Genomic DNA, 119,400 nt, shown 5'->3' with positions numbered 1-119,400 from the left:
CTGTCCTCCTTGGAGAAATGGCAGAATCCAGTGAGTGTCTAAGATTTTATAACATGCATATAGAGAATTATGAATGGGATATAAATGGATTCTGACAACCAGTCAAAATTATTGAATTACTGTTTCTTGTAAGAATTTAAATGGTGAACTTTTTGCTCCTCCAGATAGTTCATATGCACTATTTTGGAAGTTGAAACTGATCAGATTAATGCTGTGGCAAATAAAGAGCTCATATTTTGTTTAGATTCATACATTAGGCTAAGCTCTGGTTTGCCTTAATCATAGTTTTTTGAACAATAACTACAGTTGTGGGATTATGCTACATCATGGCTACATACTACACTTTGTCATACAACTGGATTATAGAGAGTTGGGCCTGGTTGTCTAAATATGGCCTAGTACAGTGATGGCAAACCTTTTAGAGACCAAGTGCCCAAACCGCAACCCAAAACACATTTATCGCAAAGTGCCAGGGCCATAGTGATGCCCTCAGGGGGAGCAGGGAGGCACCTCTGAGTGCCGCCTTTGGCATGCAAAAATTGGCGGCGCAAAAATGGCTACTGAGTATCATGCAGACACTCACCCCGCCCCATTTGCAGCATGTGTGTGCTCACGGCCCCGTGCATGCATGCATGCATGTAAAATGCTTCCCCCTCTTTTCTTCCAGTCCACCAATCAACAATGATTGGTGACCTCTGCTCCAACACCTCTACTCAAGCTTGCTAGTCGGCCGCTTTGTCTCCTTTGTGGTGGGCGGGGCTCCTGCTCCAGGCGGCAGCGGTGGCCTAATGGGCCTGCTGCTGGCAGCAGTAGCGCACTTGCCAACAGAGAGGGCTCTGAGTGCCGCCTCTGGCACGCATGCCATAGGTTTGCCACCACTGGCCTAGCAAATCCACAAGCCCATGGAATTGGATGTATTTCATTGGAATAAACACAGCTTGGTTCTATATCAGACTAGAGCACAGTCAGGTTTCGAGTTTCCCTGTGAACTTGAAGCCCCTACAGATTGCTTGTATTCACTGCAGTGCTATTCTAGCTCTCATTATCTCCCTTTGTGTCTTTCTTACCTTCTTATCCATAGGCCTTTTACTATAAGGCAGACATGTCAAACACAAGGACTGGGGGCCAGATCCAGCCCGTGAAGTGGTTTCATGTGGCCCGCGAAGCCATCCTGGAAGCAGTGAGGGAACGGCCCCCGCTGCCTTGGCTCCGGCCCAGGCCGGCCAGGAGCCAATGTACAATTTTGTGGTGGTCATCTATGCTGAAATACATTCAGTCTTAGCTCCACAAGGCCATCTGGAAACAGTGAGGGACCGGCCCCTGCCGCATCGGCCCCGCCCCCTGGGTGCACGCTAGGGAGGTATCACCCTTTGTGAGAAATGACAAAATGCAACATCGCCTGGAAGTGACCAGCACATGGCCCTGCCTACTTCAGGCAGGCTAGGGGCTGGGCAGCGTTGTGCTTCTCTTCAGATTTGTGCCACCCGGCTCAGCCTCTCGGCGCTGTGAGGAAAAGGCCATGTGCTGGCCACTTCCAGGCGATGGTACATTTCTTCATTCCTCATGAAGGATGATACTTCCCCAGCTGCATTTCTTGCCTGTTTTTCTCCCTCCCTCATCTCAAATATTTTCCCATCACTCTGTTCGAAGGAAGGAAGGAAGGAAGGAAGGAAGGAAGGAAGGAAGGAAGGAAGGAAGGAAGGAAGGAAGAAGGAAGGAAGGAAGGAAGGAAGGAAGGAAGGAAGGAAGGAAGGAGAGGGAGGGTCTGAGGGAAGTCCTGCCTTAGTCCTTCCCTGCTGCCCTTTCACCATCCCCTTGCCCCCTCCTCCTGGCCTAACCTGGGTGATCTCCCATCCTATTGCTAAGGAAGCTTTGGATACAAAGCCAGGTCTCCTCACATGGAGAGGAAATGGGCCTCCTCTTGACGTTGCCCTCATACCCATCATGAGCAACCTGGCTAAGGAGAGCAAGCACAGCAGCTGGGCAGCCCCTTGGGGAAATGGGGGTGGGCTTAGTGCTGCGGGTGCTTGAGGGCTAGGCTGGGCATTTGACCTCCGCTTCACCGTCCAGCCTCCCCCCCCCACATGGCCTGAGAGGAACAGTGAGGCTCCTCCAGTGGACCATACCTTGGCACTTGTGCCAGTCCCATCTCCTTCTGCCAGAGACCCTCAGATTTGTCCCACTCCTGCCCAGGTCCCCAAACAAACAATGTAGAGCTGGCCATGCCCACCCAGTAGGTCACGCCCACCCTGGCCACACCCACCCGGCCCCTCAAGGGTAACCACAATGCTGATGTGGCCCTCAATGAAATTGAGTTTGACACCCCTGCTATAAGGTATTTCTGTTACCAGCTGTAGTTCCCACCCACTTGTGAAACATCAAATAAGCTCTCTGTTTATATAACCTTGCTCCTCCTTTCCATGCCTAACTAGAGTGGAAGAAAAATACACATCTGCCAAAGAGTTTTTTGCTGTTCAAACAACTTCATGCTGAGGAGATGAGGAATAGGAAACTGAAGAGGAGACTGCAAGGAGGCTGAAGCTAGTAGCTAGTTTCCCTCTTAAGAGCTAGAATAGCACACAAAAATGAAACATTTACTTCTTGCAGTAACTAAGAAACTACAAGTATTGCAGGCACCAGTTTTTAAAGATCGCTCCTCCTTTAGCATGCTGAAGAATGCCAGAATCCTTCCACACTATCATACATAGTTGTTGGGTATAACCAGAAGGAACTGGAAAACTGGAGTTTAGAAAAGGAGACTTTGCATATCTGAAAGTTTGAAATGATTTTTTTCATTTTTTATTTACTATTACATTTCTTTGCTGCCCACCTCACATAAACATGTTCACGTTCAATTTTGAAATACATAAAAATACTGAAATTGCAATCACCTGCTTTTTCTTGAAGTAAGTTCATTTACAAATAGTGTGATATGCATTTTAGCATACATAATAGGACTGCAGTAAACTTATAAAAAATAAAAACTATTAACAATGTCAGCACTGTTATATCCTGTTTTTCTAAAACCTACATTTATAATTCATCTATTTATTTGTTACCTCTAGATCAGGCATGTCAAAGTTGCAATGTCACGTGACTTCGCGCGACGTATCGTGACTTTTTCCCTATTGCCGGCAATGGGGTGGGCGCAGTTTCAGAGTGACGCATCTGGCCCACGGGCTGGCAGTTTGACATGCCTACTCTAGATGGATCTTTTGTAGAGCTCCAATTCAAAGTCCCTCAGAGAGCTCCGCAGGTCATCTTCAATCTGGGTCATAGAAATAGAATAACAGAGTTGGAAGTGACTTTGGAGATTTAGTCCAACTTCCTGCTCAAATAGGAGAGTATTCTGGACAAATGGTTGTCCAATCTTTTCTTAAAACCTTCAGTGATGGAGAACCCACAGGCTTCCACTGTTCTCATTGTCAGGAAATTTCTCCTTAATTCTAGATTGAATCTCTCTTTAATGATCTTCCATTTGTTACTTCTTGTTCTGCCCTCAGGTGCTTTGGAGAATAGGTGGACCCCTTCTTCTCTATGACAGTTCCTTAAGTACTGGAAGACTGCTATCACGTCACCTCTACTTCTCCTAGTTTCTAATCATAAAGCCACATTGACTCTCATCTAGACTATTTACAGGGAAAACTAGACATCTAGATTAAAGAGCATGAGCAAAATTGAGAGTAATTCTAATCCACATGCAATTCAATAAATCATCCAACTACCAAGGGGATGAGCATGGGGGAAGCATGATTTGCTGCATATACAAAGCGTAGATATTTGAATTTTTTGAAGTCTGTGGCAGGAACAGAGTTTAAAAAACAGAAAGTACTAAAAACAGGTAAAATACAAATATTTTTGTAAATGACAAAAATATACACTCATAAGATGCTCTGTGTAAGATGAACTTTTAACTTAGCCTTTTTTCTCTGCATAAAGAATTTCTCCTACTTCTAGCTTTAAAATTAAAATTGCAGCATTTTGTTAGGAGCAATTCATAATCTGGTATAATGATCATGTCTAAAACACCAAGTAATTTAATCCTTATATATGTACATTAGATCAGGGCTTTTCAATCGGTGGTATACGTACCACTGGTGGTACTTTAGCACCTGGCAGGTGGTATGCAACTCGCTAGCCAAATGTAGCAGGGGAGGGAATGAGCTAAAGTGGTGCTGCACAGGCCTGGAAGAAACCAGCTGGAGCTGTAGGGCTCAGCAGAAGCCCCAGGATCTGCACGTGTGGCTCCACGGAGCTTCCAGCGTATCTGGAAGAGAAAAAGAGGAGGAAGAGGGTGGACAGAGGAGAAGCTATAAAAGGAGCCGGTTTTGGCGGGAGAGGGAGAGAAAAAAAAAACATGGAGAAAGAGAGACAAGGCTTTTGTTAGCAAAGCAGTGAGGAGAGTGTGTGTAATGTATTGGGCTTAGTCTTAGTTAAGTATATCATGTGGGGTTAATTGCTGGAAGGTTGCTTAAGCAGGGAAGGTGGCTAACGGCTCCCAGTTCCTCAGACAACCTGTCTCCAGCGCCGCCATTGGCTGCTTCTAGGGCGGCAATAGGTTGCTTTAAACCTATTGGCCACCGCCTAGAGGCCAGGGTATAAATTGCTGCATTCGCAGCCCTGTTTCTCAGTTCAGTTCCTGCACCCAAATTAAGAATGATTCTTGCTGAACTCGCCTCGTTTCGACAATCAAGCAACAAACCCAGTATCTAACACTGGCAACGAGGATGGGATCCTGCTCCTCCAACTGAGCTGAAGAGTCACTAGGGGAGAGGCTGAACACGCCTAGCGGGAAAAGCAATTTCCTCCCCCACGCTAGCACAGCCACGCTAGCGACCACGTGCCCAGAGGACCAGTCCCTGGGCAATGGAAGAGCAGGACAAGAAGACAATGAGCTCCAGCTGCGAAAACCAGCCGAAATGGCAAAGGTCGGAAAGCTGGAAGAATTTGATATAGTTCATCCGGAAAGATGGTCTTCGTATCTATCCAGGGTCGAGAACTATCTTTGCACAAATCAAGTTGTCGAGGATAGCCTGAAAACCACTATGCTCCTTTGCGTGTGCAGCCCAGCCATGTTTGACATCACAGAGAACTTGTTCGCGCCAATGCCATTGGAGTCCGTTCACAGACTTGAAGAAACGGCTCGGAGACCACTTCCAGCCCAAGCTGTCAGTAATCGCTTGGTGTCATGCATTCGAACAAAGAGTTCAGCAACCAGGTGAAACAGCATCTGAATTCATCACGGCATTGAGGCAGGCCGCATGCCTGTGCCAGTTCTCTGATGTCAAGGAGAGGCTACGAGACCGGCTTGTCTGCAGTCTCTGGAATCAAGAGTTACAGCAAAAACTCTTCGTCAAAGAGACTCTGTTGTTCCCAGATGCGCTGAGGAGATCACGATGAACGAAGCCGCCGGCGGGGCCATACAAGCCATGCGGTCCACCAAAACAGCACAGCACGAGGAAGCCATCCACCATGACGCCGAACACGCGGAAGACCCAAAAGACAACACAGAAGTCGACAAGCTACAAAGACACAATGACCAACAGCGTCACAGCGACAAGCAACAAGGGGCAACTTACAAGGCAGATCCCTTCCTTAGGTGCCCAGGATGTTGCGGCCACCATCAACACATGGACTGTAGGTTCCGGACAGCCACATGTCGGGCCTGTGGAAAGACCGGCCACATCGTGTCCGCCAAAGGGACCGGCAATCGAATCACCAGTCGGACATTCCAATGAGGAGAGGTACTGGGGCCCCGGGACAGTATAGTGTAGGGTTTTCCTCCATTTGCAGAAGCATTTGCCGCACAGGAGGTTGCCGCCCTTTTAAGCCAAAGTTTAGACTGCAGGTGGAGCTGCAAGGGGTCCCCTGCAAGATGGAGCTGGACACGGGCTCAGCCGTATCCATTATTTTACTTGAGACATTTAATTTCGTCTGCAATTGCAGCAAGAGATGGGCCAAGCTGAGGCCATCTGACATTGTACTAACCGGCTTCCAGAATGCTAGAGTCTCAGTCAAGGGTGAGGCCACATTACCCGTTAAATTTAAGGGGTTTTCTGGGCACCTGGACATTGTCGTAGTGGGGGGTCAGTGAACGAGCCTGATTGGGCTCGACTGGTTTGATGCACTAGGCATCCAAATAACCGGGATCAACTGGACACAAGTCCCGAGTCTAGCGACAGTATGTGAGGAATTAGCAGATGTGTTTGACTCAGCTCTAGGGATGTACATGGGCCCGCCAATAACATTTAAAATAGATCCTACTGTAGTGCCAGTCAGGATTAAACCTCGTAGGGTGCCATTTGCTCTTAAACACAAAATAGACGCTGAGTTAGATAAACTTGTAGAACAGGGATTACTTCAGCCAGTAGGTGGGGGTGAATGGGAGACCCCAATCGTAACACCACTAAAAGCCAATGGGGAAGTCCGAATCTGTGCCGATTACAAACGCACAATTAATTGTGCACTCAAACAGCATGCATACCTGGTACCAGTAGTAAGCCACATCCTGGTGTCCTTGCAAGGCGGTACAATTTTTGCAAAATTAGATGTGGCTCAGGCCTACCAACAGCTTCCTGTGGACGAGGCCACAGCTGCAGCACAGACAATTGTAACCCACAGGGGGGTGTTTAGAGTAAAACACCTGCAATTCGGTGTCAGCGTAGCCCCTGGCATTTTTCAAGGCATTATGGAGCGGATGCTCAAGGGCATTCCGGGGATTTGCCCCTATTTTGATGATGTGCTCATCGCCGGTGAGTCCACTGAGGTGCTAGCAAGGAGACTCAGAGCCGTCCTTCAAAGGCTGCATGATACAGGCCTCAAGCTTAAAAAGAATAAGTGTAGTATTAGAGTCCCTTCAACTGAGTTCTTGGGTTTCCGTATAGATGCTGATGGTATCCACCCTGCTGAGTCTAAAGTAAAAGCCATTCAGATGGCACCCAGCCCCAAAACGAAAGGAGAGCTTCAGGCATTCCTAGGCCTCCTAAATTTTTACCATGCGTTCCTTCCTAACAAGGCTGCAGTGGCAGAGCCGTTACACCAGCTCTTGGACAAAAATACTGCGTGGAAGTGGACTAGTGTTCATGAAAGAAGTTTTCAGGAAATGAAGGCTCTACTATCTGTCAGTTCCATGATCACTCACTTTAAGGAATCGATGCTGGTATGCCTTGCATGTGATGCATCCCCATATGGGGTGGGGGCTGTCCTAAGTCACTTGGGGAGCGATGGGACTCAAGTTCCGATCGCCTTTTATTCCAGGACACTGTCCTCCACAGAGCGTAATTACGCACAAATTGATAAGGAGGCATTGGCCATAGTAGCTGGAGTAAAAAAATTCCATGACTACTTATATGGCAGGGACTTCATGGTCTTCACAGACCATAAACTGCTACTGGGGTTATTCACTACAGATAGAAAGACACCCCTCATCTTATCCCCTAGAATGTTGAAATGGTCCATTTTTTTATCACCTTACAGCTTTAAGCTAATTCACAAACCTGGCAAGGACATGGGCCATGCAGATGGCCTGAGCAGGCTTCCACTGCCTCAAAACGAGCCATATCCGGCCCCAGCAGCCCACATTTTGTCCTTTCAGGACCCACTGGAGTTTCCCTTCCACATGGGGGACATAGCCGCAGAAACAGCGGCAGACAAAACTCTAAGCAGAGTGCTATCTTGGGTCCACATGGGGTGGCTAGAAAAAAGCCCTGGCCCAGAGTTCCAGAGCTACTTCACTAGGAGACACGAGCTCTCAGCTCATAAGGATTGTATTGGGCGAACAGGCTCATTGTTCCCACCTCATTAAGGGACAGGGTATTGCAATCGCTTCATGAAGGTCATCCAGGTTTTGTTCTCATGAAAGCTTTGGCATGAAGCTATTTATGGTGGCCGGGATTAGATAAAGCCATTGAAGCTCAGGTACATGGGTGTTACACATGTCAGCAGTTGAGGCCTGAAATACTGCACGCTCCCATCCACAGGTGGGAGGAGACACCCCCCTGGTCGAGGATTCATGTAGACTTCGCTGGGTCCTTTCAGGGACAGCTCTTTCTTATAGTGGTCGACAGCTGCTCTAAATGGCTGGACGTTATACCAATCACAAATATGACTACTGCTAGGACCATCCAGGTGCTTAGGAAACTCTTTGCAATGCACGAGCTACCGGACGTCGTAGTGTCTGATAATGGGGCCCAATTTACTGGGGCAGAATTTCAGGCTTTCCTGAGGGCAAACCTCATTAGGCATGCGACATCGGCTCTATTTCATCCATCCAGTAATGGTCAAGCCAAATGAATGGTGAGCACCATGAATGAATCATTGAAGCGTATAGTGACCAGAGACTGGCACCACAGACTGGCTGACTTTTTGCTCTGCCAACATTCCACGCCATGCATGGCAATGGGTAAAAGCCCGGCAGAGCTGCGCTGGGGGAGGTGACTAATCATGAAGCTGGACAGGTTGCACCCAGATTGGGTGGCAGCAGAGGCCTCTCGCCCAAGGCCCCTGAGGGGGTTGCAAGTGGGTGACAGGGTGTGGGCCCAGAACTATGGGCATGGGAACTTGTGGGTGCCAGGCAAAATCACCAAAACATCGGGGCCCCTCTCATACGAAGTGGGCCTAGAGGGTGGGCGAGTCGTTCGTTGCCACATAGATCAGCTTAGAAAGCGTTTTCCAGAACAGCCACAAAGCGAGGATTTCATCCCAGGTCCCATCCACGAACCGCAAACCAGCAGCCAGGCTGAACAATTCACATGCTCTGACGACCCTAGCAGTCAGAGCAATGGGGAGGTGGTCATAGAAGGGCAAAGCCTGGGAGTGCAATATGGGTCCCCTGATGGAGAAAGTCAACCCAAACATACAGCCGCTGTGCTAACTCTGTGGAATGATTGGACTCTGGGGTGGGCCGATCTGAAATGTCCAGCCACATAATTCCAAATCAGCCAGACTCGCTTGAACTTATGGACCCTGGTCTACCCACCCAGCGGGCAAACTGTTAGGCCAGGGAGTGCCTGGTTCTCCCAGGCATTCCACGAGGGTTCGCAAGCCTCCTGCATATTTACAAGATTTTGTTCCAAAATTACTGAGCTATAATGTTGCATGTGTCATTGATTGCTGCTAGCTAGGAGAGCTTCTGTATTAGCAAGTATGGGAAAATGTGTACGCTTGCATACTACTTTTGTATCTCTGTAAAACTTGTAATTGCTGTAATCATTCCTTTGTTGTTATAATGTGTGTGATGTCAAGTTTCCGACGTATGGGCTTTTCAAGTGACTCTGAGGCATTGTTTACCTTAAAAGTCCTTTATTAGCCTAATACACCGGCAAATGCTTGCTCGAAGGAAGCTGGAAGCTGAAATCTCCACTCCTTGCACAATATATTAAAACACAATTCTCCACCTTTCTAATTTTGTCATTAATCATATTCTCCAATTACTTTAAAGAATCAGTTTCCTTTCCATTAGAAAACCCACCAAGGCCTTATCTTCTTAGTTAGAGATGGCCTTGAAAGGTGCAATCCTAATCATCCCCCCTCCTAACCTTAAACTAAAGCAATACACAAGTTTAACATATGAAATAGCTACTTCTTCATCTCTTGTCAAGCAATAACATTCGATGTTAGTAGCGTTGACATGTACTTTCTAGGGGGGAGGGGTGTAATGTATTGGGCTTAGTCTTACTTAAGTATATCACGTGGGGTTAATTGCTGGAAGGTTGCTTAAGCAGGGAAGCTGGCTAATGGCTCCCAGCTCCTCAGACAACCTGTCTCCAGCGCCGCCATTGGCTGTTTCTAGGGTGGCAATAGGAACCTAGGCCAGGGTATAAATTGCTGCATTCGCAGCCCTGTTTCTCAGTTCAGTTCCTGCACCCAAATAAAGAATGATTCTTGCTGAACTCACTCACCTTATTTTGTCAATCAAGCAATGAACCCAGTATCTAACAGAGTGAGTGAGGGGCTTTTGCAAGCAAAGTGTGAGTGAGAGAGCAGGGGGCTTTTACAATTGAAGGGAGAGAGAAAAAGGGAAAAGTGAGGGTGAGAAGGGAAAAAGAAAAGAACAGGCATTGACTTCTGACTTCCTCTGTTGCAGTAGAAGGAAGCATTAACACTGAACCTCAACTTTTTACTTTTCCATAGTATAAACTAGCCATTTCTATAACAACAAATGAATCTAACCAGTAAAGCTCAAAATCCTCCCCTTTTTTTAGTTATGAGATTTTTGACACCTTGCTAAGCACTGGTGTTACTTGAATACTGTCATGTCCTAAAAGTGGTATAATCTGTGAAAAGGTTGAAAAGCCCTGCATTAGATTACACCTCATGCATTTGAACTTTGTACTTTTAAATGTGTGGTTTTCTTTCCAAAATTAGAATTTTTGTGTGAAAATGTTTCAGATTATAAAGACTAAATGTCATTCCAGTTTATATTTACATGATTTTATATTTTTCTTATTTCTTAGTGTAAGTTCCCAGTCCCTTACTTGAACTTGAGATACCATATCAATCTAACCAGATAACCCAAGTGTCAATACACGTCCTTCGATGAAAGCAAGCACGAGTCTCCAACAGGAACGTGTGACAAACAAAAAAGGCTTTATTCAGCTCCAAAGCACAAAAAGCAAAAGCAAAGTCAGCGTTGGGAGTTAATTGCTCCCAACGCTTACATAGCCGGTCAGAGACAGGACCCCACCCCCAAACCACAAACTAGCATCCGCCCACAATCCATTATAATCCCTCCTTCCCACTACAGCCCCGTTTGCTGCTCTCTTCTATTCACCATTCCCCCTGCACGTTCATCAGCCTTTTTTCCCTCAGGTCCAACAGTCCACCAACAACTAGGTGAGTAGTCCATGCAACCCCCACCCTTACTTCCAGGTGTCAGGCCCACCGCATCCAGCTCCACGAGGCAACTCAGCAGCACCCACTGACACTCCCTGAATCAGCTGGCCAGCGGCAGAACCAGCAGGGAACTCCAGCTGCTCCTCAGCCTCCGCTGACATTCCCAGGACCTGCTGGCCAGTGGCAGAACTGGTAGGGAACTCCGGCTGCTCCGCGGATGTTCCCTGGACCAGCTGGCCTGTGGTAGCTCTAACACAGAGGCCTGGCTGCGCAGTGGCGCCCTCCAGGGATTCCGGAAGCAGCTGACAGGCGGTGGAAGTAACAAGACGCCCAGGGCAACCGGAGGCATCAGTGGGACACAGTGAAGGCCCCAAACTCGGCTGACAGTCATTGAGGCCTGTGGGGAGCTCGGCAGGAGTGGCGGTTCCCAGTAGGGAAATGGCAGTGCGGTCAGCTGTCCGGCAGTACCCTCTGATGCATCCAGGATCTAGGGGAAAGAAGCTGACATGAGGCTCCGCCTCCCCCCCTGAATGTCAGGCCCACGGGGCTCGACACCAAGCGGAGACTTCTTGATCAAGCAGCACTTTATTTGATCAAATTAAGCAGCTGGGTGGCCAACAATCCAGAACTCTGGCAGAGTTACATCCAGAAGTACCACAGCTTAGGAAATTGGTAGCATTGCTTTATAAACTTTGTTAGCCAATGAAAATCAGACAACAGAGTCATTACATCATAAGAAAGACATCAATCATTCCCTCTTTCAGTATATCCCATTCATGTACATGTTTCCCACATTGCATGAAATTTCTCTGGTGGAAGAGCTGATTAGAAAAAAGCAAGAAAGCAATAGTTAGACTAATTAATAATTTCCCTTTGTTCCAGAACCCTTCATTCCCCCCTTTAATTTTTGTAACAGAAAATAAAATATTTAGGGATTAACATTACGGCTAGATGCACTTCACTCAAAAAGGATAATTATGATAGTGTAGTGAATCAAATAAAAGGTGACCTGGAAAGATGGGGAAACCTAAAACTCTCATTATTGGGAAGAATCGCTGTCATTAAGATGAATATTCTGCCTAAAATCCTGTTTCTGTTTCAGAATATCCCAATTCAACTCGACTCTAAATTTTTTCGAAATTTGGATAAATTATCACTAAATTTTATTTGGCAGGGGAAAAAACCAAGAATTAAATTGAAATATTTACAAGACACGAAGGAAAATGGGGGTTTTGGATTGCCAGACTGGGAATTATATTACCACGCCGCGGCCCTGAGCTGGATTAGAGAATGGGTAATCTTGAGAAATAGAAGACTATTAACTTTAGAGGGTCACGATTTGCAATATGGCTGGCATGCTTTCCTATGGATGGAGAAACAAGGTCTTTTCTCGCATTTTCAAAGACACCGGATCAGGCAAGCGCTACTCAATACTTGGAAAAAAATTAGATCTCACAATTACACCAAAATACCGGTCTGGCTATCCACCCTTGAAGCGATAGTTTACCCAAATCTGTTTGATTTGGGTAACATAATCTCATACAAGGATATTCTGAATGAGGAGGGGGAATTGAAACTTAGGAATGAACTAGAATTACAAGGTATAAAACTCGATTGGTGGGCCTACTTACAAATCCAATCGAGATTTAGGAAGGATAAAAATGAATGGGGGATATATACCTCTGAAACAGCATTGGACAAAATATTATTGGGACCGGACTCTAAACAAATAAGGAATTTTTATAAATTACTTTTGGGATATAAGCTGTTTGAAGAGCAAGTGAAAGACCCCATGTTGATCTGGGCTAACAATTTAGGACATAACATCGACCTAGATACTTGGCAAACAATTTGGGATAGGAATAAAAGGATAACACTGGCCTCATCGTATAAAGAAAATTTATTTAAAATGTTTTACCGATGGCATCTTCCCCCAGCCCGCTTAGCAAAAATGTACACAACAGCATCTCCCAAATGTTGGAAGTGTTCTGAAGAGATAGGCACATACTTCCACACGTGGTGGTCTTGCAGTAAAACACAAAAATTTTGGAGAATGATTTGGATTTGGCTGAAAGAAATATTGAAACAAGATCTGGAGTTTAGTCCAGAACTTTTCTTGTTGGGAATCACGAAAGAGAAATATCCTAAAGATGTGCTATACTTAACGATCCATATTATCACAGCAGCTAGAATATCATTTGCGCAAAAATGGAAAAAGAATGAGATCCCAGGACAAAAAGAGGTTATTAGGAAAATTTGGGATTGCGCTGAAATGGACAAATTAACTTTGGAATTAAAGAATAAAGATCAATCAGACTATTATAGAATTTGGAACAAATTGTATCTTTGGATGGATAAAAAGAAAGGTCTCTATTAGGTTTTACAGACTAGCTCACTGTTTTAAATATTGTGGTATTTCACCGATTTGTAATCTAAGTGTATTTAAGTGTATTTTTGATGTACATATATACATGTATTATATATATTTAAACATTGTAGACAAAAAGGTTTGTCAGCTCGCTGGTACTGTGTCCAATGTTTTTAAATAATAAATTTAATAAAAAATTAAAAAAAAAAATTGTAACAGAATGCTTTCTGTTACTTGGTGACCAATGATGTATATTCCTTTGTTATTGCGGTGATAATCAGGACCTTGGTGGGTTTATGAGGTTTATCACTACTTACAGAGAATGCTATGACATTCATCCCTGAGATGGTAGAATTAACTGTTCTTTGGATAACAGGAATCAAAGATGGCAAAACCAAAAGACCTCTAAATGCTAACATAACCAGAAAATTTTCCCTTCACCAATCACCAAAGATCTCTCAAACCAGCTTGCCTCCATGGAAGCTGTCCAGGTATCAGAATCCATTTATATTTCATTTCTAACTATCTCCTCTGAGCTAAATCCAAATCTCACCTTCCCCTGGATTCTGCCATTCCCAAGCGGGAGAAGGAACAGGCATGGGGCTTTATGGCTTTCACTTCCTCCCTTAAATGTAACCTTTGTTTATTCCGCCTGCCTGCTATCCATCACAATATAACCAATTGCTTTCTTACTAGGCATTCCCTGTCAACCTATGGGCAACTAGGAAAGTGGGTGGAAAAGGGAGAAATGCAACCCTCCAGGATCTGGCTTGTTTCTCCGAATGAAGTGTAAGGAAGGTGGAAATGATCCTGCTGCAAACGGACTGTTATCTCTCCTTTCCCATGATGGGCTTACCACCTGGAGCTTGGCTGATCCAGAACTGACCGAATGAACTGTGGGGTAGGGTTTGCTTGGGGGGGACTTTAAAAATATTGATCTGTGAGGGAATTCCTCAGATCCTGTCTATTATGCCTGCTATCTCCTATTTCTTAGTAAAAGTTCCTGCTTGGAAAATCTTGTCTCCAAGAGTCCTACTTTCTTAAGATGTGGGCTGAGGTCAGTTCTGACATTAGGTTTCCAAAGAAGCTGGGTGTATTTCCTCCACAAACACAGGCAGCAACATATAAAAAGGAAAACCATACCCCCCTTTAATTTTGTAGTGTTATTTTAACCAATTATTTTTTTATCTTTCTGTACATGTACTTTTTGCCTCGGGCTAATGGAAGTTCCTGCGCAAGCATAGTATAGAGAAGCAAAACAGCATTATGTTATTCTAAATGCCCTTAATTTGTAATTATTTCTAATACAGCTTGCAGTCTAACAATTCTATTAAGCATATAAACAAGAGTCCTATTACTTATACATTCCATTTTCTTGCCAGATAGTAGGTGTACCTGGGGCAGTTCAGTTGAGGGTGGCATCTATTAGATTGGTCCATAAGGTAGACAGTTGGGTAATGTTTGCCATTGGATTTTGGGGTTAGGCTGAATTGGTGGTGATCCACCAAAAAGATACTGAGATGCTCACCTACAAGAGATGTTCACACCTAAGTCTCCCCAAGGTTTTTACCAGAACCTTTTCTTTTTAAAACAGAGGCTTCGCATTATAGAAGTGGTCAGAGTCCACACGTTGGGTCTATTGGTGGCTTTTCCAGTGAGATTTTGACTAGTCAGGGCAGTAAAATTTATTTCATGTGCTTCCCAAAGCCATTGTTCACCCATGTTAGTACCCACACACATATAACAGTTAGTCACATTAAGGGATAAAGCAATTCTTTTGGGCCAGATCAATAAAAAGATTTTTGGATGCTGAGAGAATTTCAATTGTGGTTTCCAGTTCATCGTAAAAAGAATAAAAAACTCGAAAATGTTTTTGGGATGGTGGTATAATAGTGTCAAATGAGCCCATAATTGTGCCTGGTTTAATCAATAGCTGGTCCAAATGATGCTGAGAAGTCTGCTAGTCTGGTTATCTCAAAGCACACCGGGTTGCAGGAATTAGTGTTGCACTGAGAAGTGCTGACTCCTTTAATCATATTGAATTTTCCTTTGATTGTGCCAGGTTGGGTAGGATGTAGTTTGCGTTAAATGAGTGACCCTGTCTCTATACTTAGTCCATTTAGCTTGATTATAGTCAATAGGTTTAACATGCATCAAAGGAGACTGTGGCACTATCCATAAGTCTCGTGTTATTCTTCTCAAGAGGTATAGTCTGTGCGTCCTTCCATATGTCCAGATTTGAAGTTGTTGGTAGGGCTTTACTGTATTGGCAGAAGCATAACAAGTGACCCTATCTCCTATTTTGCAAGTTGAATACGTAGTCTTGTTATAAACACAACTCCCTTTTGTTCCTTTAAGCATTGGACCCATGGTCTGAAGAAAGATGTGAGAGAAACAGCAGGAAACAAAAATGTAGCAATATACAGTCTAGAATATTACGAACCCAAGTTCCGGGGTAGTCCAGTCCATTGAAGCTTTTCTCCTAGTTAGATGGAAACAGTTCAACAGGCAAGGTAGGTCAAAATTTCAGTTTCAGTGCGTCCAGCTGCAGAGCTTGTCACTGGAGAGGGAATGATGGGACTTTCCATGCTCATGCTTTCATTCCTTAACTCCAACTGCAGTTGAGGTCAAGAAAGCTTGGCATGGTTGGGACCACTCAGGACTGGTATTTATAAGTGGCAGTTCTTTCACCTGAACCCACTCTCCAGGAACAATGGTCAGAGACAGGTGGTAGGGCAGCCAGGGCCTGTACTGGAATAGAAGACAAAACCTGTGCCAGATTATGGAAATACCGAGTAACATTCTTCTCTTCTTCATTGACATTCTTGAACACCTTTGTGCAACTCCCATCCATCATTTCAAACAGGACAAGGCAAATTTTCCAGAGTTGAGGCCTGTAAATGGCCTCACCACTAGATGTCACAACCTGTCCAGCCATTGTGTACCATCCACAACATCAGCCAGAAACAAAACACATAACTCCTCCCCCTCTTCAACATCCATTTCCTTCGTGTACCTGCCTTCAGCTTCCCATGTGTGTTCTCTTCTATCAACTTTACCTGAGTAACTTTTTCCCTTTTACTATTAATCTTTCTTTCCAACTTCCAAAACTATCTGTTGTGTACTGGGTTCTTTGCTTGAGAAAAGAGATGAGGCAAGTGAGTTCAGTCAGAAACATTCTTTTATTGCTTGCAGGAACCGAACTGGGGAACAGCACTGCAAATGTAGCTATTTATACCCTGGCCTCTAGGTAGTGGCCAATAGGTTTAAAGCAACCTATTGCTGCCCTAGAAACAGCCAATGGCAGCGCTGGAGATGGGTTGTCTGAGGAGCTGGGAGCCATTAGCCAGCTCCCTGCTTAAGCAACATTCCAGCAATCAAACCAACGTGATACACTTAGTAAAACAAAGCCCCATACATTACACCCCTCCCCCCTAGAATGTACACACATTATAGCAACAAAAGAAATAAGTACAGCAATTACAGAGTTTACAAGAATACAAAATAGTAGTATGCATGAGTATAACATTGTTCCACATCTCGCCAATACAGAGGCTTTCCTGACAAGCAGCAATTCAGTGACAAGCAGAACATTACAGCACAATTATTTTAGGACAAAATCCTGTAAGTACGGAGGAGGTTTACGAACCCTTGTAGATCGCCTGGGGAATCTTGGCAGTTCCCGGTCTACCAGCTTGCCCACCAGCTGAGTCCAAGAGAGTCTGGCTGACTCGAATTTCTCTGGCAGGCCATTCCAGGTTGGCCCACCCCAGAGTCCACTGTTTGCGCAGAGTTAGCACAGCGGCTGTATTCTTTGGGTTGACTTTCTCCATCAGGGGACTCATATTGCACTCCCGGGCTTTGCCCTTCTATGACCACCTCCCCGTTGCTCTGACTGCTAGGGTCCTCAAAGCATGTGAATTGTTCAGCCTGGCTGCCGGTTTGAGGTCCGTGGATTGGACCTGGAACGAAGTCCTCGCATTGTGGCCGTTCTGGAAACCGCTTCCTCAGCTGATCAATATGGCAGTGAACGACTTGTCCACCATCTAGGGCCACTTAGTATGAGAGAGGGCCCAATATTTTAGTTATTTTGCCTGGCACCCACAAGTTCCCATGCCCATAGTTCCGGGCCCACACCCTGTCACCCACTTGCAACCCCCTCGGGGGTCTTGGGCGAGGGGCCTCTGCTGCCACCCAATCTGGGTGCAACCTGTCCAGTTTCATGATTAGTTGCCTTCCCCAGCGCAGCTCTGCTGGGCTTTTGCCAGTTGCCGTACATGGCGTGGTATTCTGGCAGAGCAAAAAATCGACCAGTCTGTTGTGCCAATTCCCAGTCACTATGCACTTCAGTGATTCCTTTGTAGTGCGCACCATTCGTTCGGCTTGCCCATTGCTAGATGGATGAAATGGAGCCGATGTTGCATGCCTAATGAGGTTAGCCTCAAGAAGGCCTGAAATTCTGCCGCTGTGAACTGGTTCCCGTTATCAGACACTACGACGTCCGGCAGCCCATGCATTGCAAAGAGTTTCCTAAGCACCTGGATGGTCCTAGCAGTAGTCATATTCACAACTGGAATAACTTCCATCCATTTAGAGTGGCTGTCGACCACTATAAAAAATAGCTGTCCCTGAAACAGCCCAGCAAAGTCGATATGAATTCTTGACCAGGGAGTGCGTGTCTCCTCCCATCTATGGACGGGAGCATGTGGCATTTCAGGCCTAGACTGCTGACATGTGTAACACCCGTGTACTTGAGCTTCAATGGCTTTATCTAATCCTGGCCACCATAAATAGCTTTATGTAAATGCTTTCATCCGAACAATACCCGGATGACCTTCATGAAGTGATTGCAATACCCTGTCCCTTAATGAAGTGGGGACAATGACCTTACTCCCCCATAGAACACAACCCTTGTGAGCTGAGAGCTCATGTCTACGTGTGAAGTAGCTCTGGAACTGAGGTCCAGGACTGTTTTCCAGCCACCTCGTGTGAACCCAGGATAGCACTCTACTTAGAGTCTTTTCTGCAGCAGTTTTTGCAGCTACATCCCCAGCGTGGAGGGGAAACTCCAGCAAGTCCTGAATAAACAAAATGCGGGCTGCGGGGGCCGGATCTGGCTCGATTTGAGGCCATGGAAGCCTGCTCAGGCCATCTGCATGGCCCATAACTTTGCCAGGTTTGTGAATTAGCTTGAAACTATAGGCCGATAAAAAGATGGACCATCTTAACAACCTAGGGGATAAGATATGGGGTGTCTGTCTGTCTGTAGTGAATAACCCCAATAGGGGTTTATTGTCTTTGAAGACCGTGAAGTCCCTGCCATACAAGTAGTTGTGGAATTTTTTTACCCCCAGCTACAATGGCCAGTGCCTCTTTATCAATTTGTGCGTAATTACGCTCTGTGGAGGACAGTGTCCTGGAATAGAAAGCAATTGGGACTTGAGTCCCATTACTCTCCAAGTGGCTTAAAACAGCTCCCACCCCATGTGGGTATGTGTCACATGCAAGGCACACTGGCATCGACTCTTTAAAGTGGGTGATCGTAGAACTGGTGGACAGTAGGGCCTTCAATGCCTTAAAGCTGCTTTCATGTGCCTTGGTCCATTTCCAAGCAGTATTTTTATCCAAGAGCTGGTGTAACGGCTTTGCCACTGCAGCCTTGTTAGGAAGGAACGCATGGTAAAAATTTAGGAGGCCTAGGAATGCCTGAAGCTCTCCCTTTGTTTTGGGGCTGGGTGCCATCTGAATGGCTTTCAATTTCGACTCAGCAGGGTGGATGCCATCAGCATTGATACGGAAACCCAAGAACTCAGTTGAAGGGATTGCTATGCTACACTTGTTTTTCTTAAGTTTAAGACCCGCTTCATGAAGCCATTGAAGGACAGATCTGAGCCTCCTTGCAAGCACCTCAGTGGACTCACCAGTGATGAGCACATTGTTGGAATAGGGGCAGACCCCCAGAATCCCCTTGAGCGTGCACTCCATAATACCTTGAAAAATGCCAGGAGCTACTCTAACCCTGAATTGCAGGCATTTTACTTTAAAAGCCCCTCTGTGGGTTACAATAGTCTGTGCCATGGCTGTGGCCTCGTCCACAGGAAGCTGTTGGTAGGCTTGAGCCAAATCTAACTTTGTGAAAACTGTACCCCCTTGCAGTGATGCCAGGTTGTGGCTCACTACTGGCACCAGGTATGCATGCTGTTTGAGTGCACAATTAATTGTGCACATGTAATCAGCACAAATTCTGACCTGTCCATTGGCTTTTAGTGGCGTGACGATAGGGGTTTCCCATTCACTCCCATCTATGGGCTGTAGTACCCCCTGTTCTACGAGCTTATCTAATTCAGTGTCTATCTTGTGTTTAAGAGCAAATGGCACTCTACGAGGTTTAATCCTGACAAGCACTACAGTAGGATCTAGTTTAAATGTTATTGGCGGGCCCATGTAAGTCCCTAGAGCTGAGTCAAACACATCTGTAACTCCTTGCATACTGTCGCTAGACTCGTGACTTGCGTCCAGTTGATACCGGTTACCTGGATGCCTAATGCATCAAACCAAACAAGTCTGATCAGGCTCGTTTGCTGACCCCCTACTACGACAACGTCCAGGTGCCCAGAAAACCCCTTAATTTTGAAGGCCAGTGTGGCCTCTCCCTTGACTGTGACTCTGGTATTCTGGAAGTCGGTCAGTATAATGGGGCGGCAAGCTCCCGTGCGGCAAACACTTCTATGGCTGGAGCAAAACCCTATGCTAAACTGCCCCGGGGCCCTGTTACCTCGGCTGATCGGAATGTCCAACTGGCAATTCGATTGCCGGTCCCTCTGGCAACCCCTGCAGATGGATGCGCTGTGGCCAGTCTTTCCACAGGCCCGGCATGTGGCTGTTCAGAACCTACAGTCCAAGCGTTGGTGGCAGCCACCACACCCTGGGCACCTAAGGAAGGGATGTACCTTGTAGGTCGTCCCTTGTTGCTTGTCGCTGTGTCGTTGTTGGTCGTCGTGCCTTTGGAGCTTGTCAACTTCTGTGTTGTTGTCGGAGTCTTCAGCATGTTAGGCGTCCTCATGGTGGATGGCCTCCTCGTGCTGTGCTGTTTTGGCAGGCTGCATGGCTCGTACAGCCCCGCCGGTGGCTTCGTTTGCCATGATCTCCTTCAGCGTGTCTGGAAATGACAGAGTCTCTTTGGCGAAGAGCTTTTGTTACAACTCTCAATTCTGGAGACCGCAGATGAGTCAGTCCCAGAGCCTCTCCTCTACGTTGGAGAACTGGCACAGGCATGCAGCCTGCCTCAACACCATGATAAATTTGGACGCTGTTTCACCCAGTTGTTGAACCCTCTGTTCAAACACATGGCACCAAGCAATTACTGACAGCTTAGGCTGGAAGTGGTCGCCGAGCTGTTTCTTCAAGTCCGTGAACGTTACAGACTCCAATGGCATTGGCACGAACAAGTTCTCTGCGATGTCGAATGTGGCTGGGCCGCAAACACATCGGAGCATAGTGGCCTTCAGGCCGTCCTTGGCGACTTGATTGGCACGGAGGTAGTTCTTGACCCTAGATAGATATGAAGACCATCTTTCTGGGTGAGCTATGTCAAATTCTCCAGCTTTCTGACCTTTGCCATTTCGGTTGGTCTTCATGGCTGGGGCTCGTTGTCTTCTTGTCCTGTTCCTCCGTGTGCCCAGGGACTGATCCTCTGGGTGTGTGGTCGCTAGCATGGCTGTGCTAGACTGACCGTAGGACGGGGAATTGCTTTCCCACCAGGCGTGTTCTGGCCTCTCCCCTAGTGACTCTCAGCTCTGTTGGAGAAGCAGGATCCCACCTTCATCGACAGTGTTGTGTACTAGGTTCTTTGCTTGAATGAAGAGACGAGGCAAGTGAGTTCAGTCAGAAACATTCTTTTATTGCTTGCAGGAACTGAACTGGGGAACAGGGCTGCGAATGCAGCTATTTATACCCTGGCTTCTAGTGGTGGCCAATAGGTTTAAAGCAACCTATTGCCACCCTAGAAACAGCCAAGGGCAGCACTGGAGACGAGTTGTCTGAGGAGCTGGGAGATGTTAGCTCCCTGCTTAAGCAACCTTCCAGCAATCAAACCCACATGATACACTTAGTAAAACAAACCCCAATACATTACATTATCCATGTCTCTTTTCCTTAGTCTGGCTCAGAACCCAGAACTACAGGGAGGGAAAGCCCCCTCCCCAGCCTCCACTAACATTCTCTTCTCCACATCCAACATCCACCACATCTCTTTTTTTTGTAATGTTTTATTAATTTTCTAGTTTTACATTCAAGTATTTAAAAAGCAACATGGCGGCTGGGTTAATCAATAATTCAATAACATACAAAAATCATTAGTACAAATCTTAAACTGCCACATCAAATATTTCATCTCTTTTCCCCTTAATATTTACTGTTTCATGTTTAAACTAATACAATTCTTATTATATCAATTAAATAAAAATAACATTGTTACATTTATCAATAAATTTTTAGCTTATACATATCCTAGTACTTTAACATTCAGTCTTTATAGACAATCAATGTTCTGTAATTAGTTTTTCCCAATTTTTAGTTTCCCGTCAATATTTAAATTTATCATTTGATATTTATAATTTCCAAGTTTTAGGTAACCAAAGTTTCCTTTATCACAATTCATAACAAAATCTAATGTTCAAGATGCGCATCTTATCTATTTGAGTATATTCTATTTTTAACCATCTTGCATAGTTAATAATACAGTATAACATTCTTATTTTCAACTAATTTCCAAATGTCTTAAATTTAATGACCAAAATTTCCCTTATTTCAACATCATATATTTCCTCTTTTTCTCTTAATGTCTGCTGTCTCATATTTAAGCTAATACAGATCTTATTATATCAACTAAGTAAAAAAATGTTTATTACATTTATCAATAGATTTTTAGCTTATACATATCTTAATTACTTTTACATTTAATCTTTATAGACAATTGATATCCTGTTTATTTGTTTTCCCCAAATTTTTAATTTCCCATCAATATTCAAATTTAACTTTTAATATTTATACTTCCTGGTTTTAAATGAACAAAGTTTTCTTTATCTCAATTCATAACAAAATCTAGTATTCAAAATACACAACTTGTCTGTTTGAGTATATTCTATTTTAATTAGTAATATAAAATCCTCGGTAATAAATCAAAACCCCAATTTTCTTCAGCCTTATTCTAGCTTTCTTCCTTTGCCTTCCGTGTCCGTGCTTTTAAGTCATCAAATAAATCCCCCTCTGTTATTATATATATTATTTGAGATAAAGGAGACCATCCAATCGGCATTTTTTGGAAGGACTAGCAAATTGTCTCTCTATTATTCCAGATCCCCATAACTGTCCTGAAGTATTTCTCTTCACTTTGGTCTGTTCTTATTCTTGCTCCTCAAGTTTCCTCTGGTTTATATAGAAAGTCTTTTCCATTTTCAGTGTTGTCAGTCCATTTTCTGTGTTTTCCATTAAATGTGTTTGTTGGTCAGTTGAATCCTCTATCATAGTGTTTAATTGTTCCACTTCTTCTGTTATATTCTGTGTAGTTGATTCTTTAAATGTAGTCAAAGTTTGGTTTCGTATATCTAGGCTAACATCTTGTTCTTTTCTGTAGCATCTGATTTCATCACAAGCTGAAAAAATGGTTTCATGTATTGCTTTCAACATAGAGAGAATCTTTTCCTGATCTTCATCCATATTCTCTTAGTACTGTGTTAAATTGAAAGCTTTAAAATCAGAGAATGAAAATAATTTTATCACTGAGTATAGAACACAGCTGGGCTTCTCACAGCTGATATTTGTCAAGTTTGTCAAAAAGTCTTATCTGTATTCTGGGCTTCAAGCCAAGTCTCTTTTAGAAATAACAGGTTGTGATATCAGATTTAGCCACCAATGCCATTTAAGGTTTTTAAGTCCAAAATTTTTGTAATCCTTTTTCCAATTTTATTTCTTTTTTTGTAGATAAAAACCCAAGTCTTCAATCCTCCATAGAGTGATTTGGTCGGTAGGCAAACTGAAGCAGGTCAAATGCTGGCGGGAGGCTAGATACAATAAAGTCCTTTATCAGCTTCTCAAAGCATTTCATAATCTTTTGGTCCAAATATTAGAAACATATAAATCCAGTTAGATTAAAGTTATTCTTTCAGTATTTTCACTCTCCTGGATAGTCAGTCGCCACTGTTCTTAGAGGGTAGGATAGAAGTTCCCTTCCCTCTCTCCTCACAGGGAGGAAGATATTTTGGGCAGGTTATACAGATAAAGAAGGTACTTAGGATTAAAGAGAGGTTCAGATCTCACCCAGTCTCATCCACACTGCTTTAGAAGTGCCTGGTGGTAAGTTTGACTTTGGCTGTCTGCAGCCTAGTGACGAGCCATATTTCTATGGCTGGTCTTTCGTCTGCTGGTTTGGAGGGCTGCCCCGGATCGAATGGAAGGGCTATAGTCCTCCTGCGATCAAATGGGTCCCCTCCTTGCTTATCGCCCCTACAGGGCAACTTTCGACCCTTTCCAGAGTCCCCCAGTGGTGCAAAACTGAATGCAGAAAACGGAGCTCACTTTCCAGCGGCCACGGCAGCCGTGATGTGTCCCACCACATCTCTTTTTTATCAACTTTGCTATAACCGTCTAGCCATAAACAATCAGGCTGAACCTTTATCTGCAATTCTACCCGGAATCAACATTCATAAAGAGATTTTAAAAAACCTTATTTTTCAGTGCAGCTTCACAAAAGGAAAAAAAACTTAATGAGGTATTCTGAGTTAATGTACTGAATATATATATTCGCTCCGGAGCAGACCTCTAACAGGAAATTCTCCATCTCATTCTTTCATGTATGCAAACAGCACTACCCACCTCCCCCTAATTCCAGAATGTTTGTTTCTACTTACCAAGTTTCTCCTGTGTTCTCATCTCCTCCTACCTTCACTGGGATGAGAGAAAAGTCTCCTTAAACATTCAGGGTTCAGACAAACTCAGTTTTGCTGGGCTGGCCAATTTAAAAGTCACCAGATACAAAGGGTCTGGGAGTGCTCTTGACCTTATCTTTTGCCCACATCAGTTTTTCTGGATGTCATGCCTGAAGGTTGTGACTTACAACGGAACTCATTCACAGGGAGTTTTAATGAAAAACAACCTTGGAAAAAAAACTTTGAAGTCCCTGTTCGGTGTGCCAGAAATGTAAGGTCCCAGTCCCTTGAGATACCATATAAATCTAATGAAATAACCCAAGCAGAGACTTCTTGATCAAGCAGCACTTTATTTGATCAAATTAAGCAGCTGGGTGGCCCACAATCCAGAACTCTGGCAGAGTTATGTCCAGAAGTGCCACGCATTAGAAAATTGGTAGCATTGCTTTATAAACTTTGTTAGCCAATGAAAATCAGACAACAGAGCCATTACATCGTAAGAAGGACATCAATCATTCTTGTACAATCCCTTATTCCCTTCTTCAGTATATCCCATCCATGTACATGTTTCCCAAGCTTGTATGAAATTTCTCTGGTGCAAAAGCTGATTATAAAAAGCAAGAAAGCAACAGTTAGACCAGTGATGGCGAACCTTTTAGAGACTGAGTGCCCAAACTGCAACCCAAAACGCACTTATGTATCCTTGGGTGCCAGGTGGGTGTGGCCCATTGGCTGTAGTGATAATGGCAGACTGGGTGGGACTAAAAAGTTCAATCAATAAATTCCAACTTTGCAAGATCTTTTTTTTTCCTGCGAGAAGTTGAAATTGATTGATTGATTGAACTTTTTTTTTTGCACATGGCAGCCAAGGCCTAAAGCGAAAAGGTTTTATAAAACCCAGTTGAAGGCCTAGGACTGGGGCTCTGTGTGCCACCTGTGTCATGTGTGCCACAGGTTCGCCACCACGGAGTTAAACTAAACAATTTCCCCTTGTTCCAGAACCCTTCATTAGAAAGAAATGTTTCCCATGTGGAAATATTTGAAGTGATCTTATGTAAAAAATAATGGACTCTACTCAAATTTAACTGGGATTAAGTTATACAGAAAATGACTGAGACTTACTTTGATGTGGACATGTAATTGATTGCATCACTAAAGAGTTGTTCCTCACTTTCAAATTAAAATGCTGTCTTCTAATAATTGAGATAGTAGGAAACTATACCAGTATAAAATGTGCTGTCCCTATTGACAATACTTATCCTGTTACAGGCAAGATGCTGTTCTTATTTATAATATACTAAGTGCCTTAAGGAGAAGGTCTAGTGAATTTTCCTAGCTTTGTTTCCTTCTTTTTCCCACAAGCATCCCCAACTGACAGGGCAACATCTACCAATCACTGTCCTTAGCATGGAATGGGATAGGGGCTGTTGAAACTTTTAAGGCAGAGGACTAGATTGGCAAAGTCAGCATAATTCAAACTCCTCAGCATTTTCCCTCCTTTGAATGTTGGTTTAAATTATTTCAGTGTAGTGGCTAAAATAGCCCTCAGTATTCCATAATGCATTACATTTCATCCCCACATTTGTTTCTCTGATAACTGCATTGAGAATCCTGAAGGAATCCAAAGTTTTGGATGAGGCTCTGCATGATAAAGCAATTTAAAGTTCTATCAAATGCCTTTTTATGCACATTATATAAAATTTTCTTTTTCAGAAAAAAGACAAATATAGATTGCATTTTTCAACACACTGAGTAAAGCCACTGCTGTTTTAAAATAAAATAAATATTATTTAAAAATAAAAGTGGTTTTATTCAATCTGTGAAAAAATGCAACCTGAGTAAGATCCAGTTAATTAATAATATCCAATGGAATATCTTATTCCATTTCTGGAAAAGGTTATGAAGATGATGAACTTGCAACTCCAAAGGCATCAAAATTAGATTGAATATCTGAACCCATCTCAGTCAGGTTTTTGGCTGGGATATGGTACCAAAACTGTTTTGGCTCTTAGTAGTATATCAGTCAAGATATAACTGCCTAGTGAGATTGGGCCTTTGTAGCAGTGATTTGCAGTAGTTCTAGTCTTTCTTATTGGGCTAGGCCAGGGGACTTTCGTGTTTGACATTTTGGGACCTATGCTGCCCCTTGTCCTCCACATTGTTCAACAGCTACATGAAATTGCTTAGGCAAATTATCCAGAGAGTTGGAATGGGATGCCATCGATTTGCTGATGCCAATGAACACTCTACTCTATCGCATTTACCATCCAAGTTAATCCAGTAATAGGCTAGACAAGATGTAACTGCTGTTAGTAATAGAAAATTAGATTTGGGGGCTGAAATTCAATCTGTTTGGTTCAATCATGGTTCAATTTTTCTAGGAAAAGAAAAAAATGAATGAGCAACTTTTAATCTGGATTCACAGGAATTAATATGTGAAGGAATGCTTTTCCACAATTATGCCTGGTATTCCTGTTATGATTCCTTCATCCGGTTAGATTTGGATTTGGTAACAATTGATACATGCTTTTACATTATACTTTGCATGAAGCTACTGTATTCATAAAAAGGGTCCGGAAGTTACAAAGTGATGCAAAATATACTAAGTAGATTACTGCTAAGTAATGGAATTGTATTATGCCTTTATACCATCAACCATGGTGTCCTTTTGGGCTGGCTGCAAGGGCTGGAACTGGGCAGCATAGTTCTCACTAGTTCAGCTCCTTTCTCTGTGGCAGGTCCCAACACGTATTGATAGGGAGTGAGAGGTCCAGCCCTCGGCCACTTTTCTGTGGTGTACCACAAGGCTCAGTCCTTTCTCCACTGAGTGAAATCATTTGTCAACACAAGTTGAGGTATATATTGTATGCTGATGACACCCAACTCTATATTTCCACTTTTGGTGACCCAAGTGATCCTGTGGCCACCCTTTTATGGTGCCTGGAGGCTGTGGGGGGCTGTTTGGAGGACAACAGGCTTCGACTGAAGGGCTCTGGGATCTGGGACTTTGTCATCTTTGACTTTGGATGGGGTGGCACTGCCCAGAAAAACCTGGTCTGCAACTTAGGGATTCTCCTGGACTCACGACTCCTGTTCGAGGAAGAGGTGGCAGTCATGGCTAGGAGAGCCTTTGCACAACTTTTTGTTATGTGCCAGTTGCGGCCTTTCCTGGACCAATCACTAGTCATCTCATGAGTGGACTACTGTAATATGCTTTACATGGGTCTATCCTTGAAGAGCATTCAGAAGTATAGCTGGTGCTTGGGGCTCCCAAGAATGTCCCCTGTGACATCACTGGTCTGTGAGCTGCACTGGTTAACACTCTGCTTCCTGGTGTAATTCAAGGTGCTGGTGATCACCTTTGAAGCCCTTCATGGCATGGGTCCAGGTTACTTGAGGGACCCTCTCACCCCACTGGGATTGGCCTGTACCACTCATGCCAGCAGAGGAGGCGTGCTGTGGGTCCCGTCAGCCCGATCATTCCAGCTGGTGGGGTCCAGGAGGAGGGCCTTCTCTGCTGTTGCTCCTGCCCTTTGGAACATCTCCCCCCCACCCCCAATGTGAGGTTGGCCTCAACCTTCCTATCTTTTTGTAAGGGCCTGAAGACATGGCTGTGCCAGTCAGCTTGGGGTTCCAATGGGGGATCAGTGCAATGAAGATGGTTAATAACAGATCCTACCTCCCCCCTCCACCCCCATGTGTCTTTGGTTTTAATGTTTGTTTTTAATTTTTTGTTTTAGCTTATATGTAACTGTAAGCTGCCCAGAGTTACCCTATGGTAAGATGGGTGGCCAATACATTTTATAAATAAACAAACAAATAGAAACCACCTCTGCTGATTGCCAATTGTTCATCAGGCACAATTTAGTGCTTCAAGTGACTAGTCTTTCCCATTTCCAATCTTTCTGACTACTTAAATTAGCAAGAAACCCCTTTCGAAGATGAGCTGCCTATCAGGAGCTCATGTACTGGCATGCAGAAAAGGATCTCGTGTTGTTCTCAGGCTAGGCAATGAGTTCCCTTCTGGGTTCTGTTTGGCCTGTATTGTCAGAAAAACCTGCTGGTCGTGTTATCAGGTTTTAATTGTTACTTGATCTTAGTAGCACCATTAGTGCACATTTTAGTTTATATGCGAAACTTTTTTATTCTGATTTGTAAAGCTTTTGAGTAGCTGCCTTGAGAACTTATCAGTAGGGAAAGATGAGTATAATTTGTCTTATGTCAAAGGCAGGCAAGTCTTTGCAGCACTGGAGAGAAAGACTGAAAAACCGTAGGCCCATTCCAGACATGTATATCTTACTCACATCATTCACCATTTACATTTTCCTTCACACAGCCTCTAAAAGGAAGCAGGGTAATTGCACATCACTGGTTTTTTCCTACTATTGTCACTAGTAGGAACCAGTTATCTTCTTTCTTCCAGCCAGCTGAGAAACTGGCAGTCCATTTCCTGTTCGTTAGAATATTATTCTGATCCATAGGTCAGTGAGAATAGGCAAGGCTCCTTGTCACTCTACGTGTATGGGCTGCAGGTTGACCTATTCACAATGGCTCTAGGTTTTAAAATATTAAAAACCAAACTGTGGCAGCTATGTTTGATGTTTAGAGGTCTATTCAATTAAATCTTTTCTACTACCCTATCCTATTTATTTAACAGCATTATTTGAAATAACTTTGATCATTATTTACTTTGGATTTGGACCTGGGTATTATAATTGGACCTGGTGGAATTATTGAGTCTGTTATCTATACTTCTATAACTGTCTGGTTTGGTGCAGCAATTAAAAAGAACAGATTCAGACTCTGCAGTTACAACTGCAGAAAAATCAATTGCAACCAGCCTGCCCTCCATAGAAGGCCTGTATATTGTGCAGGTCAGAAGGAGGGCTGAAAAAATATCTATAGACCCCTCACATAAACCATTTCAACTCCTCCCCTTGGGATACCACTATAGGGCATTACATGCCAAACAACTAGAGATAGTTTTTTCCCTCATGCTCTCACTCTGCTGAACACCTAATCCTCACAATATTGTCTTATGTCTAAGTATATTTATCCATGTTGTATGGCTGTATTATTATTATTACCCTTCTCATCCTTTCTACTACTCCCTCTTTTTGGTATCATTATTATGATTATTATTACCTTGCTGCTTTGCATGTACACCAAGAGCTTCTGTACCAGAGACAAATTCCTTGTGTGTCTTGGCCAAATAAAGTTTTCTAACAGGGTGGAAGAAAGATGCCCGAGGAAGTATAGCAGGGAAAATGAAAGAATTCACATCATCTCATGCATGAATTTGGAAAGTTAAAATGAACCTCTACCCTCTGCTTTTTATATGAAAGGGATCAACAATTGTGTCTGCAAACCTAATTTGAATGTTTTTATGAAACAGAGCAGGAGGAAGCTGCACAGAGTTAAACATCAAGAATATGTTCTAAAAAAATCAAAATATTTTCTTCCCATTTTCATGGGACAATATTCCTAATTACATACATTTATTGAGCTTGGTTACAGAGCCATCTTTGGTCTTTGGGGCTGTTGTGATTCAGGGTCAGCCTGTGGGTTCGGCAGTTGGGTCGGATGACTCAGAGGAGGAGGAGGAGGGGGGTGTTGAAGAGCTTGATGAGAGTCCTCAGCCAGGCCCCTCTCATCTGGTCACAATGCAGACCCAGCTGTGTGAGCCTGACAGTGTGGATGAAGATGACCCACAGCTGGCCCTGTTCAAGGACGCCCGACACAGGAGGCAGTCAATCAGGAGTAAACAGAGGAATGCAATGGGGCTCCTCGGAAGGAGGCAGAGAGAAGCCACGCCCTGAACTGTATTTAAGGGGGAATGCGTGGGAGGGCTGGTTTGCTGAAGGCAACCGCTTGAAAAGCTCCTGTTTCTTGGTTTGTGTCTTGTTCTATTTGTTTTTGTAGCAATAAATTTGGCAGGCGTAATTCCAGCCTCTTGCCTTCTTGTAAAAGGGGTTGTCCCTGCCTTTTCTGCAGGGCCGGTAGCAGGCTGGTACAGAACAGGGGCACTGAAAACAGTTCTGAATGCAATCTCTTTTAATTGATGAGCCTTGGTGGAGCAGTGGGCTAATGCCTCCTTAAGTAACACCAGCTGCCTGCAATTAGTGCAGGTTCGAGTCCCACTCAGCCTTCCATCCTTCCGAGGTAGGTAAAATGAGGACCCAGATTGTTGGGGGCAATTAAGCTGACTTTGTAATAATGCCGCTTGGGCTGTGTGTGAAAGCCCTAATAAGCAGGCATATACATATACATGAAGGCTACTGCTAAGCTTGTAAGCCGCCCTGAGTCTTCGGAGAAGGGCGGGATATAAATGGGATTAAAATAAAAAAAAAATAATTTGGCAGAGGCAGACAACATATGGGCAATTTCAGCCTGAACAGGGTTTATTGCATCATACACAACAAACAAAGAGTGATCTAATCTACAGAGAAAGTCACAGAGCAAGTGACACCCGCCCTTGTGATACAATGTTGGGGGGTGGCAATATCAGTCAAGTTTAGGCTCAGCAGATTTTACAAATTCCGAGAAATAATCTGGATTATTTGTATGGGGAACTAGATAAATTTTCCTTCCCTCCTTCAGAAGCCTCAAGGTCACATCTCCATAGATGAACCCACACTCCTCATACAGCTGAGAAATAAAAGGCAGGGAAACAGGAGCTAGACACTGGCTTCAGCTCACTGAGTTCACATATGCTCTGTACAGGGAGAAGGAACAAATCCACAAATGGGTCATTTTTTTCCTGAGTTCTGCAGAACTGATGGTCATAAAATGTGGGACTGGCCTATGCAGGATATCAGTAACTAGGAAGCACTTTTAATAGCCAAGGAGGTTGAAGCACAGGAGGATCTAAGGAAGATAGGGCTACACAGAATGCAATCACAGCTTCCCATCCTTCTTTCTGTAGCGAGTGCGACGTTTGGTCTTGGCCTCAATGATCTGCTGAGATTGACGCTTCAGGGCTGCCCTTGTCACCACATCAGCATCATCCTCCCCACTGTCCTCTTCATCTGCAAATAAATAAAAATAGACCAAAAATATCACAGTGCCACAAGCCAAGGAAGATTATCCACCATGACAGGAGAATAAGGTCCATGAGTGGTAAAATCTGTCATAAAACGAAGGCCTGAGTCAGAAAACCACAACTCTGTAGCTGTCTTACAACTAAAGGAGATAATGTGTCTGTGAAGCCAAGGCCATGAGTTCGGGGCAACTAGAAGACTTTGTACTTACACAGGAGTCATAAAAGTAAATTAATAAAGACCACAACCAACTGGTGCAAGACTATGATAAATTTGAACTATCAATTTTCAGATTAAAAATAAAGAAACTAAAATTTGCATGCTGTCTACCTTATATAATATGCTCATCATATGCTGTTTTGTGAAATTTTATGTTTTTTTCACATTACGGAAAAAGTCAAAAAGAAATGTTAAGATACTATTCCCATCACTGAAAATTACACCATCCAAATAATGTTAGGGCAGTTAACAATTATATTAAATGTATAAAAAAAAAGAAATGACATTTTAGATCACTTCTCTTTTTTGTTTGCAAGCCTATCTTAACAGCCATAAAGGCAAGCAATTTATACTTTAAAAAAGTATAAACTATTCAGTAGTTCCACAATCATGGCATAACCTAAGATGAAAAACAATCCAGAGTCATAAGAAAAAAATAACTTTAACTGCTGGATAAAACTTGATTCTGTCCTCCCACCACCTGTTGAACCCCTGGATACAGAGCCATGGAAAAGGCAACATATAGTTTTTGTTCTGTGGCCACATTGACCTCCTAACCTCTGCCTTGCTTACTTACCATAATACATATCCTGCTTCTGCGCAATGGGAAGTTTCACTCTGGTATTGAAGGCAGGTAATCTCCTCTCAAGTTTAGAATGAAACTGCAACAACACAACTGCACTTTAGATTGTAGACATGGGGGATGGCAACAACAGTTGGTGCACTGAGAAAGAGGCTAGCAAACCTGATAGCTCAGCAATTCTGATCTACATTTTTCTCACCAAATTAATAGGGCTAATTCAGATGCATTAAAGCTTATGAAACTGTATAGCATATCCTATTCAAACAAGTGAAGATAGGAAAGAAGGAGCTACTGGGTAAGGTATTGAGTTTTGAGCTAAAAAGCAACATCAAAATTCTTTATAAAGCCACGTACTTCCTAGGATGACTACTTTCATTTGGTATTAGCTTACAACTAGCCTATCACAAAAATATCTATTGGCTAATCACAAAATATGCTTAACTAGGTCAGTGAAAGATCTAGAAGCTGTATTTGCCTAACATGCTAAACCTAATTACTTCTAATCTTACTTTGATTTTGTGGTTTTATTGTTTTATGCAAACCTAGCCCATTTGATTAATTTATGGTTCAATATATCCTGAAAACTCAGAAAACGGGTTAAAACAGTACACATGTTAAATGTGTTATATAAACACGGCCTGTTTTTTAAAAAATGGAATTTGTATGAAAAACTCAAAATCTCACTTGACTGGGCCAGAGATTTAATAAAAAATGTCCTTCAAAACTGGAAAGCTTTCTTGTTGGTACAGAAATTTCAATCTAAACTTGAGCAGGCCAAGAGTAGTCCCAGGACCTGTTTCAATCTATATGTCAACGCTGTAACATTGGATGTTCCTGCTCTGAAAACTGATGGAAATTGCAGCCTTTTTTTCTTTGCTTTTAACATGCTTTTTTCTCTGTTTAGAGATTAGGTGTTGAAGGGGGGATGGGGTGAATGCTTGAGCTCAGCTAGCCATAATAACATTGCAGCTCCTGGGAACTCAAGGACACAAACTGATAACGTTTTGAGGGCTGAGGAGCTGGGCTGAAGAGCTGGGGAGACACCCTATGCTCGGGCTAATTGGAGAATGTGATTTATGACTGCTTCATGGGGGTGGAACTTGCAACTTGTTACTTTGTACCTGGGAGAAGGGAATCTAGTTTTGGGTTCAACTATGTAGTGCTGATACTTTTCCCGAATAAAATGTTCTTTAAGGAAGAATTCTTGCCTTGAAATTCTTTAATGGGTTTCATCTATCGGAACCATGTCATTAACCCAAAACTCCTTTCTACCTTGACCACCTTGGGGGTCCTGAGCTCCGGTCACCTTCCCTAAATTGAGGGGTAGGCTGACAAAGACATGGGGAAGATCTCAGCATGGAAAAGGAAGAAGCACCTGTAACTAGCACCCCAGCCGAGGCTGCTGCCTCAGTGGAGGGAGCGCAAGCCATCGCACCAGCAGAGAAAGAAAGCTTGGAAGCCTTGCAGATGGGGGCAAGATGCAGGAGCTGATCTGGACCCCGGAGTGGACCTTGCCCACCGGAGACTCCAAGCTTCTCGAGGCAACCCTGCCAAAGATGAGCTCTTCGAAATGCCTGAAGCCGACTTGCTGGCAGGAACCTCTTGAGAATCACACTCCCCAGACTGTCGGGGAGCCAAGAGATTGGCAGCCATTGAGGACTCTGGAGAATGGAAGTACCTGTCTGCAGTCCGCAGCCAATCGGTGGAGAAGTTAGTAGAGAGATTCGAGGGACTAGAGGTGAGAAGTGGAGAACAACTCTCCCACTCCTTGCCTGCAAGTGAACACGATGACTGGTGGGGCAGATGCCTAAGAGAAGCCCAGCCCCACTGGGTAGCTTCCCCGCATTCAAAGCCACCAGCACTAACCTCCAGCCTGGTAAGGAAGGAGAGTCTTGGCTGCCACTCGGGACATGGCAGTCCAGGTCATCGCCACCCCTTTAGAACTCCAGAGCGCTGTTCGTGACACCAGAGCCCCAGTCACCAGAGAAGCACTGGTCGGCGTCGATCATCATGATCTCCCAACAGGCACCGCTGCCGTAATAGTGCCAGATGGCGGAACTACAATGACAGTCCCGACCGACACCCTCACTACCAAAGCCTGAGCCACCACCAGTATAGTCGAAGCCCGGATTGTCACAGGTGTCGTGGGAGCCCTGACCGTCATTACTATCGGTCACACAGCCCTGAGCATCACCGTCAGTGCCGCCCGAGCCCAAGGCCTGCGCAGGGAGAAGACCCAAATGTGGACATTCAATGAGATTTAATTCAACAACTGCATGATCTGTTGGAAAGACAGCAATAGGTTGGGGCACTGCAGCCGCTGGGGGGCCTACAGCAATTGGGGATGCTGCAACCACCACCGGGAGGTCAACAACCATTAGGAGCACAGCAGCCATGGGGGGGGCAGCAGCCCATGAACGCACAGCAGCCGATGAGGGGCCTGCAGCAATTGTGGATGTTGCTGCCACTGCCGGAAGGTCAAAAACCATTGAGAATGCAGCAGCAATGGGGGTGGGAGCAGCCCCTGAATGCACAACAGCCGCTGGTGGAGCCTGCAGCAATTGGGAATGCCGCAGCCACCATTGGGAGGTCAACAGCCATTGGGAGTGCAGCAGCTGCTGCAGGAAGGCCAACAACCATTAGGAGTGCAGCAGCAATGGGGGGACAGCACCCCATGATTGCACCACCCCTTAAAGCAACTTTTAATGGCAATCCAGAGAAGCTGATTTTCTTCCTTAACCAAGTACGCTCCCACATGAATCACATTGTCAATTTTTACCCAGATCCAGCTGCTATGGTCGACGTTGTCATGGCTAATCTGGAAGGGGAAGCATCTGAGTGGCTAAACAATCTGTACAATGAGCAAGCGCCTGAACTGAAAAATCTCCATTTCTTTCTCCTTTGATTGAGGGCCAGGTTCAAGGATCAATCCGTAGCCCTCAAAGCAGAGAAACAAATTCACAAAATAAAGCAAGACGGTAGATGAGATTTTTGCGAGATAGCAGGTTGGATTGAAAGATGGCCTGAGCAATCCCTAGTGCATCACTTCAAGGAGGGGCTAGATGATCACTTTTCCCAGGCCTGCATCTACCAGGCTGTCCCTGATCAATTGCAAGAGTGGTATCAGGTGGCAGTGAGATTGGATGTCGAGCTTGCTTCTTACAAAAAACCATCCCTTCCAGAAGTCGGGCTGAAACCAGAGCAGACCAGGTGGCCACGGAAACCCCTAAGCCACCTGCCTGTCCACTAATCAAATGCTTCAGGTGTGGAAAACAGGGGCACCGAGTGGTGAATTGTCCGATCCTGTACCCCCAACAGGGAGGTAGATTGGGGCGACCGGTGAGGAAGAAACCAGCCCAACAGCCGGCAAAAGAAAAATCAAGCTCGATCACATAAGAACCCATTACCCAGGTCACGTCGCCCACATAGGAGAGTGCTGACCCCAAGCCGGACCTACCACGTTCTGCCCTCCTATGACAGCGCCAATGAAGGGGAGAATGATCCAATGGTGACTCAACCTGTTCCACCTTTTTCTCTCACTGCTAAGCTTGTAGTCCCTAAGACAGGGGTACAAATGGATCTGAAAGTGCTAGTGGACTCAGGATGTTCCCAGTGCATTATCAGTTTGCCAATTGCCCTCATGATGGGTATACGAGCAAGATTGCTCTCCAGGCCCATGAGGTTCGAACAGGCAGATGACTCCTTAATGGGAGGGACTTTAGTCACCCATCCGACAGAACTTATACGTTTAGAAATAGGTGAACATTGGGAGTTCATCCATTTCGTGGTGGCCCTGAAGATGACTGTGATTTTAGGTCTAGCCTGGTTAGACAAGTGGAAACCTTTTATCTGGTGGGAAAAGGGGATGAAAACTGTGAGACTGCCCATAGGGCCCAAACCCCCTCTTGAGTCTGCTGACATTACTGGAGGGCCAAAGCCATTTACCGAATCAGCAAAGATAGTTGCCACTCCCCAGCCGGGCAAACAACTCATTCCCAGTGAGTACTGGGATTTAGCAGAGGTGTTTAGTGAGAAAGAGTGCGACATCCTGCCACCCCATTGGCCAAATGACTGCGCCATTGAACTTTTAGCGGGGGCTAAACTCCCAAGGCTGACAATGTACGCTATGACCCCCCTCAAAATGGATGAACTACAGCAATATGTGAACAAAAACCTAGGGAGAGGCTTCATTGAGCTGGCTAAATCCCAGGTGGGGGCTCCAGTGTTATTTAAAGATAAAAAAGACAGGTCACTTCATCTCTGCATGGATTATAAGGGGTTAAATGCTGTGAGCATAGGAAACAAGTACCACCTCCCCCTCCTGAAGGACCTACTAACCCATCTAGCAAAGGGGTGCGTCTTCAATAAATTAGATCTAAGAGAAGCATACTACCATATACGAATAAGAAAAGATGAATGGAAGACCACTTTTAACTGTCCTATGGGCAGCTACCAGTTTAAAGTTATGCCATTTGGACTACAGGGGGCTCTAGCTGTCTTTATGCAGCTGATCAAACAAGTGCTACAGTTGCAAGAAAAAGTATGTGAACCCTTTGGGATTACGTGGAGTTTTGCATGAATTGGCCATAAAATGCGCTCTAAATGTCATGTAAGTCACAACAATAGAAAAACACAGTCTGCTTAAAATAATACTACACAAACATTAGCTGTTGTCATGTTTTAATTGAACATAAGATGGAAACATTCACAGTGCAGGGTGGAAAAAGTATGTGAACCTTTGGACTTAATAACTGGTTGATCCTTCTTTGGCAGCAATAACCTCAACCAAACGTTTCCTGTAGTTGCAGTTCAGACCTGCACAACGATCTGGAGTAATGTTGGACCACTCCTCTTCACAAAACTGTTTCAGTGTAGCAATATTCTTGGGATGTCTGGTGTGAATCGCTCTCTTAAGGTCATGCCACAGCATTTCAATCGGGTTGAGGTCAGGACTCTGACTGGGCCACTCCAGAAGGCGTATTCTGTTCTGTTGAAGCCATTGTTTTGTTGAATTACTTGTATGCTTTGGGTCATTGTCCAGTTGCATCACCCATCCTCTGCAGAGCTTCAGTTGGCGGACAGATGGTTGTACGTTTTCCTGCAAAATGTCCTGATAAACTCTGGAATTAATTTTCCCATCAATTACAACAATCTGTTCAGGCCCTGAGACAGCAGAGCAGCCCCAAACCATGATGCTCCCTCCGCCATGGTTTACAGTGGGGATGAGGTTTTGATATTGGTGTGCTGTGCCTTTTTTTCTCCACACATAGTGTTGTGTGTTTTTCCCAAACAACTCAATTTTGGTTTCATCTGTCCACAGTATATTTTGCCAGTAGTGCTGTGGAAGATCCAGGCGCTCTTTTGCAAACTTCAAACGTGCTGTAATATTTTTTTTGGACAGCAATGGCTTCCTCCGTGGTGTCCTCCCATGTACTCCATTCTTGTTTAATGTTTTCCTTATTGTAGATGTGTCAACAAAAATGTTAGAATGTGCCAGAGATTTCTGTAGGTCTTTAGCTGACACTCTAGGATTCTTCTTTACCTCATTAAGCATTATGCACTGTGTTCTTGCAGTCATTTTTACAGGACGACCACGCCTAGGGAGAGTAGCAACAGTGCTAAACTTTCTCCATTTGTAGACAGTCTGTCTTACCGTGGACACATGAACATCAAGGCTTTTGGAGATACTTTTGTAACCCTTTCCAGCTTCATGCAAGTCAACAATTCTTGATCGTAGGTCTTCTGAGAGCTCTTTTCTGTGAGGCATGGTTCACATCAGACAGTGCTTCTTGAGACCAGTAAACCCAAAACAGGTGTGTGTTTTTAAAGGGCAGGACAGCTGTCAGCAACACATCCAATATCATCACACTGATTGGAGTCAAGGTTGGCTCACTCCTGGCTCCAATTAGCTCTTGGAGAAGTCATTAGGCTAGGGGTTCACATACTTTTTCCACCCTGCACTGTGAATGTTTACATGTTATGTTCAATTAAAACATGACAACAGCTAATGTTTGTGTAGTATTATTTTAAGCAGACTGTGTTTTTCTATTGTTGTGACTTACATGACGTTTAGAGCACATTTTATGGCCAATTCATGCAAAACTCCACATAATCCCAAAGGGTTCACATACTTTTTCTTGCAACTGTACATGATCATTTGTACAAGGGGTTTTGGTGTATCTTGATGACATCCTGATATACAGCAAGAATATGGCTGACAATGTGAAACTAGTGCAAGAGGTGTTAAAGAAACTATTGAATGCCAAACTATATGTTAAATTGTCGATGTGTGAACTCTATCAGACCTGACTGGATTATTTAGGCTACAGAATTTCCAGTGAGGGTATTGAAATGGATCCTGGAATAGTGAAAGCCATAATTGAATGGCAACCCCCAAAGACTCACCATTTCAAAGTATGGATTGATTACAAAAACTTAAGAGGCACTGAAAACTCCTCTCAAGCTTTCCCCGAAGCAAGTACAGTGGACGCAGTATTTTAACCCGTTTAACTTCACCCTGAAGTACATACCGGGAGGGAGGAACTTTTTAGCTGGCGCTCTATCTAGATCGCCTCAATACAAGAGTCAGTGTGAAGAGATTAATGAATCAATCATACCTACACTGCATGTTGCATCTCAATTAACGTTGCCAAGAGCCCCATCTTTGAGAGTCCCAAATCCCGACGATCCTGGGATGAGAAAGCTAAAACAAGAACTCCTCAATGATCGATGGTTCAAGGACAATCAAGCCACTCTGATGTGTAGGGAAAAATTAGCCTACAAAGGGGGGAAGTTGTATTTGCCCGAAACCCTCTGCCTCAATGCTCTCCAGCACAGTCATGAAAGCAAGCTGGACACTTCGGCTATTTAAAAACACTGCATTTTGTTCGTCGGCAATTTTGGTGGCCAGGTTTGAAATGGGATGTAGAGAACTACATCAAAAGCTGTGCGGTGTGTGCCACCATGAAGAGGATTCCAGGAAAGCCCCCTGGACTATTACAACCGGTCGTGGACCCTTCCCAACCATGGCAAGAAATTGCTATGGATTTTACAGTTGAGTTACCTGAGAATAGAGGAAATACAGTGATTTGGACTGTGATTGATCTTTTTTCGAAGCAGGCTCATTTCAGTGCCTGCAAAGGACTCCTGTCGGTCCAGAAACTAGCTAAGATGTTTCTTAAGCACATTTACAGGCTGCATGGCAAGCCAAAGCAAATAATCTCTGACAGGGGAGTGCAATTTACGGCCAAATTCTGGAGGGGTTTTCTCAAACTAAATTCACTCATCGTAGGAGCTGTTGTCGGTTTCTCACCCGTCTAGGAATGGGGTGGCTGAAAAAGCGAACTCAATGGTGAAGCAGTACTTCAGATGCTATGTGGATTATCAGCAAATGAACTGGACTAACCTCCTCCCTTTCGCAGAGGTAGCTTATAATAACACTGTTCACAGAAGGACTGGGTTTACGTCTTTTAAGATTGCCACAGGAAAAGAATTCAACCCAATAGCTGAGTATCCTCAGGGACCCTGTTTCCCAAACTCTTGACCAGTGGGTGAAGGGGTGGGGAGAGGTTTGGGACAAAACAAAACTTGCTCTGAAAAAGGCTTCCGAGACATACAAAAAACAAGCAGACAAAGAGGGCTCCCCAAAGGTCGTTCCAGGTTGGGGAAAAGGTTTACTTATCCACAAAATATTTACGACTCAAGTTGCCTAGTAAGAAATTGGGACCGAAATACCTCAGTTCCCTTCTCCATTGTAAGGATCATAAATCCAGTTACGGTGGAGTTAAAGCTTCCCAGACTTTTAGGGAAAGTCCATCCTGTGTTCCACTGTAGCCTATTGAAACCTTTTCGGGGTTGTACTCTACAAACTCCCCATAAGAAAGCACCTGGCCCGCTGGTGGTAGCCGGACAGACACATTATGAAGTGAAGCGTATTCTTGATTCTAGACTTTACAAGGGAAAGTTGCAGTATTTAGTATAGTGGAAAGGATACCCATTATCCGGGGCCACTTGGGTAAAATCTAGCGATGTAAAAACCGATAGGCTCATTCGTAAATTCTATGATAAACACCTGAATAAACCCTAACCCTAACCCTAACCTATGGTTTGGTTGAATTGCAGGATTTATCCTTTTTGTAAAGGGGGACTGGATGTCAATGCTGTAACATTGGATGTTCCTGCTCTGACAACTAATGGAAATTGCAGCCATATTTACTTTGCTTTTAACATGCTTTTTCTTCTGTTTAGAGATTAGGTGTTGAAGGGGGGATAGGGTAAATGCTTGAGCTCAGCTAGCTATAATAACAATGCAGTTCTGTGGGAACTCAAGGACACAAACCAATAACGTTTTGGCGGGCTGAGAAGCGCTCTGGGCTAATTGGAGAACATTATTTATGACTGCTTCGTAGGGGTGGAGCTTGAAACTTGTTACTTTGTATGTGGAGGAAGGGAATCTAGTTTTGGGTTCAACTATGTAGTGCCGATACTTTGTTTCCTGAATAAAATGTTCTTTAAGGAAGAATTCTTGCCTTGAAGTTCTTTAATGAGTTTCATCTATTGGAACCATGACACTATATTTATATGAATCATACACACAGCCAAAGAATGCCACTAAAAGTTCTACCAACTGTTGTAATGTCTACTATGATCACTGACCACCATGAACCTCTGTAGAAGCTTGGTGGAAAGGTTTTCTTTGGTCATTTTTCAACAAAAAAAATATTACAAAAGATACCATAAATCCAATAACCCCTCATTCAGAAGAAACTAAATTTTGGAGTGTTGCTTTTGGAATTTCACTGCTTGGTAAATTGGGGAACAGATAGCTATAAAGAATCTCCATAAACTGTGGAGTCCTTGGTGCTGTTGAAGGTTGGCTGTTTGCTCCAGATGTTTTGTTACTAGACTAGGCAACAAGTAGCAACAATGCTACTTTCTTTTTTCCATCCACTTCAGCAGCACTTTTCTTGCACATCTGCAAGAAAATAACTAATCTCAGAGAGCACCAAGGACTCTACAGTTCAATCCTGAGCTATATAAATTCTTTTCTATTAATCCTTATAAAACAATAATACATTTTTAAGAAAATATAATTCTATGTTGCTCTTTAGTCTGATCTGGACTCACCTCCACTTCTTCAATTCTCCTAAGAAGCTCTGCCTTGTCTCGACCCTTCAAGAATTCCACCAAATATAGCAATTTCTCTTCTGTTTGAGCCATGAGATCAAGAACATATTCACTTGCTTTCTCATCCAACTCCATGGAAGCAAAGTGGCTATCTTCCTAGGAAAAAGAAGCGCTGCTAACTGGCCTGGGTTCCAATATAGCACAAAATTCATAAATTTGCTAAAAAAACTAATCTGCTCAGGGTCATAAAGAAAACCACAACAAAACACCAAATGCATTGCTTTTTAGTTGTTATTGTTTCCAGTAAGGCAACAAACATTAGTGGTCTTTGTAGTGTTCATTATAAACACTAGCCTCTCCTATCTCCATCTCTTCCATTCCTCCTGTCTTCTGTGAAAGGACACAATCAGCCCTCCCTTTTGAAAACATGGGAAATAGCCATGATGTTAAATAATACAGTGAAAATGGGAAACCATGGTGTCAGCTGGGTATCAAACAGCTTAGAGGAGTTCTTCATTAAAAATTTGACAGACCCAACCATAGGCATAGGCTTGTAAGCCGCCCTGAGTCTTCGGAGAAGGGCGGGATATAAATGGAACTAAAATTTAAAAAAAATGGTGACTGCAAAAAGTAATCATTTAACACTCACCAGCTTGATGTGCTGAACTTTGGAAGACAAATGTTCAATGCCAGCCTTGGCATTCAACAGAACCCGGTTCACCTTGTCCAGTTCAGCCTGGGTTGCATCACGCCTCTTTTCTTCCTTTTGTAGGTGATCATGTAACTCCTTCATCAGGTTCTGAGCTCTGGAGCAAAACAGGAACAGTTCCTGGCTCCAGAAAGGAACCTATGAACTTCAGCTCCTAACTTTCACTGCTTAGTTTGCTACTTGCTATACATCCTTCATACTGGATAGCAGAAAACAAAGGTTACCATTCTGCAAGTTGGTGGCCAGTATGTGCTGCTGATTACACAGGTGCATATCTCACAGTCAAAGAAAAGCAAGTTGAAGTACTCACCCTACTTTCCGGGCCTCTCCCGAGTACTTAGTATGGTCTAATTCACGTAACAGCGCATCCTTTTCTTCTTTAAGCTGTTCCAAGGACACTTCATTCTCATTCTTCATTTCCTCCAGCTGTTTGAATGTTTCTTCTTGGGCCAGAAAGCAGGCAACAACATCCTATCACATGACCATAAAGTTGGCAAAGCATCATCAACCAATCCAACCTGGCTTCTTCCTACTCCACAGGCTAGTCTTTGCATGAAAATCAGAGACAATATTTATATAACTGTTAGGAAAGCCTGCAGATATTGTTAATCAAATCTAACACATTCACCATATTAAAAAAATAAGAAAACTCCAATAAAACTCCAAAACCAACCTAGCCCTTTGGATCTATATGGCTTTTATAACTTTAAACATCTTACTATTTAATGACCAAGTTGAAAGGGGAGCAATGTACAATATAGAACTATATGATGCGGAACTGAGAGGGACAGCTGAAAGGAAGGATAATGGGAGGAGTCTGGCAGTACCCAGAGCAAGTTCAACAAAGGGCATTATTTCAGTTTAATATCATTGCATTCTGATTTGAAGATTCTAGTGATCCAGGAATGAAAAGGAATCTAGGAGCAAGAAGAGGGTTTCTTAGCGTGACTGGTTTGGGTTTCTAGTGATTTTCCTTGATAGATCAAATCCATTTTTAAGATTGGCTCATAGAACAGTTTTGGGGAAAAACACAAAAGTTGAGACCTTTCAGTGTGTGATCTTGTTCAGAAGTCCAGTCTTACCATAAGTTACATATTCTGAGCACTGATGGAAAGAACCCCCAGATTTTATATTCATGGCTTTTTGTAACAATGGATTCTGCAGAGATGAATTCCTTAGAAACCTCAGCCTTCTGCTGGCTAAGCAGCATTATGCTTGGGGACATGATGCCAGAATGTGGGAGGAGATGATCATACTGTATTAGTTCTATTAGTACACTGAGTAGGTGGGTGACTATGAGAATGGGTAAGGACAAGTACCAGGCAGAAGTAAACCTCCAATGCTGCAAAGCCAATGCAATAGGAAAGATTAACTCCTTCTCTAGAATAATGGGGGGAAAACAATTTCCTTGAAATACAAAGTTTTATTTATGTCATTTGGACAAGAGTTCTAATTTCTGAAGAGTTTTTCCTCCTTTAATTTTAATTGTTATTAATCATGCCATATCGATTCAACAATATTTTTTTTGAGAAACCACTGAGCATTCTCGTTAAAACATTGGCCCTCTTGATTTCAATTTCAGTTTCTGTATTACCAGTCCCCTAGGTTTTGAACAGTCACTTTGTTCAACATAAATTAAACTTGATGTCATTGTAGACACTGTTCCACAGCACTCACATTTTGTGCAGATGTGGATGATATTTAGGATTAAAGCCAGGGGCATTTCTCCTCCATCAAATTTCCATCTGTTCTAGGATTCTAAAAGGCTTATCAGTCTTTTATCCAGTTATATGAGAACTGATTTAAATCACCAATTACGAGAAAAATTCTCCTTTGGATCTCCCTCCAATTTCATTTTCTAATATATGAGTACCTTGAGAATTCTGGTCAGAGGTATGGCCAAAATGATATTGTTATCTACAGCAATTCCATGGAAAATCTTCCTTTCTGGGGTTTCTTGTTTGTCTGATATGCTCTTTGTGATCTACAGATCAGTACTCTCTGAGTGTGCTCTTCCCTTTTCTTCTTATAGGATTGCTAGAAAGATGACCACACCCTTCCACCACGTATGTTTGGCCATTCTATCCACCTCTTCATGAAAATCAAATATTCCAAATTCTCCATACCTGCACAATGGTGAGAACTGAATGGGAAACCAAAAACCCGGACTTTAGGAAGGAATTACAAAATATTTGCAGCACACAATACATAAAGCTCTTACATTAGCCTCAGTGACCCCAGTGGCTGCTCGGACTTTGTCAAAGTTTTCAGATGCGGTGAGAACAGCCTGTTTGGTTTTCAAGATGTTTGATTTCTTAAACTGAGGTTCTCTAAGCAGATCTTCAGTTCCAAATGGGATACGATCCTTCTGGGAGTGCTGGAACACATAAAATACACATGGAACATGAAAACAGTAGGTCTGCAAATAACAGTTGCATAACTTTTTTTATTCCACGTTTACATATACATACCAAAGCATAGAATTTGATAGTGGAAACCAAATTCATAATAAACACCTCAGTTTTCAAGACTATTTACAAGACTATTTCTGGTCTTCTAGCATGGCCTGAAATCTGTCAAGCAAACTTATATTTTTCCAGATGGATGGTTTCTAGATGTCCATGCAAAAGACAATATTCTACTATTTCAAATGGAAGGCACTGTTACTTGGAATAAGCTACATACAATTCTGTGAAAAAGATGGATTTTCCCCAAAGTGTTGGGGATTAGATGTTCACACATTAGAAATGACTGGTGTCAGATTTTTGTTGTTTTAGTGTTTTAATATTTTAACAGACTGAGTTTTATAGTTTTAAAATGATTTTATATGTCTTTTAAATTTTGATTGGTAGCCACTCAGGGCTGGTTGTAAAAGAGGCTGCTATATAAATGTTCTAAATAAATAATAAGTTGGATTGACTATGGCTTGGTTCACATTATATTGTAAAATATAATATACGGTAGGTTGCTTGGTTTAACATGCTATGTAAATCTAGCCACTGTGATCTGAAAACTATAGTTTATGACAGGATGATATGGGAACTTGGTATTTATAACATATTTAATGAACAAGGGTTAAAACAAGCCATAGTTTAAGACAAATCATGAATCCAATGTGTATATTAGGAAAAGGACAAGAGTTTCCAAAATCAGAGGATGGCTTCAGTGCCTCATATATACATTTTTTCTTAGCTCCAGAAATGGATAAAATTAAGTAGATATGTATAAAATATACTTTGTATGCAATTAGTATGGGTTATATAACATAGCCAATGGAAGTTGTTTAAGTCTTATTGAAACATCAGTGATTTTTACACTGGTGATGGAAACGTTAATCTGCTCCAATCAGTATGCTGCAACCCCAATAAAAGGGGAGGGGCATATTATCAGTTTTTAAAATCCAGTTTGAGTTTATTTAAATTTTCAATATTAGAGTCATGAAGCCTGATATATCTAATCGATTTACCCAGTAAAGCTCCTCACCCCCCCCCCCAAATTATGGGGGAATTTTGCATTTTGTACACATCTTGGAGTTTCTTGGATTTGAGATGGTCAGTACATAAATCTTATAAACATATAAATAAGCCTTTTATTTACTAAAAATAAAAGGTTACTGCTGCTGGAAATCAGTCAATGGGATCTGAAAACGGCTTTAGATACAACTGCCAAAAGCTTGGATGTATTTAAAAATCAGCTAGGCCATCTTGATTTAGGAAGGATAGGAGCCCCATTTCCATCTGTCCTGTTTGCCATCGTTCACTCCCTAGAGACTAAAATGGACAATGTGAAATTTGAGCAGGCCACGAACAAGGAGTATATATCGGAGGTGGTGACCCTTTGAGAGCTGTATGCAACAAAATTTCATTTTGATGTATGCCGATTGGTGTACATTCCAAGTGACAATAAAGTTATCATCATCATATCTGCTGTTGGTCTGATGACTCCAACAAGAAAGCTTTTTTCTCTTTTCTACACTTTCAGGACTCATAACCCTTACCTCATCCCTATGCTATGTTTTCTCTGTTTCTCTGTCTTTTGTGCTGCTACTATTGGAAACAAAACTAAAATGTAGATGCGAACATTTGTCTTTTTCTCATGTGAAAGTGGTTTGTCTGTGAGGAGAATCGTTATATATAAAGAGAAAGGATTAATTTTAGCACAATGGTTTATTTTATGGGTGATTAATTTTAATATGTGGTTTTTATTCAATTAACATTTTTGGTTGGGCCTTTCTTTTAAATGTTACTTCTATCAAGTTTGTATTTTCTTGAGCATATAAACTGTACATACTGTATATAACTGGCTGACAAACCATACTAGCTGGCTGACAAACCATACTCAACAAGTAGTCCTCAATGGTACTACATCCACATGGAGAGAGGTAAGCAGTGGGGTATGTCTTAGGCCCAGTACTCTTCAATATCTTCATTAATGAGTTAGATGAGGGAATAGAAGGGGAACTCATCAAATTTGCAGATGACACTAAACTGACAGGAATAGCCAACACCCCAGAAGACAAGCTCAGGATCCAAAAAGATCTTGACAAACTTGAACAATGAGTCCTATCCAACAAAATGAACTTTAGTGTGGAGAAAAGCAAAGTTTTACAGTTTGGCAGGAAAAATCAAAGGTTTAAGAACAGATTAGGCAAGACCTGGCTCAAAAACAGTAACTGTGAGAGGGATCTAGGAGTCCTAGTGGATGATCACTTGAATATGAGCCAGCAGTGTGCAACAGCAGCCAAAAAAGCTAATACAAGTACTGGGTTGCATAAACAGAGGAATAGAATCGAGATCACGCAAAATATTAGTACCACTTGATAAAACCCTAGTAAGACCACACTTGGAACACTGCAAGCAATTTTGGTTACCTTACTACAAAAAAGATGTTGAGACTTTGGAAAAAATTCAGAGAAGAGCAACTAAGATAATCAAAGGCCTGGAGACTAAAAGATATGAAGAACAGCTGCAGGACTTGGGTTTGGCTAGTCTAAAGAAAAGAAGAAACAGGGGTGACATGATAGCAGTATTCCAGTATTTGAGGGGCTGCCACAAAGAAGAGGGCGTCAAACTATTCTCCAAAGCACCAGAAGGCAGGACAAGAAACAATGGTTGGAAACTGATCAAAGAAAGAAGCAACCTGGAATTAAGGAGAAACTTCCTAATGGTGAGGACAATTAACTAATGGAACAGCTTGCCTTCAGAAATCATGGGGGCTCCATCACTGGAGGTTTTAAATAAGAGACTAGAGAGTCACTTGTCTGAAATGATATAGGTTCTCCTACTTGAGCAGAGGGCTGGACTAGAAGACCTCTATGGTCCCTTCCAGCTCTATTCCATTCTAAAGGAACTGTGTCACTTAGCTACATATTTATTGATGAGTGAGATATTTTTTCAGATTAATTTCAATGGGAATTGGCAATTCTAGATTGAAAGATAAATCTAGGCATTGCATAGGACTTTTTTCTGCATTTATTTATTTTTTCTGTTTTATTTTGGGAAAAAGACATCTTAACTTCAATGTCATTTTCCTTTTTTGGGAAATATGGTTCACTTCATGGATAGCAAAAGATGCTACACTACCCGTCTTTCTGCACGTTCATTCTGTGCTCTCTTTTCTTCTGTCATTTTCTTTATGTCTTTCAGTTTCTTATCCCGAATCTTTCTTTCTCGATAGATGGTTTCTTCTTGAGTCAAAAGCTGCTCCTGCATTGTAAGGGGAAACAAACATGACATACTGCCCTGATCTGCACAGTTCTGCTATTCTTAAGGTTGTTTGAAATGGTCCATTAAATACACTGATATGATGATAGCACTGGTTTATCCAGAGTTAAGAATCCTTTTAAAAAGTTTTGGGAATTAATGGCTATTAGTCTCGATGGCAGTATGACTGCCTCTGAAGTTCATCTGCTGGGTTTCCTTGAGCAATTTGTTTGGCCACTGTAAAAACAAATTGCTGGGCTACAATGGTCAGAGACACTCCAGCAAGACACAGCTTAAGTTCTTATTAATCTTTCCCTAACCTGTATAGATCGCCTCATGGAAATCCACCCCATTTCCTCTACATACCTTTAATGAAAACCTCCAAATATATTCCAGGAATTTGTCAAACAGAGCTTATTATTGGGCACATTGTTACGAATAGGGAACATATCAGTTGTTATTTTCTGTTCGCTTTTAGCAAGTTTTTCCTAATATGATTCTTCTAAGATGCCTCCAGAACAAATCATATTTAAAAGCTTGAAACAATCAAGAAAAAATGGAAATGATGTGTGTATAAAAACGTAATTAATTCTGCAAAATTATGATTCCAGGTAAATAATTAGATGGATTTCCTTATCCCGATACATCCCCTGACATTCACCTGCACACTCCTGGATTTCTAAATGCCATGCCATTTCTCTCATACACCTTTGGCAAAGTGGCTCCATTTCTTGCAGCTATGATCTTTCCTTACAACTCTTAATTCCCATTAAAAATTGACCAGTCTGAATATACCAGAAACCAATAGCATCTTATCTGAGTTAGATCCTAAGGTATGGTTGTGATGCTGAACAGAGCAGTTACATATTCTCTTCCATTACTGATAGCTCATCTTTTATTTAATACTATGCTGATCCCATTCTCCTACCCTAGCAACATTGCGAGCATGTTGTGCATCAGTGTTAACGCTTTCCAGTTCTTGGAGCTCATGGCGCAGACGTAAGATTTCCGCTTCCAGGGCATCCAGCTTGTTCTGAAAATGCAAGCTTTCCTCCTGGAAAGGGGATGAAAAGTTCAGAATGAATTATAGAATAATCAACTTTAATGTTCCACATTTTCCACCATGGGCCATAAAGTTACTGGTGTTGCAAATATGACAAAATTATTGAGGTCATACTATTCCTAAATCCACAATCCAGATATTAGTAGGAGTTCAGAGATTAGGCACCTTCTCCCCAGGAAACCCAGGAGCAAAACTGTTACGATGCTTTTGATTACTGCAAATTGAATAGCACTACACATATCTTTTTTCTTTCAAGGCTAAAACATATCTTCTTTCTTTCAAGGCACTAGGGAATGGCTAGAGTTGTGTACCCTGTTTTGAAATAATCTATTTTGATAAATGCATCATACCTGCATATGTGCTTTTAGTTTCTTATACATGTTGGTGATGCGTACAGCCTCCTCAGTCTTGAATCGGGCCTTTTCCAAGCGATTCTCCAGTGTTCGCAGAGTCTGGATGCAAAAAGCAGCAAACTAAGATAGCAGCTAAGCCAAGGATATTGAAAAGCCTCTAAAACTCCATCCAATTCAATTTGGTCCCTGTTGCAAGCTACTATACAGTTGCTGAATTGCTTTACAGTAGCTCAATGCCCAAGAGTCCAATTTTTCCTTCTCAGTGTTTTTCACATTGTGGAATGTAACAATTTAAAAATAACACTTCACATCTGGAGTCACTCAAACTCCATATAGCCACAGTACTAATAGGGCAAGCCCTTTGGTCTGGCCCAGGGGTCTTCAAACTTGGCCCTTTTATGACTTGTGGACTTCAATTCCCAGAATTCCTCAGCCAGTGTTGCTTTCTTGTTAGATTGCATTGTTCTGTTCTTCAAATAGTGTGAACTGTAATCTGGTAAAAGTCCAGAACTTCTTATTGGACACTTATGATCTGGTTACTCTTTTCCCCCTTTTCCAATGTATATAAATTCAAGGTATTGTATGAGGTCATACGTAAAATACTCTTAGGCATTTTATTTATTTTGAGCATCCCAGAAGAAGAATGATTGATCTGTTTGTAGTCACAGTTCATTCTTTAGGGATGCTTTTGTTACCTAATGAACAATTTAATTATCTCAGTATTTCAGTCTGGTTACACGTTAAATAGCAACTGTATATGACTAAAGGCCACTCCCAAAAAGAGGCTTTATCAAATTTAAAAAGTAAAAAACATAGCATTATACAAATTGATCATAAATGGGAGACAGAAATATCTGGAACCAAGTCTATAAAAGCCCAATATAAACACCCGAAATGCTTTAAACTATTTATAACTTCCAGTGAAAGATATCTATTTCTGTAAGGTTATAATTTTGCTTTCCTTTCACATATATAAGCACACACATGGAGCTTCAGAAATGAACCATACTAAACAAATACCTGCCTGAACGTCTAGGGTAATACCTTGTATTCCAATTTAATCCTGTAACCTATGGCCTCCTATGTGAGTTTAATGCTAGAAAGTGAACTAGGGATCTTCTCTACTCAAACCAAGTATTGTATCCTTGAATTATAGGCCCTTTCCTGGAGTTCTTGTTCATTATAAGCTAATGAACTAGTGATTATAATGTGGCGCATGCACAAAGTTAATAGCATGAATCTGTGTAGCATTCTTCTTTATTTTCAGATGAGCAAATAATTCAAATCTAAGTAGCAGAACATTCAAAATGGTAGAACATCTCTATCAAAACTTTATGGAAAGACAAAGAAACCTGGTATAGAAATTAATAGTTAGGCTCCAAGAGACTAAATTTTTATCCATTGCTTGGAAATCTAATTGTGCTATTCCTTCCTCATCTCTCTCTGCTTTGACCAGCTTATCTATAATTAGGGTACATAAATCAAGTCTATTTTTAATACTTAGATGTAAATCTAATAGCTAAAATAAGGACAGACCTAAGGGAGCAAAAAGTAGACTTGTTTTTGCCTCCCTCTTATGATATATTTACATATTTTTACAATAATAGCCAACAACTACATATTAAAGCTTATAATTAGCAAATGCAAGCTTAATTTTCATTGTTAAACAGAGGAAGTGTTTAGGAAATTTATTTATCAAATGTATAGGGGTGTCCATATCATATAAAGTGTCTCTGGGAATTGTAATGTAGCGAGGGGAATACTCTTGCCACAATTCCAATCCAAATTAGCTTGCCCCTCCCATAACTAATAATTGTCCCATGAGGACACCTGCCACTTATAAAAAATGAGAGCTGATATCTGATAATGTTTGGAATGTCTGAATAGCAAAACAGCAAAATATAAGACATCTTTTAGTCATCATTGTATTCCATGAAGAGGAGTTGCAGGGTCTTCCGGTTTGCGCACGCGGCGCTTCCGGACGTGCAGGAACAGCCTGTTTCCTGCCGTCGATTTCTTTCTTTTTTGGAGGACCCTGAAAAGGGTCAAAAATCGCCCTGGGGGGCGATTACTGAGAGGAGGACTTTCCTGCGATCGTGGAAGGCTGACAGCCCTCTGCTGGAATCCGGAATCATCTCCTTTGACCTGAAGAAGAGACCGGCCATAAAGATGGCCGATCATTAAACCGCTCTCTGCCAAAAGCCAAAGCACTACCTAGCACTAAGAAGCAATCTGGAGAACCTGGGTGAGCTTTTACCTTTCTTATTCCCTAACTATCTTCCTGTGGGACTTTTCTGAAAATCTCTTTCCCCATTTTTTGAGAAAACGGCGAACATCTACTTTGGGAACAAATCTTAAAGCTTCAAAGCTACAAAAGAACTTTAATTAATTCAGCAAAGTAATTAAGTAATTTCGTCTCTATTTACAAAAAAACTATTTGTTGCTGGGAATCCACTACCCTATCTTTTCTCTAAGCTGTGAATTAAGGAAAAAATTTGGACTAATCCTACAAAAGTTCTATATTAATTTGGAAAAAGAAAATGCCTACATTGCATGTTATATGTTACTGATGACATCTTGTGGTGAAACCTGGTACAGCAAATAAATTTCCTTTTTTTGTTGTGAGAGCTGACTGAATAATACAGCTGACCTTGACACTAAGATAAGGGTGGGAACACCTGGCACTGAATACAACTCTTCAGGAGGTGGAAAATCGAAGAGGAGTTGCAGGAAGGGCAATGGTACATTCACCCGCCTCTGTTTTAAAGCTTGGACCTCATGTTACCTGGGTGGCTCTAGATATTGGCTTTGGTTAGATGAAGCCATTTTCAAACCTTCACGCACTGATTCATTTGGTCCCACTTTTTTAAGAAAACAAGGAAGGCAAGGGTCCTGGCTCTCAAGGCTTCCCATCCTACTGCAGCCACAACAACTTATTGTGTTTTGCACTTCTAAAAGGAAGAGGTTCCAAACAACCTTCAACACAATCATCTGAGGTTTTATGGCAATGCTTTATTTTAAATAAATCTGGAGGAAAGACTGTTCCTATCTGGATATTGGGAAGGGGCCCCAGCCCATGTGAGGAAAGCTCAGGGAAGGTATTGGCATTCTCCTTCCGAGAGATTCAGGCTTCTCTCACCTTGGCTGCCTCAATGTTCCCTTCTTCCATTTCTTGCATATCATTGATTTCTTGTGCCTTAGTACTGTACTGAGTCTGCAGCTCCTCCAGCCTGAGCTTCCTCATCTCCACTTGATGTTTCAAATTGTTTAACTGATTGATTTTCTCGCATAGTCGATGATTGATTATCTGAATAGCACCCTTTAAAGTAGTGAGGAAAGAAAAGGGTTGAAAGCAATGTGAACAATTGCACAGGCTGTTCATTTAATGAGGAGAGAAGGATTTGAAATATAGACAGATAATAATTTTTAATAGATCTGAAAAAACCTAAACTGAGGAATCTACTTTCCCAAGTTGCAGAAGCATTGCATGGTTTAATCACAATACAAACTTCACCCCTTGGTGCATGTATAAAAGGAACAGACATTACATTGCAATGCTTGTTTTTTCATCTGACTGTCCGCCTCTACTCCAACCTCCCTGTAGGTATTTAGGTAGTTTTATATTCATATATAATTTCATCTGAGCAAGCAGATACTGCAGAGCCTGAGAAATCTTTTTTTTAAATAAAGGCAGTTTTTCATTTCAATTACATTAGTTTTAATTTCCCTCATTTAACAAAATTAAAACACATAAAGAAAAAATATTTAGGAAAAGCAAAAGTAAGATAAACGCACACGCCACAAACAGCTAGATGAATTACTTATTCTCTAAAACTAATCTGTTTCTGATTAGGTTGTGATCAGTTTGAAGGTAGGGCTATTTTCTTTGGGGTAACCATAATTAAGTCACTGCAATATTCCTTGTTCAAATGAAGTATTTATTGGTAGCTAGTCTAAAACAGAGTAAAACTTTTAAACGTTTCTTTCTAGTCCTGCTAGAAGCAAAGGAAGCAAGCGAGCCTGAAGTGTGTAGGGTTTCATTTTATGCCAGTGGATTAACATATTTTGTTATACTTCAAAAGGGTTCAAAGGTGCCAGTGTTGGTATCTCCCAAGTGTACTAGGAAAAATACCAAATAGAATGCCATTTCTGAAATTATTTTTTACTCCTTAAAAATAAAGTTCTCTAAAGCAAGATATTTAGAGAAAAACTTTTAGCAATCAGCAAATTCATAATTTATAAAGTGGACTTTAAAATAGGCTGTTATTCAAGAAGACATTTTAAAATTAAAACTATCATATAACAATATGTAGAAACAAATTGAAAGCACAAATCTTTCAAAATTGATGGGGTATGATAATATCATTTAGCCTGGTTATTGTTTGTGGAATTTGAAGTTTTGGAGTTTATATGATCAAAAACAATACCAGGCTTATAGTTGTCTAATTCAAAACCATAATCTTTTATGGCATAGGCCTGGGATTTGCTCTTTTTTGTGAATAAACTAACCTTAGATTCCATCTAAGACTAGAATTCTATGTACATTTTGAAAAATAAGAACCCATGATATTCAGTAGAGCAGAGGTGGGGAACTATAGCCCCTTTATAACTTGTGGACTTCAACTCCCAGAATTCCTGATTCAGGAACTTGGGAGTTGAAGTCCAGAAGTCATAAAAGGACCATAGTTCCCCACCCCTGCAGTAGACGCATGTTAACTCAGACTTCTTTTCTTGTAATCCCAATCCCTTACATGCCAGTTTCTATCTAGCAATGAATTTCAGAAATCTTTGAATGATCAATTACCTCCCCAGTTTTATTTTTCACAGCTCCTTGTTCAGTTGGATGTTCTTGGAATGCAGCCTTAATGACTTTTTCTTCTCCCTGGGAAAAAACAACATCCCAAAACAATTATACTCCTTATGTGAAGGTAATCTAAATCTAAATTTCTGAAAAAATAAATACCATTATTGGCTGGATTTCAGTATTAATTTTTGTTGAATAAAAATTGGTAGTTTGATTCATACATAATCCTAAACTACAGTGTGTCCTTATATCACACAAGACCAAAAACAAATAAATCAGAGTATAGCTCTACATAACCCCTGAAGCCAGCTTATGAATAAATGGGGGATGAGAGAAAGACACAAGCAACAGACCCTTTCAGAGCTCTGCTGCCTTCCTTCCTTTTTTCCTAATTTAAAAAATACAGAAGATACAGAAAAGGCTTAAAATACATTTTTTTCTGAGAAATACTACACACTTATAATAAACCTTGCTAGAGCAGTATTAGGAAAGAACCATTTATGTTATTAAGTGACAAGCAAGCCCATCAGATACAATGGAAAGTGAACAGGTTACAACAATGTTGTAAGCTTAACTGATTTTGTTTTTCTTTATCACAGGATTTAGTATTTGAGATTATTTATATATATATAAATATTATATGATATTTCTAAAAATACAAGGAATAAAGGCAAATGGCAGTTCCTGTCACTTTTGGAATACAAATACAGAGATACACATAGATATACAGACACATATATATATATATACACACAAAGCAAAGAGCCACTACAATATTCCAAAAGTGACAGGAACAGCTATTTGCATTAACCTACCAGATCTGAGCAGAAAAATACAGACAAGCTTCAGATGCCAAGAAATAGTTTTGTGTTCCGATTCTCTTTTGCCATTTAGTGCTTGTCAGGATTTTTGCTACTCTGATCTGGCATCTGCACATTTATACTCAATGAAATCAGAAGTTACGATGCTTGACAAATGAACTCACCAGTGACATGCTTCAATCTGGCAAAACTAAAAAACAATTTGCTCTGAAGAGAGGAGGTAGTAAGCATAGCAGTCTGTTAGAAATCCCATTTGATGAGGACCAGATTGTTGGGGGCAATATGCTGATTCTGTAAACCGTTTAGAGAGGGCTGTAAAGCACTGTGAAGCAGTATATAAGTCTAAGTGCTATTGATATTGAAGAAAGCAGCCTGAATGGAATAAGCAGAGAGCTTAAATATATTCTACCACGAAAAGATGAGATTAGAGTCACTATACTTTTCTTTTCCAATGTCATACTACATGAACCCACAACAAAAGAGGAGCAATACCAAAGACAGGGAGAAGAAGTGGGGATCATGATTTGTCAAGGGTTCACCGAGAGAGTAGAAAGCCATAAAACTCACCGCAAGGAGGTCTGCCAACCTCTGATGCAATTTCTTATTCTCCTGCCTCAGCCGCAAAATGGACTCCTTGTTCTTCTTGATGTTCCATTGTGAATTCTCATAGAAAGCTTTCCGGTCACCTTCTGTAATGAGCAGAAATTAAACCACTCTGCTGATCAAGTACTTATTGGCGCATTGAAAAAAGCCAACAAAGCCAAATAGTTCCAAATTGACAGATTGTTAATTTTGAATGAATTTGCTTAATGTGCCAATAAAATGAAGGAATTAATGCTGTAAATCAGAAGTACAACTGTGATGATAGAAATTCTTTCTATATGAATTTGTATTTACTTTATCTGTAGAAAATGAGATTTTGAAACAATGTTCATCTCTACAAGCCTAGAAACCAGAGCTTTTACATAATGTTTCTATAAAAGAAAATAGAAACTGTCAGAACCCACCTCAACGCACATCTTTTTCCAAGCAGGAACTTTTACTAAGAAATAGGAGATAGCAGGCATAATAGACAGGATCTGAGGAATTCCCTCACAGATCAATATTTTTAAAGTGTCCCCAAGCAAACCCAACCCCACAGTTCATTCGGCCAGTTCCAGATCAGCCAATCTCCAGGTGGTAAGTCCATCATGGGAAAGGAGAGATAACAGTCTGTTTGCAGCAGGATCATTTCCACCCTCCTCACACTTCATTCAGAGAAACAAACCTGTATTTCTCCCACCCCACCCCCTTTTCTAGTTGCCTGTAAGTTGAGAGGGAATGCCTAGTAAGAAAGCAATTGGTTATATTGTGATGGATAGCAGACAGGCAGAATAACCAAAGGTTACACTTAATGGAGGAAGTGAAAGCCATAAAGCCCCACGCCTGTTCCCTCTGCCCCCTTGGGAATGGCAGAATCTAGGGGAAGATGAGATTTAGTTTTAGCTCAGAGGAGATAGTTAGAAATGAAATATAAATAGATTCTGACGGAAACTTTGTATGGTATGATATTTTAAGCAGAAATCTCTCCCAAACATGTTCATTAATTCTATATTCCATCAAAAATAAATTACGGTAAATTGAATATATGTTGCTAACTTTAGCTCGATTGATATTATTGGAATATTTATATGAATACGGACAACACTGATAAAGCTAGCATTTCCGTAATTCCCTATGTCTAATTGGACTTGACAACAATAAAAGTATGACTGTGATATGATCTTACAATTTCTTTCTCACCTTTATGGGGATTGTTTATACAAAGCCATATTAGCATCAAATCTTTGTTAAATTCAATTGCGTGTGTTTAATTTGAAGGACTGAGCAAAGAACTCTAAGCCTTACAAACAGCCTATTTATCCTAAGTATGAATGAAACTACTTGTGCCCTTCTTTATAGCAGCTACCAACTTATTATCCCTCTTCTCTCCTTAATTATCATAATCCTTTCATCCCTTTATTCAATCTTTTTTCAATCATCATCCAGAAATCACCATTTATTTTTTTTCCATTTTCAGCAAAAGTCAATAAAAGATTTCCAGTCCGTTGTAAAAGTATTTATTGTGTTGTCCCTGACCAAACAAGTGACTTTTATCATCTCTGCTAGTCCTGACATCTTAAAAATATATTTCTCCATTATGGGTATTTCAGGATTTTTCTATCTTATATAACTCTTCTCAACTACTGTTAAGTCATGAAGCTTCCTGTAAGACTATTTAAACTATTTTGATCCCAGCCAGGATAAGAACTGCAAATGTAGAAACAGCTATTTAAGTTGCTTCTTCTTGTTTTCTGGTGGTTGTGTCCTCATTTTTTGTTTCTCAAATTTTTCAAAGACGTACAACAGTAATCTTTCTGCTTTTCTTTTGAGGAACACCAATTATAATTTGTTTTAAAAAAGAATATTTATTGAAATATTTCAATAATATTCTTTAGTTCCCTTGGTACTGGTTATAACTTCTAGTATGATAAATGTTTGACAGCATGTTTCATCTTACTCCAGTTATTGAAATTCCTAAAGGGTCTTAGATGGCATAAATTTGGCATATTTCAATAGTTACTTTTAGTTGTAACAAATGCCTATTTTTTCCCCAGATAAACTTTTTTCAGTTGTTTTAGTATGAAGTCTGTATGTAAAGAGGTCTATCAACCTCTCTTTTACACTCATAAACAAAGAACTTGTTTGACTAATGAAACAGAATTCAAAACCTCTTTCAAGTAAGTTGTAGAATTGAGGCGCGATATCTAAGCAAACCACTTGTTCTGTGTAGTGGCTCCCAAGCAAGTACTACTGTTCCCATACATCTTTTATATTTTCTAATAAAGTTTCACGATTCTATCAAGCCTGGAAAATCCATACTTGACACTTTTCTCATATCTTCTGATACTTTTCCACTAGAATGCCATTGTCTGATCCAATTTACATGCAAACTATCTGTTATGGTTTTCTTGTGAAAACCCTACTTCCCATAAGTTGTCATTCTCCACATGTTAAGCTGAAATCTCAAAAAAACTTTTGTGACTTTTTGGCCTTCTTTGAATGGATCCCATGTATTCTTTCACACATATTCATTGACATAAACACATGGCATAAAGCTACACATTATTACTATATCTAACAATGGACTGTATGGTACAGAACATTATATGCTAGGGATCACATTCTGGCATTAAACTCATACAAGTTTACATAGACATTGCACTCTTCACAAGAAATTCATTTTTTTAGACTTAGATCACAGCGTAGTTGTAATTATCCTGGGTTTGGGGAAGGAGTTTTTCTTTTTCTTTTACCCAGTTAAGAGAAAGATAATTGAGATCTAATTTTAATGCCAACAACAGTGAAGTAAATCTTTTGCTAAGTATTCTGAAACTATGATCAGCACAGAGTATGTGTAGGCAATCAAAGTGTAATAATTAAAAATTCTCTATTTAAGGGATTAAAAAAGCAAAGAAGTTGGGGGGAAAGTTTAGGATGAGAGTTGATAAAGGATGGAAAGCATTAGTGTATGTTTTTTGATGTCTTTGTTTTTGTTTTCCATTTTTGTCTTTGTTCTGTATATTTTTAAAGGTTTTTTTGAGTATGTAGTCTATTTGGTCTAATTACTCTTACTGCACCATGGAAATTTACAAGAGCAAAAAGCCACCCTTTAGGCATAATGAGGCTTGTTTCTAAATGTCCATAGTTTTGTAATTTATATTTAGGTGCTGTACTTTTCCCGTCCTTTTCCTCTCACCCTCTATATTTTCAGCACCCCTTACCTAGAAGCTGAATCTTGCTTTGCAGCTCCGATATCTGCTCATGAATAGGGGGTTTTATTCCTTCCAGATGTGTTACTGGCATGACAGCAATGATGGTAATGAGAGGGTGGAGAGTCAGAAAAGATTTAGTGGACGGGAGACAAAACACCAGCGTGGTTCAACCCGGCGTTTCTGAGATAACGGTAGGCAGAGACTAGTGGTAATTCTTCGGGTGCTGAGGGCTAAAAGGGATGCACTGAGAAGGAAAATAAAATTACCACACGCATACAGACAGACTTGACAGCAAATGGTGCCTCGGCCTGAGAAGTCTTACAGCTGTCTCCCGTTGGCCTTCTAAAAAGGCCACTGCCGCCCTTCCAGGCTTTCCCCGCGCCCTTTGTCGGAGGCCGCAGCTCACTTGCCTATCAGCATCCCTACACCTACATTGGTCTCCATGACAACCGCTTCCGATGCAAAGCGATCATTGGTGAAAGGAGCAAGTTCTGCCGGGCACGATGGGAAAAAATTCAAATTCTCCTTGCACCAGCCGGAAGTGAGGCAGGAAATACCCTTCCTAATTGTCACGCAGGCGATAATTCCAAATGTTTTATTAATTTGTCACGCGGAAGAAATGGAAACATTTCATTTTCCAAGTGGAACAAGCAACAAATAAAGACAAGCTGCTGTTAAATCCTTGGCCAATCGTGTCGCGTGGTAGCATGGATGGAAAGTAAAGTACTTCCGCCACTCTTACGATGGTCACGAAGGAAAGGTGAAACCGAAACGTCGACTGGGAGGAAAGGCCGTTTAAAGTCCCCACCCCATCCGCACGCTTTGGAGCGGATATTTCATAACTTACTTCCGGTTTCGAGGTGGTGGGACGTGGAGCCTTTTTCCACGAGAGTTTCGGCGGGAGGTGGGTAAGGAGGGCGGTGGGGATGGTGCATTCACGGGTAGGAGCGCGCCTTTCGGAGGTTGCTCTTGGGGGCAGATTTTCCGGGGAGTAGGGAAACACGGAGCCACACTGGTTGCATCTGTATTTGGCTCTCGGTGTACTAGTCAGTCGCCACATAGGAGAGCCTGTTGGGTTAAAAGGCATAGCATTGCGCTTACACGGTGTAAGCTTACCCAGCTTTCCTTCACCTGCTGCTGTTCTAATAACTTGTTTTGTAGCTTTCCTCCTCCATAGACGGTATGAACAGAATTCTAGTCCAGCACGTCTGGATGGCTCTAGATTAGGAAGGGCTGATTGTTGCCTTTAATGTACTCTCCTCGTTTGAGTGATAATTAGGTTGAAAGTCTTTTTTTCTGCAAAAAATATTCTGGCTTTGTATTATTGTTCATCCTTAAAATTTAGAAAACATATCTAAAGTGCATTTGACTAACATAGAACAGTACTTAATTGTTGATTCTTTGCCCTTTAGGTTCAAAGGGCCATATTACTTCAACAGATTAATGAACACTTAAACCTAAGTTCTTAGCAGAAAAGCTTTGTGTGAACTCAACCTTTTAACAGAATGGCTAACTTGAATGAAAGGCATTCATGGTGTTTATTTTTTGCTTTATGTGCCTATCAGGATATTTCAAATTATATGAGGCACATCTCAACTGATTTAAAAAAAGATTGAGATTTCAATTTTCCATTTCGGTTTTCCAAAGCTGGTTTAAATTGAAATTAAAATGCTGAGCTATAGTTTTAGACAAGTTACTATTTCAAAATGACTCTCTTTGGACTTTGGGAGGTGCATCTAAGAATTAAGAAGTTTTCAAGACACTGAGCAGTAGTTAAACTATTAGGAAGTTGGGAAGATAATAAAGTTTGACAGGAGTGTGCATTGTAATTTACTAGCTGAATCCTCCAAATGGAGGATTTCTGCTTCAAAATGGCAACTGGCAATAGGGACCAAGTAGAATCTTGACTATGTTAAGTCATGATCATCATAGCAGAATTTTAAACTCAGAACATGGGAGGTGCATGTTTCTGATTTGCACTGTTTGATGCATTTGTGTGGTAGTTTGGAAACAATAAAGACTCTTGAGAGAAATTTGGCTCTTGCCAGTTTCATGGAATTATTATGCAGGTTTTTTTTTGCAACATTAAGGAAATGGTTTACCATTAGAAGCACAAATTCTAATTTAGCCTATAGCTCCTAGGGTATCTGGTGGTCTCTCATTGAAATATCAGCTGTACAGATTTGAAATTCCAGAAAGCAATGCAGTGCTAAAGTACTTGTACTCCTGTAAGTTTCAGCATGCAGGAGAAATACTGCCTCTATTTTCAAGCAAGATAAGATTGGAAAGGGGAATTTTCAACATTTGATTAATATCTGAGTGGGCTTGAACTTGACTCAGCCTTCCATCTTTCCAAGATTGGTAAAATGAAGACCCAGATTGTTGGGGGCAATATGCTGACATTGTAAACTGCCCAGAGAGTGCTATAAAGTTGGTATGTGAGTCTTAAGTGCTATTGCTACTATGGTAGGTAGCTTGTAGAGCCTGAGTATAGTGCTATTGATTTGATTTATTTTAAAGGATGAGCTGAAACCCCTCTTTTAAGGGGGAAAAAATCCCCTAGCTCCTTTGTCAGCTTTTGGAAGTTGAAGAATATGTGAAGTCATACCCAGGCTCCAGAGCTTATATTTGCCATGGTGGTGACATCTAGTTACTTCTATTCTGGGCATAACAACTTTATCCACTTGCCACAGGAAAAACCATAAAAATGCTTAGTGTTATGATGCTGCCCATATTCTAAGTACTTGATATATTATGTCCAGAACAAGGAACCTTTGTTAGCATCCTTATGGCAAGTGCAATGAGTAATCTGATAGTTGTGGAAGCCATTTGGGAGAGTAGAGGAGCTATCTTAAATGATTCATGTATATTTTTGTTCAGTTTTGGGATAGTCCAAAACTGTCCAGATAGTCCAGATGAGATATTTTATTGCCATAAGTGGGAAGGAGACACATTGGAATAATTTTAATATGTTGTGGTCTAATAGTAAAGATGCTTGCCTCCCACTCGAAAAGTTTAGAGTTCATTCTTAGGTAGTGATAGATGTTTCTCTCCTAGGGTGCGAAGAAAACATATCTGATGGAATTCTGCCTAGGCAACAGGAAGGGCATTGGCTAGTAAAAGTTCAGCTGCATCCAGTCACCTGGACCCTACCCCAAATTAGGGGATTACAGGGTTAAAAAAAGGGAGAAAGTGATATCAAAACAAGTACAAGCCTTGGTCAAGAACACAATATTTGCCAATTTGTTAGAAACTGAAAATAAATCTTTGGATTTCCATTTTAGGCACTCAGAAGATCAGTTTCCTAGAATTTTTTGTTTGCAGAGAAAAATTATAAATCACGTGTGAGGATCCTACCTGAAACTTGGGAAGCTTAATAGGGAGTTTTATTTAAAATAAAATTGGATGAGAGGAAGGAATATTCTACATCTTCCTCCTTCATGTATTAATGGTAACAGAAAAGTTTTATTTATTTTTTGTTTTATTTATTTTTTATTTATTTGGCCACCCATCTGTTTGCTTTGGGTGGCAAACAGAATTAAAACAAAAAGCAATTGTAAAAATTGCAAAAATTCAAATGCAAAACAATTGTGAAACATCAAATCACTAGTACAACCAAGAAGGGAAGTTGCTAAAGTAACAGGTCCTTTGTTTGCATTTTGTTCCAGGAGTTGTTGGTTTTGAGCCTCCATTATGCTGCTTCTGTATCTTGGGCTTCTCTCATTTTCTGGCCTGTCTTATTCTGTGGAAGTGAAGCGTCCACGAGGGGTCTCCCTGACAAGTGAGTTTTCAAGCGGATAATAGGTTAGATGGCAGGTTTGATCTCCTCTTACAATATATCGCTCAGATAGTTTAATTCTAGCAATCAGAGATTGGAAATGTGTCTGATTTTGCACTATCAAGCAAAAGATTGCATCCATGTTGTGTAAGTAAACCCCCATAATTATCTGATGTTTGTTTTCTTAGATTTAAAATGGAGGTATCAGAGAGAAAGCTGGTCATTTGGAGAGAGATTTAAACCATATGAGTTACTTAAAGCAATTTAGTGTTTGAAGTTTGTTTAGAAATGCAACTTCCTCTTGCCCACAACACTGATTTATTTTGAATGCTAACAATAAGCTACAGAAGTGGAGTGGTTACTAATTGCATCCTGCTCAGCATCTTTTTTGTCACTTAGAATATAGGTTATGTAGACATAAGATATGGAATGAGTTAACTAGGCATGGAATATTAAATACTGAACTTGAATACTTTTCTGAATAGGCATATCTTTTTTTCAGTATTTTTTCTTGCTTGATTCCAAGTGTGTGTGCTGTTATTTTTAGACCATCACTTCTATGATGAATCAAAACCATTCACTTGTCTTGATGGCTCTGCAACAATATCCTTTGATAGAGTCAATGATGATTACTGTGATTGCAAAGATGGTTCAGATGAGCCAGGTAAGTGGGGCATATTTAAATTTACCTTGGTTGCATACATTGCCTTCCCCATCCCAGCTCTTGTAATTACTGCTCTAAGGATGTTTGCTAGTATTGCATCTCACATCAACTAACATGTATCTCTCTCTTAATAAGGGACAGTAACTGATCTGCTATGCTCCCATCCCCATAGATTGCTTAAGCAGTTAAACAGTAATCTCCGGAGATTTTCTTAAAATTTGATATCCGTAATATTTATGATGTAGCTTCCCACTGCAAAATAGGACACAGTTGGCCAAGTTAAAAATAATTGTAATTAAAGATTACAGTTTTTAAATTAAAAATTTTAAATGAGTAAAATGAAATACAATATTGTACATATCAGTTAATAGAAACTAAATCCATTGCTGTTACTAGTATTCTTAAATTTCTAGAAGTTCTTAAAAATCTTCAATTTATGCAAGAGTTTGTTTCCTTATTTATTTTCCTGTCATAGCTTTTAGACACCTTATGAATAGCAAGTAAATTGTGATTGCTAGGAGAAATTAAATTAATATAAATTAAGCCACACATGCAAGCTCTGTGTAAAAGAGAGCTTGTATGTATGATTTAATTTATGCTTTCTTTTCTTCAGCTCCTTTTCCCCCTTTTGTTCAACATACATCTGTCTTGTCTTTCTGCACAGGAACTGCTGCATGTCCCAATGGCCATTTCCATTGTTCCAATGCTGGATACCGTCCTATATACATCCCCTCTTCCCGCATCAATGATGGGATCTGCGGTAAGCATTGCTACGTGTTGTGAAGGAATTGTTTGGCTCTGAACAGTAGAACTCAAGTGATAGATGTTAATAGTTCTCCTTGCCCCCTTAGATTGCTGTGATACAACTGATGAGTACAACAGTGGCACAGTGTGTGAAAACACCTGCAGGTAAGATGTTACTTGTTTTAGAAGAAGCTCTTTCTTTGTTCAGAGGTCTGATTCAGAAGCAGACTCAGCTGCTAGCCATCAAATATACAACTTAGGGGAGAGGGGTGCATTTAGAACAGTTGTTCTTAAACAGGTTAATAATAACAATAGTACTTAGATTTATATACTGCTCCATACTTTACAGCAGGGGTCCCCAACCTGTGGGCCATGAGGGGATTGCAACCGGGCCGTGGGAATGGCTGCCAAGTGCATATGCATGCACATTCATCCTCATGTGAGCAGTGGGCAAATGCATGCACACACATTCCATTTTCATGAGTGGCAGGCACACATGCTGCTTGTGCAAATAGAGCTGAGTGTGTGCGCTTACTGGCGTTTGCGCGGAACCATGTCACCCCTTCCTGCCAGTCTGTAAAGCTGGAAACATTGGGGAATTCTGCTTTACAGAATTCTCTGAGCAGTTTACAATGTTAGCATATTGGCCTTAACAATCCGGGTCCTCATTTTACTGACCTTGGAAAGATGGAAAGTTGAATCAATCTTGAGTCAGTCAGGATCAAACTCCTGGCAGTGAGCAGAGTCAGCCTGCAATACTGCATTCTAACCACTATGCTGCCATGGTTCAGTTAGCCTCCATTTGGTAAAATGGGCACATCCTGAGCCTAATAGAGTAATTCATAATTAATTGGTTGTGAGCTGAGGATCCAGCTTGGGACTGCTACTGAGATGTAAAATAAGGCCTTTTTTGTGAGAGTAATAACATTCAAGACCAGTAAAAACTGGTCATACTCTTTAAGATCTAGAACTTGATACTTTGTCATGGATGCTTCCATAATATTTGTCACGGGAGTTGTCTGCTAATGGTTATGAAAGGAAATGTTGGCTACCACTAGGTGACCTTGTGAGCTTGTAAAGTTAATTTTCCCCCCTCAGGATACTATTTACCACTCCCAACTTTCTTTCATATTTTGTAGATGGGCACATTTTCATGTAAAACCAGCCACAATGCTTTTTAAGGATTTCTGTTGATTTTTTTTTGGGGGGGGGGAAATTATGGTGCTTTGCAGCATACCAACTTTATAACTGCTCTTTTTAGCTTATTTACTACTATATGATGTTCAGAATTATGTTCCATGGTTATGAATTTGAAAAGCAACTGTCAACCATCCCGTTTGGCACTTTCAATAAAAAAAACCTCGCGGCTCTTTAGATTGACCAAGAATGTAGTTTTATTGGAAAATCCATCTAGGCATGCTAGGAGCAAAGTCAGTTCTGGAATTTTCCTGCAAAACCCACATAGGTAACTCCCCTCTTCCCCTTCGGGCCACCTACAGTTCATAGTTCACCAATTGAGTTCATTTCTTTTGCTTTGGAAAAAAATCTCTTTTCTGGTCAAACTTTCTTCATGACTTGGCCTTGGTAGATAACGTTTCTTCGGTAACAGAAGGTTCACTTGTATTCCATAGCTTCCCCCTCCTCCATTTGGAATTCACCACCCTCCTCCCATCACTGGCAAAGTGAGCAAAAGCAGGTGCAAGCAACTATGGAGTCTAGTCAGATTTGACAGCAACAATAGCTTTCAAGTTATTAGACAGTGTGCTGCATCCATACCATTCTCTTCACTTATGCCGAAAGATTTTTCCCTGGTGCAGATTTTTCTAGGATAAATTCCTTTCTACCCATTGGTAGATACCACGACTGAACAATGCCTTGTCCTAAACCGTGTCATTCTATTCCCTTGTCCCTTTGCAGAGAAATGGGCCGAAAGGAGCGGGAGGCACTGAAGCAGATGGCTGAGGTGGCCAGAGAAGGCTTTGAAATCAAGAAGGCCCTGATGGAAGAAGCAAGTAAGAGAAAGGAAGAAAAACAGGTGAGATGCAGCCTGCGGAGAAAATGCTTATTGCTAGCTGGGCTGTACCGGATGTTTTAATTTTTGCCAAAGCACTTTTGACACACTGAGAGGAGCTAGGTTATGGCTCCTCTTAGACTGGTTTTTGATATCCCTCTAAGAAAAGTAAAACTTTGTGATTGTATAAGCAAAATTTGGGAGTGCACCCTATTTTTGAGTATCTTGAGTAGGCTCTGAAGTCCTTCTGTTCTCTGTTTTGTCCTAAGTGCTGATTGTCCATATACATTTTAAACTGGATATTGTAGAAAACATATTTATTATTAACATGTAATGTCATATATATCATAAAATAGTTGCTCAGCAGTTGTCTATCTTTGTCCATTTCTCTTTACCTTCTTTTTAAAACTTTTATTCTGACTTTTTTAATACATACAATTCAAAGTGGTGAATATTTATAATGTGTCTTCCTTCTATTTTCCCCTGTGAGGAGAATTGGAGTGAGGAAATAACTGGTCCAGCCAGTTACACTCTCTCAACCCAACTCACATACAGTACATGCATACAGTATATACACCCATATTTGTATTACTATACAAATCTGCCATATCTTGCAAGACGGGTAATTGGGATTCAAGCAGGAAGCTATTTGGATTTGGACAAAATTCAGATAGTCTTTTTCTTTCCTCCCTTTGTAGAAAAAACTAACAGAATTACAGGAGGGTAAGAAGTCTGTGGAGGAACAAGTGGAGACACTACGGTTAACAAAGGAAGCTGCTGAGAAACCTGAAAAAGAGGCCAAAGATATCCACCAGAAAGCCTGGGATGGTCAGTCTGGGTTACTCTACTGAAGGCTTTAATGACAATATTAGCATCTTTCCTGTTAAAAAATGAAGGAGAAAAGAGATTTTGATCTATGTGAAAACCATAGTTGATGGTACGTTAGGAATAGCTTAGGAATGAAAAACAATTACATTTTTTATTATCTGAAATGATAGGACGCCTGAGAAAATTGGTGAGATTTGGGGAAACAATGGTAGATGTATGAACCTGATTCAGAAAGCAACATTTTTTATTAGGGATGAGCAAAGCTGAATGTTCTGATGCATTGGCATGGTCCAGAGGAGAAATTAATGTTTAAGAGTCATCTAAAATGTTCAGTTTCTAGAACACTTGGTTTTGTTACATCCCTATAACTTATTATTATTATTTTTTTGGCCTTTTCTTCCCCAACAAAACAACCAAGCATTTTTAAACAAACTGTTTCTAAATATCACTTGTATAATGATATTGACAGTACAGGACAATTGTCATCTTTATGATGTGATACAATATCATGTATATCTTATTTTTGGCCATACTAGAAATAGAGTGCTGGACTGAACTCATCTTGGCCTGTACCAGAAGGGCTGCTTTTACATTTTTAGTTTTGACTACAAACCAGCAAAATGGAAATAACACAGAATTCTTAACAAGGAAAATGTTAGCTGGAGTTGAGGGCTAGCAGAATTTCATAGAAATTTTTAGGGAACCATTAAGCTACTTAAAAAATATGAGTAGTTTAACCAATGTTTAAGAACTGCAGCAGTGCAGAAATTTTTCCTTAAGAGTTGTAACAGTTCAGTTTTTAAAATATTTTAGAAATATTTAATACACAAGGTTTTCAGGTTTTGCCTGGCAAAATCAGGTAAATAATTAAGAGCAACAATTTGCTTGAGTACGGATAGACGGAAATAATTTACACTCCGTATTAACCATCAGTTACATTTTAATTTCTTTTTTATACTTAGGTGTGTAGTTGCCATGTCGGTTATTACACTGTTTTCTTCTCAGGTTTGACAGGGCTCTGGGAGAGAAGTTTATGATTTAGTAATCATGACTTAAGCACAGGCATAAGTGAAAAACAAAGGCTGGGCATACCTCTGGCTCTTGTAATTTTGCATAGTGCACAGGTGATCTTGGATACCTCTTAAAGTTCAGAATAATAGCAGAATTGAAGCGTATGTCTCCAGCTGTTTATGGAAATACAAATAGTTCTTGACTTACGACTGTAATTGAACCTGCAATTTCAGTCATAAGTCACAACAGTCATAAAGCAGATCACCAGATGACTATACATGATTTTACAACCTTTTATGTGGCTTTCATTAAGTGAATGTAGCGGTTGTAAAGCGAACCTATTGTTTGCCATGGGTTCGGGGTTTTTTGCCAGAAACCAGACGTAAAAGGCAAAAACATGGTAAACTGTGGAATGGCACAAATGCAGACTGATTGCCAAGTAGCCAAAATGTCATGTGATCCTGGGATGGAAGTGGATGTCAGAATTTCAAATCTGGTCATAAGTTGTTGTACACTTTGAACTGTTACTAAGTGGCCAGTTGTAGGGAAGGATTATGAATTCAGGCGGATGCTGATATTTCAATAGCCTTAATGGTGGTGTTTTAGAAAGGTAAACTCTTCTGTAAATTCAAACAGTAATGAGCTTTTGGGCATGATGTAGTTTTCTGTTGTCTTGATGTTTCTCCAGCAGCTGTGGCTATCATCTACAGAGGCAAAGTGAGCTGCTTTGTGGCTTACCTCACTCTTAGATATGTTTTCTTTAGATATGTTTCTATCTGCTTTGCAATAGAAAAGAAAGCAGCTGAAAAAGCAGCACAGGATCAGGCCAAAGCAGAAGAGGCTTTTCATAAATTGGATGATAACACAGATGGAATGTGAGTCTAATATAACTGTTTTCAACAGTGGAATTTTTGGGTATCTGGGTTAAGGGGTAAAAAGAACAGTTATTCTACTCCTCCCCTTGCTGTCCAATTCTACCATTCCTTTGGGGAGCATCCATTTTCACCTTCACAAGGAATGCTTTTTTAATATGAACCAATCCTTGCAATAATTCTAATTTTTAAATAATACTGAGCACTTCCTAATCCTACTTCCAAGGTAGAAGGGTCTCTAGATCATCTAATCCAGTCTCAGTTGCTCGCGTCCTCCCTTTTTGAGGCAAGATACTCTGTTGCCAGAAATGCCTTATGCTGTAAATCAGAGGTCCCCATCCTTTCCAGTTTGGTGGGCCTGGGGGGGAGGGGGAGGGGATGGTTCCATGTGAATAGCAGGCACCCACACAAGTGTGTACAGCTCCATTTGCACAAGTGGAGCTGCGTGTGTGATTGCCCACCTCATGCAGCCCAGTTCTGAACAGGCCACAGCCCACTATTGGGCTGTGGCCTGGGAGTTGGGAACCCTGCTGTAAATCTTCATGACCAATTATTGCTGAAAATATTTATTTTTGATTAAAGTAAAAACTGAAAACCTAATTTCATTATGGCAATTCCAGTTTCAAATTTTTGGCCAACTGGCTGTCACTCTAACTGGCTTATTTGCCTCCTGTTTCTCCAGGATAACTGTTGTAGAGCTTCAGAAACACCTTGAACTAGATGTTGATGGGGACGGGATCTTATCAGAAATGGAAGCCCAGGTAAGAAAGGAAATACTTAACTATCAAGGAAGGCTCTTAGGACTCAAGCAGGATTTTTCATCTTCTTTCAAGAATTTTGTATTCTTTGTGATTCTTCTGTCACACTTTCATGTGAGATCAGAGTGGATGTTATTTTAAATTTGGAGGGAAGCTAAAGTTGTGGGTGCAAATCAGGTCAGATGCTTTTGCCTTAGCAGATGTTTCTGTGAAGTCATTTTCTTTCGCCAATTGCCATCGTGCCTTGTCCTATTTGTTCTTAGTAGTTCTCTTTATGGGTGCCTGGTTGCCTGGCAAGAGGTACTGGATCTTAAGTGTTTATTGCATTGATGAGCAATCTGTTCATCTTCCAAGGTCAAGAGCAGAAACAAGCCATTTATCTGAGAGCCAAGACTAACATCCATGTGGTGATGTAATTTCTCATGCCAAAATTACAATTACATTTTGTTTGTGTTTTGCAATATTACTTCCTGGGGCTGTAAAAATGTTGATTCTATAATATAAACTCACTGGTATGTGATATAATTCTTCTCCAGTGATGCCTACACAGACTTTTCCTGAAGTATTTTTTAGTTATGTGACAATGGAAATTTATATGGAGGCTGACAGTTAATTTTACTTTTAATTCTTCCACCCAAAATACTATTGACCCTTAAGATCAGTATAAGGTCTCAGGCAGAAGAAGCATTTCCCTATTGTTAACTATAATTAAGGCTGTATACTGCCCAGAGTCACTGTGTGTGAGTTGGGCAGCTATATAAATTGGTTAAATAAACAAACAACAAATAAATAAAAATTGTCCAGGAATACTGCTTTACTTCTTCCTCCCTGCATTATTTTTAAAGTTAATTCATCATGCTTTTCCATCAGTTAGTAGGAATTAAAACTGCTAACAGCTAAAAAAATGGGAAGTACTGTTTTGCACTAGACACAAACCATTTATGTGAGCAAATTCTGAAGTTATAACTGTATGTGTTGAATCAATTATTGAAAGGCAATTTTTTATTTCAGTTTTTCTCTTTTTGGAGACTAGGGAAAGAAAAAGACATATTAAACACAACTGTAATCTTAAAGAGTTGTGCAGAATTTTAAATATTAAAATTCAAAGTTCAACCCCCAAAGTTATTTGTAATCAGGAAGGGAAGGGAAGGGAAGGAAGGAAGGAAGGAAGGAAGGAAGGAGGGAAGGAAGGAAGGAAGGAAGGAAGGAAGGAAGGAAGGAAGGAAGGAAGGAAGGAGGGAGACTGTTAGGATTGCTGTAGTCATATTCCTTATTGCAATTGGTCATATTTAAGAGAAATGCTATCTTGTTCTTGCAAAAATTCTGAGAAGCAGGAAGTGCATTTGTTAAGTTGTATTAGTACTTTCATTAGTACGATATAATGGCTTATTTCTGCTCTTATTCTTCCAGACCTTGCTGGGTAACTCCTTGCAGGTGGACAGAGGCCATTTCCAGGACACTGTATGGCCAGCAATCAAGGAGAAGTTCAAAACAGAGGTCAGTATCTAAAACCCTTGAGAAGAAGTACTTCTAGAAGAATGGTTTGGAATATATACTTAGAACAGCTGCTCCTTCATAACAGGATTCATGCTGGGTGGGCAGACCCATTCTCAGGGGATGGCATCTTTTATTGATTGATTGTACTTTTAAATCTTGGCAGGCATTAATATTAAGCTTTCTCCTTAGGAAGTGGGCCTGTTCCACACAGTATGAAACTTAATACATAAATATATTTATATCCTGTCTTCCTAGTGCTCATGCCGCACTCAGGGTAATTAACAGCAATTAAAATTGATAAAAAAGACTGAAAATGTTAATTACAAAGAAAAGTGATACAGTTAGGAGCAGACAAATAGCAACGCAAATCAAACCTCAGATGAAATTTACTTTCCACATTTAATAAATGCATTGCTAAATGAAGAATCCACCAATTGTTGAATGAAGCGAATGCCAGTTTTAACTTCTTGTGACCCATATCGAAAGCTCTTATCAAGTTTCTTTCACTATCAATTGCACATGCACCCTATGTAGTCAAGTTGTGGAGAAGAGCCTTGGATGTGGCCAAGATAGCTTGGGGAGCTGATACTGAAGACTGTAGATAATGCCCTTTTTATTCTATGAAGCCTTAAGAGGAAGGATAGACTTTTCTTATTTAGGATTCCTAAATAACATCTATACTACTCATTTTTCCTTGCTTCTCAAGTTGTTGGAAGAACCAAGTTGAGTTGGTAATCAAGTGCATGAACAAGAGTAGTTTAGGCTGAATTCAGTTTTCCCTTTACAGAACTTGGCTGAAGTACAGCCTCCACAAAATACTCCAGTGGAAGAGGAGTCTGATACTCCATCTGATGCCCAGGTGGACCAGTTACCCCCTGAAGAGGACTATGAGGAAGATGAGGAAGACGAGGAGGAACTTGATGGTGATAGTTTGGATGAAGAGATGAAGGTACAATATTGAACTGCAGTATGACATCTATCAGTGAAATTTACAAGGAAGTTTCTCATTGTATTCCTAACCTAGATTATGTTTACAAAGTTGTTCTCCCCAGGAAAATGTGTGCAGATTTGCTTATTTATTCAGTTCTTTATGGTTTGCATGACTTGAGACAAACTGATCATTAAATTATAAATTGAGGATAAGGGAAAGAGATGTTTTAGTAAAGTTTGAGCAAATCTTATAAAAGATCAATAGGGAGGAAATTTTACTGATTGCAGACATTTGCTAACATTACTTGTATGTAGTCAAGCTTCCAAAATAACTTAATATCCCAAATTACATAAGGAATTCTTTAAGCATAGATTTCTAGATGATAAATAATCCTATTTCATATTTAGATAGATAAAATCAGGTAGGGACAGGTTTGCTTTCTTCTTAAAGGCAGTGGGAAAGGGGCACTTCAGGCTATATAAAATAAACACAGGTTGTGATTAGTGTGAGTTTGAATAATGCAATGTATTTGATTTAGTGCAAATTATAAATTGATGCCAGGTTGCATTTAAAGCAAGCCAAAATCCATAGCACCAAGCTATCATATGCACAGCTGGGATTTTAGGTGCTAATCATCCTGTGTATGAAATGTAGAAAAGAAAGGTTCTGTTCAAAGAAAACTTAAAAATGAAGAGGCTTATTTTGAAGAATTACAGCAGAATAACTTTGAATATGGGTTTATCCTCTTTTATTGTTACAGTATTTCATTAATAAGGACATACAATTTAAGTTTAAAAATTTTAATTGCCTATTCTTGTCAAATAGGAACCAATTACTCTGTTTTCCATAGAAATATCACTGCAAATTTGAATAAAGCAACCATTCGTGGGATTCATTAACTAGACTAATTGAGACCTGCCTGTACCTGATACTTGAGCTGCAATAAAAACATACTGGTTTGATGTAATCTGTAGTTTAAGCAACAATAAACATTTTCTTTAATGTTAGGAACTTCTCCAAATATTAGAAAAAGAGAATGTATTCCTCTGGAAGTTATTGAATTACAGTTCCTACATCTTTGACCAGGCTATCCGGAGCTGCTGGGAGTGGCATCTCCCATACTACCCAGATCCTTGCATTGCTTTCCAAGTCTTTAAAAATAAACTAGAGGGGGAAAAATACAATGCTCATTAATGTCTGCCTCTTCTTATTGTGTTTTGCTTTGCTTTATTTGCATAATGTTTTTCTCTGTAAAGCCAGATATTTCATAGAGAATCATGCATGCAATAGTCATTATCTGTCTTGCAAACTATTTAGACTCATCGTTGTCTGCTGCGTGCTAAACAATTTAGGAGAGATTTAAAAGATGCCATTTGTGTAAATCAAGGGAAACCTTGCTGGCCAAGCACACCCTTCAGTTGGAGGGGGCGGGGGGGGGGGGCTGAGCATTAGAGAGGACTAGAATCACATTAAGCATGAGAATGAGTTGATTTGGGGAAGGACTTTGGGGGATTTTGTTTCTTTTTAACTGTAACATCTTTTTAGGGTATACACAGCATCATTCACATTTTTCCTTTTTCAAAATGGTGGGAATCTCTGCTAACATTATTTTTCAGCAGTCTTGATCAGAAGAGCTCTGAGAATTGCCCATCCCCAGCATAAAAATATGCTTTTCTTATATAGCAATATTTAAACACTTTTTACAATGTCTATTGAAATACGTTTGCCCGTCCCCAGCATAAAAATATGCTTTTCTTATATAGCAATATTTAAACACTTTTTACAATGTCTATTGAAATACGTTCACTCATTTGAAGCTGGCAATATTTTTTTGTTTAGTGGTTAGTATGGAGTTATTCATAAACAAGAGCCAGCATGGTGACATGGGAAAAGTCCTGGAGTGGGAGAATGGAGATCCAGGTTCTCCTTTAGACATTGACACCAGTTGGGTGACCTTGGCCCAGCCATTCTCAGCCCTGAAACAGCATCAGGATCGGCAGCAAGCTGGCTGAACAACAGGTCCCTAGCTATACCATGCAGTGATGGCATTGCTATGTAAACTAAACAAGCAGAATGCAAAAAAAGTCGACCCTGCAATGAAGTAGGACAAATTTTAAAAAGTCCACTACTCTTAGCTTTAGCATAGATTTATTTTCCTTTTCCTGATTTGGTAATGCACTTTCTTTGGAAGTTCTGGTCACAGGATATCTATAAAATCAACTTCTTTAGTCAGTTTATCTTGCTTTTCTTCTTGTTATTCTACAAAGATTATTAATGGATTTCAAAGAACTAATAGCATTCTTTTGGCTTAATGTCTCTGTAGGTCTCATCATCCAAGCCATTATCAGATGACAAGGCAGCAGAGGAAGAAATGGAGAAGATGCCTCCTTATGATGAAGCCACTCAAGCTCTAATTGATGGTAGGCTTTTGAAAGTATATCAAAGTTCATGATTTGGAGGGATCTGGCAGAAGCAGGGTTCTGCAATAGATCTGAAGGTTTAAAAAGAGACAACTCTTTTCAAACATCAAGAAGAGATTATAAGGGGTAAGAGTTGCAAGGCATTTAAAAGTAAATATTAAAATATTTGTCATAAATTATCTTCTTAGGATATTTCACCAAGGACGGGATTAGGCTACAACTCTTAAGTTTTGCTTATATTGTTCCTGGAAGGATGATGTGAGCAATAGTGCTTCAAGGCTTTGAGTTTATCTGATGTTTTGGCAACTTTGCAGTTATGGTATCTTGAAGAGAATAATATGGGTTAGCCGATATGTCACATGACGTTTTACAGATTTATTTGTCATTATAAGCCAAAGTAATGTCTGTCTTACATTTTGTGGATCTGCATATTTGCAAATATATTTTATTTAATAAATAATACATTTACATAACAGGGATAGTTTCAACATCACATGAAGTGGTACTACTGCCTTACACTGCACTAGTGAGACCACATTTGAAATACTGCATCAAGTTCTGGTCACCGTGATACAAAAAAGATGTTGAGATCCTAGAAAGAATTCAGAGAACAGCAACAAAGATGATAAGGGGTCTGGAAGCTATGGTTGCACGGAGTGGGTATGTTTAGTGAAGAGAAAGACTAGGGTTGACATGATAGTAGTCTTCTAATATTTGAATGAATGAGGTGTCTGGATGGAGTCACTGAAGCAGTAGGCGTGAGCTTAAATGGACTCCAGAAGATGGTAGAGGACAGGAAGGCCTGGAGGAACGTTGTCCATAGGGTCGTGATGGGTCGGACACGACTTCGCAGCTAACAACAACAACAAATATTTGAGGGGCTGTCCCAGAGAAGAGGGAGTTGATATTTCCAAAGCACCTGAGGGCAGGACAAGAAGTAACAAATGGAATATCATTAAAGAGAGATCTAACATAGAGCTAAGAATTTTTATGACAGAACATTTCACCAGTGCAGTTGGCTTACCTTCAGAAGTTGTGGGCACTCCATCATTGCTTGTAAGAAGAGACTGGACAGTCAGTTCTCCAGAATGGTATAGTCTCCCTTCTTGAGTAGGGGGTTGGACTAGAAGACCTCCAAAGTCTCTTTCAACCCTATTATTCTATATTTTATGCTCTAAGTATTATTTTGTTGTTCAAGGAAAATACTTACAAACATGTTAATATCTTGGTTTTAGATCCTTATTAGATCCTTATTAGATCCTTGATGTTAATGATTGTGGCTAATCACCTCAGAGATGTTTCCTAAGGAATCATTTACAGTATTGATGGAGTTGCTGCTGCTGGGTCCTTGGAGTTTCTCTTCATAGGCCCAGTATTAAATACCAGATGGCCTGGTATTGGCAACTAATATTTTGAGGGGATGCATCCCCATCTAAGAAATAGTTGGGCCATGTTCTAAGAGCTGAGGTGTTCGCTTCTGCACTCTTACATGCACAAGCTCCCTGTACTGAGTAGTGTTTGCTAGGAGATTGCAACCTATTTGGCTACTCTGGGAACTTTTTTTTCTAGGTTACGTTGAAGGATGATTTTTGCTACCTGAGCAAGTGTGACCATTGCAACTCTTGGCACAGAAACCTGGTTTCATGAAGTAGAAAAAGTACTGCTCCTAAGCAAAGTTGAAGTCTACTTCAACTAACAGAATCACTTGACTAGATCTGAAGGATAGAATAACATTAATCCCTAGTCTGTGGTTTCCTATTTAAAAAAAACATCTTTGCTAAAGACAAACATTTGGTGAACATTGCCAGCTCATCATGGATACAAATTGATACAGACTGTTAGCATTGAGGTAAGGAAGCCCTCACCTTTTCGGTGATACCTGCTAATTGAAGAGGCCGTCATCAGTGTCGGTATCAGTCAGCCTCTGGGCTTTGCCTGGTGGGTTTGGAGTTTCCTTGTTCCTTTTTGAGGAGGGGGTGAACTTGATGACCTCCATCCCTTTCAGCGCTGTCTCTGGGCTGCTGTGATGGCTTGGTGGTCTTGTGGCCAGTTGTTGAGTCTTTGGTGTATTCAGTTACCCCTCTATGACCTTGGCAAACAGTTTGATGCTGTCTCTAGCTTTGTGGACAGCCAGGGGGTCTTCAGATTGACAATGGAGCACTGTCAATATGGTCAAAGTTCCTCAGTTCCGGAGCATTTGTATTGTGAAGTGTCACCATGCAGTGGGCTGCAGCCCCTTCCAGTGCCAGTGTGATGCTCTTCACCTTGGTGCCTTTGATGGGTATCTCTGGGCCATACTCTGCATGTAAGTCAGGACATGGACCAGGAAGAACCCCAATTGCTGAGGGTCCCCATCAAACTTCACACCAAGAGATGAGGTCTTCCGAGTTTTTGTGCTCACTGGGCCAGTCCCCACAGGGGCGCCTGCCCTGGCGGGTCCCCTGGGTGCCATGCCTGTGGCCATGATGACACTAACATCACTGAGATTCCTGCTGTGTCCAGCAGCAAAGCTCTTCACCTGTCTTCCTCCTCTTGGGTTCACCAGCTTTCGCTGGCTGTAGCTTTGGCATGAAATTTGTGTGCCTTGGGGGTTTGGAAGACATCCATCATGAGTGGCATGGCTTGCTTCATTAGGTGGTTGGCGTACTTGTGTTCTCCACCTTCCACTTCCTCCTCAAGCTTTTCCAATTCCGGTTGCCATTCATGTCGGCCACCACAGGTGAGAGTCATCCCTTTGGCTCTCCGTTCCCAGACATCTTTCTTACCTATGGACCACCTAAGCAAAATCATATCAGATACTTGTACAGTTAGCACAGCGCCCCCCCCCCCCAGGCTGTGTGCCCTCTCCACTTCTCTCTATACCAATGACTGCATCTCAAAGGATCCTTCTGTTAAAGTACTGAAGTTTGCAGATGATACAACAGTGATTGGTCTCATTCAAGACAATGATGAATCTGCATACCGATGGGAAGTTGAACAATTAGCCTTGTGGTGCGGCCGGAGCAATCTTGAACTGAACATACTCAAAACTGTAGAAATGATAGTAGATTTTAGGAGAAGCTCTCTTGTTCTACAACCTCTTAACAATATTAGACAATATTGAGATAGAAGACAAAACCTGCGTCAGATTAAATATTGAGTAACTTTATACTCTTTCTCATTGACATTCTTGAACCTTCATGTAACAAAAGCCTCTCATACATCATTTGAAAGGGACAAAGACAGCTTTCCAATTGAGGCCTATATTGAAATGGCTACACTGCCAAATTTTGTAAAGCTTTTAATTTACTTATTTCTATCACAGATTTGTTTAACTAAAATATAAATACAACCATATATATCTTTTTTAATAGTTGCGTCACAGTTTCTATTGTAGGAATGAGAGAAACCAGTCTTTCATTTATTACACATCCTATGAGGTGTTGAATGTTCATTGCTTAGTATCATCAGCATTTATCCCTTGCTACCCCGTTAGTGGCTGCTTCTGTGTTCTAACTATTACTTTTTTCTTTTCCTTTCTTTCTGTCTGTCTTTTCAACATCCATCTCCCATCATGCAACATCCACCTCTCGCTTTCTTCTACTTCCCATGTTTCTCTCTTTCCATATTTCTGTAGTACATTCTTGTTCCTTCAACATTCTAAGGCTTGTGTGAAGGCATACAATTTACAGGTTTGAGCTGACCCCGTTACAAAAATCTCACCACTAAAAAAAAGGTAGTTTGCTCTCCTTTACATGCATTTTCCATATATTCACTCATACATTCTCCATGGAACTCTGCACATGCAAACACTTGCTATTTCTTTTCCATTTACAACAACAAAATCAGCAATTTACTGTTCCTTTCACAGCCTGGGATGGGGGTGGGGGTGTTTTATTTATTTATTTATTTTATTAAATTTATATGCCGCCCTTCTCCCTAAGGACTCAGGGCGGCGCACAACAATAAAAATTAAAAACATAAAATAGAAAATTTTTAAAAGAATTAAACAATAAATACAATAATTATGGGACAATTTAAAAACCAGTAAAAAGCTAATTAAAACCGTAGTTTTGAGGGCTTACACACACACATTTTCACATCAGCAAATTAACTCATTCACGTCCATTCCAACTGCTTGCATAAACAATTTCACATACAAAAATTTCATTTCATACTTTCTTCAGGCAAACCATATATTTTTAAATAAGGCCTTTTTGTTTGGTGTTATCAGAGGGGGTTTCGACCCTCTTCCAAGTCTTGGAGTAACACAGAACAACACAGACAGACATATATACACAGATACTAGTAACACAACATTCATTTAGACATACGGCTTGTCCTGCAAGAAGCAAGAAAAATCATGAGGTGATTCCAACCAAACATGGTTTTTATATTTTTTTTAATTTTTTATTGCTTTTATGAAAACATATATTTAAACAAAAAAATACATATAAAAAACAAGACATAACATAAACAATACAATCAACAAAAATACAAAAAGAATACTTAACTTCCGTTATTCCTAATCTTTCTAATCATCTTCAGGTGACTTCCTCAAGTCCCCCCTATCTGCGTTTCATCGTAAATCATTAGCAATTTCTATTTCATACTTTTAAATCATATTTAATATCTATATTTAATTTCTTATCATTTAACAATCATTGTTTCATATTATCCTTAATACTAAACATTAAACTCTAAAACTACAACCTATAAACACTTCCAAGTCCATTTCAAACTAGTTGATATGACAATATTTCTTCAAAATAGTCCTTGAATTTCTTCCAATCTTCTTCCACCGACTCTTCTCCCTGGTCACGGATTCTCCCAGTCAGCTCAGCGAGTTCCATATAGTCCATCATTTTCATCTGCCATTCTTCCACCGTTGGCATTTCTTGTGTCTTCCAATTCTTGGCTATCAAAATTCTCGCCGCTGTTGTGGCATACAGAAAGAAAGTAACATCTTTTTTGGGAATTTCTTTTCCAACTATATCCAATAAGAAGGTTTCTGGTTTCTTAATAAATGTGTTTTTCAAAACTTTCTTTAATTCATTATAAATCTTTTCCCAGAAGTCTTTTACTATGGGGCAAGTCCACCACATGTGGTAAAAGGTTCCTTCTACAGCTTTACATTTCCAGCATTTATTATCATGTGTATGATAAATTTTTGCAAATTTAACCGGTGTTAAATACCACCTATACATCATCTTCATCATATTTTTTTTCAAAACATTGCATGCTGTAAACTTAATACCCTTTTTCCACATCCTCTCCCAGTCCTCCATCATAATGTTATGCCCCACATCATTAGCTCAATCAATCATCACTGATTTCACTTGTTCATCTTCCGTGTGCCACTCCAGCAATAAATTATACATCTTGGAAAGATTCTTTGATTTTGTATCTAACAGTAACGTTTCCAATTTGGATTTCTCTATTTGAAAACCTCTTTTTTATCCATTTTATACACTTCATTCATTTGGTAATATTGAAACCAATCATCAACATTATCTTTCAACTGCTCATATGTTTTTATCTTAAATTGGTCTCCTTCTTGTACCAATATATCCTTATATTTCAGCCACTTGGTTTACATATTTGACCTTTTCTGGGTCTTAGCCTCTAGTGGTAAAATCCACCTGGGTGTTTTACTTTCTAACAGGTCTTTATATCTCATCCACACATTAATCAATGACTTTCTAATTATATGATTTTTAAAGCCTTTGTGGACCTTTATCTTATCATACCATAAATATGCATGCCATCCAAATACATTGTTAAAACCTTCCAAATCTAATACATCTGTATTCTCTAACACAAACCAATCTCTCAACCAGCAAAAAGTAGCAGCTTCAAAATAAAGTTTCAAATCTGGCAGGGAAAAGCCCCCTCTATCTTTTGAATCTGTTAATAGCTTGAGCTTAATTCTAGGTTTTTTCCCCTGCCAGATAAATTTCGATAATACCTTTTGCCATTCTTTAAAACAATTCAACTTTTCAATAATTGGAAGTACTTGCAATAGAAACAACATTTTTGGCAATACATTCATCTTAACAACTGAAATTCGGCCCATCAAAGACAATTTCAAATTTGTCCAAATATCTAGATCTCTCTTAATTTCATTCCACATTTTGTCGTAATTATCTTTATACAAATTCAATTTTTTGCCGTCATATTTACACCCAGATACTTCACCTTTATTATAAACATCAAACCAGTGGCTTCCTGTAACTTATTTTTTTCCTCTAATGACAGGTTTTTCCCTAAAACTTTGGTTTTACTCTTATTCAATTTAAAACCTGCAACATGTCCGAACATGTACAAACATGGTTTTTATAGGGCCCTTTAACCATCTCCTATTTTTCTCACCATTCCAAGTCCAAGCTTAATGTTCCAAATGTCCAAACATATATAAAACAAAACAAAACACACATCAATTTGGAGTTGAGGCCAAAACAGGCCTCCCCTTTTAATTAAAAGGAGGGGAACATTTATGGTTACTTCCAATTTATCCCACCAACTTCAAAAGAATGTGGGGAAAGACTAAAAGGAATATTGAACCTGGGGTCTTTTGCAGGTGTGAAGAGGTAAGGGAAAAGTAGCAGCCTCCTCACCTCTGACAAAAGGGAATCGAATAGCCCAAAGACCCAGATTAAAAGAAAAATAGAGGGGGGAAAACTTGCTTTCATTTCCTTGAATCTTCTTTTCTTCCATGGCTTTAGCTGTTATCAGATAAACTAGCCAACCGGAGGTTTACAAAGTTTTTCAAAGTTGCCTTCTTGAAGATGATTTTTACTGCTATACAGCAAGAAAATAAAAGCACCACCAGACATTGTCTGACAGGGTTAAACTTAGAGCCACTTGAGGTTTCAAAACCTCAGAATTGTTCAAACAAATTGCAGAGGAGTACATTTTGATTTATTTCTTTTAAATTACTCTGACAATTCCCCATATTTTTTTTCTTTTTTTCTTTTTCTTCTTCTTCAAGATAGTTTCTCGGCTTCCTCCCTTTTCACTTAGTTAATTTGTAATTTAGTAATTATTTTTTTCTCTGGAGGACTAGTTGAGGAGATCAGCCCCCTATCTTATTTCAAAATTACCAAAACCTCTGCAAAAAAAATTATATTCCAATTTAATTACTTTCCTTAAATCACTCTCTATCCTGTATTAGAAGACAGTTTCTCGACTCCCTTTTTCCTTACTCATTTCTTCATTTATTTCTTTATGCTTCATTTATTTTATTATTTTTATGCTTATCTCTAGAGGACAAGTTGGAGCGATCAACCTCCTGTCTTATTCCAGGATTACCAAAGCTTTTTTAACTCTTTTACTCACCAAGGCGCCTGTTGCAATTTATCCCTTTCTCCCATCAGTGGAGAAGCATGAAATCTTGTTGAATTCAGGTGTTCAGGTTCCTCAGACATGGATCCACTGGCAAAGATGAAGCATAGGAATCTTCTAGGTCAAATGCCCAGGAGCGCTCTAAGACTCACGGTTCAGTTGCTGTCAGTTTTCTCCCGCTGAGAAATGAAAGCTTCTTTGGGATCATAACAGGGATCTCCAGATGTGGGGGGAGAGAGCCTTTGAAGCTTGCCTCCACGTTTGGGCACCGGGATGTAAGGTTTTACACTTAGCCTCACAATTGCCCCAGCATTACTCAGGAATTTAAAAGAGCCAAAAGAAACTCCTGAGCCGAGGTTTCAGCAAGCAAACAACTTTTATTTTGATCAAAATAGAGTTGGGTGGCCACATCTCTCTTCGTGGCTGGTAGAGAGATGAAGGCAACAACCAGGAAAGACGTCTTCCACCTTTTATACCCCTTCAGAACAAAGATCTAGTCTTGCTACTAGGAGCCAAAAGGTACAGAAAAATAATTCCTAGATGATGACTCATACACAACAACCCAGGCTCCACCATAACTCCTTTTCCCCTCCCCTTACCATGCTCTTTTCATGTAAGCAATGCCCTGTACCTAAAGCATGAAACATATGCTTTTATATAACTAATTTCCCAATATAAAGCTCCTACAAAGCTGCTTGCACATAAACAAAGATGATTACAAAGTATCACTACTAATATCAATATTACTAACAACCTTAAGCATAATAAAATCCCTTCATGACAAATATGTTTTGTCATGATTATGATCATAATTTATCACTTGTTGCTTGTATGTACACTGAGAGCTTATGCACCAGAGCCAAATTCCTTGTGTGTCTGATCATACTTGGCCAATAAAGAATTATGTTCTGTTCTGTTCTATTCTATTCTATTCTATTCTATTCTATTCTATTCTATTCTATTCTATTCTATTCTATTCTATTCTATTCTATTCTTAGGGTCTAGAACTGGACACAGTATTAGAGAATAAAAGGAAAGAATGAATTGTTGCCTGGAAACTATTTTGGTTGAAAAAATTTAAATTTAGCATTTTTAAAGCCATCTCACAGTGCTGATTCATGTTCAGTTTTCAGTAAATGGGTATAGGAAGACCTTTTTCAGAAGTACTATGATGAAGCTGGTAGGTATCTCCACCCTATGTGTGTGCATTTGATTTTTGTTTCCTCAATGAAGGACTTGTACTTTTTTCTTTAACATTTCTTTCTCTTGCTTTCAGTCCATTTCTCTAATTTGTTATTTTTTTTAGTTTTGTTTTTTATATTGCCATCCAATTTTCAAGCTTAATCAGTTGCCTGACCCTTGAGATGGGTGGCATTTGATAAATAAATAATAAATAATGGACTATCACAATGGGGCAATGGTCAGCTTTTGGTGAGCCCAGCCCAGAATATTAAAGTAGAGTTGGTTTGGTTGACCATAAGCATTTCAAAAATATTGGAGAAAGAGATGTGTATATGGGAATGAACATCAGAACAATAAAATAAGAATCCAAGAAAGTGATTATTTTTGAAGGGCAGTTGGGAAATTAATGCATTACATTTGCACAAAGCTTCAAGCATCTCAGTGCCTTTAGAGGGCACCCCAGTCCTCTCAAAATGTTTATGCTGAAATAGGACAGGGGATTAATGGAGCCATTTCTAGTTCCCTTGTCAGAACTATCTTGTCTCCAAATGATGACTCTGCATATTTTATGTGGTTTGAAAGAGATCATAGAACTAACTCTCCATTCTGCTTTTCAAGAGTAATTCTTCTTCAGTGGAGCTTCTATAGGCGTTATAAGGATCAGACAAACATTTGTCTCCAGCCACAATAATTTTAAAAATATTTTTCCAGGCTTCTGGGGCCACTGGGGAGTGTTGATATAATACCATCACTAAAAGTCACAAGATGGAATTTGTGGCCTTTTCCCCCCACTACTCCTGGGGAGAGAGTGATGAGTGAAATTATCCTTATGGAAATGTGTTCAACATTTTACCTCTAGCTTTTGGTGATATGAACTTGGGGACGAGGGTGGCAATTACTCTGGGATTACTCCTGCAGTAGTGGGATCTTATGATGTAGCCCATCAGTTGTTTGCCCCTGAAACAGGCCGTCAGCTTGGCAGATTTTACTTGCTGATTATGCTTCTTTGCACATTTTTTCTTCCATATGATTCCTACAGTTAAAAAGGATTGGTTCAGAAGAGCAATTGGGTGGATGGTATGAAAGAGGGGGACTGAATATAAATGTTCTTTGGAAACACGCATTCTAGATTCAGAGAGAAGAGAATGTACAGCACAGTTCAGAAGCTATGGTATAGTATTGTAAAAATATTCCAGTTCAAGCTCAAGCACGTTGAATTCACATGGGTTTATGCAGTTTTCTTCTGCATTGAAGTGATTTTCCATTGCCTTCTGGGATTTTGATAATTTCCCACTCCTGTCTATAGAACTGATTTTTCATAATGGCCTCTTATCCATTATCAAGCAAATCTGACTCTGCTTAGCAGTTTGAGAACAGTCAGCAAGCTAAGTATTGTCATCCAGTTGGACATTATGTTTAATTACTGTAAACTAAACAGACATACTGTCCTGGGTACATTCTTGCAATTTTCTTGGCAACATTATGTAAAGCATTTTATATTGGTATAACTTAAATTATTGCATTTAGGCCAGTTGAAAAGAGGACACAAAGACTCTCTCAATTTGCAAAATGTTTGGTGTCTTCTTTGGCTTGCAACATAAATAGTAGCTGATACATTCCAGATATTTTGAACCTCAGTTCCCAATAGAGTCCATCCAGGTTTACAGTCTTTCTCCATTTTGGGGGGTGGGGGAATCATGTTTTAATTAGAAGATAATAAGACAAATCATATATTTACTGCCCAGCATTCCTGGTTGGTTTTTTTTACCTTTGGAACTGATGCCTCAGTTGGGTTTATTATCACAGCCCATGTTTTTTGGGGTCCCTGGCCATGTGAAGAAGTTGGAAGGTCTTGCAGTTTCACAAGGTGGGGATGTTAACTGATTTTGTCACATTTTTGAGTCCCCAACGGTAGTGTGTTAATCTTTTTCATTTTTTTATGTTCTTCATTGGTTTCTGTAAACTGTTGTATGCCTTTGAAAGTTGGATAAAAATACCTTAAATTGATGTATTTCTTGGCCATATCTGCTCTTTTAGGGAGACCAAACAGGAAAAGCTGAGTCACCTCCCTGGAAAGGGCAGAGGAGCTGTTAGTTTTACCTGTGGTCTAAAAATAGAACTTGCCGGCTATGCGTATTTTCAAATAGATGTGTGTTACAGTATTATAGTCACTCCTATTCTGCTTCTGAATTTCCCCAAACTGCTTTCTGACTAGGGCTGAAATTCATACTCATAGCTATAACATTTTAATTTCCTGAGAGCCATGAAGTTTTGGATTCATTCTGTGCCCCGTCCTATCAGATGTTTCCCTGAACAGATTCCATTTCATAGAAAAGGAGACAATGCTATGAAAATTAGCAAACTTTGCAAGGGCTGCTGTTAAACAGAGAAAATATTTTATCAAAAGTTCCTAACGTTTTTCTAACTTTACTTGCTGTAATAGCACTGTTTTAATGTTTTTATTGATTTATGTACATTTTGCTGTATTTTGTTAAGGTTTGGTCACTGTTGTGCAGGTTCTGTTTTATGACCACTGGTCAAACAATAAATTGATGGATTGATGATTAATTGATTCCATTTCATTGCAGGACTTAGGTTCCATGTAAATGTTACTGCTCTGGAAAGGGTCGAGTATTTTTAGTAGAATTTATCTGGATTTTCCCTCCCTGGCTTTTTCCAAACAGATAAAAACATTTGTCTTTACTGTTCCCCAAATATTGGCCCTTATTCCGTTCTTCCAAAGCCTGTCCAACCAAGCTCTCACAAATGCTATAAGACAGAGCTTGTCAAAATGTATCAGATGAAACAAAAAAAGCAGCTTTATAGCTATAATAAAATGAATTAGGAAGCCCAAGGCATGTCTGCACTTTGCATTCTGACATGTGGCACCTACATAGCTAATACCATTAGCATTAGAAACTACAGCCCAACATAAAAAAACACTGCAAAAGACAAACTAGAAACAAAAATTAAAATAAGCAAGAAAATGGTAAGAGAACATATATCTGACCTTGATGAATATAAATCACTGGGACCTGACAGATTACATCCCAGAGTTCTGAAGGAGCTGGCAGATGTTATCTCAGAACCATTGCACCACATATTTCATAAATCCTGGAGCACCGGGCAAGTACCTGAGGATTGGAAAAGGGCAGATGTGGTTCCCATCTTCAAGAAAGGGGGAAAAACGGACCCAAAAAATGACAGACCTATCAGTTTAACATCAATACCTAGGAAGATCCTAGAAAAGATAATAAAAAAACAGATCTTTGAACAACTAGAAGCAAACCAAATTATAACTAGCAGCCAGCACGGGTTTGTTAAAAAGAGATCATGCCAAACCAATCTTATTTCATTCTTTGTAAAGTGACTAAACTGGTAAACTAGCGAAATGCTATGGTCTTGGTATATTTAGATTTCAGTAAGGAATTTGATAAAGTAGACCACAACTTACTCCTTGGTAAGCTAGAAAAAGGTGGAATAAACATCACCACCACCAAATGGATCTGTAGCTGGCTGGCAAACCGTACTCAATGAGTAGTCCTCAATGGCACTACATCCACATGGAGAGAAGTAAGCAGTGGGGTACCACAAGGTTCCGTCTTAGGCCCGGTACTCTTCAATATCTTCAACAACTTAGATGAGGGAATTGAAGGGGAACTCATCAAATTTGCAGATGACACCAAACTGGCAGGAGTAGCCAACAGCCCAAAAGACAAACTCAGGATCCAAAAAGATCTTGACAAACTTAAACAATGGGCCCTATCCAACAAAATGAACTTTAGTGTGGAGAAACGCATAGTTTTACATTTAGGCAGGAAAAATCAAAGGTATAAGTACAGATTAGGCAAGACCTGGCTCAAAAACAGTAACTGTGAAAGGGACCTTGGAGTCCTAGTGGATGATCACTTGACTATGAGCCAGCAGTGTGCAACAGCAGCCAAAAAAGCTAATACAATCCTTGGTTGTATAAACAGAGGCATAGAATCAAGATCACACGAAGTATTAGTACCACTGTATAAAACCATAGTAAGACCACACCTGGAATACTTCAGCCAATTTTGGTCACAATATCACAAAAAAGATGTTGAGAGGACTCAAAAATTCAGGGAAGAGCAACTTAAGATGATTAAAGGCCTGGAAACTAAAACATACGAAGAACGCCTGCGGGACTTGGGTTTGGCTAGTGTCTAAAGAAAAGAAGAAATAGGGGAGACATGATAGCAGTCTTCTAGTATTTGAGGGGCTGCCACCAAGAAGAGGGGTCACATTATTCTCCAAAGCACCAGAGGGAAAGACAAGAAACAGTGGTTGGAAACGGATCAAAGAGAGAAGCAACCTGGAATTAAGGAGAAACTACAGTGAATTAACCAGTAGAACAGCTTGCCCTCAGAAATTGTGGGTACTCCATTACTGGAGGTTTTTAAGAAGAGGCTAGATCAGTGATGGCAAACTTTTTAGAGACCGAGTGCCCAAACTGCAACCCCAAACCCACTTATTTATCCCAAAGTGCCAACACGGCAATTTAATCTGAATACTGAGGTTTTAGTTTAGAAAAAACAACTCATACATTAACATCTTTTGTCTTAAAAGAAAAACACAATAACAAAGCTTTCTTTTTTTATTGAAAAGTTTTACAATACATTTTTTAAATAGAAAAAACTCCCTCCCCCCTCCCCTCCCCCAACCCTCCCCTCCCCATCCCCGACTTCCCAGAGCTGAATACAGGGTATAAACTCATAAACTTAAGCTAAAATATGCTAACAACAAAAATAAAACATTAAATTCTATCGCATTTTAACTCTCCATAGTCATAACTATATTACTAACAAATAAATAACTAATAATACGTCATATAAAACCACTACTTATTCAAATGCTAAATGAAACTTTTTAGTACCATATTTATTCTGAATATATTCAATCCATCTTCTCCATTCCACAATATATCTGTGTTGCGATTGTTCTTTCAAGTATGCTGAAATCTTTGCCATTTCCGCCAAATTAGAAACTTTCAAAGTCCACTCTTCTATAGTCGGTAGTTCCTCCTTCTTCCAATATTGCGCTACTAAAAGTCTTGCTGCCCTAATTAAATTCAACATCAATTTAGTATCTATAACAGTAAAGTCTGTAATAATACCCAACAAAAACAATACTACTGCTACTGCTAAGCTTGTAAGCCGCCCTGAGTCTTCTGAGAAGGGCGGGATATAAATGGAATTTAAATATATATATATATATATTTGCTAAAATTTTTGCAAATATCTTATAATCAGTATTTAAAAGCGTTATTGGTCTATAATCTTTGGCTTGGGTAGCATCTTGGTCTTCCTTCGTAATCAACGAAATAAAAGCTGTTTTCCACGATGGAGGCACTTCTCCTCCCAATTGAATTGTCCTAAACAATTTTTATTTATTTTTATTTTAATTCCATTTATATCCCGCCCTTCTCCGAAGACTCAGGGCGGCTTACAAGCTTAGCAGTAGCCTTCATTCTATGTATATGCCTGCTTATTAGGGCTTTCACACACACCCCAAGCGGCATTATTACAAAGTCAGCTTAATTGCCCCCAACAATCTGGGTCCTCATTTTACCTACCTCGGAAGGATGGAAGGCTGAGTCAACCTTGAGCCTGGTGGAATGCGAACCTGCACTAATTGCAGGCAGCTGGTGTTACTTAAGGAGGCATTAGGACACGGGCGGTCTTGTCGATATCACTTGGGAGGAGTTTGATTCTGTGACTCCGGAGGAAGTGGACAGGATTATGGGGAGACTGAGCTCCACCACATGTTTATTGGACCCGTGCCCTTCCTGGCTGGTTTATGCAGCCCGGGAGAGGACACGCAGCTGGTTCCAAGCAGTTATATCAGCTTCGTTGAGTGAGGGTAGCTTCCCTGCCGTCTTGAAAGAGGCGGTGGTGAGGCCTCTCCTCAAGAAGCCTGCCTTGGACCCAGCTGTATTGAACAACTTTCGTCCGGTCTCCAACCTTCGCTTTCTTGCGAAGGTTGTTGAGAGTGTGGTGGCGCATCAGCTCCCTTTGGTCCTGGATGAAGCGGATTATCTAGACCCGTACCAATCGGGTTTCAGGCCCGGGCACAGCACGGAGACGGCATTGGTCGCACTGGTGAATGATCTCTGGAGGACTCGGGACAGGGGTCATTCCTTTGTTCTAGTCCTATTAGACCTCTCAGCGGCTTTCGATACCATCGACCATGGTATCTTGCTGCGGCGTCTCAGGGGATTGGGAGTGGGAGGCACGGTCTTACAGTGGTTCTCCTCCTATCTCCAGGGACGCTCGCAGTCAGTGTTGACAGGAGGGCAGAGGTCGACCGCGAGGTCTCTCGTTTGTGGAGTTCCTCAGGGGTCGGTCCTCTCGCCTTTCCTGTTCAACATCTACATGAAACCGCTGGGTGAGATCATTCGTGGCTTTGGAGTTGGGTATCATCAGTATGCTGATGATACCCAGCTTTTTCTTTCAACCCCAAACCACCCCAGTGATGCCCTCAACATGATGTCCCGTTGCCTGGAGGCGGTTCGGGTCTGGATGGGGAGGAACAGACGTCAACTCAACCCCGACAAGACCGAGTGGCTTTGCATACCTTCATCCCGGGTCTATTCGGATATTCCATCTCTTTCTATGGGGGGGTGAATTATTACCCCCCGTAGATAGGGCTCGCAACTTGGGAGTCCTCCTAGATTCACGGCTCACCTTGGAAGATCACATGGTGGCTGTGACTAGGGGGGCTTTCGCCCAGGTTCGCCTGGTGCGCCAGTTGCGGCCCTATCTAAGCCGGGATGATTTATGCACGGTCACTCACGCGTTCGTGACCTCTCGTCTAGACTACTGCAACGCTCTCTACATGGGGCTTCCCTTGATGACCACCCGGAGGCTCCAACTGGTACAGAATGCAGCCGCGAGAGTTGTGTTGGGAGTCTCCCGATACTCCAATGTCACACCTCTGCTCCGTGAGCTGCATTGGTTGCCAGTTGTCTTCCGGATGAGATTCAAGGTGCTAGTAATGGTGTTTAAAGCCCTACATGGCAGGGGTCCGGAGTACCTTAGGGAACACCTGCTGCCGGCGTCTACTTCCCTCCGCCCTGTGCGTTCCCACAGAGAGGGTCTCCTCAGGGTGCCACCGGTCAGAGAATGTCGACTGGTGGCCCCCAGGGGGAGATCCTTCTCTGTGGGCGCCCCGGAGTTATGGAACCAGTTACCGGTTGAGCTCCGGACGGCGCCCGATCTTCGCTCCTTTCGCCACGATCTGAAAACATATTTGTTCGAGCAAGCCGGCCTGGCCTGAGGGGGGATTGGTGGGGTCTTTTTACTATTTTTATTGGGGGTTTTTACCATGTATTAACTGTATTTTTAATCGGGCATGTATTTAATTATCTTTTATTTTTTGTAAATCTCTGTGTTTTATTCTTGCCCTGTTCACCGCCCTGAGTCCTCCGGGAGAAGGGCGGTATAGAAATATTAATAAATTTAATTAAATTAAAATTAGCCCACTGCTCCACCAATTCTCTTAAAGGTTCCGCCATTTCTGACTGTAAATCTTTATAGTAGACGGCAGTCAAACCGTCTGTTCCTGGTGCTTTACCCACCTTTAATTGCTTAATTGCTAAAATAATTTCTTCATCATTTATCAATTGATTCATCCCTTCCCTTTGTTCTTGTGTAAGAACAGGAATGTTAACTTCCTGCAGATATCTATCTATATCTATATTTTGAATCTTATCTCTAACATACAACTTAGAATAAAAAATCAACAAAAGCCTTTTTAATAAGATTCTGCTGATGCACCACTTTACCCTTGTACTCTATTCTATCTATATTACGTGCCCTTTGTTTCTTCCTTAACAAGTAGGCTAACCACCTACCCGGCTTATTGGCATTACAAAAGGTGTTATGTTTAGCATACCGTAAATTAGTTGCCACTTGATCTGTCATCAACATGTCAAACTGGCCTCTTAGTAAAGTAATTACCTCTTTGATCTTCCCATCAGATGGATTCGAGATTAAAGCCTTTTCTTTTCTCTTAATTTCCTCCTCTAATTCTTTTCACCTAAATTCCAATTTACGTCTGTGTTTATTATTCAAATATATTAACACTCCTCTCATATAAGCTTTACTTGCATCCCAAACCATCTCAATAGAAGTACCCTTATGCATATTCATTTTAAAAAATTCTTTCATCTGTTTTTTACACTCTTGCACATTTTCTTGATATCTAAACAAATTTTCATTTAGTCGCCAAGACCGTCTGTCTCCATTGTCTTTTTCTATTTCCAACCATACTGGACTATGATCAGATATAGTTCTTGGACATATCTTAATCTTCTTAATCCTAGAAAAGAAATCATTGGTAATTAATACAAAATCAATCCTGGATAGGCATTGATACCTATCAGAGAAAAAAGTAGTCTTTTTCTTGCAAGTTTCTTTCTCTCCAAACATCTCTCAATTCCAAGTCGTCCTTCATCTCAAAAAATGATTTAGGCAATCTAGCATGACTTGGTGTACTTCGAAAAAGGCCTCTTTTGTCCAGTTGTACGTCCAAAACGCCATTCCAGTCTCCCATAAAAATACAAGATTTGTAATCCCACTGAATAATCTTGCTATAAAATTTATAAAATTCTCCTTGCTGTTGATTAGGAGCATATAATCCAACCAAAAGTATTTTTTGCCTTCTATTAATAGTTCAATTATAACATATCTTCCTTGTTTATCTGTTTCAATTAAACTAGCTGTTAAAGTATTCTTGACATAAATAACAACTCCATTTTTCTTGTCAGGAGCAGAGGCAATAAACTGTGTACCCAGCCTAGAGTTTATCAAATACTTTTGATCAACTGCTCGAATATGCATTTCCTGTAAGCAAATAACATCATTTTAAAATTGTTTTAGATAGTGAAATACTTACTTTCTCTTCTGCGGGGAATTTAATCCATTAACATTCCAAGTTAGAAGCTTTGTCGCCATCTTTTGCGACCTGAAGCTTTTGGAGCACCTCTTCCAGAATCACCTGCACTCTCTTCGGTTTCGCTCCTCCCACTGCTTCACTATAAGTAGGTTTTTGAGATGTAATTATGGCTTTCTGTTGTTCTTGCTCTTGTCTCATTCGTCTAGTTGCAGCCCGTGTCACTCTTTGATCTCTAACCTCTTCCATTGGTACCAAAATCTGATCCACTCCTGTAGTTTGCTGGGATTCTCTATCCTTCAGCTGAATAACTCCTTCAGCTCCTTGTATACTCCCCCTTCGTGGCTGACGCTCTCCTTCATCATTCCTCCTTTTAAGTTCCGAAGATGGTGGGGAGCCTGCCTTCAAAATATTAGCATAGAAATCTCGTGCCTGCAAAACTGTGTTAAGACGATATCTTGTGCCTGCGTGTATCACCACCACGCCTACTGGAATCTCCCATCTAAACTGAATATCCTGTTTCCTTAATTCTTCTGCCAAAAAAGCAAATTCTTTTCTTTTCCTTAAAATTCTTGGAGGAATCTCTTTCAGAATTAAAACTTCTTGCTCTGCAACTGTAAATTTATTATTATAGAAGGCTTGAATAACCTCATTTCTAATTGCTCTCTTCGTAAAATAAACCACCACATCTCTAGGTAGCTTTCTTTGTCTTGCAATCCAAGAGTTAACACGAAATATTTTATCTATATCCACCATAATATCTTCTGCTGAACGCCCCAAAACCTGTTCAAGAGCTTGTGACAATATTTCTTTCAAATTTTCCTTAGGATCTTCTTTCAAACCTCTGATTTTCACAGCAAACTCCATTTCGCGATACTGTATCATTATCACATCATCATCAATCTTTTCCATCACAGTTTCAGCATCCAGCATTTTAGCATCTAGTCTCATGTTATTTTGACTAAGTTCTTCCACTTGGTCATCCAGACATTCAATACACCCTGCCAATCCTTGAAATGCAGCCAAAATGTCTGCTCTTATCTCAGTATTCTTCTCCTCAATAAGTTCAGCTATTTCTTGGGATTGTATTTTTAAAGCATCCTGCAAATCTTTTATTGTTAAAGCTGGTGTGGGTGTGGGTGCCGCAGGAGGAGGCATCAAAGCCTGTAATGAAGACTGCTGAACTGGCGAGGCACCAGCACTTCTAGGAACTTTAGTTGGTTTGGAAGCCATTTTAACACCGCTTAATTCTATTGCGCACTTTCACTTTCCGCACTGCTTGCAACTTTTTCCACAAAATACTCTGAGTTAAAGTTCAAATACTTGCTATTACAGCATTCTCCTGCATAGCTCTGCCTGCATCCAAGTAATCCACAATTCACTATCGATGGCAGGGATGGTTGCAGCCTCCTGCTCTGCTCCAAAGCCTTGGAGCAGAGGCGTCCCGGAGTCCAGAGCAAACTCAGGCTTCGGGGGTGCTCACACCCTTCAACCACCAGAGTTTAAACTTTGGTGATCTAGGGGAGCTCTACCCCTGCCTAAGCGCTCACCCCCTCCTCTTCTCCCAAGGAGCGGGTTTCTGAGCCGCCAAACAGCTGATCGTCGCTGTTTTTGGCGGCTGTACGGAAAACAGTGGGGCTGACAGCTGAAACGGCTGCCATCAACGGAGCCTTGCCACCCGGAAGCCAATAACAAAGCTTTCAATGATACAACTTTTTACTGAAAGTTAAAAGTTTGCATTTGCCATGCTTTTGAACAATTCATGTGATTTTTGCTGTTGTATGCTTGCTGATATTTTCTCTAACCTCGGCGTATACTTTGTAAGTTTGAGAGCAACACATGCAGCACTCAGGTCTTCTGTTAGTCTGTTTCTGGTGTCAGATTTGATATAACCCAAAGCTGAAAACAGTGTGCACATTTGGAGGCTAGGAAGGGGCTTGAGAAATGGCTTTTTCCTATGAAAACATAGCCAAAGAATGAGACGTGCGTGCCCACAGAGAGGGCTCCGAGTGCCCCCTCTGGCACACGTGCCATAAGTTAGCCACCACTGGGCTAGATAGTCACTTGTCTCAGATGGTATAGGTGCTCCTATTTGAGCAGGGGGCTGGACTAGAAGACCTCCAAGGTCCCTTCCAGCTCTGTTCAATTCTTATTTCTAAGCAGATGAATCATTTCTCAGGTCTTACATATACAAAAAGCAAAGGGCAATCAAAGGGCAATTAAGCTGGTTGCTTAATGTGGCTCCAGCAGTTTAAGAGGAATCTTCTGCTTCTACTTTCACCCTGAGTAGAGGTGGAGAATTCTCACCCTGTGTTGATTTGGCTTTGGAAGCTAAGAAATAACATCCTCAGTTTCACGTGTTGCAGTCTGCATGTCTGCACTGGGTTTCCTCTAGTTTTCATCAATCTGGCTTTCTCAGAAGGTAATGGGGAGCCTACCTGCACCAAATAGAATTGAAATGAAAAACCAGGTTACTTTTTAATTTTGTTCTAAATGAAAATAGTTGGGATGCTGTAAGTAGAGTAGAGCAGAGTAGAATGCACATATCCAGAATAATAGTTCAGTTAAATTTTGATTTGGTGATACCTTTGGCCTCACTGAGATAAATCAGATCTAGCTGTTAAAGTAATGGCTTGGTTTATTTTATGTATGTTTTGGATTTGCCTGGGCTGGAAGAGCTGAGGTGCTTTAATATTGCTTGATTGATTGAAAGAGGAAGAGAAAATTAGGAGTAGTGTGGTTGGAAAACTTCTCATGATGATGATTTCTGATCATGACAGAATCAAGAATCTGTGATCAACATCGTCATCTTCTAGATGCACATAACCTTTTGTTTTAGGGAATTGAAAATTTCCATTACTGGTCCTGTAGAAAATCCTAATCTTAGTCTCAATATTCTGAAATATGGAAGTGAGTTTGTTATCTTTTGGCCACTGGCTCATGACTGATGATTATTAAGCTTGTTGCTTCTCCTGATATCTATTACATCAGGATTCCGCAACCCCCCAGGCCGTGGACTGGTACCAATCTGAGGCCCATTAGGAACTCGGCCGCACAAGCGAGTGAAGCTTCATCTGTGCATGTGCAGGTTCTAGGTAGCATGCAAAACCATACACACAAACACACTGTTCCATGAGAAAACATTTTTCCACACAACCAGTCCCTGGTGCCCAAAAATTTGGGAGCCACTGCAGTAGATGGTGTTGGTATAGCCACGATAATGAATTCTTTTCTTCTGGAGAAATAATAGCAGTATTGGTTGCACAAATACTTGGTATTGATGCTGGTTATAAATACATATAGGAGGGGGGAAGAGATGGAGGAATGTAAGGACCCACTTCAATCTACATCTAAGAAAACAGAACTCTTGGAAACAGTCTTTTCCAACAGGAATTTTTATTAAGAGAAATTGATAGTAGGCATGCTAGACAGGATCTGCGGGATTCCCCCACCATTCAATGTTTTAAAGTGTTCCCAAGCAGCCTCCCATCCCGCAGTTCTTCTGGGTGATTCAAGCCAGCAGATTTCTAGGTGTTAACTCCAGGAAAGATAATATCAGTCCGGCTCCATCGGCACGATCATTCAATCCTCTCTTTACCCAGATCCCAGGTGTTGCATATTCCCCCCCCTTTTTTCCCCCTCGCTACCAGTAAAGAGGAGAAGTTCAGAGGGGCATAGGATGAAAGACAGATGGCCACATTGTTATGGTTAGCAGACCCAAAGTGAATCAACAAAAGGTTACTTTGTAGTGAATAGAGGAAGTGAAAGTAGTAAAAGCCCCATGCATACTCGCTTCCCTCTTAGTAGTATGACAGAATCCAGGAGATAGTAAGAATTGGTTTTATATCATAGAAGTTAGATAGAAATGAAATATAACTGGATTCTGACATCCTGCCCCCCTTAAAAATAAGAGAGATCCACCTGTACAGAAAACAAAACAGGTATAAAAGTTAGTCTGTATGAAACTTGTTTAATAGCTTTGGGGCTTTTACATGACGTTTATGGACCCACTCGTTTTGTGAGGAGGGGAGGTGTTTCCATGCTACTAGGTATTGAGTTGTCCCATGATATCTTCTAGAGTCTAGGATTTCATTTATTTCAAAATGTTGTTCTCCTTCCACCATGATTGGAGGTGGTGGTGGTGGGCATTTTTGGCCATGATGGTAACTGTTGTTCTCTTTTCAGCAAACTGCAGTGAAAAATTGGATGTATTTGTCTAAGATTTTGGGGTAATTCTAATTCTACTATTACTGGGTTTATGATTCTTTTAATTGGAAAAGGTCCTATATATTTTGGTCCAAGTTTTTTACAGTGTTGTAAGGATTTTAGGTATTTTGTAGACAAATATACCATGTCACCTATAATGAATGGTGTGGGTTCAATTCTTTTTTTATCTGCTTGTGCTTTATATGCTTGCCTAGCTTCGGCTCGGGCTTTTCTAACTATTGGCCAGGTGTTTTCGAATTGTTCTATCCATTCTTTCAGTGATGGGATTACTGGTTCATTTGGGATTAGTTCTGGCATGGGGTTGAAACATTGTCCAGTAGCTATTTGAAAAGGAATGTAACCTGTGCTGGAGTGGACTGCATTATTATAGGCAACTTCTGTGAAAGGGAGTAGGTCCGTCCAATTTGTTTGCTGGAAATTAATAAAGTGTCTTAAATATTGCTCAAGTACTGAGTTAGATTTCTCTGATTGTCCATTCCCTTAAGGAGGATGACTAGATGTCAGTCCCTAAAAGGGATAAAAATTCCTTCCAAAATGCTGACGTAAATTGCACTCTTCTATCAGATATGATGCATTGGGGTGCCCCATGCAATCTGTAAATATGCTGCATGAAAAGTTTCGTTAAGGCTTTTGTGGTGGGAATCTTTTGGTAAGGGATAAAGTGCACCTGTTTGGAAAACTAGTCTGTGACCGTCCAGATTACAGTATTCCCATTGCTTTCTGGTAATTCCACTATGAAATCCATGGCTATTTCCCTCCAGAGGCTGAGGGATTTGCCACTGTTTGTAATAATCCGGGCGATTTCCCTTGCAACCTCTTTGCAGTTGCGCACATTGGGCCTCGTAACTTTCTATGTGCTTTTTCATGGATGGCCACCAAAATTGCCTTTTAATTAAATGTAATGTTTTTACAAATCCAAAATGCCCTGCTAATTTTGTGTCATGGCAAAGCTGCATGAATGTGACCCTCTGGGTGGTTGGTATATATAGCTTTTCCCCCACCCAAGGCAGTCCATCCTTAATTGTGCACACATGTCTATTTTTCTGGAACCGTTCATCTGTTTCCAAATTTTCCAGAATTCAATTCCGGTTTGGCTACCCAGCTGCAGTTTTAATTTAGCTTGGGCTCTGTTAGTTACTGGCGCTGCCAGTTGTGATTCTGCCATAAGTGGTTTAGAATCGGTGCTCATGTGCTGTTATATTGGGGTATGCGTGATAGTGCATCTGCCAGGAAGTTCTTTCCCCCAGACAAATGCTTGACTGTAAAGTGGAATTGGTGAAAATGTTGGGACCAGCGGGCTTGCTTGGGGTTGAGCTTCCTGGGTGTTTTCAAGGCTTCCAGATTTTTGTGGTCTGTCCACACCTGAAAAGGGATTTTATTGCCTTCAAGGAACTGTCGCCACGTAAGTAATGACCAATGTATCCCGTATGCCTCTTTCTCCCACACAGGCCAGTGCTGTTCCGTTTCGGTGAGTTTCTTGGATGTATACATGCGGGGTTGCAATACTCCTTCATCATTTTCTTGTAATAGTACATCCCCCCACTGCCACATCACTTGCATCCGCCTGTATTATGAAGGCTTTATCCATGTCTGGTGCCTCAGTAATGGTTCTGCAGAAAAGAGTCTCTTTAATCTTTCAAATGCCGCTTGGCATTCCATTGTCCATTTTAGTGGCTGGCTAGGTTTTACTGAGAATACTCCCTTCGTTTTTAATAAGTTCATGAGGGGCAGGGCTATCTGGGCAAATGAGGGGATGAATTGGTGGTAAATGTTTGCAAAGCCCAGGAAACTTTGAAGTTGCTTTCTTGTGCGAGGTGGTGCCCATTCTAATACTGCTCTGACTTTCTCTGGGTCCATTTCAATGCCCTGTGGGGATATGCGATACGCCAGGTATTCTTTCCTGGTGGAATTTGCATTTCGATAATTTGGCATATAGGTGGGCGGCTCGCAGTTTCTTTAAAACCGCTCTGACTAGGTTGACATGTTCCTCTTTTGATTTGGTGAAGATAAGGATGTCTAAATAAACCAGGACCCCCTTAAATAAGTGCTCCCTTAGTACCTCGTTGATTAATTGCATAAATACTGTGGGGCCCCTTTGTAATCTAAATGGCAAAACTTTGAATTGGTAGCACCCCATTGGGCAATTAAATGCGGTTTTCCATTCATCCCCTTCCTTAATTCTAATGTGGTAATACGCTTCCCTTAGATCTAGTTTAGTAAATTTTTTTCCTTTCGAGAGGTGTGATAACATGTCCTTTGTGAGGGGTAAGGGGTATAGGTTGCTTTCACTGATTATGTTCAATAGGCGATAGTCAACATATAAGGATAAAGAGCCATCCTCTCTAAAGAGGATCGGAGCGGCCACTTTAGGCTTGTCTGGCTCAAATGAACCCCCTTTCTAGGTTTTTCTTTATGAATCTTTCCATTTCCTCCTCCTTTCAGCTCATGGAGTATAATCTGGGCTTCGGGGGTTTTGCCCCGGGCTTGAATTCTATGGCACAGTCTGTGGGTCAGTGGGGGGGGCGGGAGCTCATCCGCCCTCTCATCACTGAAAACTTCAGCAAGATCTCTGTTTTCCTCTGGTATTTCAGGTGGCCCCTTTTCTTCTCCCGTGGATGCTTTTTCCATTCTTAATTTTGGTAGATCCCCTTGGGGTTTTAAGTCCGTACGGTCCCCCTTCAGGAAATTGATTTCCGCCGTCCTCCAATTTACCCAGGGGTTCCATTTCTTTAGCCATTCCATCCCTAGAATCATTGGGCTTTTCATGCCTAGGGTCACTACAAACGTTATGTCTTCCTCATGGTTCCCCAGGGATAGGTGGATTGGTAAAGTAGCTAGGGTAGCTGGCACCCCCCCACACACCTGCTATGGACCCATCTAACTGGCCAAATGATATTGGTTGTTCTAGCCTCCTCAGCAGATTCCCCACTAGCGTCGGGCTAATGAGGCAGCAGGTGCAACCAGAGTCTATTATGGATTTCACCTTGACAGCTTCGGGCATGGAGGGAATTAATATAGTCACTGTCTTGAGGATGGGTGTGATGGGTCCACTTACCAGGGGTTCTCCCTCCAAGCTGTCGTCTGAGGTGCCCACCGGCCCTGTGGTGTAGGCTGGAGTTCCTTCCCCACATTGGACAGAGGTTGGGGATTCCACAGCCTCTATCACTCTCATGGCAGATTGTTTTGGCTTAGCTGGGGATTTCCCAGATTTGCTGGCCAATGATCTGTCTGGGTTGTGCTGAGGGGCTTTCGAGTGGCATTCTATGGCCCGATGCCCCTCTCTCCCGCATTTGAAACAGCCTCTTGACTTCTTGGCCATAGCCAGTGGCTTTGCTGGCAATGGCCTGGAATTCTTGCATATATTCGACTATCGGGCGTCTGCCTTGCCTCATCGTTTTGATTCTTTCGCGGGCTTTGCGATCAGCCAGGGGGTCCTCAAATCGTCTTCTCAGAGAGGACATGAAACGGTTGAAGTCATTTAGCTCTGGGGCATTGGAGTCCTGCAAATTCACCACCCAATCTGTGGCCAGTCCATCCAGAGCAGATTGCACGATCCGGATACGGGCTTTGTCGCTAGAGATGTGCCGGCCGTATTCTTCCATGTAGTTGAGGACTTGTGTCCAGCAGTGGGAGTCTTTGAATGGATTGGTGCCTTCGTCGTCGGTGGTATTGTCATCCATCCGGATGGACATCTGCGGGTCGGCGGGGAGTGGGGGCTGCTGAAGTGGTCGCTACTTGATCAGTGGATATCCCTGGGACTGCAGGTTCCAATTCCCCCTCAGTGTCTCTCCAACTGCAGCTCCAGGTGCTGGTGCAGCCGTGGGGCTCAGAATTCTCCTCCCCTAGGGAGCCGACGGTTTTTTTAATCAGGTCAGTAGCTTTCTCTAGGATCCACTTCGAGTGCTGTGCCCAACTTCCTTCCTCTTCACTTACGTGCAGGGATTTCTCCATCTCCTGCTTCCATTCTGGTTGGTTGGGCCCTCGTCTCAGGGTCACCTTTCTTGGTTTCTTTTCCCACTTGCTTTTCTTTCCAACGCCCATTGACCACCGAGGTTTGTGGTTACGTGTTTCCCCCACCTCTTCACCTGAGGAGTATGACATTTCAGATCCCGACTGCTGGCAGGTTTTCAGTTGGGGAAAAGGCTCCCTCTCCGTGAGGGTTTCTCCCTTCCCTGCCTCATCGTCTGAAATTGTATTTTTTGCAAAGTTCCCTGGCAAGGTTCTCCCTTCCAGGTTGACTATTATTGCAGATCTTCAATGTGGCAGATGGCCACATTGTTATGGTTAGCAGACCCGAAGTGAATCAACAAAAGGTTACTTTGTAGTGAATAGAGGAAGTGAAAGTAGTAAAAACCCCATGCATCTCCCCTCCCCCTTAGTAGTATGACGGAATCCAGGAGATAGTAAGAATTGGTTTTACGTCAGAGGAGATAGATGGAAATGAAATATAACTGGATTCTGACACGTATAGGAGGGGGAAGAAATGGAGGAGTGCTATTTTACTTTAAACTGAAATGTCAAACAAATATCTGAGTTATAAAATTGGTACTAGGGATCCAACAATCTTTTCCCCAGTTTAAATATAGAGTCTGTGGTTTTACTTGTATAGAAAGTCTGAGATAAGAAGGGTGCAGAGAAGAGTAATAATTTGGATTCATAACACATATTCCTAGGCGGGGCCTTGGGGAAAAGGAGTAGTATCCTGTATGGTTGATTGTTAACTATATTTTACATCTTCCCCAACAGTATTTTTTCCTTGACTTTTGGGGCATAGCCAGGCATTCCCACAATGCAAAACCATTTGGGGCAAATGAGTAAACCTGGCTCTTGAACAGCATTTTGGCAATCATCTTGTATTTTCTACTCTATATGAAACATGTTTTGCACAACATGCATATTATGCAAAAGAGACACCATTGATTAATTAAAGGTTGTTCAGGCTCAGTAATAGAGGATCTTGCTTACATGAAACCCCAGATTCAGTCCTTAAGCCCTTCAGTTAAAAATCTGGTAGGGCTGGGACAGATTTCCTCCTTAGGAGATTTTAGTACACAGATTTCTGCTAATTGAATCTGAAATCTAACACTACAAGATTATTTCAGAAGTATATAATGGCACTTGAAAAGCACATTTCCCCCCATGGAGATGGCTGTAAAAAACATAGGTACTACAATTATCAAAGTTTTACAATTGTAACATCTTGTTTGATTTCCTGGAATGTATTGTATTTAATGTTGTTGTTGGATTCTATTTAGAAATGGAGTTGGAACAAATACAAGAGTTAGGTTACTGAGTAAGAGAAAACATAATGCGAACACTTCCTGTATGCTGGTTTTCAAATCATTTCCAAGCACCATTCAAAATACTTGTATTAGCTTTAACAGCTGGAATGTCTGAAGGACCAGTCTTCCAACTGAGCCTTCTCATATATTAAATCCACTTCAGCTAATTTAATCCGAGTCTTCTGGTCATCAAAAGTAGCTGAAACTGATTCGAACTGCAGAGTTTTCAGTGATGGTACCCCAATTTCAAACTACATCGAGAGGGAAGAACTTTTCCTAGGCTTTCAGTCTAAAGCCTTTTTTGTTTCTTTACTATGTTCCTTGACGATGATGTCATGTAGTTCATTCCTGTTTATCACTGGCAAAGTATAATTTCCCAAGATGGCCTAATCAAGCTGCCTGCTTAAACCCATCCAGAAGATTTTCTAACTCTTTCTAACTTTGAATCCTTCTACACTTCTGGGTTCTGCCATGCTCCTGGAGGGGAGGGGGGAAATGCTGCAGGCTATTTCTTTGTTTTCCTCTGTTGCTACACTGTAACACTTTTGCTGTTTCCACATACATGCTCTTTGAACTATCTTCCCCCTTGATGTCAGCTTGAGAGGGGAGAGGAGAAAGGAATGCGCCTCCAGCAACTGGGTTATCTCTGCTCTTGGAAGGAAAGGTGTGAAGACCCAACAAAACATCGCTGCAACCCTGAGACAGCCTGGCGTTATCAGCTCTTTCCCACAACAGACTTAACACCTGGGGATTGGCCCATTCGAACTCACCGGATGAACTATTGGGATGGGGTTTGCTTGGGGCACTTTTAACCTATTGATCTGAGCAGGAAACTCTCAGATCCTGTCCATTATGCTTGCTATCAGCTTCTCCTAATAAGAGTTCCTTTTGAAAGAAACTGCTTCCACGAATTCTGTTTTCTTAGGAGGAGGTTTTGAAGTGGGCCCTGACATTAGACAGGATCTGCAGTAATAGTCAGTCTGGAAGGAAAGCCCTTACTGGGGGACTTGGCAAATCATGTCAGACAACTGAATAGAGAGAGAGGAACCTGCTGTGTGTGTGTGTGTGTGTGTGTGTGTGTGTGTGTGTGTGTGTGTGTGTGTGAAACCTTCTGCCAAGCAGACCCTTGCAAATACTCCAGCTCTGAATCCTCAAGCTCTTTGGAAGAGGAGGTGGTGGCAGAACGCCGCCACAAACCTAGGTGGTCGATGGGCATTGGAAGGAAGGATGACTGGGAGAAGAAGGCCAGAAAGGTGATGCTCAGACGAGGCAATAATCAGCCAGGCTGGAGGAGGAGATGGAAAGGTCTCTCCGTCTCAGCAATGACGAGGAGGATCATCTGGGGCACTCCAGCTGGTTGCTAGAACAGGCAGTCAGCATGAAGAGAAAGCTGAACACTACTGAGGGACCATCCTCCTGGGATCCGGCAGGAGAGGGGGAAGCTGAACCCAAGGTTCCAGACCCATCCCATGGAGCCACAGAAACCGCTGTGGTTGTCGCTGCTGCAGCCACCCCCCATCATGTGTAAACGACAGAGAACAAGCAGAATAAGTGGCACCGATCCATCCAGAAGTTCCCTCCTTTAGATGTGAAGTTCTGTGGGGAGCCATGGCACCTGGGATTCTTCTTAACCCAGGTGCTAAATTATATGGAGGAGTACAACCGGGACATCCCAACCAACCAAGCCAGAATTTGCATTGTGCAAGCCACCCTGGATAGCATTGCAGTGGACTGAGTTATAGACCTCCACGATTCCGACACCCTGGAGCTACTGAATTTCAATCAATTCATGGTCTCCCTCAGGCTTTGTTTCGAAGATCCTTTGGCCGACCGGAAAGCCCGGGAGCGGATAAAGATGGTGAAGCAAGGTTGGCAGCCAGTGGCAGAATACACCCAAGAATTCCGAACCCTGGCCAGCAAACTGAACTGGCCAAAGGACATCTTGCTCAGTCACTTCAAAGATGGATTAAACTACAACCTCTACAATGCCTCCTTCCCTTGGGGAGATCCTCATCGGCTGCAAGATTGGTACGTCCTAGCTGAGGAAGCCGAGATTGACCTGACCAAGAGGCAATGCAGAGGAGGGAGATTGTGGGGGAAGTCGCCATCGGAGCTGACCCGCGAGCCAGCAAAGCAGTTATTGACCTCCAAAACAGCCACCGGGTGCTTCAATGCAGAAAAGAAGGGCACCACACCACTGAATGCTGCTCTCGAACACCGACTGGAAAATCAGACTGGATCCCAGCTGGGTAGCCCAGAAAACCACCAGCAAAGCCAAAGGAGACAGCTATGAAAGGCACGGAGGCCGTCGAGTTCCCCACCTCAGCTCTGTGAGGAAAGGGAACTCCGGTCCACACTGGAGGAGCATCCCACTCATTTGATGACAACTCCGAGGATGAACCCCTGATAAGTGGACCTGTTGCGCCCCTCACCAGGACAGTAACATTGTTAGCCCCGGACATGCCCGAAGCTGTAGAAGTCAGGACATTAATTGACTCTGGTTGCACCTGCTGCCTTATAAGCCCAATGTTAGTGGGGAATCTAGGAATGCTGGTGAGGAGGCTGAAGAAAAAACAATCTCGTCAGTCAATTATATGGGTCCATAGCAGGGGAGATGCCTGCCACCCTAACAACGCTACCACTTCAACTCACCCTGGGAGACCACATAGAGCAGGGGTGTCAAACTGCCGGCCCATGGGGCGGATGCATCATGCCAAAACTGCACCCACCCCAGCTTTGGCAATGGGGAAAAAGTGATACGTCGTGACAAGTCACATGACATTGCGAGTTTGACACCCCTGACATAAAGACTATAACATTCGTGATGACCCCTGGCATGGAATGTCCCATAATCCTGGGCATGGTGTGGCTAGCCAAGTAGAAAGCACGGGTGGACTGGAGAATGGCAGAGCTTAGATTCCCAAAAGGGGAATCAACCAAGGCACCAGCCCAGCCCCCACCAAGGGGACCCCCGGCCGAAAAATCTGCAGTAGGGGGAGAAAAGGAACTACCTAAAATACCAGAGGAGTATAGAGACCTGGTTGTAGTATTCAGCGAGGAAAGGTCTGAATTACCGCCTCATTGGCCCACAGACTGTGAGATAGAAATCAGACCAGGTGCAAAACTTCCCAAGCCTAGATTGTACTCCATGAACCCACAAGAATTGGAAGAAATGCAGACATTCATAGACAAACATTTAGAAAGGGGTTTCACTCAGCCAGCAAAACCAAAAATGGCCGCCCCTCCCTGTATTATTCCAGGAAAAGAAAGATGGAACTCTTCGTCTATGCGTGGATTATAGGGCTTTGAACGTAATAAGTGAAAGCAATCTATACCCTCTCCCTCTCATGAAGGACATGTTATCCCATCTTTCAAAGGGGAAGATTTTCACCAAATTAGACTTAAGGGGAACTTACTACCAAATCAGAATTAAGGAAGGGGACGAATGGAAAACTGCCTTCAATTGTCCCTTGGTGTGTTATCAGTTCCGGATTCTACCTTTTGGGCTGCAGGGAGCTCCCGCTGTGTTCATGAACCTGAAAAGTGACATGCTAAGGGAGCAGCTGTACAAAGGCGTACTCGTTTATCTGGATGACATCCTTATATTCATGGAGACCATAGATGAACATGTCAAACTGGTCAGAGCAGTCCTAAACAAACTACAGGCAGCTCATCTCTATGCAAAACTTTCTAAGTGTGAATTTCATAAGTATAAAATAGATTATCTGGGATACTGCATATCCCCAGAGGGCATAAAAATGGACCCCGAGAAAGTCCGAGCAGTGCTAGAATGGCCACCGCCCCACACTATGAAGCAATTGCAGAGCTTCCTGGGATTCGCCAACTTTTACTGGGAATTTATTCCCTCTTTTGGTCAGATAGCCTTACCGATTACGAATCTGCTGAAAACCAGAGGGGAGGGAAAAGCCAAGCCAAGGCAGCCGTTAAAAGACAGTAGAATGCCAACCCGCATTTGAGAGACAGAAAAAGCTGTTTTCTGTAGAACCTGTTCTAAGGCACCCCGACACCAACTAACCTTTTGTAATTCAGGCAGACGCCAGCAACATAGCAGTGGGGGCTGTACTGTTACAAGAGAACGAAGAAGGGGCATTACAGCCCTATGCATATACATCGAGAAAACTCACTGAAACTGAGCAGAGATGGGCAATCTGGGAAAAGGAGGTGTATGCAGTGCGATGGGCTTTCCTCACCTGGCAGCACTTTTTGGAGGGGAACAAAATACCAAGTGTGGACCGACCACAAGAACCTGAAAGCACTAAAAATGCCCAGGAAACCTACTCCTAGGCAAGCACAGTGGTCACAACATTTCCACCGTTTCAATTTCACACTGAAACACCTCCGGGGGGGGGAACTTCCTGGCAGACCACAATATAATAGTACTCGGGCTAGCATAACAAAGCCGCTCATGCCAGAAACACAACTGGCAGCACGAGTAACTACCCGAGCACAAGCTAAACTCCAAAAGCTGTTAGAGACCCAGGCAGGAATTGAATTTAGAAAGGCCCTAGAAACTGATGAATGGTTCCTAAGCGACAAAAACTTGTGCACTATCACAGATGGTGTACCCTGGGTGGGAGAGAAGTTATGCGTACCTAAAAGACAGAGACTGGCATTCATGCAACTTTGCCATGATTCAAAATCTGCAGACCATTTTGGGTTTGTGAAAACACTACACCTGTGCAATTCTGGTGGCCATCAATAAAGAAGGACGTTGAAAGCTACATAGCTAGCTGCCAAATTTGTGCTTCAGCAAAAAGATTACAAGGGAAGTCACCTGGGTTACTACAGCTGGTAGCAACCCCCTCGGCACGTTGGAAAGAGATCTCTATGGACTTTATAGTGGAACTACCAGATAACAACAGAAACACAGTCATCTGGGTCGTAACAGACCTATTTTCTAAACAAGTGCATTTTATACCCTGCTCAAAAATCTCTACAGCAAAAACACTTGCAAATCTGTTTGTTCAACACACATATCGATTGCATGGAGCCCCACAGTGCATTATATCTGAAAGGGGAGTGTAATTCACATTGAAGTTCTGGAAAGAATTCCTGTCTCTGTTAGGGACCACACTGTCATCTACTCATCATCCGCAAACAAATGGTGAGACTGAACAGTCGAACTCAGTACTAGAGCAATATTTAAGATGCTTTATTAATTGCCAGCAGACCAACTGGACCAACCTACTTCCATTCACCGAAGTCTCCTATAATAATGCCGTTCACTCCAGCACAGGCTACACTCTGTTCCAAGTAGCCACAGGACAAAGTTTTAACCAAATGCCAGAACTTTCCCCTGCAGAACCTGCCATCCCTTCGTTAAAGGAGTGGATTGCACAATTAAAGAACACTTGGCCAGTTGTCAGGAAAGCCTTAGATGAGGCTAGGCAAGCATATAAAATTCAAGCACATAAAAAGAGCCAAAACCTTTTATTGTAGGGGAAAAGATTTACCTATCCACCAAATACCTGAAATCCATACAACCATCCAAGAAGCTGGAACCCAAATTTGTAGGACCATTTCCCATTGTTAGAATTATAAACCCAGTAACAGTGGAATTGGAACTCCCTAAATCCCTCAGGCAAATCCACCCAATTTTTCACTGCAGCCTTTTAAAATGCAAGCAATAGTCACTATTAAGGCCAGCTGTTGCTCCATTCCCTCTTCCCATTATGGTAGAAGGGGAACATTTCGAAATTAAAGAAATCCTAGACTCCAGAAAATACCATGGCTCCACTCAATACCTAGTGGCGTGGAAACACCTTCCATCCTCCCAAAACAAGTGGGTTCACAAACGCCACATTAAAGCCCCTAAACTGCTTAAGAAATTTCACACCGAATACCTGAAGAAACCGGATTAACCTAGATATGTATTTGTCTCTATTTCTCCACAGGTTGATCTCTTTTTTTAAGGGAGGCAAGATGTCAGAACCCATATTCTAAGGGGGCTCTTTCTAATTTTGAATCTAACTCTAATTCTTCTACACTTCTGGGTTCTGCCATGCTTCTGGAGGGGAGGGGTAAAATGCTGCAGGCTATTTCTTTATTTTCCTCTATTGCTACACTGTAACACTTTTGCTGTTTCTGCATACATGCTCTTTGAGCTATCTTCCCCCTGATGTCAGCTTGAAATGGGAGAGGAGAAAGGAATGCACCTCGGGCAACTGGGTTATCTCTGCTCTTGGAAGGTGTGAAGACCCAACAAAACATTGCTGCAACCCTGAGACAGCCTGGTGTTATCAGCTCTTTCCCACAACAGACTTAACACCTGGAGATTGACCCATTTGAACTGACTGGACGAACTATTGGGGTGGGGTTTCCTTGGGAGACTTTTAACCTATTGATCTGAGCAGGAAACCCTCAGATCCTGTCTATTATGCCTGCTATCAGCTTCTCCTAATAAAAATTCCTTTTGGAAGAAACTGCTTCCATGAATTCTGCTTTCTTAGGATGAGGTTTTGAAGTGGGCACTGACATTAGGTTTATTCCCTTCTGCCAAGGGCAGAGGTGTCCAGAATTCCCCATGTTCCTCTTAAGCTGTGTCCCAAACATATGGAATTTGAGCTCTTGATTCGCAATAAGAAGGAAATGGTCCTTTCATTTTTTTATTTTTTATTTATTTTAATTCCATTTATATCCCGCCCTTCTCCGAAGACTCAGGGCAGCTTACAAGCTTAGCAGTAGCCTTTCATGGTCCTAGTTAGTTATTAATAGGCTGAATCAGAGGAGCAAATCTATTATTTTATTATGCCTTTCGTTCGTTGGATAAAACTCAGTGGTGTGAAGAGAGGAAATTTAAGTCATTTGTTCTTTCTTTTTTGCTTGCATTTGAATAATACAAAGCAGTTCCAATGAACCTCAAGTTGCTTGGAACTGTGCCTTAACCATGCAGTTTGAGGTTAGAAAATCTAAAAGCATTAAGTTTAAAAAGGCTGAAGAGGGAATAAATTTGCAAAGGAGATACTCCAGTGAATGATCTTGAGTCAGATTTGCACATTCACCAAAATGACAGAGCTGGGTTCCAAGCTGCAGTTGTCCACTATGAAATCTGTCCACTATGAAATGGGATAAATACTACCCATCCTTCCAGCTGGCTATGATGCTTAACTAGTTTAGACAGCAAGAAGAACAAATAACTGAAAATGAAAATGTGGCATTTGAGGTCTTGGCTGTTAGGAAAATGCTTTTGATTTTGTTCGTTCCTTCTCTCCCCCTACTAATGCTCTCTGTGAAATAGGAATACAGTATGGTGATTTAACTGGGCTCCAGTACTACTGCCTAGAAGGGAATTATATGGAAAAGCAAATGTAAATAATGGTTTTATTCAATCTTTCAGCCAGTCTTAGTTTTTCCCTGTCTTCCAGCTGCCCAAAAGGCCCGAGAACAATTTGAAGAAGTAGAGAAGTCCTTGAAAGAAATGGAGGAATCAATCAGGTAGGACTTTGGAGAGAAAAACTGTAACTATTCAGCTGGGTGGTGGCTTCTGTGAATAAGAGCATGAATGTTGCTATTTTGGCCCATCTTTGTATGGGTTCCTGATGCATCGTAACGTCCTGGCAGTCAGTCCCTCAGTAATAAATATCTAAGTCTGCTTCAGTGACACCCACCAAGGCTTTCCAATGTAGGATCAGTCTTCTGACCCATTATGTTTTTGAGCAGTTCAGAATGTGGGAGTTTCCCCTATAATAAACTGGAAGTCCATATTCTATTAGCTTCTGTCACATTGCTTCCCACTAGTTTCTGGCATTTGTAGCTCCTGGCTGATTCCAGGAATTCAAATGTAGATTGTCTATTTGCTTCTGTCAAACTAGAGAGCCACCTTATTTTCATAACATTTCTGGAGATCTAGTCCTTGCTCCTTCGCTTTGTATTTTCATTCACTCATTCTTAATCTGGATGGAGAGGTGCCATTTTTTTAAATCTGGGAACCTAGAAGGACGGTATTGGAAGGTTCATGAGCTTACAATATCAACCTGGGTGTGAATGGGTGAGTGAGACTAAAAATATTAGAACAAATTGGTTCTTATAGTCTGACACCTCTCTTGGTCCTGATGTTCTCTATTGTTTCTTGCTATCTTGATGTGTCTTAACTTGTATATTCCATTTGAATTTTCCATAAAGATAAAAAGATTTTCTCTGGAGGTATGGGTGCTATTTTGTCATTTGAGTCACATCTTTTTCTCCCCAGGTCTCAAGTGGGGGAGGGGAAAGAATGAAAGCCAGAAATAAATTTCAGGCTGTCTCCTATTGATTGCATACATAATTATTGCAGTAATCACACCACTCCTGAGCTTTTAGACTGGGAGGGTTATTTCAGGGAGCAGATGGGAGACCTGGGCATGCTTAGTTTTGCTGACCCTGGTGACAGACACTTCATTTTTAGCTATTGGGAAGTCTTAATTTGGGAGATTCTTCCTCCTCCTGAGAAACATAATACAAGATATATTGGATCCTCTGAATACAGCCATTCTGGCTAGGGTTTTAATTTCAAAGCTCTTTCCCATTTTGTCTTTAAAATAATTTTGTGTACATGTAATCTGAATATAAATTTGTTCCAATTTAAACAGTGATCAACACAACCAGCCAGTCCTTTCCAGTTAATTTTTAAAACAATTTTCTTTACCCTTAAAACTGTATGTTGTATAATCTTTAGCAAAAATTCCACTGTGAGAGATGACCGTTTAGGTAAGTTTCTATAGTGAAATGTCACTGGAGAAGGATGAATCCTGTACATCAACTTTCTATAACTTAAATGCATCTTAAATATAGTTTGCTCCAGCATAGGCTATTGGGAGCTTTTCTTGCACAAATCATCCTTTCCCTATCATATCCTTGCAGATATTTATGTTTGGTGCCCAGTATATCTCCATTGGGCTCTTTAAGCGAAGAAATGCAGATTGCTTTGTCTCCATCAAGTCAGGGGCAGCCTTTTGGGGAGCTAATGACCTTGGTGGTTAGCTAGAGCTCTCCATTGCTGAATCTTAGTTGACCTAGATCTGTGGAACACTTGGGGGTATGGGCCTTCAGTTCCTGCAATTGCAATTTACGTTTCTATAATTTCCACTTCCAAGTTTATAAAAAAGTCACCTGAAAGCCACTGTTACTTCCATTAGTAGTAGATGGTATACCTAAGTCTCCTCCCCTGCACAGAGAAAACTAGCACGTCAAGGAGAATACTAGGCCAGTATTCTTGTCCCTGAAGTTCTATTTAAAATGTCAAAGATAAAATGGTTGAAGGAGTTATGGGAGAGCATTTTGTCATCTGAGATGGTGCAAATAAGATGCTGGATCATGACCTTGGGGAGAAAATGGCTTGCAATGGCAGGTGCAAAGCAAGAGCCTTAATTGAAGTCCTTTAAAATTGACTGTAGAGGGGGTGATTTTCATCTAACCATAATTTAGCTGTAGCTGCAAGCACAACCTGCCCCTCCTCACCCCCCTGGGAGATCTTCGGTTTGGCCCATTAGGAAAGCTTTTAAGGGGATAGGAGGGGCACAGAGGATCTGTTAGCTAAGCAAGCAGTTAATGGAAGCTGTGAGAAGCAGCTGAGACTTGTTTTGTTGGTGTCATTTTTCAAAGCAGTTTTTTTTCCTTTGGGGAATGAAAGATACCCTGCTCTATCCTCCTCCTGGAATTTGGATCCCTGGAACTCACTTTTTAGATTATCAACCATCTTTTCTTCAGAGTTGGACTGCTAGCTTCCCAGCATAGGCTTGCTCCTGATCCCTAGGACAGGTGGGACTGCTGCTGGCAGAGAGGTTGAAGCCTCTTCCTTCAAGGCTTGGTTAAAGAATCCATATGTGCACCAGGGGCATTCTGTTGCCAGCTTGGCTAGGGTGTACAATACAGATGAATGGAAGGATACTATATCAGGCTTCTGAAGAACGAAGAGCAGAATTAGTTTTGTCCAGGGAAGAGGAAAATGCTTCCTTCTTCCTGAAAGCTCTTCCCATCTGACTGGGGCCAAGCATTAGCTAAGGGCAGGCCTTTCATCAAACAAAGAGCTTTGCATCCATCTGGTGTCTGGGAGAGAGATCTGTAATTAGGGGTAGCCTTGGTGACAGGGCGGTAACCATGGGATTCAGCTTCCCCAACTTGCCGCCTTTCTGCTCTCTGGGGTCCCATGGGTCTGCACACAGATGATAAGGGCAAGAAACAAAGGCAGCTTCTTGGCAAAGATCAAGCTATAAGATCTGAGCTGTTACACACACACACACACACACACACACACACATCCAGATGACCACCAGATGAAAGCAAAGAGATTCAGAAAAGCTCTGCCTCCTTGTTGCCATCTAGAGATTGCCTGGAGCTTTATAACTCAGACACGGTACCTCTAAAGGAAGAGTCTGAGTGAAAAGGGCATTGGTCATTGATGCAGGTAAAGCCTGCCTTTTAGCATTCTGTGGGTGTTGGGATAAGTAGGCAAGACTCACGTTCATCCTTGAGGACGAATCATGGATGAACTGAAGAGGCTGCTGCTCAACTTAGTTCCCTCTCTGTGCATCTTAATATTGATGGCTGAACTCAGGGTGCATCTCTTGAAAATCAGAGTGGCCAATACCCCTAGGCAGATTGTGGATTTGGCTCAGTTTGAGCAAATTCAGAGAAAAATTCAGAGAAAAGCAACTAAGATGATCAAAGGCCTGGAGACTAAAACATATGAAGAACGGCTACGGGACTTGGGTGTGGCTAGTCTAAAGAAAAGAAGAAATAGGGGAGACATGATAGCAGTGTTACAGTATCTGAGGGCCTGCCACAAGGCAGAAAGGGCCAGGTTGTTCACCAAAGCACCAGAGGGAAGGACAAGAAACAATAGTTGGAAACTGATCAAAGAGAGAAGCAACCTGGAATTAACTTCCTAACAGTGAGGACAATCAACCAGTGGAACAACTTACCCCCAGAAATTGTGGGCACTCCATCACTGGAGATTTCTAAGAAGAGCCTAGACATTCACTTGTCTGAGATGGTATAGGTTCTGCTTGAGCAGCGGGCTGGACTAGAAGATCTCCAAGGTCCCATTCTATTCTATTCTATTCTATTCTATTCTATTCTATTCTATTCTATTCTATTCTATTCTATTCTATTCTATTCTATTCTATTCTATTCTATTCTATTCCCCCTTTCCTCACAATTTTGTCAAATGCAGCAAGTTACAAGTGATCTGTTGCATCTCTCGCTTTCCTCCTCCCTAATTCAGAGACATCCTCTGTTCGCCTTTCATCTTTCTTCAAAATACACGTATTTCACAAAAGCTTTTCTTGATGGTAGAAATGCCTTTTCCACTTCCTGCTTTTTGCCTTCTTTTCCCACCTGCCCCCCCCCCCAGTTCCCCAGAGCCCATCCACATACTAAAGCTGAAATCTGCCTAAAACAAAATAAGGGGCTTATTTTGTTTCCTCTCCTTTGTTTTACCTCATACATCAACAGCTACTTTACAGCTTCAGCATTGTTTTGAAGGTGTCAGATAGCAAGGAGAAATGATTTGGAAAGGATTTTGGGAAAATTATACCATATTCTGTTAAATGGGTCTACAAATGTTCCTAAAACTTTAATCGCTACCATTAATTAGTTTAGCAATATGTCTTGTGATTTTTATGTATTCATTTTTTTCTTTAACAGTGTCTTTTCCTCTATTTTGTTTGTTTCTTTAGGAGTCTAGAGAAAGAAATTTCCTTTGATTTTGGTCTGAATGGAGAATTTTCTTACTTGTACGGCCAGTGCTATGAACTCAATACTAATGAGTAGGTGCCTATTTCCTTATATTGAATTGTGTTTCTGTTAAGAGTGATCTCAGACCCCAGTTTAGCCACATTTACATCTCTTTATTTTGACAGCTGCAGTTCTCCTGAAGTATAGTAAATAATTATTCATATGGGATTATTGAGCTGATTCAGTGCTTCTATGAGGTCAAAGGTTGTAAGAGTTGTATTTTGGTGAAAATTAGATGCCCTGTCTATACCCAGGCATACACATGCAAAATTTCCTAGCCCTCACCAATTCTGGAAATGTTTGCAGGATACTCAACTCGAGGAGGCAATCTACCTGGTCTTCTAGCAAACCATTATAAAAGCAATTCATAACCTCAGTTTTATTGGCTTTTAATTGATTTTAAGTGGCAGGTGTTTTATAGAAATATTAACAGAGGCTAATTTCTGCTAGTTGCCTAATTCTAAGATGGAAAAGAAGAAGAGAATCCCAGGATTGCCTTTACTTAATGAACAAATAGCTAAAGGTGTTCATGCTCAATCTTAGACTGGAATTTGCTTACTGTGAGGGATATGGAAATCATCACGCAGGGCATGACATGTATTTCTTTTGTGCTTTTTTCTTTTTCTAGATATATTTATCGCCTCTGCCCCTTTAACAGAGTGTCTCAAAAACCTAAGCATGGCAGCTCAGAGACTAGCCTTGGGTAAGAGACTTTGATGCTGTTATACCCTTTGAGGATTGAGGGCATAGCATCCATGCTGCTCATAGCAACCAGAGGTCATTTGCTTCCTGAACTAAACTGAGAAGGCTGAGCAATGAAGTAGAAAGCCCTTAGTTTGGGTTTTGCTTCTGCCCTGAAGTCCCTAAGTATATCAAACCCTAATCTAAATGTGTCAAACCCTGATCCTCCTTTCATCTCTAACCCAGTCTTTGAAAAGGAAGGGTATAACTAATCTATTTTGGAAGGCAGTTGTAATAATTGTGTCAGGAATCACATATTTAAAGCACAGATGACACTATATATTTGCTATGTATTAATTTTATGTATGCATATTAAGAACATTGCCCTAATTTCATTTAGTGAGTGCCTTGAACAGTCTTCATTCACCAGTACTGGTGAAAAAGTAACTTTGCGATCAAACTTTGCATTTACAATCTTTGCAGATCTGTAAAGTAAAGGAAAGCTGAAGGAAGGTCATAAGCACAGTCAGTTTTGCTTAATGACTGCTTCACTTAGCAACCAAGTTGCTTGTCCCAATTGTGATCACTAAATGAGGACTACCTCTAGTGTCAGGATAAAAATTTTCTTCATTAAGCTGAAAAAGAATAATTCGCTAAGCATGTTGTGAGACTTTTAAAATACTTAACCTCAGGCTTTTCTTTCTCTAAAGCAGACATGTCAAACTCACGACGTCAAGTGACGTCACACGAGGTATCGGAGCTTTTTCCCCATTGCAGGCAATGGGGTGGGCATGGTTTCCTGGTGACGCGTCTGGCTCGTGGGCTGGCACCCCTGCTCTAAAGGGTTACTTCTCATGACCCAACCTCACTTGATAGAGGGAAGAGCAGTGTGTATATGCATCCCAAATGTTCTTCTTGCCCTTGAAATGGCTGACTTTGAAATGGTTTTGAAATGAACTGTGTCTGCTTTTCTTCATTGAACTTCCTGGATTACAGTTGACAAGAGCTCATTGGTGCACTAACTACCTTTCTTTCTTTCTTTCTAGTACATGGGGATCCTGGGCTGGTTCAGATGATAACAAATTCAGCATCATGAAATATGAGCATGGAACAGGCTGTTGGCAGGGCCCCAATCGATCTACAACGGTGAGTTGTTTCAATGGGGCAAAATGGATACAGCTAATCTTTATGGAAAGCAAATAGTTGTAGTCTTGGAAGAATATTGACTTTCATAGGTTTTAGAATTCTGAATTCCATCAAATGTTATACCTTCAGGAGGGCCCATTAAAGGTCATCTCTAAATCCCATAGGGAGAAGAGCCATGTACACTTGCGGGGGTTGGCCAGAACAGATTAGGAGTTTTACTTTGAGTTCTGGATTGGACTCCTGCTTGGGGATTATCCATGCCTCCTTCCTTTGTAGTAGTTTGTTGAGAGAATTACAGCACATAAATATTTTTCTCCTTGACAAAAGCGGAAATTGGCAATTTTGCTTCTTTGCTAATAGAATACAGTATATGCTGTGTAGCAGACGCTTATCCCTCGGCTACTGTAATGTGGGAGACAAATTCTGTTTTACTGGACAATTTTCATCTTGAGTTGTAAAGAGGTGGATATGGGACTTCCTGATTGTACATTTATAAAGTTCTGAGTGTTACCTTGCTAAGAATGTAAAAAGAGCATGTCATAACAAAATTCAACATAGCTATCTCTGTTACATGCTAGTTTTTGCTTCATGCACAAGGGGAGAGGTCTTTTGAGGATAGATTTTCAAACCAACATACAACTCCTGGTGCCTGAAATGGTGCAGGCTGGGAAAGCTGAACCTTTTTTTACATCCTTTCAGAATTGCTTGATGAAGATTTTGAAGCAAAAATCCTTAGTAAGATCATACCTGGAATATGGCATCCAGTTTTGGTTATGATTTTACAAAAAAGATCTTGAGACTTTGGAAAAAGTGTAAAGAAGAGCAACTAAGACAATTAAAGGCCTGGAGACTAAAACATATGAAAAACGATTGCAGGATTTGGGTTTGGCTAGTCTAGAGAAAAGAAGAACTAGGGAGGACATGACAGCTGTATTCCAGTATTTGAGGGGCTGCCACAAAGAAGAGGGCGTCAAACTATTCTCCAAAGCACCAGAGGGCAGGAAAAGAAACAATGGTTGGAAACTGACCAAAGAGAGAAGCAACCTGGAATTAAGGAGAAACTTCCTAACAGCGAGGACAATTAACCAGTGGAACAGCTTGCCTTCAGAAGTTGTGGGTGCTTCATCACTGGAGGCTTTTAAGAAAAAACTGGACAGCCATCTATCTGAAATGGTATAGGGTCTCCTGCTTGCGCAGGGGGTTAGCCTAGAAGACCTCCAAGGTCCCTTCCAGCTCTATTCTGATTGATTGATTGATTGCTTGATTGATTGAAGAAGTCAGTATATAATTGGTTAGAATGAAGCAGTGTCAGACCTGCCCCAGTCTGATCTCTTAGGGAAGTAAAAAACTCAACTCCATGTGGTTAAAGTGAAAAGGCACTTTTACTAAGAGTTGCTGATTGCAGTAAAGTCAAATGGAATCTTAAGTTAATTTCAAATGTGTGCTGATATTCTGAGGCTGGTTTACATATTTAGATTTTTATCTCATCTTTTATTATTTAACTCATGGCGGCAAACATACCTAATTCTCCTTCCTCCTATTTTCCCTACAACAGCAACGCTATGAGGTGGGTTGGGCTGAGTTAGAATGACTGGCCCCAAGATACCCAGCCAGCTTTCATTACTTATACTATCTGTAGTATCTTGTGGGATAACTGGGGAGTCGGTCTCTTCTTTAATTGCTAGCTTCTATTACAGTAAGGTTTAAGAGGCAATGTCATTTACTCTGATTTTTTTCTTACTAAGGTGAAACTTTCATGTGGCAAGGAGACAATTATCACATCTACAACAGAGCCTAGCCGTTGTGAGTATTCAATGGAGTTTGTTACCCCAGCAGCTTGCCATGAGCCAAAAGATCTCGGCCACGATGAGCTCTGAGACAGGTGAGTTGCATCAGCTTAGACTTATATTCTTTGCTTAATAGCTGGGAGGAATCATGAAAGGACAAACATATTTCAAATAAGATTCGTCTTCCTTCAAGGGCATTTGGATGAATGTCACCTTTCAATACTAAGCCCTTTAGTTCAAAGACTGCATTGAAAAAGGATCGTTGTTGTTTCCATCTTTATCTTCCTGACTCATTCTCCTGTGTACCACTTTCTTGCAGCTGTGCACAACCATCCCTGCCAGAGAAGCCAGGTTCTAATTCATATGATTCCAGGCAATTTTGTAGAATTTCACCATACAGAATTCACCTCTAGATATGCTCTTCATGGATTCCAAGTTATTGTTACTCTGGCCAGTGGACTTTGAAATTTGAAAAACTTTCATTTTTCCTGTCATCTACTGGGACACAAGTCTTTTTCCCATCCATCCAGTTGTGACCAATTATTGCCTGCCCTAAACACATCTACCTAGGATTGCACAACTATCTGGCCTTTGTTCTGCTGGCAGAAGGCTTCCTCCACTCCAAAATTGGTTGCTTTTATGAAGAAGAAAAAGATGCATTTACTTCTCATTCATAGTGGACAGACCTCAAAACTGTCTACCTGAAGCTTTTCGCTGCTGGCCTTTTTCTGAGCCAGATTTCCACTGAGTCTGAAACTTTGGACAGGTAAAGCAAGAAGAGGGGACAAAAATCACCGCCTGTTTTTTATCTGCTGTTTTTCCTGGGGGAAAAACCCCACATTTCCATCCAATAAAGAAAGAGTCCTTTCTGTCTTGTCTTTTTCTGTGAAATTGAAGGTGGGGGTGAGCTGGGGTTGCATTAAAGAACTATGGCCTAAAAGGGCCTTGTTTAGGCCAGCTGGTATCAGCTGTACAAACACATCTCCTCTCCCTCTCTTGAAATTGCCTAAAAGCATTAATGGGGATTGGGGACATGGGTTACAGCCAACAGACCAGCCTCTTCTACACCCACCCCCCAGGGTCCTTGGGGATGAAGGCCTCCCAAGCTCTTCTAGGCTTCCTCTGTTGATAAAGATGGGGGGGAGGGCGGGAGGAAAAAGCTGGTGCCTTTCACCTGCTCTCCTTGATTGCTGTCAAAGCCTAACCATTTCCATAACAAAAAACGGAGTCTCTTTCTCGCCCAACCCCCATTGTTTTTCATCGGAACCCTTCTTCAAAAAAGCATCTGCTGCTTTCTGGGACTAAGGGGTGGGGGGAGAGAGGCAGGCAGTCTTCTCACAAAAGGCCCTCTGGTGATGAGGTTTACATTTTATTATATGTCTTCAGATCTCTGCTAGAGTAGTGGGTTGGGAAGGAAGAAAAATCTGTGAGGTTTTATGTTGAGCATATTGCATGATATTTGAGTGAGGAAAATGGTTTTCTGCTCTGTTATTTCTTAGGTTATATGGCATTTTCTACTGGTGAGGAAAGCAGGCTTTAAATTGAAACAACTGATGTCAGAGGCAGACAAGACTAGGTGTCCTTCAGATATTTTGAACATTTTCTGCCCTAGCCAGCAAGGCAAGTAATAAGGGGTTACAAACGTTGATCTCACATATCCAAAAGGTGCCAGCAGGTTTAGATATGGCTTATGTATATGTGTTCATTTGAACCAGTTTCTGATTAGCAAAGAATGGATTGTGGATTGTGCTACACCATCAGGTCTTCCTATTGTTTTAACCAGGATTTGTGGATTTAAGCCAGAGTTGTGGTTTTTATATAATACATCAAACTACCACACTGATTAGTTTGCACATTTTTTTTCTTCTGCCTTTGAATCAGTCTTGATTCTTGGTGGCTGCCTGGACAAGTCTCTGCAGATTTCTTGGCAATATTTTGGAAGTGTCTGCTCTTGCCTGCTTTCCCAGACTGAATGACTAGCCCAGGATCACCCCTGCTGGATTTGTGTCTAATATGAGACTTGTACTCAGTCCCCGTTTCCAGCTTAATTTTAACTACACTGGCTCTTTGAGCTCCATCCTTAGAATGCTCTTTACTGATGTCCAGCAGGTCTCCTTGCTTCCCTCTTTTAAAAAAGTTATGCCTGTACTGTCCCAGACATCATATACCTGAATTTCCTCAGTGAGCAGAGTGCTCCTACAACTCTTCTCTTTCCATTTCTGAGGATGCATTAGATCTGCTAATCTACTCTGACCTGGAATAGAATAGCAACCTTGGTCTAAATTATTTCTCCACTTAATAGCAAAAATGGGTGAAAAGTACCAAACTTTTGAGCTTGCTGGAGGCAGAAATGTCAGACACTTTCAAGCAATATTAACAGGATTGCTGCAACCATCATATATTGTACCTGGAGAACTTAAAATTTAGCTGAGTTTGCTGTTTGTGATACAGTAGGTGCTTTTCCACACCTGCTTACATTTGAAGCACTGGTGTAACTTAAGCAAGCCATTATTTATTGTTAGTCTTCAAGAGTAGAGGGTAAACCTCAGAAAGCAGACAATTATTTTTCTGTTCCAAGTAAGAGTGAAGAGCAATCTGCACAGTTCAGTGCTGTGTGGAAGTACAACTCCATGTAATCTTCTGGAATTCTCTTCAATATAAGACACAGACTCTCATAAGATTCTGAACTTTTTATTTTCTGGCATGAAAAGTACAAATAATTAAACAATTCCATGTAAAAGTTTCATACAGCCACCGTGCCTGAAATCCCAGTAATAAATAGTCTAAACTAAATGCAAAGTGTCATTTTTATTTTTTTACAATTTTCAAACCTTTCCCACATCAACTGACTCATTTTTTTAAATATATTTTTTAAAACTGTCCCAATCCATGTGAAGCTTCAAGGAACTCTGGCGGCAGGCACTCCATTCCTATCGTTTTCTCCCCTGAGCCCTACCATACCCCATGACTAAATACATTGGTGGGAGGCTAGGGGGCATGTAAAATTTATTAGGAACTCGCCCATGACAACAGACAATTTTTTAACCCTCTGCTACCTTCAATGTTGCACCCTGACCCACCACTGGCAAACAAGGACATCTCATGAGCCCTTCTCCCTGCTCTGATGCCACCAGGCAAAGTGCTTTTATTTCCTCCCTGCCCTCATTCAATCCTTAATCAAGCCACTTCACTTAGTAAACTTACACTAGCACTTATTGCTACTTGAAAAAAATACACTTGAAAAGGCTAGATTGCTATAGCTGTTT

The 119,400-nt window shown here is 41.3% G+C and overlaps 2 protein-coding genes across 10 annotated transcripts; one reads left to right on the top strand and one right to left on the bottom strand.

Annotated features, from left to right (window-relative positions):
* Positions 1–30,483: 30,483 nt before the first annotated feature.
* On the bottom strand, positions 30,484–58,717 carry ODAD3 (outer dynein arm docking complex subunit 3). 5 transcript variants are annotated; one of them, XR_014491461.1, is made up of 13 exons: positions 58,350–58,717; positions 55,114–55,235; positions 53,726–53,803; positions 52,061–52,240; positions 48,919–49,020; positions 48,434–48,559; positions 47,386–47,508; positions 44,025–44,180; positions 42,114–42,274; positions 41,744–41,900; positions 41,095–41,246; positions 31,963–32,047; positions 30,484–31,154 (listed from the first exon to the last, which is right to left on the bottom strand). XR_014491461.1 is itself a non-coding variant. In XM_083354688.1 (13 exons), the coding sequence occupies exons 1-13, from the start codon at positions 58,429–58,431 to the stop codon at positions 31,024–31,026; spliced, it is 1,659 nt and encodes a 552-aa protein (XP_083210814.1). In that variant the 5' UTR covers positions 58,432–58,717; the 3' UTR covers positions 30,484–31,023. The 5 variants fall into 5 exon arrangements, 4 of the variants coding, with proteins under 4 accessions (XP_083210814.1, XP_083210815.1, XP_083210816.1 ...); XM_083354688.1 differs by having other exon boundaries at positions 41,095–41,250; XM_083354689.1 differs by lacking the exon at positions 41,095–41,246.
* A 169-nt stretch (positions 58,718–58,886) lies between these two features.
* On the top strand, positions 58,887–117,003 carry PRKCSH (PRKCSH beta subunit of glucosidase II). 5 transcript variants are annotated; one of them, XM_083354693.1, is made up of 18 exons: positions 58,887–59,100; positions 62,009–62,121; positions 62,666–62,782; positions 63,447–63,542; positions 63,634–63,691; positions 65,444–65,561; positions 66,236–66,365; positions 68,167–68,251; positions 68,931–69,009; positions 70,417–70,503; positions 71,291–71,452; positions 73,758–73,854; positions 108,173–108,242; positions 112,463–112,552; positions 113,149–113,223; positions 114,248–114,347; positions 116,093–116,229; positions 116,454–117,003. In XM_083354693.1, exons 2-17 carry the CDS (start codon positions 62,034–62,036, stop codon positions 116,222–116,224), a joined length of 1,584 nt encoding a protein of 527 aa, XP_083210819.1. In that variant the 5' UTR covers positions 58,887–59,100; positions 62,009–62,033; the 3' UTR covers positions 116,225–116,229; positions 116,454–117,003. The 5 variants fall into 5 exon arrangements, with proteins under 5 accessions (XP_083210819.1, XP_083210818.1, XP_083210822.1 ...); XM_083354692.1 differs by lacking the exon at positions 58,887–59,100 and adding an exon at positions 59,123–59,244; XM_083354694.1 differs by lacking the exon at positions 58,887–59,100 and adding an exon at positions 59,192–59,248.
* Positions 117,004–119,400: the final 2,397 nt, after the last annotated feature.

The sequence above is a fragment of the Vipera ursinii genome (assembly GCF_947247035.1).
Source record: "Vipera ursinii genome assembly, chromosome: 2".
Taxonomy (NCBI): domain Eukaryota; kingdom Metazoa; phylum Chordata; class Lepidosauria; order Squamata; family Viperidae; genus Vipera; species Vipera ursinii.
Note: the sequence above shows the minus strand (reverse complement) of the source record. Positions and strands in the feature narration are given on the sequence as shown.

Bases quoted from the DNA above. Each gene is read 5' to 3' on its own strand.
- ODAD3 (XM_083354688.1), bottom strand. From the start codon at position 58,431: ATGCCAGTAACACATCTGGAAGGAATAAAACCCCCTATTCATGAGCAG. The intron at 55,236-58,349 runs GTAAGGGGTGCT...TGCTCATTACAG, and splicing joins AAGCAAGATTCAGCTTCTAG to AAGGTGACCGGAAAGCTTTC. The intron at 32,048-41,094 runs GTGAGTCCAGAT...GTGTTGTTGCAG, and splicing joins GGAGAATTGAAGAAGTGGAG to TTTCATTCTAAACTTGAGAG.
- PRKCSH (XM_083354693.1), top strand. From the start codon at position 62,034: ATGCTGCTTCTGTATCTTGGGCTTCTCTCATTTTCTGGCCTGTCTTAT. The intron at 62,122-62,665 runs GTGAGTTTTCAA...TGTTATTTTTAG, and splicing joins ACGAGGGGTCTCCCTGACAA to ACCATCACTTCTATGATGAA. The intron at 69,010-70,416 runs GTAAGAAAGGAA...TTATTCTTCCAG, and splicing joins TATCAGAAATGGAAGCCCAG to ACCTTGCTGGGTAACTCCTT.